The 144,179-nt window shown below is 40.9% G+C and overlaps 1 protein-coding gene across 5 annotated transcripts; it reads left to right on the top strand.

Annotated features, from left to right (window-relative positions):
* Positions 1-31,389: 31,389 nt before the first annotated feature.
* On the top strand, positions 31,390-104,741 carry LOC148041607 (cytoplasmic tRNA 2-thiolation protein 1-like). Of its 5 annotated transcripts, none has more exons than XM_087680885.1 (10): positions 31,393-31,625; positions 31,819-31,933; positions 32,274-32,416; positions 32,496-32,615; positions 32,744-32,856; positions 32,961-33,053; positions 47,139-47,175; positions 91,565-91,644; positions 91,742-91,853; positions 104,436-104,741. In XM_087680885.1, the coding sequence occupies exons 1-10, from the start codon at positions 31,557-31,559 to the stop codon at positions 104,610-104,612; spliced, it is 1,059 nt and encodes a 352-aa protein (XP_087537011.1). In that variant the 5' UTR covers positions 31,393-31,556; the 3' UTR covers positions 104,613-104,741. The 5 variants fall into 5 exon arrangements, with proteins under 5 accessions (XP_087537024.1, XP_087537026.1, XP_087537032.1 ...); XM_087680891.1 differs by having other exon boundaries at positions 31,395-31,625; positions 47,135-47,175; positions 91,578-91,644; XM_087680898.1 differs by lacking the exon at positions 32,496-32,615 and having other exon boundaries at positions 31,390-31,625.
* The last annotated feature ends 39,438 nt before the right edge of the window (positions 104,742-144,179 follow it).

Raw genomic sequence — 144,179 nt, 5'->3', positions numbered from 1 at the left:
TTTTAAAAATAGATATAGAAAGTTTACACAATTGGAGAGTCTGCCCCTTTTAACCCTTTAATGATAAAAGGTTGTAGCTAGAGAGAATTTAGTGAGCATTTTGTACAAAACAAGGGCTATTCTATTTGTATGAAGTGGAGCGAGTCCGGGTGATGAGGCGACGAGGGCGTTGCTGGTGAGGGGCTCCTATCAGGCCGTGCAGGGGAGATATCGGCTGGGACGACCTAGATGGTATAGTACTTGCCTGCTGCCGTTTCAAGAATGCTTTTAAACAATTCATCAAATTCCCTCTTGTTCTTCGCTTCCTTCTCTTCCTTTGAGCACCTAGTTCACGAGCGTCTCGTGAGGGCTTGCACAGGCGGGGTTACCACACCCCGGCATTCCCTTGAGCCTTTGTTCTCTTGGCCTGGGAAATTTTCGGCCTATGTCCGAGGTAGTGTTGCTTAGGTCCTCTTTTCGATGCATACCTCTTAAGGGTAGGCACATAGCGCTCTGGTGGAGGAGCTTGTGCCGTATGCTCCCTCTAACAACGGATAGCTTCCTTGTAGGCCAGCTGCATTGGGTGCTCCATGACGGCTACTGTGGGGGAACCTCCAAAAAGTGAACCAGGGGTTAGGCCTTGATGTAGGATAGAATTATTAGCATGAAAGGGATTAAATAGTAAATCATTAAACACATAGTAGTTGTTGTAGAGGGATGGCCCCCTTGATGATGTTAGTCCTGCCTCGATTGTGGGGCGTATTCTAGCCAGTAGCAAATCTTTGCTCACTCCCACTTGCACGGACTAGTTGAGATGAAATGGCAAGGCTTGTCCTCGGAAGGATGGAGCAAAAACAGGAAAAGCCTGTAGAATGGGATAGTGCCCTGTGTATGCCCTCAAAGGCATTGGTTAGGGGTTTCCGTGGCTGCCATGAGGATTACATACCCTCTACCTGGAGACGGGATCGATCACACTACTCCTACATGCATGGCGAGAAGAGGACCTTAGGAGCTCATCCTGTCAAACCCAGATTTTCTCCCTACACTTGACTATCATTGCTTGTGTATGTTGGCATTATCTATACACAGTTACAAAATTCATTGTTTATTTATGTACATATTTATGGACCCATGTCACTTCGTGAGGATAAAAACCAATTGTAGAACTTAGGATTTTACTGGAGTGTGGTACACGCATCCAGTACTCATGACAACCTACTTATTAACAAGAGGTATTTTGCAACATCGAGAAGCATGGTACCTTGTCCAAGTCTACTCGCAACATGTAGATCCTCCTCATTGAGAACCTTATTAGCCCCAAAGGGTTCTCTTGGCTAGTTTCGACTAAGTCCATACCTTGAATGGCAGTCAATACTCGGAATGAAGTTGGCGCCACATAGGTTGGGTCCCTTCGAGACCACCATTTGGCCAATCGCTCCTCTTAGACCGTCATAATGTGGGCTCCTAGTTCGGCCATTGTAATGAGGTTTTCAAACCAATGTTCTTCAAATTGACTTTGACCCTTTGATTGTTGCTTAAGTTGCTCTATCGTTAAGAGATTTAGTTGGCAAGCTCTTCGTTGAATGTCACAGTTAAGCGCAGTTCGTCGACCTTCTCGTCAGAGATGAGTTGCATGCATTCATCTAGGAGCTTGTCATAGTGCTCATTAAGATATTCTTGCTCCTCCCAAAATAGGGGAAATGGCAAGCATTCCTCAAGCTGCTCCTTAGGAAATGTACCCATGTCTGGGAGGATGTAGACGTGTGCGAATACTTTGAGTTTAGCATCCAACTCAGTTAAGCATTCTGTGACACTTCTATGTTCTATGAAGGCTTGCTCAGTTATGCTATCTCATGCAAGGTTCTAGGAGTTTCCCTAGGCTTTAGTATAGCTGGGGGCTCGGGCCTAGATGAGCGAGATTGGTCAATGCTAGGATTGCTTATGTCCTTGGGGTTTTCATGTTTCTTCTGAGGCTTTGCTGCTATTGTGTTATGGTTCTCCTTGGATGTGATTGGTCTAGTTTTGTCATCATGTTGTGACAGTGTGGTATCCACTCTTAACTGGCCAATGTAAGTTCTGTTGTCGGTGGATTGAGTGTTGCAAGCAACTGCTGATGGTAATGGTTGCTTTGACTCATCATAACACACAGATATGCTTGAGGTTTAGGAAAGATGGCCATGTGTTTCTTTGTGGATAGACTTGATGCTTCATTCTCAAGCCCTTCCGTGCTCTTGGTCTCCATCTTCTTGGTGTCCCCAATCGCTTGCAACTACCACTGTTTTCATTGTTTTTCCCTCTTTTTCTTGGTAATGAAGGTGCATCTCTTAAAGACTCAGGACAGTGAGCTAGGCCAGTCGTTGATATGGTTGGTCCGGCCTCATCTTTCTCTTTGCTTGGTGTGTCCTCATGGGACGTAGCTGCGACCTGCTGGGCAGTCTTGCTAGGTTGATTGGTCACATGCGCCATCTCCTTGGTCGAGAGGTTTCTCCTCAAGTCTCGACAGTGCTAGAGATGTCAAGGATGTTGATTACGACACTTCTTCCATAGGTGAACTTGTCAGAAGTGGAGCAGCGGTGGAAGCATAAACATGTGTTGAAATAAACTGCTGAAACACAAGACAAAAAGAGCAAAGAAAAGAACACGATACAGATGAGAACTCAGATGTATGCACGGGAAATGGAATCCATATATCTGAACACGAGACAACTGCATACAACAGTGAGTCACTGGCTGCGTGGGCACTCGCATTGGCACTGGCTCCTCTCTCCATAGATTCTGCGGATGGTGAAGATGATGATTATACTGACTGAGGAGGAGCACTGAGTATAAATAGGCTGAAAAAGTGGGGAGCAATAATGCTGGTCGGACAGCATTAATGTTGGCCGACTGGTGCATAAAAATGCTCCACTGGCATAAAATGCCACACCAGAAAAAACCTAAAATACCTAATAAAAATGCCCAGCCCAGATCAAGATCAGTCTCACACATGAGCTGACAAATACTCTGCTAACACCCTCTCTCAGATCATGGGTGATCTGATACAATACAATAGTACAATGAAAAAGGATCAGAAACTATACAACATAGAACCTCCAAGTAGAACCATGGATACCCAAGCAGTGGGTGATCAAGCCACCACCAAGGTGCCTCGGAGAGAACCTAATGTCGATGTCGATCGTACCAAACACCTAAAAATAGAGAAGATCATAGCATGTCTCTGTGTCCATCACCAATGTCTCGCAGTAGCATACAAGACCGTCCTCGCAAAAATGCCCCTGAATATAGGTGACCATGGATTCCCCGCCTTTGGCGAGACCGCCAAAGTGTCCCCTCATGTGAGCTCCAGACGAAAGCCTCCCACTCTCTGTCAAATAACCAGCTCATCATGAACCTGGATGTCAATCCCAGCTCCAGGATTTGATTCCGCCAGACTGAAGTCGATGCGTCAGGGACGTCCCTCACTGGAACCTGTGCACCTGTATAAAAGTATAGATGAGGCGCGGCTGCCCCATCTGAACACCCGCTCACACTCCCTCTCTGGCACAAGAGAGTCGTGAGGGATGATCTCATCACCACCACTAGAAAGCAACCGAGGAAGGGGCCACCAAGCCCTTTCCGTGATCCGAAGAAGAGGATCCCTTCTGCGCCTTGGACTTCACCTTGGTCGGAGGATCGGAGTCGGATGAAGGAGAGAACTCATCGGTAGAGTCAACATCCCGCTTCGTCTTCTGCTCCTTCCTGGAAGCCGCTAACGTCTTGCAGTCCTTCCGCAAATGTCCCTTCTTGCCACAGTGGTAACACTGGGCCTTCGACTTCTTCTTCCCGTTACACCTCTCTGAAGCGACATAGGCCTCGCCTCCATAATGTGCCGGAAGCCACCCCTGTAATCTCAAGGATGTCTCATGCTCAAGAAGCATTGAGGTCATATGTGTAAAACTGACAGGAGTCGATGATGTCTGTGCCCGCAAAGCATTGGCCACTCCATCAAACTCCGGGGGGAGCTTGTAGAGGACCGTCTTGACGAGATGCGCCTCGGGAAGAGCAGATTGCATGTGCCGAAGCTGGTCCTATACTTGCGTAACACGAAGAAGAAAAGACTGAATAGTATCTTTCGGCTCAAACTTCATCTGTTGGAGCTGGCCATAAAGTGTGACGACCCGCATGGTGGAAGGTGCCTCGTACATCTGTTGCAACTTCTGTCATACTTCAGGAGATGTCTTACAGGAGGTAACCGCCGGTAAGACCGCCTTAGAAATACACCGAAGCAATGCCGAGTAAGCACGGGCATCGTCCGAGTCCCATGTGAGCACCGCTTCCTCATGGTTTGTCCTCATCAAAATCTTCATGAAGAGGAGAAGGACGGAGAGGTCGAGCAATAGCTCCACAGATGATATACCATAACCGCTTCTGCACAAACCAAGCTTTCATGACAGCACTCCATATGAGATAATCAGGTCCATGTAACTTATCATCAGTGGAAGTGCACGGAGGAGCCATATGGAGAGGATAAGAAGAGAAGTAGAGAAGAGATGGAATGTAGAGAGGAAACACAGCCAAAACACAAGCACAGACGACAGAAAATGAGAGTTCACATGCAATATAACCCAAAATCTGATCAATAGAATACAAAAGCTGCTGTAGAAAGAAAAAAAAAACAGTCAAAAACTGCCAAAAACAGCAAAAACGGGCTGAAGTAACAGTCACCCAGCCACTAGAGACGCTGAATCAGCAAAACGCAGGCTGTAAACTGGAGAAAAACGGGTAGAAAACTATCGCTAGCAGCTGCAGATGAAAAACGCAGGCAGCAAAGGGTGTGTAGGCAGCAGGCGATGGCAAAACAGCCCTAAAATAGGTCGCCTGGCTGCGACAGCAGTCGTCTAATCAGCAGGGGTACAAAACAGTCCTGAAATCAGCAAGAAAACACAACAAAAATACAAATCCTGAAAACTGATACCATGTCAGAAGTGGAGCAGCGGTGGAAGCATAAACATGTGTTAAAATAAACTGCTGAAACACAAGACAAAAAGAGCAAAGAAAAGAACACGATACAGATGAGAACTCAGATGTATGCACGGAAAATGGAATCCATATATCTGAACACGAGACAACTGCATACAATAGTGAGTCACTGGCTGCGTGGGCACTGGCATTGGCATTGGCTCCTCTCTCCATAGAGTCTGCAGATGGTGAAGATGATGATGATACTGACTGAGGAGGAGCACTGAGTATAAATAGGCTGAAAAAGTGGGGAGCAATAATGCTGGTCGGACAGCATTAATGATGGCCGACTGGTGCATAAAAATGCTCCATTGGCATAAAATGCCACACCAGAAAAAACCTAAAATACCTAATAAAAATGCCCAGCCCAGATCAAGATCAGTCTCACACATGAGCTGACAAATACTCTGCTAACTGAACTACCAAGGACACGTTCCACAAGAGGCATCGTCACGGCCAAAGGCTGTGACTGCTGTGATTCCTGATTGAAAGTAGTAGCAGCTAGTTCAGTGGACTGGCCACTATGGGTAGACTGCAGTGTTAAGTCCTTAAGCAAATAGGAAGTGGCCATGTCTTTTGCTGCCCTTTGCGCATTCACTTGTGCAGATCCATCGAGCAAGTCACAATGGATTGCACAGGTATATCCTTAGGCTAAGAGCTAAGGGTGGTGTCAAGTCCCACCTCTTGGACATTTGGAAGCTTAGATGGAGATAGAGATTGGGATTGAGCAACTGGACTTGACGACTACTATTGTGCTTCTTATGTCCGCTTAGGGAAAGAGGGTGTAAGAGATTTGGGACTCATTGGTGGGCTCAGCACTACCCAAGAGATTTGCTCATGGCTGTTAGATGGTTCTGCCAGTTGCTTTGCCGAGCAATCAACCTTACCACGAGCAATGTTGCATGTAAGAAGCTCGTTATCCTTTTGGAAAATCAAAGGCTCCTTGGGCACTAGTGGCCTTTGTGTAAGCTTGACGGGTACATATGACATGCGCTTGTTAAGCACACTAGGTTCAGGGTCTACCCTTTGAATAGTCTCGTTTGGTTTCTTGATTTCAATCGCGAGGGGCTCGATCACTCCCATGGTTTTGACTCAAGACTTGGTCTTTTATTTAGATTTTCTCATGTGCTTCTTCACTCTTGACACGTCCTGTCCTTTGGATGACAAAGGTGGCTTAGTAGGGGGTTTTGGTACCCAAATCCATCGGTTACCTACGTAATACCCTTATGCATGTAGTAATGCTTTGGATATCCATCGTGGCATTGTGCAGACTCTCCATTGATGCCTTCCTCTATAAGGCTTGGGCTTCTTTTGTGATCTTCTATGATATTTGTAAGTCCAAAGCCCATCCTTGGCATTGTCTCCTGACCTTCTTGTTTCAAGCATGGCCTCACTCACACTGGTTCTCCTTGTTCAACATGCACTTGTACCAACTCTTTCAACAAGTCCTTGCTCTCATCACTAGGCTTGCCTGGCATGTCAGGATGTTCCTTGTCTTTCCCTTGAGGTTTGATGCGGTTACCCTTACTAAAGGTTGTGATTATCCTCACACCTGGTAGTATCAAGTGTATCCTCTGTGCTGTGTAGTCAGCCTCACACTTCGTCGCCCTTTTGAAGGGTCGTTCTAGGAGGGTTTCCTTTCCACAACTAGCACTATTTGGAGGAAGATGGAATAGGATATGCAAGCTTTCAATTTCAATAGTTACTAGGATTTTGCACTTTTGCATTAGTTAGTGTGAGCTCTGGATGGCCTAGCACAGTCCATGCTTTGTAGGTCAAGCTATTAAAATATGCTCCTTCATCAATGATAGCATCAACACTATGCTCTCTTTTTGCGATGAGTTTAACCCTAAGATAAGCAGGCGGTACTATGTCTTCATCTTCCATGTCTTGGCTTGTAAATTTAAGCCTTCTAATGCATTCCCTTGAGTCCCCTACTACACAGCTAGATTTGGATTCTCTACTGATGTCCTGGGTGGTTTGTGAAGTGCCATTCAAGGTGCATCTATTGTCAGGATTGTCATGTTTAGCCATCCTCACAGTAGCTTGATGTTGTTGCATTCTATTTTGACTAGATGTAATCCAAACGCAACCTGTACATGTTCTTGTGGTATAGCCTTTTTGCCCTTGTTGGCTAATTTGGCCCATTGAGGTTCTAGGGTCTCTTGCTGCGTTGTCTTACTCATGTTAGCTTCGCTTCGAGGTCTATGACTCCATCGGCTAGCCACTACGGCACTGATTCTCTCATCAACCTACTCAGGCTACTAAGCGGCTGCGTCTTGCAAATTCATCCATTCATTGTGCCAAAATTGGGCTCTGGCAGTCGTGGGGATGGGTCGCAAGGTTTGTGCGGTAGAACTCCAGTTGGATCTCGTGCAATTCTTCAAAAAATTTGCAAAAAATTGACTCAACCCAACTTGTTCGAATGGTAGGGGCCGGGTGGTGGAGTCGGATGGGCCGAGGGCCGAATAGGAACAGTGGACCGAATTTACGGATCGGATGGTCGAATGGATGTGGCCAAGGGCTGAGTCAGGTTAGTGGGCTGAGTCGATCATTTGGACGGGTTGAGTCAAAAAGGGCCGAGTAGAAATGGATGAGTTGGTTTGGGTTGAATTGAGTTGGCCGAGGGCTGAATATTAAGTTGGTCCGAATGGTTGACTCGGACGGGCCAAGCAATGAGTGTCTTAATCAAGTGGGCCAAGTGGGGAGTGTTCGAGTCAGGTGGACCGAGGGCCAATTCTGGGACTGGGCCCATAATCACCGTCACTCGAACAAACCGAGCGCGATGTGTTTTTTCACCAGACTCCACAAAATTCGTTGCATCGAGCAATTGAGACTTTCCTACTAGTCGAGCACCTCCAAATCCTAGATACTAATGTAAGGGAAGGTGTGGAATTACCTGTAGTGGGCAAAGGACTCCTCGATGGCAAGATTGAAGCATGTCCACGTGATGAAGCTCTCTCTTCCTCTCACAGCCCTCCTAAAACCCTGCAATGCAAAATGTGGTCTTTCTTGCCACTCATGGCCTCTTATTACCCTGCCCAGGCCTGCATTCACCTTAGTCTTGCTCTCCTTACTAATATTTAAAAAATTTCATTTTTTGCCCTTCTTTTCACTGTTGCAATCTATTATACAACAACAAAAAACCCTACTGCATGCTCCTATCCTTCCTAATTGCAAGCAAAAATCATAAAGGAAATACCTACACTACTCCAACATGCTTTTCCAACTCTAGAAAACCAAAACCTACTTACTAAGGAGATTGAATACCTCTTCAAAGTCCCTTGCTTTCTACCTATCTACCTCAAGCACTGGTTCGGGGAAAACCCTACTTCAATGCTGAATTCGAAGTGCGCAAGTGCTCAAGGCTTGAATCCGTTAGTCCTGGCAACGAAACCAAAATGTAGTGGCGATCAACTGTCAAGACCTATGGACTGCTTATTGCTTCAAGCGTTCCAAGCCGAGCACTAATGGCTACCTCTCACATAGCCAACACGCCATCCATCTCTACGGGCATAGTGAGCTTACCTCCATGCCCGATCGAGTTACCTCCTCTCCCGAGCACTCCAGTAGCTCCACGATCCAAGTGCAAGCTTCAAGCAAGCTCAAGCAATCTTTATCCTCAAGCTCCACGCTCTAAGCTCCATTGCCGTGAGCAAGACAAGAGAAGAGAAGAGAAGAAAAGAGAAGAGAAGAAGAGAGGAGAAGATGAAGAGCTTCTCCTCCACAGTCCCTCACCCTCACACACTCACTCCCTTACACTCTCACACTTCCTCTCTTAAGCACAAGCTCAAGAAAGCAAGAACAATAAGAAGAAGAAGAGGAGGATGAGAGCCACCTTTGGCCACACACAATATTGAGCTTCTCATTCACTTTTCAACTTTATATACAAAACCCTAAATCCCTTTTTGGGCGGTCATTCCCTTATCCCCGTTTTTACATGGCCGGGTCATAGTCTAGGCCCTTTTTTCCATTGTCCTCCTATCTTCCTAGCTTCCTTCCTATTGCTCGTCTACCTTTACAAATTGGACGGGTGAGAGCCCTAGACTCTTATAATAAAACATGGTGTGCCTTGCGCTATTTTACAAAAGTATTAACTTGCGCTTTTTCTCGTGCGTCTTTCTTCTTGATTTAGGATTTTTCTGTACTTCTTGTGTTTCCATATTTTGCTTGGCGCGCCTTCTTCTTCCGTTTCACTTTTGCCTTGGCCTTTTCTTCTACTTTAGATTTTTCGGTTTTTTCACCTTGTTCGTTTGAGGCTTAACAACTTTCTTGATTTAAAGTGTTATCATTTGTACACAATATAAAGCACATAGGAATACCCCTTCCATGTTGGTTTGGTAGGATAGTTACACATAAAGTGGGAAGCTAAAGACATTGATATAAAATGTACTATCCATCACCTAAAGCATTGTCTTGAAAGAATTTAATGGGCATTTATAGCATCTACTTATCTTGTATAACTAACATGACTAGCTTATCCTTGTTCTTGGTTGCATGAGAATTGCATGTTTAACAATAAAGGGCCTATAATAACAAAAAAAAAATTTACATATATGAGAATACCTTTGTTACATACATGAAACTCACAAAAATCCCAAAAAAAGTGAATAATATAACTATGAACAATAAAGATTTTTGATCTTGTAAACATGGAGCTTCCATATACATTATTGTTCAATGACCCTTAGAGAGTTTGCTTATAAACACAAGAATATCATTAATTCCCAAATCAATTCTAGGTCCTAAATCCAAAAAACAAAATAAGAGAAATGCCTTCATTTGTATTTAATAGAACAATATTTGCATTTATTTCAAAATTAGGAAGAACCTAAATAATCCAATGGAAAGCATATTTCAATCGAAATTTCTATTTTTTAAAGCTCATTTTAGCAACATGGTAGCATGTCTAGGCATCCACTAAAACTCCTTACAACATTCAATCACCTTTGGGTGATTTGGTAAATAATACAAATTAGCAAGAGAGTAAGATGCATGCTCCTCATGTAAAGCATGCACTCAAATCATCACTTCATGCTAATCATTCCTATACTCAACTTGCCCTTGAATGGACAACTACATTTCTTGAAGGCCATCAATCTAGCAATTGAGTATCCTTTCCTATAATATCACCACCATGATCACATGCATACTTTACTAGTGTTTTTGATAAACCAATATTTTTTATTGAACAAAGATACATTTAACTTTATGTTTGACCATTATCTCCCAAAGTTTGCCATTTGTGATAGATCTTTCTAAAAGAAACTCCACAATAGGGGTTTTTCTTCTACCACTTTGCCATGAAAAGAGGAATGAATCATCATACTCATTTGACTTCCCATCTACCTTGCAAGTACAAGAATTGATCAACTCTTTTATATAGGGAAGGGGGATGCCATTCTTCCTCATTTTAGTGTATCACTTGTAATCTTGTTTATATGACTTCCTTGATTTATTTTCTCCTAATCTTTTATGCATACAACTTATAATATTGGCTTTAATCTTACAGCCAAATAAATTTGTTTGGTATCATTTACCATAATGTGAAGGCAATCTTTTGTACTTCTTCACTTCTTTAACATGAGCAACCCACTTGTGTACTATTGTTTAAAAATTTCCAAGGTGATGATGTTCCCACCATTCAAATCATATATCACCGAGTTATATCCCCCCTCGTCAAAGAAGTAGTACTTTGATAGGTTTGCCTCATCACATTTGATTCTTGGTTTGTGTCAAGGTTCTCAATCTTTGCATCATTGTAATAAGAAGAACTCCATATTAATTGGTTGTATCAATACATATTACATAGTTAATACGATAAGATGACAATGTATCTCTTGAATATGAGAGAGAGAGATGAATGTGAATATTGAAGCCATTATTGATACTCCACTGATAATTTTGACCTTAAATTTTATGCAATATTAAATTAAGGACATTAAATATCATTTTCTTGCATTCCATCACCACTGACCATGTGCAAATAGAAGGCTAATATTGAGATCAAACTTGGGAAAAAGGATAATGTGCCTCCTAATGTGGAGGCTAAGTTATTTTTGGTAGAATAGATGGCATGTGTACAGATGAGAGTTTTCAATGAGAAAATGAAAAAATATAAATTTTGATATACTTGTCATCACTAATGTCATTGTTGTGTCCCACTGATATATATGTTGATATGTTCATTGATATATACTAGTGAATAATTCAATGCCTATATGAGAAAAAATTAAAATGGTAATTCTAACCAACATATGAATGTCACTAAATTTTACGTGCATACAAAAAGGTTTTTTCTCTTTGCACAATTAGCAATAAAAAGTGTACAGAGAGCAAGCAAGAATGAAGGAAGACCAAATAATAGATAAGAGAACCCTTTCTCCATATTTTTCATGGTTTTTTGGTTTCTTTGCTTGCTTCTCTTCCAAACTCTCTCTCTCTCCTCCATGTTATTAATGAGAAAAACCCATGGCTAATTTGTTGTTTTTTGTGTACATGCATGTGAAACATAGATTTTAAGCTTTCTTGTGACAAATTTGAGAGAGAGAGAGAGAGAGAGAGAGAGAGAGAGAGAGAGAGAGAGAGAGAGAGAGAGAGAGAGAGAGAGAGAGAGAGAGAGAGAGAGAGAGAGAGAGAGAGAGAGAGAGAGAGAGAGTTTGTGTGTGTGTGTGTGTGAGGTCAAGGGAAATAGAGAAAGTGACAATGCACATTATTATGGTCAATTTTGAGTTTCTTAATCATAAAATTTTTATGCAATATAGAAAGGGAAAGGGAAAGATAGAAAGAGAGGAAAGATCATGCTTTTGTTTCTTTATTTGGATTTTTTTCTTTTTGATTGAGAGAGAGAGAGAGAGAGAGAGAGAGAGAGAGAGAGAGAGAGAGAGAGAGAGAGAGAGAGAGAGAGAGAGAGAGAGAGAGAGAGAGAGAGAGAGAGAGAGAGAGGTGTGAGGCCTTTTAAACATAAATATAAATTCACTTGTAGGGCACGTAAAATTGGAGGCAATCTTCTATGCATAGAAATAGCCAAAATAGAAGATATTCAACACATCTTCATTAAGCATATGCCAACTTTGCTAGCTAATGTTGTTGACTATAGAAAACATAGTTTACTACAATTAGTAGTTTGCTATAGAGAACATGAAAAGTCTGCCTTAATTTCTTTTTATGTTGATTGATATTTAATAATATAAAAAATTATTTGTTAGAGATTATGGTTCATGTTTTAGTGATCCTAATCACCTTGAAGTTTCCTAAAGTTTACTGATTTTTTGACTTTGAATTCCAACTTAGGTCCACCTACTTAAGCATAATCAACCTTTGTTCTTTTCATACTCATTGCAAAATCTATACTTTAAGTGTGCTAGTATTGTCCTTATGCTCAATCAATCTTTTAGCATTTTCCTATCAATTTGTTTCAAGTACTCAAATAATTTGTTTTCATACTTGTAATCATTCAATGATTTATGGGAAATGACGATCCTTGGCAACTTAGGGTATTCAGTCTAGTTGGCTAAACAAGTGCAAGCACACTTGTGGTTATCCCTTTATGGTTAGGCAAGCAATTTAAGACCTTTTAGTTTGCCTTGGTTAAGTTACCATGTGGTTGATACTAATCCTAACCTCTTTGAATTATGTTCAAGTAAAATATGCTTAGGTATCATAGGGAAGTGCTAGTGAGGAGTGTGTAGCCTCTTTGAGCTTTGAGCCTGGTCTTAGTAGGATGGCTCATGTTCTAAGACATCCTAAGATGAACTTAAAGGCTGAGATTGAGGACCTATATGTCGAGAAGAGGCATATTCTCAAAATCTACTTTGTGTGGAAATATGATTGCTAATTATATTGGACCAAGAAGATAGAATGGTTAAAGGATGATGAGCCCGGATTGCTACCATCATGGAGCACCAAGAATGTGTAAAGGATGATCTTTAGAATACAGATGCCCAAAAATGATTCATGGATCCAAAGGATCCTAGAACATAGTGTCTTTGATGCTCTTGATGTGGAGCATGTCCTTGAGCATACTATTGTGAAAGATTATGGTGTTTGGGTACCAGCTGTGGCAAGATGATGCCAAGTGAGAAGTTTAGCTATGGGTAGGCTAGATACTCTTAAGCTAGTCCTAGATAGGTTGAAATGCAAGACTTAGGCAAGGAAGAGGGAGGAAATTTTAGGTGGGTAGGCAAGATACAAACAAGGCAGAATGGATAGCTTATGTAAGCTTAGCTATTAATGCAAGATAGACAACACCTATAGATATATTGATCAACAAATGGAAGTGAGAAAGGGGATCGAAAAGTGAGAGAGGGAGTAGGGGAAAGGGACAGAGGTAGAGAGAAAGAACACTAAATATTCTAATTTGTTTGTTTGCTTAGTTTGCTACTACACTAGTCAATATAAGCCCTCGGATGATAGATGAGGTGAAACAATGTTTCATGGTGGCTAGTATGAACTCAAGGACACATAGTGTTTCATTGACATAGCATAAGAGCCTTGCTCACAATCAAAGTCACACATAGAGTTAGAGAAGTCAACTCATAGTGTATAAAGCTGATACACTCGTCCTTGTTGCTCCTTATTATCTTGCCTGCGATGGCTATAAGCTGACACACTCTTCCTTGTTGCTCCTTAGGTTCTTTCCCACAGTGGCTATCAGTTTGATACACTTGTCCTTCTCACTCCTTAGGTTCTTGCCCACAGTGGCTATAATGCTTACAAAGGCAACAATACTATCTCACAATTGCAGTAGTAGCCCTCAATCCAAAGGAGCCCCCTCCCCTTGTTGTTGCATGTTGCATAATCGCTAGTGTCGTGTTGGATCCCTTTGTCCATTAGGCCATGGAACCCTCCTTCTATAACGATCTCTTAGCCACCTTTGCCCACTCCTACAATAGGGGAAGAGACACCAAACTTGCCTCGAGGTTTTGACACCTAATAGTGTCTCGTTAGATCCCTCAATCCACTAGGCCATGAAGGCTCCCTTCTATAATGATCTCTTAGACACCTGTGGCCACTCCTACACTACGGGGAGATGTTGACCAATCATGAGCCTAAAGTGGAGTTGAAGCTAAAGGCTAAGAAGCAAAAAATAAAAAATAAAAAAGGTGGAAAAAAGAGAAGAGTATGTAAAAGATTAGGAAAATAATTAAAGAAAGCATGGGTGGCAAAAAAGAAAAGACAAAGGATCTTAGGATGCAAGATGTGTCGATATTAAATTCATGCCACCTAAGGGTAATAATTGTAAAATTAATTTTTCTTGAGTGCCAACTTACTCTCATGCAAGTTGTAATATCAAAAACTACAATTAATAATGTGTAGGTGTGTGAGTTAGTCTCTTTTGAAAAATAGGTAGCTTGAAAGGTTGCAAGACCCTAAAGGCAAGTCTCAAGTGAACGTGAGGTGGGGACTTGGATAAAGTGCTTACATAAGAACTTGTTGGATGCCAACTAGCTAGTCAATAATGCTCCCCCAACAGCTTGTTTGCATATGTTTTGATGATGAATGCATCAAAAGAGTCTTTACTATAATTCACTGGGTATTTTTAGCAAAAATTTCTGAACTTGGGTTGAGAATTGAAACATTGGACATAAGAATCAAATGGGACATATAGATTGTACAACTAGTTGTAGTGGTATCACCATTAGCTAGTCTAACTAGTGGAAGATGAATCAAAGCTTTGAAAGTGTCCTAAAATTCTTGTTATGTTTAGCTATATCAAGACAAAAACCTACAATTGACTAATTTCTTGGACATTTTGATGTGTTGCAACCATGTGTTTTGTAGTGCCGAGAAACAAGGTCATCTTGGACACCAAATAGCTCTCTTGAGGGCATAGTCTAATGCATAGTTTAGTAAGCAAAGTGTGATTGTGTGGAGGATTCAGCATATGGGTAAGGTTCAGCCTTTTCTAACATTTTCTAATATTTGTGAGTTTTTTAGTTCATTAGAGACTCCTCATCAATTGCAAGCTAAATTGGACACATAGCCTTCTTGAAGAATTATCAATAAATGTGACAAAATATTTGCTACCACTAAGAGATATGTTATATGTAAGCCCTTAAACATATCTATCCACATAATCAAGTATATTTCTACTCACATCTCTATCATGTGAAAAAGGTTGTGTTGCCTGCTTACCGAACTGGCATGCTTCACACGCTTTATGAAATTCTACAAGTCTAAAAGCAGGAAACCCTATAACCAACCCTTTAGATTGTGTTAATTTCAACCTTTGCACATTTGCATGTCCAATATGTTTATGCAAGATCATGAGAGAGACCAACTCATTAAAATCTAGAAATGGCTTTTGTACATACACAGAGGTAACAAAAGATTACGACCCAAACTAGATGACTACCAAAGCATTCTACAAAGTTCCTCACCTTCAAAACATACTCATTGATAGACATTTTTCCTTTCTATAAAGTATTCAACTCTTGCTTAAAGCTGAATATTATGTGCCTTTGTAATCACAAAAAACATATTTTCAAATGTGGTCCATGCTACATGTGAACTTTTTGTAGTTCTAATATACCACAATGTAGTATCATCAATGATTGTAGATAGCCAATATATCACATTTTTGTTATTTGTATTTCATTATTTCCACGTCTTTAATTCATTTATAGTCGTTGAAGGGTCATTTAGCTTTGGTTCATTTTCTTCACTTGAAATGAACTCTTAAATACGTTTTTTAATTATGAAGTACATCACATGGAACTTCCATGATGTGTAGTTATTATTGTCCAGCTTCTCAATGATGGGGTTTTTGCTATTCTCTGCCATTATTACAAAATTGATACAAAACATCAGTCAAGTCTTCTGTAACCTTTCACAACAACTGCACAGTAATATACCAAGTAGCCTTTTTCATCGAATACTTAATAGTGCATGTAATATATAATCTATTTTCATATAAAACTTGTGTTTTCTTCTTAAAAAATACCTTAGAACTTATAGATTCAAAATCTATAACTAGTGCACTAATTGTGGATCAACACAACCAAGATCACAATATACCTTGCGATAGATGTTTGCAACCTTATGGGTCTAAAATGGTTACTAAAGTAGCCTCCTATGATGGCCAAAACAGGTGAGGAAAAAGCCTTAAAGATATTATTTTCATAACATACAATGTTTTGCTTGCACACCAAATCTCACAACAATCTGATGTATTTGGTCTACCTTGCTTTTGGTGCCTCCATAGGCACTATCCAAGAGGAAAGAGTGAAAAAATGGGAGAGCTTGTTACTCATTGCTCATTGCTCAAATCCTTACTTCTTTTCCTTCACTTTAGCCTTTAAAGCTAACCTGTCTCAATGATGCCACTCTAATACCATTCATAAATCACGTAGTGGGGGGACTTGCTTGAGTTGTTGCATTAAACACACACTAAATACACAAGAGGAAGCTCACTCAAGAGCACAAGAAGAGAGATGGAGGCCAAAAAGTTTTCTTGCTAGATTCTTATTCTTCTTTCACACACAATACAATGTGTACAAAGTATAGATACAATACAACATAAAGAAAAGTGGTCTACTAAGTCAAACAATGCGCATAACTGACTATACTAATCAACTCGTGCTATAACAATGCCAGCTATAGGTAGGTACAATAGACTAAATATAATAAGTCAATGGCATTATGAGGATCATAATGGCCATTGATGTGCTAAGTATAAACATGCAGACCCATCTAGCTAGGCAACCCATCATCGATGTCTGCACATGTTGAGCTTGCCATCTCAACATATTCGAGATATCATAATACTTGAAGATCTATCTGAAGATGTTTATAACATTTCTCTAGTCCTTGAAGAGGAGTCTACCTTGCAAAAGATTCACACCATATACTTGCCCCCCTACTTGTAAAGAGCTTTTATAAAGGCAATCTCATGAGTCACTTGTAATGTAGATACATGGAAGTATAAAATATTGAAACCTTCTAAGAAAATCCTTTGTTGCTAAGAAAATTGTATGCTTTGGATTGTTGTGTGGGTCTAAATTATTTTGGATAATGTAAATGCATAGAGGGGGAAGTAGCTATAGAGGATTAAATGGAAGTGCTCTACTCACTCTCATCAACACTACTCACTCTCATCAACACTAGTTCCTACTTTGACCAAAATTGGTGAACCAATAGGCTTGTAAGCTAGATGTATAATGAGTGGCTATCTTTGAAGTAGCTATAGAGGATTAAATGGAAGTGCTCTACTCACTCTCATCAACACTAGTTCCTACTTTGACCAAAATTGGTGAACCAATAGGCTTGTAAGCTAGATGTATAATGAGTGGCTATCTTTGAAGTAAGCTTATGTCTTCTTTGGGATAGCCTCAACTTTTGTATCATACTACTCAATTGAATGGGTACCTATTTCTTTAGTAATATTAAGCTTACAAAAAATCTTAATTCTTATTGTCCAAACAAGCACTATTCACCCTCTATACTAGGTTTTGCTAAAGTTAATTTTATGAGTAGGGTAGAAAGTTGGGGTTTTTGGAAAAATAGGAAAGAATTAAGTTTCCTTAAAGATAGTTTATCAATTTAAAAAGTGTGTTATTTATTTATAAGTTGGTCAAATTAGGATTAGTAAATTAATAGGTTTTTAGCAAGCTAAGCTAGTCAAATTAGTTTTTCCAATTAAAATATTTAAAATAATACTTGTATTTAACAAACCTACAACACTTTATTAAGTATGGATGTTTCATTCATTATGATAAGAAGCGATGGTGGAATGCAAAGTTGATGGAATATGTATGTGAGATATATACACACATTAACATCTTTTGATGCCAAAATCAGCCAGTGAGACAAAACAATGTCCGATGCTAATATCATCACTAAATATAAAAGTGTGACATGCTAAAGAATGATCAGTGAAATATTGTGGAGAGAAGCTAAGATAATGTACAAGAACAAATAATGTGCATGTAGGGATACATTAGGAGCATGAAGCGGTGCATGTCTAGCTATGAGCATAACTGATACATAAATATCTAGTTCTACATAGTGAAAATTGATGTTTAAAGTATGCCATACATCCATCCTTGATGAAATAGTGTGGGGGTAGCATCTAGACTAGTCCCTTAACTCTATTAGATGTTGCTCATGTCATTGGTTGATCTCCCATCTCTCTTTGGTGTAGCATCTGTGTTTGGCACCCTTGTATGTGTAGTTAGCATGCTGCTTTGATCTCCTTAGCTCTTTGAATTGTCACCCCTCTTTGTGTAGGTGCTATATGTGTGGTCACTTCTTATAAGAAATTGGTATAGACCAGAATCAACACAGCGGCAAAAACAGGGATATCTGTGATTGATGTTCCCATCTAAGTATAGTATCTACTTGTAGTAATGATGTGCAAAGCCTTTAAATCTTAACTAGGAGTTGGACCAAGTGGCACTAGTCAGGAGGCTACATGACTAGTTTGAGGGAGATATCTCCTTCCAATAGTGTGGTGCATTTACTTGACTATGTTATAGGCTCTAAAACTATAGATGTAGTGCTCCTTGTTGTCCACCTTCTCTTAGATCTATAGATGTAGTGCACCTCACTATCCACCACCTTCTAGCATAGTCAACAAATTTGCTTAATTTTGGGAATGCAGGATGCCCTCTTGGTCTCAATCTCAAGCTAATGAGAGGATATCCTAAGTTGGACAATGGCTACTTGCATCTCATGTGGCACGTATACATCTAGGTATGCATTAAATGATCCATGCAGTATAACATCTTTGGGGGAAGGGATTGTTGGGGTGAATTTACCCTATGAGTAATTTATTTGACCTATGCATAGCATGAAGTCTCATTTCCTACCAAAGATAGCTACTTAGAGGTCTCAAAGGCTCTCTTAGATAGTCTATCTGAGTGCATGCCATGTACTATGTGTATGAAGCTAATGGTCTTAAAAAGGGTCTCCATCATCATGGGAGTTGTAACAAACTCGGCTCTAATGATCTCATGTGGTACTAATGGTTTACTATGAATCATCCACCAGAGCCATGATGACCTACGGTATCTCAATTTGTGTCAAATATTCACCTCCATGTAGTACTATAGATCATGTGGTACTAATGGTTTACATGTATTCAAGTGAGGGGTCCAATATTTGTGTCAAATATTCACCTCCATGTAGTACTATAGATCATGTGGTACTAATGGTTTACATGTAGTCAAGTGAGGGGTCCAAACAAGTGCACCATACATTAAGGTGTCAAATATTCACCTCCATGTGTGAGGCTCTTGCAAGTGTACTAATGGCCCTATCCCTCCATCATGGCCAATGCCACATGTTCTCATGTGAGTCTCTAGCTGCATGTGTCACGGTGAATCTTTGAGTAGATTTAGTGAACATGACCCTTAAGTAGACATGTGAGCCCACAACCTCCACTTGTCTTTTGCTACTAGTAGGGTAAAGATTGATCTACTCCTCACCAAGGTTGATGCAACCCCTAAGTAGACATATGAGTCCACAACCTCCACCTATCATGCTCCTAGGGTAGAGACTAATCTCCTGCTCATGAAGGCTAATGCGTGGAAGACCAAGATCTTGGTTTTCCCAAAAATTAACTATCAATCCTGAATGTGTGTAGAAGTCATGAAGGGTAGAGAGGTGTTGCTGTAGACCCTCTCATGACTCAAAGACCAAAACAATATTGTCAACACAAAACATAATAGGGACCAATATACCGACTATCTCCATCCATCACCTCATCCTCATGTGATGTGGTCTTCTATCTCATCAATGTAAAGTCCAAAGAGTGTTTTGGAGAAGGAATATCCCTCTTTCACTCCAATGGTACTAATAGCACCCGTTGGCCTTGGACATATGTCTTTAATCCTTGTTTATGGTATCACAAAAGCATTCATAATTTATTCTTTTCAATCTTAATCTACAAGGAAAAACATATTTATACCTTAACTTGAAGGTATCATTTATAGAAATTACATCACACAATGTACAATTTCAAAGCAAAGAATAGAGAGTATATATAAAATAAACAAGAATTGAGATTTCCTTAATTACGAATAAATTGATACAAAATTGGCTTTTTCCACCCATGTGCTTTCACTGTGAAGCTTTGATGGTGATCTCAAAAGATTCTAGATATGAAAAGCTTGAGGGTAGCTTGAAAACTCTAACCCGGTGAAAGATAGTTAGTGCATGGCTTTAAAGGGGTCTTCATTTTATAGCTTGGATGGTATTCAAGTTGACATGACCAACATATCATATTAATAACCTTCACCGAGGTTAGCTAGGGAATATTCTCCTTATCATTGGGTTAGGGGTGCTACCCACTCTCACAACCTACAGCTGAATGTGATACGCCTCAACTTGCTACTAGCTCAATTACTTTATCTAATCCAAATGTTAGACCCACAAAGTACAATTTTTCCATTTGATCACATAGACCTCATCTAACATACAAGTGAGGCTCCAGCTAAGATTTGGACTCACAAATGGCTTCTCCTCATAATGGGGATCTTACAACATTAAGCACAATGGATTGCACCTTAGGAGGGTGGGTATTGAGCATATCTAGCATCCCCAATGTCCATTCATAGACAAACTACTTCCTCATTGAGTCTTTAAAGATGAACTCAAATAATTTCTTTGTAAGCATTTTGGTGAAGATGTATGCTTCATTCTCCTTTGTTGATAGTAGACCAGCACTGTTATCCCATTTTTGATAAGATTATGCACATAGTAATATTGACTCTTTATATGTTTGTTGTATGCACGAAACATTGGATTTTTGACAATGGTGGTGCAACTTTAGGTGTCACATCTTAATGTAGTTGACTCTTCATCCTACACTCCCACATGCTAAATGATCCTCTTAACCATACTACCTCACATATAATAAAATAAGATACCTTGTTGTTACAGTTACAGACATGTTACGGACCATATAGCCCAAAAGAAGCATAGAAAGACCAAGGAAGCCCAAGTCAAAAACTGAATAGAGAAGCTCATTCTTCCCAGGTGAGAAAAGTGAAAGAAAAGGTAAGCTCGGAAAAAATGTAAGAGAGCACTGAATATTCTAGCAAGGTGCATCAAATATTGTAGCAAGGTGCATAGAATGCTCTAGCAAGGAAAGCGTAGGGCACAATGTAATTGATTTTATAAAAGAGCATTAGGCTCCCTCCCATGCAAATTGTAAAGTCTAAATGGACATATGTGAAGGGATAAGGCAACTAGAAGGGAATAGAAAAAGAGGACCTTGGCAAGATGCTTGATCATGTAAAAAGGGGGATGGGTGCCAAAGGATTTAGGGATTGTATATAAACTCAAAAAGTGAATGATAAGCTCATTCTTTTGGTGTGTGGCAAAAGTGGCTTCTTCTTCTTCTCTTATTCTCTCTTTCTTGCTTGCTTGTGTGTGCTTGAGAGAGGGAGTGTGAGAGTGTGGCTATGGAGGATGGAGCTTGGAGGTGGAGGCTTGACGTTGCTTGAGCTCACATTTCGAATCATGGAGCTACCAGTTTGCTTGAGGGAGGAGGCTACTCATTTGGGCATGAAGGTAAGCTCATTACACCCTCGTAGGATTGAAGAGGCACGTCAACTAGGTGAGAAATAGCCATTTGTTCTCGCTTGAAATGCTTAAAGCAATAAGCGGTCTGTGGGTCTTGGCGGATGAGCGTGAGCTCCCATTACATTTTAGTTATGTTGCCATGACCAACGAATTCAAGCTTGAGCACTTGCATGCCTCAAATCGAGCATCGAAGTAGGGTTTCAGCCACGAACCAGTGCTTGATATAGGTAAGAGATTTGGGGCTTTTAATCTTCAAAACAAGTAAATATTTTGGGTTTTTGATGAGTAGGCAAGTAGCATAAATCATTTCAGTATTTGGGTCTTGATTTTTGTTGCATTTAGAGTAGGATAGATTCGAGAGATTAAAGCAAAACACTCTAGGGTTTTTGTTGTAAAATAGGCCCAAATAAGGGAAAAATGGAAAAAATGAGCACTTAAACGTGTTAATACCACAAGAGGAGCAATTAGAGAGATCAAGGTTGAGCGGAATAAGAGTTTAAGACCCTAGAGAGCAAGGGGGGTTCTCATTTTCACCTTTAGCAGTGAGAGAGAGAGAGAGAGAGAGAGAGAGAGAGAGAGAGAGAGAGAGAGAGAGAGAGAGAGAGAGAGAGAGAGAGAGAGAGAGAGAGAGAGAGAGAGAGAGGTGCTCGTGCATAACATCAAGGTGTGAGATGATTCGTTTGCTTTCTCCTATGATTTTGTTCTCGTGATCTCTTATTCTTTTCTTTTCTTTTCTTTTTTCTTTCTCTTTTTCCTCTGTTTTTTTGAATAGATGAAAATCTATTCTTTGTCATCATCAGAGTCGTGAGAGGAAATTGTTGGGGGATTAATGGATTTGTTAAAGAATCTCCAATTTTGCATATATCCTTTGAGGTTCATTCATGCCTGGAGAGGAGTAGTGGAAAGAAATGGTTGATTATAGCTGAGTGAAGTGGGTATCATTCATATATTCCAAGAGAGCTAAGCAAAAAGAAGGAAGGAGGGTAGCCCACATCATTAACCTAGTCATAGCGCAATTGTTTATGCCATTTAGATAAAAAAAGAGTGGTGGTAGATGGTATTCTTGTGATATAGACTCTTGCTCTTTAATAGTACCCTAAGTAATCTAAGATAATTACATGTACTTAGGAAGGCTAGGTTGGGCATGAAGTGAATTCATTAAGGAAGTGGGCTATGGAGTCATATAGATCTTACAGCGTGAAAGTGAGGGCTTCCTTAGGCTTGGTGCTATTGACATTGTATATTCTGGGGAAGTCATATTGACAATGGATGTCTAGATTATAATCCATTCCTACCCTTCTTGGATATGGCATGAAAGTAGGGTTATTTCTTTCGAAGGGTAGGGTGTTACAAAACGACATCCATGCGTCCATGTTGCCTTCCTAGATGTGCCTCCTTCACTTCGGTTTGCACTCATAGCCCTTCACTGTTTTGGGCACGCCATAGACTTTGTTGTCCCAATAGTTTGGAGCTTCTATTCCCCATTAGGTAGGATTCTTCTCTCTCTCAGAGGTCCACCTATCTCCCAACCTCCTTGCAACATTGATCACCTCTTCCACCACCTTGGTTGATAATACCTTGCTCAATGCAGTGGGAATTGGAATTCAAAGTCAAACGGTTCACAATTATTCTCTTTTTGCTCCCAGAATATGAGTTCAGTGTTATAGTTTACTCGGAAGCATTCTTCTCTCAGCGGGATGGGCATTGTTGGCATTGCTTCGGATTGAAAAATTCAACCTTCTTTGTGCTTGCTCTAGCATTTGCTTCCTCTTCTTTTTGAGCTTGGCTTTCATGGAAGTAGGGGTGTCCACCTACTATTGCTCTTCAAGTCATGGAGAAGGAGGTTGTCGGACTAGCTTCTCCTGTTGTTGTCCCATTTCAAGGTGTTCTACCTCTTCCTCCTCCCTGTGTTCCTATGGTGCTCCTTCAGTGAATCCCAAGGCATCCACTTCTTGCATCGTCAAGCCTGCCCTTAGCAAATAGTTCCTCTGGTCTTGTAGGCTTAGGCTAACTCCTACTGCTTGTGGTGGCATATGCATTCCCTGTCTCAAGGCCCTGTAGAAAATCCCCAGCTTTCTTTTCAATGAATCAAGGACCTCCCCTTCTTCTGTTTAGGTGATGTCCATGATAGTGTTGATAAAGGTGCATTGTTGGGTCTCTAAGCTCACTTGTGCGGCCTCTACTTTTCTCTCTACAAGCACCTTGTCCCCTTTTGTATGAGCTAGATAGCGCGCTAAGTCTTTTACTCTCCTTTCACTTCTAGTTGTCCATTCTTGTGCCTTCTTTTTCATTTCTTTGAAGCTTTCTCCCTGCCTTTGAGCTAGGATCATCAGCCTCTGCTCTTGTTCCTCAATATCCCTTTCTAATCTCTTCTACTTTTCTAGCTCTAAGCCAACCTTCTTCTTCAAAATTTCTTTGTCATTCTGATACCTTTGTGTTTTCTCCTCTCTTGCTGCTTCCAACAACTTTGTGGAATACTAGACATTTTTCATCTCCCCTTGTAGCTCTTTGTAAAGTATAGTTAGCTCTTCATTGAGTCATTGCATGCTCATGAGAGCTTGTGTTTCTTCAGCAAGCTTTGCTTTCAACCTTTCTTCTTCTCCTTCCTTGGCCTTGAGCTCCTCCTTTAGGTCATTTATTTCTCTTTGATACATGGCCACTTGGTGGGTTCTCTCTAGTTGAAAGGCTGCCATATTTTCCTCTAACTCAACAATAGCTATTTTCTTTTATTCTTTTGCTCTCTCAAGGTGTGACAGAAGTTCCTTACCAAAGTCATCATAATTTGTGGACGACGGCAGTGTGGTGGGGGTAGTTGTCGCGGATGTTTCAATTTTCTACCTTTTAGGATCCTACCTCAACTTGGCATCTGTTGTATTGTTGTTGCCGGTCTCTTTGTCCCTATCACTGGAACTCATTCACCTCCCTCTTGGGCCATTTCTTTGTTGACCAAAAATTGCACCCATACATGATGTTGCTGGCATCAACTTTAGGTGTAGAGCACTGGGTGGTTGTGGTTGTTAGGGTGGTTGGCACTAGGGAGGCTGGAAGTGGGTGCAATAGGCATTTACCCTTGCCCTCCATAATTGACAGTGTTGCAGCTTTTAGCACTTGGGTGCTAGAACTTGGGCCTTCCTATCTAGGTGGACTCATGGAAGCCAGTTCTTCTTCCCTTGAGGGCTGCTCCACTAATAGGCGGATGGCTGGGGCTATGTCTTCTTCTTCTCTTCTCCTTAACTCCTCAACTTTTTCCTCAGCTTTCCTCCTTCTCTCCTCTTCAGCCCTCTTGGATTCCTCTTTATCATTTTTGCCTCCTCCTTTTCTTTTCTCTTTCTTCTGTCTTCCGCATTTTTAGACTGTCTTCGGGCTCTTTGCAGATTTGTTATTTCTTTCTTCGTGCTCTCTTGTTTGCGACTCTCCATCCTCTCATTGGATTGTTCTTGTTGTTGGTGGGGAGGGGATCTGTGTGGTGTCTCGCCAACTCCCTTGTCTTATTGCGCTTTCCCCAAAGCCTCTTTGATGATAGTTATCAATACCCCTCCAAACCCAATAGTTGAGGCCTTCGATGACGACTTCTTCCTTGCTTTGGAGGCCGCAGATTCTCCACCCGTGTGGGTCTTCCACCTATGGCCAATGCTTTTACTGAAGTTTCTATTGTCTTCCGCACAAAGCCATTCAGGTTTACTTTGTCCAGGGATTTAGTTGCAATGCTCTCCAACATGGGCATGTTGATCCAGCTCATTAGTGCATTGTACCTATGACTAGAGAATAATGCATGGACCATCTTCACTTGCTGCTAGACTTCTAGATCCAGGATGTTGACAAGATTGATGCTATCATTGGTGTAGACTAGGATTTTGTCCATTCCTAGCATATCACATACGTCTATTTTGGGCCGTCTCTCAACTTGGGCAAGCCCAACTCCCTCTGCACCGCTCAACTCAATCTCCACTTGACAGGTGTCATTTTCTTAACGCAACGTTACGGTGCCGCAGTTCCTATTGAAAGTTCGGAGGAATTCCACACACTTCTCATAGTCCATAGCTTGGCCAACTTTCTCTAGGTACTTCAGCAGATTGCATTCCTCCACAATTTGTTTTATGGCCTGTTCTTCCATGGCCACATCCTCCAAGTTTAGAACATGCCTAAACCTGAATTGGCTGAAGGCCCTCATCTCCACTGAGAGGACATATTTAGCTTGTTCCTCTTCCAAAAGGGAAGTTTGCTATTGTTCTCTTGACCTTTCATTGTGGATCCCTGTCATAACGCCATAGTGCACCATTAATTTTCTTAAGATAACAAGTAGAGAGTGATTGTGCGCTTATAGAAAAATGAAAAGCTTAAGTCCACAAAGGGAAATTTTCTTCATAATTTGCACAATCCAATAAACAATTCTCACAATCCAATGAAGGTCAATGAGAATTTTCTTAACGTATGTTTTCCCTTAAAATATGTTTTTCCACCTTACCCCATCCCCCTTTGAAAATTAGAAAAATCCTTCATAGGATTAGAGATTGAAGTGTTAAGACCATTCAGTGCATGCTCACAGTGTTTCACTTTTGCATGAGCCAAGTGTAGAAGTTTGGGTTGTACTCCATGTTAGCATAGTGGTCCATGTCGCTAGGTCAAATGCTTACATGAGTGATGTAGGTGAGGACATCCATTAGGAAATTAGGGGAGCCTATTCTATTAGCAATGTGCAACTCCTCCTCTGTCAAAATGTGATCTAGGTAGGGGTGAGTCATGATGCGCTCTTCGAGGGGCCGATTGCGAATCGTGGTCAACACCCTATGGAAGGTTGGGGCTACATAAGTTGGGTTGTATTCCGAGGTCTTGATTGCACGTCTCTGCTTAGGGTTGGTCATGATTTGGTAGCCCTTTTCCTCCCATTGAAGTCAGAGAGCATACCATTGTCACAAGAAAGAGGGGTCATTGGCAACCAGCTGTTTCAACTCCTCAATTTTGTGGTTGGTGGCAAGGATCATGCCCTTGTCGTAGGATGTAATGAGGCATTGTTTGCATGCTCACTTGTGAAATATCTTGGTGACAATGAGTTCCTCAACTGTGTGGGGAGCCTTAATGAATACAAATTTTGATTCTTCCTAGAAGCAAGGCAACATGCATACCTCCTTGTTGAAGGTTCGTCTAAAAGACCTAGGTCTAATCGGTCATAGCTTTTAGCAAGTGTGGTAAACACAGCATCCAAACGTTGAAGGAAACCAACCAAGTCATCCATTGTATTTTCAACTAAGTTTGCAGCTAAGGTAAGGATCGATCATCGCTCATAAGAGGGTTTAAGACTTGCTGGAGGTTGGGGTTTGATTGGACTTAATAGCTCAGCAACGGGGCAGCGGCGGCTGATGGTTGCGGTTGCGACGACTGCTCATGAGTATGTGGTTTAGCCTCTTGTGCACTAAGTGTGGTTTGAGATTCTGACGGTGTGCTGCCGTATGTTTGTGAGGCTTGAGTGGCACTAGCAGTGCTAGGTTGGGTCGGTTTGGAGTCAGCAAGCTACAGTTTCGATCGATAGACTCGTTGAGATTGTGTAGGCTTAACAATGTCAGGCTCTATGGGCTTCGCAGTAGCTTGAGCTTTTTGCGACTTTAGTGATTGATCTATCGTGCGGCTTTGTGTGGTTGAGTTTGAGGGTGGCGTTTGAATAGTGTCATTGGCCCTCTTGGTTTTAGGCACCCATATCTAGGCATGACCCTCGTAATAGCCTTGCACTTGCATTAGGGTCTTGGGGACTCATCTAGGCTTAACCGTTCGTCAGTGTCTATAGGTTCTTCATTGCCTCCTAAGTTTCCAGTATGAGTTCCTAGGCTTGTGAGGTCATGGTTGCATGCTCCTAGGCGACAGACCTTTATGTTTAGGCATCCAATTGGATTGTGGTTCAGAGGCCTTAGCTTTTATATTAGCGATGTGTTAGCGGGGTGGCGTGGTGGGTTGAGACAAGTCTCGATCCCCCTCCTTAGCCTCGCGAGCTTTGATGGACCTGCATTGCCCTTGCTAAAGCCATGACTATTTGTACATTGTCGATAGTAAGGTGAATACGTTGTGACTCGTATTCAATATTACAATGTGCTTGCTTTTTAAATGAGCGTCCTAACAATGATTCCTTGCCAACATCTTTTGTGTTCGATAGCACACAAAAGATTATGGGTATGCTTTCAGACTCAATAGAGGCTGTGACTTTGCACTTTTCTAAAAGGGCATACAATCAGCCCCAAAATGGGCTAAGTTTGGCATTGGTGGGTTGTAGTTGTGGTTAGCCAATTTGAGTCCAGTGATCATGAGTTAAGATATTAAAATCAACTTCCTCATTGATCAATGCATGCAAAGCATGTGTTTGTTGGGCAATGATCATTATGCGCATGTAAGAAGGTGCTACTACCTCTTCCTCCTCCTCATCAATTTTCATTATTGTGGCAACTCGAACCTTCACAAGGGACTCTAGCATGGGAGATTCATGTAGTGGATGTGTGGGAGGGTAGTACTTCTTCATGCGGCTATCGTTAAAGAAGCCTACACTCTCTCTGTCTAAGGTCTTGAGATCTACATTACCGGTTCAACTTATAGTGTGAACTCAGAAAGGCCCTAATTCGGTGAACTTCATCTTCTATTTATGGCCTTTTATTGAGTACAACAACACTAAGTCACCCTGCTCAAATTCTTACTGCTTGACGTGCTTGTCAAACCAACTCTTGCGGTGTGCCTTTTCACAAATCAATGCATAGGTGGCTAGAAGTTGAGTCTTTGATAAGTGTTCTAGCTCGATTAGGTGCTCTGTCCGTGCCTCCTTTTCATCCCATCTCTCTTGGATGGCTACTCTCAGGCTCGGGAACAAAGAACTCTATAGATAGAATGGCTTCATACCTGTAGGTTAGCTTGAAGGGAGTCTGTCCTATTGCTGTTTTATAGGCTGTTCGATAGGCCCATAAGGCTACCATCAGTTTATTGTCCCAGTTGCTGTGCGAGGCAGGGACTACTTTATTTAGAACACTCACTAAGATCTTATTAGTAGACTCAGCCTAGCCATTAAGGGTAGTAGGGTGAGGATTTTTGATGGTTGATCAGAAAGGTCGACAAGAGGTGAGCAATCACTTCATTAATGAAGTGTGTGCCTTGATCACTAACTAGTTCAATGGGGCAGCCGAATTGTGAGATCACCTACTCCTAAAGGAACTTAGCAGTAGCTCTAGCATCGTTTTTTCTCATGGCTCGTGCTTTTGTCCACTTTGTGAGATAGTCTGTAGCAATGATGATGTGCTTGGCCTGTGAATACTGTGCTGCATGGCTAATCGGTCTAATGAAGTCAAAAGTTCATTTCTCAAATGGTTGTCTTGCAATAATTAGACTTAGCTCCAGTTTTTCATTGTGAACGGGTACCTTGGTCAGTTGTTGGCACTCGTCACAGTGCTTTACAAATTGTGTTGCATCTCGAAAAATAGGCCACCATAGTTGAGACTACAGTATCTTGCGGGCCGTCATGTCTCTAATGAAGTGTCCTCCTACAATTCCACTATGTGCTTTTGCAAGTATGTCAGGCATCTCATGCTTGCACATGCATCTACGCAGCAAGTCATCTTACCCTAACCTATAGAGTTGTCCTGCTATCAATTGATATGGTTGTATTTTAAGGATGAGTCGCTTAAGTTGGGCCTTCTCGTTGGGTCTTTTAGGTAGTTTGTGCTTAAGCACTTGGACTATGTTATCTACCTAGTATTGCATCAAGTTAGCTCTAAACAAGTCCCTTTTGCTAGACAGGTTAAACAGATGTGCGTTGTCAGGCAAGTCGTGTGTGATGCCCTATCTAGCAACTTCTCCTATAGGTATGCAAGATATATGGTCAGCCATGTGGTGCTACTTCCCTTTGTGTACAACCATAGAGAAGTTGAATTCTAGAAGCAGAAGTAACCATCGAGCAATGCATCCCGTAGCACAGGATTTGTTAACAAGATAAAGCAAGGCTTGATGGTCAACAAAGAAGATGAAAGGTGTAACCAAAAGGTAATACCGAAATTTGCTTATAGCAAACACCATGGCTAACCATTCCCTCTCCATAGTGGAGTAGTTCATTTAAGCATCCGCGAGTTCTCTACTAGCAAAGCTCATTGGATAGTCTAAATTGTGTTCATTAGTGTGTGTGTTTCTCTCTCTCTCTCTCTCTCTCTCTCTCTCTCTCTCTCTCTCTCTCTCTCTCTCTCTCTTGCTGGGATGATTAATTTGTGATTCAAAAGCTACATGTCATTTTCAATCAGAATCAAGGGTAGATAAATGCCTAAATTATGGCAAACCTTTGGAGAGAGCCATTTGGGAAAGGTGCACAGGAAAAAATAAAAATTTGTCAAATAAGAAATTAGGTGAAAAGGACAATGTGGCAAGAGCCCTCACACACACACACACACACACACACACACTCTCTCTCTCTCTCTCTCTCTCTCTCTCTCTCTCTCTCTCTCTCTCTCTCTCTCTCTCTCTATGTGTGTGTGTGTGTGTGTGTGTGTGGCTCATTGGCCTACTCACATCATAGGAAAAGCTTCGCTTAAGTGACTATCCACATCATCTCACACCCATTGGCTGTTTGCCTCCTCTAGGTGCAAAGCATGTCACTTGTTGGTTGCTCTCACTAGGTTCCACTCAACTTTTGGCTGCTCTACTCACTTAACGAGCTCCTCCCATGGCAGTTCCAATGCTTGCTCCTATTGTTTGCTCCCATGCAATTGACTAAAGTGCTTTGCCATGCTTTTCGATCAATCTCCCTTTGCCTAACATAATTGCTTTGCTACTACGCACCACTTCACACACACACACATGCATGTCCTTGCATTTAATTACCAAAAGATTGGGGACACTTTGAAATAGAAGCTTTGGTAGAAGACAACAAGTCCAAGAGAAAGATGGAGGTTCGGAAGTTACCTTAGCCACAACAAAAATAATAATACAGTATAGCTATATCTAACCTAACAATAAAAATTTAATATACATATCATCATTTAGCTTTTAAGACAACAAATATATGCCTTATAATTTGTCATTTACTTTGATTCAATTTATTTTTAAACTATGCCTTAGATGTTAGGGTATTATTTCATGATTAGGATGGTCATTATTCTCAAAATAGGTTAGAAATTTAAAGATTGTATTACATTGTCTTCTTCCTTATAAATATCTAGCCTAACATAATTATAATATATAGCTTTCTCACAATCTTAATCTAGATATACAACACCTTAGCTTTTTAAAAAGAGATGCACATTGATATGTTAACAAGGGGGGACACCTTTCCTCCCAAGAAAGCAAACAAGAACTACACTAGCATTATTCCTATTTGTGTAGATAGCATAGCTGGGAAGCCAAAATACTCTTGAATCTTGATCACATTGGAACCTCCTCCTCAATGACCCTCGACTAGGCAAAAGTCGAGAATCACTATGTGGGGTAAGGGGGACCGATAAAGTGGTCCGAGTAATAGTGAGTTTTATTGTTATAGGCAAATTCCAATGACATAGGACATGCAATTGGTCTAATGGCTTGTAGTGGAGTAAAATGGCATTACAATTGGTAGGTCTATGGCCCACTGTACTACTACTTAAGTTTTGTTCAATCCATAAACACATGGAATGAGAATACGATTATCTATCTTTTTCCAATTATTAGACCACCCCACCCCACCCCATGAGTTCAATTCTCTCTAGCGTATTGTTCGCATTTTTGAAAAGTTTCAATGTGCACAATTTCGGCGAGCTTTTCTTAGAACACAAGAAATGGAATTGGTGGTCACCGTGCAATGAAAGGGCATCAAATTGGACCAAATTTTTATTGCAAATTTGCGATGATAGAGCCACAAGATTTGGAGTGGAGCGCCTCACAATTGCAGAATGTTTATTGTTTTCGAGATTAGAAGAGGAAAAGTTAGGTGCCTAGACGCATCTTTACCGCAAATGAGAATATTTGGAGTCAACAAATGATGTAGGACTAACTACTCTCACGAGTCCCGAGTCTTTCTGGTTCACCAACTCCCAACTGCAGCAACAAAGCCTTCGCTTGCCATGGGACATCCTTGTGACGTATGCTCGGAAAGACGAGCAGTTCTGCGCCGGCCTAAAACTCACCAGCAGGTACACAGAGAGAGAGAGAGAGAGAGAGAGAGAGAGAGAGAGAGAGAGAGAGAGAGAGAGAGAGAGAAGCTATCTTGCTTAAAGTTGTCCGATTCAGAATTAAGTGCAGCTTCGTAGAATCTTCGAGCTGTTTGGTACATCAGTACCAGTGACATGCAATGACTGACTTTTCTCGTTTAATGTCTCGACACAGATATGCAAAGAATGCTTCTTTCTAGCATTTGAGGAAGAGCTCCATAAGACCATCATAGACAATCAATTGTTCAAATCTGGGGAGCGAGTTGCAATTGGAGCATCTGGTGGAAAAGGTAAAGCGTCTTTCACCCAAGAAAAGACAACTCTACTAAGTAGACCTCGGCTAGATAATTAAGGTATAATGCACATTATTATGATACAGGAACACTTTTACAATGATTTGTGTATTTGGCCTTGAAAAGCAGACACAGTCTGCCGCCTGGAGTTTGATGAGAGAAGCACTTAATAAAATGGCCACATTTGGTCAGGGTTTAAATGGTTGGAAAACGTCATATTATTTTGCTCATATAAGGATCAAGAAGCCATCCAAACATTCTCACAGCAATTAATTATTGAAAATTTAATTTGAGTGCCATTGGATGGGTAGCCTTGTGATACAATTTTTCTTGGCAGACTCAACTGTGCTAGCTTATGTGTTGACGGAGCTCAATAGAAGGTACAACTATGGTATTGATATTTTCCTCTTATCAATTGACGAGGGCATCACTGGTTATAGAGATGACTCACTCGAGACTGTAAAGCGAAATGAGAAGCAGGTAAATTGTATACTTCAAGTTTTGGAAAAATGTCAGGTGAAAAATTCTTTCTCATAACTTTTGTACTTTTGGCTTACAGTATGGGGTCCCACTTCTAGTAGTATCATACAAGTCTTTGTATGGCTGGACCATGGATGAGATTGTAAGAGAGATTGGTCTGAAGAACAACTGCACATTTTGTGGAGTATTTAGACGTCAAGTAATGCTTTGTCCTCAGCTAACATAAGGCGGTCCCTGTTTTGCTTCAATCTTTTAGATGTGCTCCATTTGTTTTATTTTTGGTCTCTTTGACATACAGATTTGGTTGGTTACTTCCACTGATGACAGGCTTTAGATAGAGGGGCAGCCATGCTAGGTGCAAACAAGCTTGCAACTGGACATAATGCAGATGACATGGCTGAAACTGTATTACTCAATCTACTTCGGGGAGACATTGCAAGGTCATCTGCAGTTTGCCTGAACTCCTTTCTCTCTCCTCACCTCCCCATGTTGCATGAAGTGTTTTGAGGAGATAGCCAAAGCTAAATTGGGAATTTTTATGCAGATTGAGCCGTTGCACATCTATAGTCACAGGAGAAGAGGGATCACTTCCGCGTTGCAAACCGTTCAAATTTACATATGAGAAAGAGATTGTCATATATCCTTCTCTAGAAATCAACATTGTTTTTGATTTTGGCATTGTTTGGCAATCTTTGACCCTTTGTTCAGTTGTTTATTTTGATAAAAGACTTCTCGATATAGTTAACAAAGCCTTGCTTCAACCAAAAGAAAGGAGTTGCTAGTGTAAAAGCAAGTCCTTGTCATTGATAGGGCTACTACTAACAAAATCCTTCATAGAGACTTGTCGGAGGATGTGTATGACAAAGAATAAGTCCACAGCTCGAATTTATTTACGACAAAGAATAGGGCCTCAGACCCTTATAGCTCTAGGTTTGGAATAGAAGTGTATTTATAGACGCTTCTCTTTGAGGCAGTTCTTCTACAAATGGCGTTTGTCCATCATGAGCGGCATTTATGGTGAGAGAAAACCACTCACCTTGCAAGTGCCACCTCTTCCACTTTGTTTGTGGACTATAAATTCTACCTGCCACCCTACTTTCCTCTTTCTTACCTTGCAATACATGACTGTTTGCTTTTTTGGTGCTTAGAGAAGATGATATAGAATAGTTGAGGTCCAACTTCAACGAAGACCTTTAATACATGCTTTTGAAATAACAAATTACTATGTGCAAAAATGAAATTGGAATACATACCCTTAAATCTGTTGGGTTTCCACTCACGCCTATGCTCAGAGAGGAGTGTTGATGATCAGTAGGACACTGGGGCACTTTTTACTCTCGGTACGAGAGGTTTTTTCCCCCAGACTTATTGTCTTATTTCGTATGTGCTTATGTCACACACTTACGGGCACTTATCATGTTTGGGTGTGAACACCCCCTACAACCCTAAGGTTTAAGGGTTGTACCTTGTACTTTCAGATTACACTCTTTCAGTCTATTGGATTGGGTGTCACGCTCACTCTCACACTGTCTAATGCACTTTGAGCTGAGCTTCGATCCTCTCTCCATCTCACATTTGGTATCAGTGCTCAGCTCAGTTTAACTCTGTTCAGCCTTCAAGAGTGCCCGCGAGCTCGAGAGGTCTGTAGCTCCACCTGCTTTGCTCTTAGTACCTGCAGAGTGCCGCCATGTGGTGCTCTTTTTGGAGCCTCCCAGTCAGCGCCAGCAGTCCTGCCCACTCCGCCCACCTAGACTACTTGTGCCACCAGTTAGCCAAGGAGCCCACCCACTAGCCTGCCCGTACGTGCAATGGTCCTGCACCGCCTGTCCGCCTGATTGTCTTGCGCAGTCTGCTGTGCCGCTCTAGCCCCCTGCACTTGCTCGCTTGTCTTCCAGTGCCCTTGTGGCACTGCGCTATCCCATTGCCAACACCTCAAATGGAAAAATCTATCCTCTTTAGGGTGTATGGACCAATACTTGGTATGAAGAGTTTCTTCATCCTGATCTGTTGGGTATTTCACTCACGCCTCACTTACGCCTACGCTCACATTGGAGTGTCGGTGATCAATAGGACATTGGGGCACTTTTTACTCTCGATAGGAGAGGTTTTTGTCCCCAGACTTATGGTATTATTTCGTATGTGCTTATGACACACACTTACGGGCACTTACCGTGTTCGGGTGTGAACACCCCCCTACAACCCTAAGGTTTAAGGGTTGTACCTTGTACTTTTAGTTTACACTCTTTCTGTTTATTGCATTGGGTGTTATGCTTCACTCTCTACTGTCTGTTGTTTTTTGTACTGAGCTTCGATCCTAACCTCCACTCTCACATTTGGTATCAGAGCATTGGCTCTATTTAGCTGAGGTTCCGTCCAGCTCAGCCCCGCTCAACCTGTGGGAGCTCCAACTCTGCCCGTTGGATTCGACACGCTCTGTCCTGCAGCACTTCGTAGACAGCTCTCACCCCGCCAGTGCATGCCTCGTTAGCTACTCATCCGCTCTTGCCGCCTAGATGTCAGGCGCTTGCCTCTCCCTGCGCCGTTTCGAACCTGTGTCCACAACTCGTCCGTTTGCCCAACGTGACCCCCTGTGCTCGTCACCAACGTTGCCTGCCAACTGCTACTTGCACCCATGTCACCCGCTAGCTCAGCTCGAGCACCGCCGGTTCCAACTCGTCACCCGACGTCCAGCGCTATCTCTACCCTGCGACGTCAGTCGCCAAGTCCGCTAGATCGCTTGCAATGTTAGTCGCCACGTTCGCCAGCTTGCCTGCGACGCCCGACACCCGACGCCAGTCAACCCGTACCTGTCAAAGGCGTGCCTGACGGCTCTGCGTTTTTTTCTGTTATTTTTTAAAATTTTTAATCTCTTGCAATTTCTGCAAGCAGGGCTTCTTACGCAATAAGCACAACATTCAGAAACTTGTCTGGGACACATTAAATGCAATTTCTGGACATAGTCATAAATTTTTTTTGGGGCTTTTATGTTTTCAGGGAACATTGGCATACACACTGCATTTATAGTCACTGATAGATTGTTTTGACAAACCCGAGGCAAGGAAAATTTGGGGATTTTGTTGGTATAGTGTTGCTGAACACTAATTGCACGTTGGACTGCGTGCATAACAAACAATTTTGGCAGAGTGCACCTTTGTATACTAATTGCAGAAAGTTATTTCTTGCAATTTCTGGAAATTTTCAGATTTCCAGTGAAGTTCTGCTTCGACATTGCTCTCTTGCATTTTCGGTAATTGAAAAATCATGGCAAATCTTTCACCTATGTATCCAAGGAGGACAGATTGGATGGAAATAACTATTCACTTTGGTCCTTCATGATGAAGAATGTACTTGTGGCAAAAAATCTTTGGAATTATGTCAGTGGAGAAGAAGCTCGGCCTGGAGTTGTGGCTCCAGCTACTCCTCCTCTAGAAGGATGTGCACCACGGGCACCTCAGCCTGCTCCACTTCAGCCACTTTCCCAAAGAACAGTAGCTCAAAAAGCATAGGATACACGGGATGCACAGGCTTTGTCGCTGATTGCATTAGCAGTTCAGTGGTCAATCATCCCCCACATTCGTTCAGCAGCTGCTTCATGAGAAGCTTGGCTAACTTTGGAGCAGATGTTTGTAGGCAAGAATGAGACTCGCATCTCTTTCCTAAAGAAAGAGCTAGAGACATTGAAAATGGATGAAGGTGATTCTATTCAGGATCACTTGAACAAAATTCAGGACTTGCGAGAGCAACTCATGAATGTTGATGAGTACTATTTGGATGCACAGATGATATCCACCACTTTGAACTCATTATATCCTTTGTACTTGGCTTTTCATACAGCCTTAAACCTCACAATGAGAATTGCCGCGCAGCCAATCACTTTTCTTTAGTTAGTCAGTTTGCTTCTAGAGGAGGATTAAACACGGAGGAATAGTGGTGTAAATGCTATAGTCTTTGAGTAGGCTTTTATGGCTAGACAAAAGGGCAAAGGCAGCCAAGTAAAGAATGCTCTGCAGAGTTCTGGGACTTCTGGCACATCCCAGGCAAACAAAAAACAAGGGGGCACGCAAGCCAAAAAGGAAAAATGCCATTATTGCAAGAAACCATGACACTACATCACTGAGTGCAGAAAGCGCATTGCCAAAGAGAAGAAAAAGGAGTCAGGAATGTCTGTTTTTGATGCTCCTTCCATTGCTACGGAGTCCGCGTCCTTTGTTGTAGACAGGGACTATCGTTTTTACACATGCAGTTATGACACCTCTTGGGCAGATTGAGCATTTAGCTCTATTGAGGATGCGGGCACTTGGTTTTTTGACAGTGGTGCTTCTAGGCATATTACATCTCGCAGAGATTTATTTGCATCTGTTCATGCAGCTCTAGTTGGCAAGTCTGTATAGCGTGCCAACAATGCATCATACCCTGTCAGAGGTATTGGGGAGATAGTGCTCACAGCCATTGATGGCTCTATTCTCCGCCTACAGGATGCTTTATTTGTGCCAGGCATAAATAAGAATTTGCTCTCTATCTCTTCTTTGGCACGTTGCGGATTGTAGGTCACATTTGATGATGACAGATGCATGGTAAGAGACAAAGAACACATGACTTTGGTCTTGACAGGCACTTTATGTCATGGGTTATACGAGTTGGATGCTCTTTCAGTTGATCAGTCAGCGTATTTGATATCCACTCTTACTCCTGCTATGATACAGGCAGAGTTATGGCATGCTAGGATGGGGCATGTGAACTTTGGCAGCTTGATGCTCTTACAGCGTACGTAGATACTAGATGGATTACCTCTATTGGAGAGACCTCCTAAGCACTTGTGCGAAGGATGTATTTTGGAAAAAATGCATCATTTTTTGTTTCCCCGTGATGGTGCTTTTCGAGTAACAGCCAGATTGCTGTTAGTGCATTCAGATGTATGTGGACCTATGCAGACAAAGTCATTGGGAGGATGTTAATATTTTGTGACTTTTATTGATGATTTACTTGATTTTGCTGGGTCTACTCTTTGGTTAAAAAGTCAAAAATGTATGATGCATTCTTGGCTTTTCTTGCACTTGCTGAAAACCAGTCTGGTTGTAAAATTAAGACTCTCTGTTGGATCAAGAGGGGGAATACATGTCCTCTATGCTGAATTCTTTTTTGAAGCAGAAGGGCATTGTCCATCAGTACACTGCTGCTTATACTCCACAGTAGAATGGGGTTGCAGAAAGAAAGAATCGGTCACTCATGGAGATGGCCAGATGTATTCTGAAGGCAAAGAGCTTGCCTCACAGTTTTTGGATGGAAGCCGTTATGTGTGCTTGCCATGTTTTGAACAGATGCCCCACCAAAGCATTGAAGAAAATCACACCTTTTGAGGCTTGGAACAACATAAAACCTTATGTTGGACACTTTTGTACCTTTGGGTGCCTTGCATATGCACATATTCCAAAGGTACTCAAGAAAAAGTTGGATAACAATGCTGTTAAATGCATTTTTATGGGATATAGCAGTGAGAGCAAAGGCTACAAACTCTATGATCTTGTTTCTAAAAAGGTGTTTGTCAGTAGGGATGTACTATTTGATGAAAAATCAGGATTGTCCCTGGTTGGTTTAGATACATATCAGGCTGCCCGTGATGTATTCGAAGGGCTGCTGCCCATTACATTTGGTGATTCAGCTGGAGTTTCAGCAAGTGAACTCAATGTTCAGCCAGCTACTCCTTTGGAAAATGCAGAAAATCAGCCATTGGCTGATCTGAATTCAGCAAAGTGCTGAAACTGAAATTCAGCAAGAGCCTATGCATAGTCATGAGGCAAGAAAAATTCCTAGATGGTATTTACAGACCATGAAAGATAGTCATTTGGATGCACCCATGACTGCTCGTACTAGAAGGTAAGCTCGTATGCATGATACTGCACATTCCATGGAGTTCATTATGGCAAGCACCTTCGATGATGAGGAGCTTGAATGTTTTGAAGATGCACAATAGAGTGTGCATTGGATGGCAGCAATGAAAGCTGAATTGGATTCTATCACTAAGAATCAAACATGGGATTTGGTGTCTTTGCCATTTGGGAAGAAAGCCATTGGAACAAAATGGGTCTACAAGTTGAAACGGAATGCAGACGGATCCATTGACAAATACAACGCAAGGCTTGTAGCTAAAGGCTATGCATAGAAAAAAGGCATTGACTATGAGGAGACATTTTCTCCTACCTCCCGTATGATGACCATCAGGTCTATGGTTGCTTTGGCTGCTCATTATGGATGGATTGTGTATCACTTGGATATTAAAACTACATTTTTACATGGGGAACGTCATGAGGAAGTATATGTACAGCAGCCCATTGGTTTTGCAGTTGAGGGCTTGGAACACTTGGTATGCAAGCTGAAAAAAGCCTTGTATGATTTGAAACAAGCTCCTAGAGCTTGGTATGCAAAGATAGATGCTTTCTTGCTTAGCCAAGGGTTCATAAACAACTCATCTGAGTTTACCCTTTACGTATGTAAAGAGGGGGGATCCATGCTGATCATTTGTCTTTATGTTGATGATCTCTTATTTACAGGGACACATGCTGATCAGATTTCAGCATTTAAACAAAATTTGCAGCAAACTTTTGACATGTCAGACTTGGGGTCTTTGCATTATTACTTGGGCATTCAGCTCATACATGATGCTAGAGGTATTGGTTTATCATAGTCAATATACATTGGTAAACTTCTTGAGAAGTTTGGCTTACATGATCGCAAGCCAGTCTGTATACCAATGGAATGTGGACTAAAGGTGTCATTCTATGATGACAATGATTTGTTTGATATACACACATATGCTCCAACAATTGGATGTCTTATTTACCTATGCAACACTAAGCCAGACATACAGTTTGCAGTCTCAGCCCTGAGCAGATATATGCATTAGCCACGCATGTCACATTGGCAAGCTGTTAAGGGTGTCTTTTGTTACTTGCAGGGTACTAGATCTCTTGGATTGCTTTATGCCAAGGGGGGACCACTGCAGTTACATGCTTACAGTGATTCTGATTGGGCTGGTGATTATGATTTACGTCACTCCACTAGTGGCAATTGTTTCTTCGCTCGTCTTGCATATCTTGGCTTAGTAAGAAACAATCCACTGTTGCCACATCGTCATGTGAAGCTGAATACAAGGCAGCTTTCACTACCACAGTTGAATGCGTATGGATTAGACGGTTGCTTGCTGATCTGGATGTATTTGTTACGGAGCCTATTCCTTTGTTCACTGACAGTCAGAGTGCCATTGCAGTGGCACGGAAGCCAGTGTTTCATGCACGCACGAAACACATTGAGATACATTATCACTTTGTCAGAAAGAGGCTACATGCAGGTGATATCAGCCTTGTCTATTGTCCTACCACCAGTAATGTGGCAGACATCTTCACCAAAGCTCTTCCTCGTGAGAAATTTGAAGCATTTTGCAATGCTTTAAATTTGATCTCCTTTGGTGGTGGATGATTCTTGTACACTTGATCACTCTTCACTCCAGGGGGGTTTGTTGGGTATTTTACTCACACCTCACTTATGCCTACTCTCACATCGGAGTGTCGGTGATCAGTAGGACACTGGGGCACTTTTTACTCTCGGTAGGAGAGGTTTTTTACGCCAGACTTATGGTATTATTTCGTATGTGATTATGACACACTTATGGGCACTTACCGTGTTTGGGTGTGAACACCCCCCTACAACCCTAAGGTTTAAGGGTTGTACCTTGTACTTTCAGTTTACACTCTTTCAATCTATTGCATTGGGTGTCGTGCTTCACTCTCTACTGTCTACTGTCTTCTGTGCTAAGCTTCGATCCTGACCTCCACTCTCACATGATCATCACCAATATCTTGCGGAAAAGAGGAAGTAAATTCTGAGAAGTATAGATATGTGTATCTATACTTCTCAATCTTTTGAAATAACAAATAATTGTGTTAAAAAATGGAATTGGAATACATACCCTTAAATTTTAGGCAATGCTGGCCAAAACCATGGTTTATGAATAGTTTGATGGAAAGTGAATGACTAATTGCAGTCTATTACCTTAACTAGGGACTATAGGCTAACTATTTGAAGTAAAGCGAATGACTTTCTATCACTCCAATTAAGAAAAAGATGATTCACAAAAATCAATTTGACCAGGGGATATAAAAGGTGAGGGAAAAGATGAAAAAGGAGCACTCACCAATGAATCTTGTCAGTTTTGCTTGCCTTTTCTTGAGTTCAAATGGAAAAATCTATCCTCTTCAGGGCTTATGGACCAATACTTGGTATGAAGAGTTTCTTCATGCTGATCATCACCAGTATGTGTATCTAACATATGAGTAAATTAAGGTGGAGAAGTATATGGAAAAGATGAAAGAGATAGAGATGGAGATGATTATGGTAGAGAGGAAAATGGTTTGTACTCCATGCTAGTTTTCATGTCAGGGTGATCAATGCTTTGTGGATCTTTCGTTCTTTTTGCAAAATCGTTATTTGGCTCATAAGATCTTGTATGGTCTATGAAATCCATGGTAGTCCAAAGACTCTTCGACCATGTTGGAAGTATGAGGAGTAAGCTGTGAAGCCCACTTCGTCTTGTGTCTCAATGTGCCAGGCTTAGGAGCATCATGATGATGTTGTGAAGATGTGCTCGAAGCCATCTTGCCCTCTTGTTGTTCCTGCCTCTTGTGAAGGGCTTTCAGATCGAAGACCAAGATTTCATCAAAGAGAACCTTGCTCTGATACCATGTGAAGAAATAACTAATGCAAAAACATAAATGAAAGTGTATGACAAAGCATAAACTCAAGAGAATAGAGCTAGGATTAGGGTAACTTAGAGACAATGAACACAGTGAAAGATCTGAATAAATGAATGAATATTGAATATACAATGCTCATGCAGCAAACCGACCGTGCAAGGAATGAAAATTGCAACCTGAACTCTTGTGGCTTGAGGACTGAGGCAGAGATAATGAGTTGGAGAGTATGTCATACTCTTGACGGATCCTAAAACATAGCAAGGTAGCCTCCAAGATGTTTGACAATGGTAAACGTAGCAAGGGTGATGCTAGATTAGTGTCAGATAGGTAGAGGAGAGAGAAAAATGCAAATGCAGCAACCTGATGATGATGTGCAGGTATGATAATGTGGCAAGCTGACAATAGTAAAACACAAGTATGATGATGTGGCAGTCCGTACAGCAGCTGCAAAGCACAAATGCGGTAGTAGAATAGGTCACCGGTTGTAGATGATGTAACAAATGCAGTAAAGCAGCAAAAGCAGTGTAGATTGCACGATGGAGGCTGGAAATAGGTGCCAGATGGATGTAGACGATGTTAGGCAGCCTTGGCTGAGATGTCTTCCGTGAATGGGGTGTGGGTAGCAAAGCTAGATCATGTGAAACTTGCAAAAACGAGATTGGGCTGAATGGAGGGCAGCCTACCTATTTATAGAAAGTTTTGGACCTTGTGCTGTGCACCATTTTAGGGTTTTCATTCATCAAGCATTTTTGGGGCTGTTTAAGAAGCTAATTCAGCACGTAATACTTATTTTAGCTCAACAAGGTGTACCAATGCTATGAAGTGAAGATGCCTTGTGCCATTTGATAGATCTCAAGATTGATAAAGAAGTGAAGGTTGCCTAAATCAATCACATCAAACTCTTGATGAAGTATCTCTAGTATTCGATCCACCTTTTCAATCTTGTGATTGCTTATCTATAATAATGAGATCATCCATTTAAAGGTTGTATTGGATTTAGGGTTGTAGGAATGCACACATAGAGCTTGGAGAAGAAAAAGCTTGAGAGCATAACATAAAGTTTATTGAGTAGTATCAATAGAGGAGGTTTAGAAGACTTAGTATGCCCCAGAGTGAAATAGGCATATATACAAGGTTGGTGGGAAAAAATCTTCCCAAAGAGGGAAAAGAGTGCCTCAGTGGTCCTAAGTGTGTTCACACACATCACTATTGAAATATGGCTATGTGCCATGAGCTAGACTCATGCAATGACTACATAATACTGGCACTCTAGAATCTCTCTAGCGGGGGATTTATGCCTTGTGTGAGTTAGTGACAAGGAGGGTGTGTGCTCTAGGAGGGCTTTTTGATATGATGGAAAGTATCATTGGGGTGAAGTAGGGATGCCCACTTTCGTCTACTCTCTTTGGTGTTTATGTTGATGAGCTCTCAATTTATGTGGATAGATTAGGAGGACAAGGTGTGAGCTTGCTAGTAACATTTGATTAAGTTATTAATCAAATGTGCAAGGTTGTTTAGCACATGTGATGCACATGGCAGTTATTTCATGGGAATAGATCAAGGACCCTGAGGATGGAGTGGGTGTTAAAGGCAAAAGTTGTGTTAAGTTATACCAACTGGGTTTTGGTGGTCAGTTGCTGCCAGGTTAGACCCTAGGATAATTGTTTGGCCATTAAGTGTCAGTGGTGACACTAGGGACTAGCATTAATTAATTAATTAATTCTAGTCTAAGGGTCAACAGAGGTTGGGAACCACTCCTAGTTGCAAATGGCTTAGCCAATTTCATTACAGATGGACATGTTTAGTTTTGGGCAGGGTTAAAAGGGCTGAAATTAATTTTCAGAATTAATTAAATCTGAAAAATTAATTCATTGACTGAAAATGCATTAGGAAGGTTGCCACTTAGCAAAACTTTCCCATGCAACTAGGGAGAAGGCTGTTGGAGGGTGGTGGAAGCTGAATTTCAATCGTTCGGAGCTTGGTAGAGAGAGAAGAGGTGATTAGATTTGGCTCTGAGAGGCGACGACGACTGATCACGCGCTGCGACAGGACAGGGGCAGCAGGATTTCTCTTCCGCCTCAAGGGAGGCGGTGGTAGAAGAGGAGGGCTTGTCAGCTGAGTTGCTGAGCTAGTGTTTTACCCCCCTTTTGAAGCTGTTGGTGCCATCAGATTTGTCATCAGAGCTATGAATCAAAATATACATTTCAGCTGATTTTCTCTCTTTCTACAACATTCTCTCATCTCTTCCAATCTATGCTCACGCATTCTCAGCAATTCTCAGCCATTGGTAGCAGAGTATAGTCAAATTTGGTGGACAACAGAGAGTTTACCGCTGTAAACCCTAAATTACAGCAGTAATTAGGGTTTAGTAGTCACCTTGGGACCCGTGCCATCAGTCAAAGGCATTGTACACAAAAATCAGCACCGGAAATTCGTGGAATTGTGAGGATTTCAGATGCTAGCCCATCTATTGTGAACTTGGGGTAGCATTTGACCAGTTGGGGTTCCATTAGAGCAAGTCCTGGGTGAAAATCAAGGGTCAATTTGCCCGAATGCTTTGTTGATTATTGGAACAGCAAGGGAGGGACTTTTGAATCAGCCAAGGAGATTGTGAAATTTCGGCTTGTAATTTATCCATTAGCAATTGAAATTAAAGAAATACCGAAAGGAGTGCCTGTTTTGGGGCCAACAGGGTGTTCATTGTCCAAGTTTATGAAGGTAAAGTGAGCATTTCAATTTATGTTCATTTGCTGATAACTGTAATTAAGTGCTTAATCAGGTTAAACCACCCTATCTGAGAAGGAAGGCTGGTTCCACTAGCTCTTTCTTTAAGAAAGAGATGCGAGTGTCATTCTTTCCTGCAAATATCTGCTCCAAAGTTAGCCAAGCTTCTCGTGAAGAAGCTACAGAACGAATGTGGGGATGATGGACTGCTGAACTGCCAATGCAATCAGCGACAAAGCTTGTGCATCCGGTGTATCCCATGCTTTTTGAGCTGTTGATCTTTGGGGAAGTGGCTGAAGTGGAGCAGGCTGAGGTGCCCGTTGTGCATGTCCTCTTGGAGGAGTAGCTGGAGGCACAACTCCTGGTCTAGCTTCTTTTCCATTGACATAATCCCAAAGATTTTTCACCACAAGCACATTCTTCATCATGAAGGACCAAAGTGAATAGTTGTTTCCATCCAATCTGTCCTCCTTGGATACATAGGTAAAGACATCTCCTTCTTGATTTGCCATGATAAGCAATTACCAAAAGAAGCAAAAGAGCAATTTCCAAGTGGAACCAAACTGGAAATCTCAAAATTTCCAGAAATTGCAAGAAATAAACTTTCTGCAATTAGTACATTGAGGTGCACTCTGTCAAAACTGTCTCTAATGCACACAGTCCAAGGTGCATTCAGTGTTCAGAAACACTGTACGAGCAAAATCCCCAAAATTTCTTACCCTAGATTTGCTCAAAATAGTCTATCAGTGACTGAAATTGCAATACATGTGCCACTATCCTCAAAAAACACAAAAGCCCTAAAATGTCTGATAAATTTGCCCAGAAATTTGCATCCACTGTGTTCGGGACACGTATCCACAGTTTTGTGGCTACTTGAGTAGAAACCCCCCCTTCTAGAAATTAATTTTGAAATAAAAAATGGAAAATTTAAAAAAAAATTACCTCTGAAATGTCGAGTTGAAGGCAGCAGGCGGGGGTGTTAGAGGGGAGCACCGGTGGCACAGACCAGGTGGCAGGCTGCACAGACTGGCAGCGCAAACAAGCACAGGGGGGAGCGTTCTGGTTGGGCTCAGGGGAGGTGTTACAGACAACGAGCGGCGGACAGGGCAGAGCTAGGCGTCGCAGCCAGACTGGTGGCGGGTGTCAGAACCCTGGTGGGCGTCGCAGATATGTCAGTTGCAGGCGGGGACAGATGGCGCAAGGCGAACAGGCAGCGCTGGAGGCAGGCACTGGCGGGTCGTGCAGTAGTCTAGTGGGCGTTCAGTCTGGCGGGTGGCGCTGCCATGACGGGGCCACAGGGGAGTGTACAGCAGACTAGCGTGGCGCAGCATAGGGCCTGCTGGCGGGTGCAGGATGAAGTGCTGCAGGACAGGGGGCTGGTCGAGCTGCTGCAGTATAGGACGCAGGTCGAGCTGCTGCAGGACAGGGCGCAGGTGTGGTGGTCTTGGGGCTGTGGCAACAGGGAGCAGAACTAGACCTGAGCAGAAGACTCAGTTGAGCTGAACAGAGCCAATGCTCTGATACCAAATGTGAGATGGAGACAAGATCGAAGCTCAGCACAGAAATCAGTAGACAGTGTGAGAGTGAAGCACGACACCCAATGCAATAGACTGAAAGAGTGTGTTGTGAAAGTACAAGGTACAACCCTTAAACCTTAGGGTTGTAGGGGGTGTTCACACTTGAACATGATAAGTGCCTGTAAGTGTGTGACATAAGCACATATGAAATAAGACCATAAGTTTGGGGGGAAAAACCTCTCCTACCGAGAGTAAAAAGTGCCCCAGTGTCCTGCTGATCACTGACACTCCTATGTGAGCGTAGGCGTAAGTGAAATACCCAACAACTAGGGTTTACACAGCTGTCTTGGAATGCGTGCCAGCAATTCTCAGCCATATATGAAGGCTGTTGCTGCAAATTTGAAGATTAACAGCAGATTTGAAGAGATTTGGTCATCTATGAGAATGATGACCCACATGCAATTGTTGAAGACTCAATTTGGCTCCTGAGCATTCGAAAACAAGGGGCAAACTGAGGATTAGTGATGCTAGACACTATTTTAGGCTGAAAATTGATACTGGTCACTGTTTTAGGGTAGAAAAAGATTTCTCTCTTGCTGTTTGTCTCTCATCTTCGCTTGGTGCATGTGCAATTTGGTGGAAGAGAATCGGATACTTGAGCCTTGAATTTGAACTTGAAGTGTACTTGATTGGGAATTTACTGATCCCAATCCATAGATTTGCATGGTTGCATTGGGACATATTCATGCATGCCTCAGTCATTGAGGAAGGTTGCTGACCTTGTTCTTGAAACTCAGTGGTGCCACATGTGCACCCATGCATCGTGCCATGTGTCACCTGCTGAAAAGAACTAATGTTTTGGTGACGTGCTTAATGGTCTGCTCCCTTTTTCTTTGATGTCCTGGTTGGACAGTTTTTTGATGTACTGATTGCAACTATAAAACCTCTTTCTTTGCTTGAGCATGGTGGAGCTGTCACAATGGAAGACACACATATTTGAACTTTCCTGTATTTTATATTTTGGATGAGACAATAAATCATCCAACAATCCTAGATCTGTGTTTGAATTTCTAAGTACTATAGATATCTCTGCCACATGTTGTGACACACTCTTAGAAACACAAAATCACAATAGATGTTGGAGTGTTGCAAGCAGTGAACTCTCTTGGTCTTTTGCTTTTCTTCTTTGAGTTGTAAGATATCTTGATGTCAAGGATGTGTGCGCAGTATCAACTGTTACAGTAGGTATGATGGGCACCTCTCATAAACCATTCTCCATGCATTTGAACTCTACTTACTCAACAAGAGACCATACAGTTCCTTCTTTCTTTTGAACCTTTTGAGCTGATCAGTGCTCCTCCTTGCTGTGATCTGGCATCTGATTTGTTCTTGTTCTGTATGTGGTCATCATTGTATTGATGTCATTTGTCTTCAAAAGGCCATTCCTATGAGAGATCATGATGTGAGAGACATGGTGTCTTTGAGAGTACTTTTTTTCACACTCATGCAATCGATATGTATCTTGCACTCACTTCAGAACTTTCTTGGTTTGGATTATGGCTTCTCAAAGGTTTGTATGGCTGAAATTGAAGTTGCCATTTGGATGCTAACTTGGCTAAAAATGATACTTGAAGTTCTTAAGTTATGCTTGGAAAGACGGATGAAAGTATTGCTATGCAAAATTTGTAAATGTTGTCTACATGTGATTTGTGACCTTTGACCTGACCTACGTACGCATACTTCAAGAGGTTGGATTACTTCTCTACTGAGTGTAAGTTTGGCTAACCTTTCTCAGTATTAAAACATAGTTTGTTTGCTGTTTGTTATGCCATTTTAAGCTAGTTGACATCACTAAGGTGGCTCTACTGTGATCAAAGTCAAACATGCACTTTTGAATCTGGAAACTGTCTACTGTCTTTGCAAATCCTTTGGTTGTGAATGGCCAATTTAAACAGGTCAATACTAATTGCATTCATTAAATGGCTTTAGTTTAGGTGTTATGAAGCATGTGATCTGGGTCGGGGTACAGTGAGTTGTTTAAGGAACTGATTTGAGAACTTTAAATTGAAAAGTATGTAGGATAAAGAGAGATCTGTAGTGTTGTACCACAGACCCTTGATACGTGAGATAACCCCACTCCACTTGCCCCTCAATTTTCAGTGTCCATCCTAGAAGGGTATTTGGGTGAAAGAATTGGTTTGCAACTGGTAGGCACATCCAGCTTCACACCAATTCAAAGCACAATACCTGGAACTGAGACTGATCTTTGAAGCTGAGCACAACTGCAGAAAGTCTGGAATTGTGAGACATGATCTGGCTGCAAATTGAACTCAATTGCATATAATTCAAACTGTCATATTGTTTTTGAAAAATGTCACTTTTACATAGTGGAAGATCCCAAATGGGGTGAAAACACACCACAAAGTACCAGGGTAAAAAGATTGCAAAACCCTGGTTACTTCAAAGACCAATGGTTACATGTGAAGAGGGAAATATAAAAATCAATTCTTTTCAGGGAATGACTATGCTGTAATGTGCAGGAAACAAAACTGACACTGTTCATATAACAAAGCCCTAAACATACAGCAATGTTGCACCCGTCACTGAGAAATGAGCTCACATTTCTCCAAACACATCCTGATGTTGTCCTTGACACTTATGGTGCTGTTCATGCCCTATATACAGCAATAGCTCCCACGATGTTGGCTGAAACTGACCTTACCAGTGCTGATGGCTGAGCAGGATGACCACACAGTTCCCCAAGCTTAAATGTTTCATGCTCCTTAAAATAAGAGTCTAACTGTAACTGGCCTTCCTCCTTGGATAGGGTGGTAAATCCCTGATTACAACTTAATTACAGCAGCAAACAATAAATGCAAATCTGAAAATACAAATTTACCTAATGATCTTGGACAATGCGCACTCGATTGGCCCCAAAAATGGCGCCCCTTTCGGTATTTCTTTAGCTTTATTGAAGAAAAAGCTGATTTACAATGGGATTCTCCTAATCCCTTTCGGTATTTCAACTCCCTTTACTGTCCAAAGTGACCAGCAAGTCTTCAATGTATTTTGCCCCTTGATTCGGGCACTCAATTGGCCTTCACCCACTTCATAGACGATGGAAATGCCCCAAATTCAATGGCTAGCTAGTCCACCTGAATTCAACTGAAATTCACCTTCAGCCTTGTTGAATTCTAGTCTTGGAGCTTCCAATTTTTGGCATGCTTTGCTAAACCCTAATTTTTGTTATAGATTAGGTTTTACAAGAGAGAAATTTGCAATTTCTTAGCCTCCAAGGGTCTCTTGCAGGCTGAATTTATAGAAATGCCTCTCTCCAGTCTCTAAAGACGTTTTTCAGTCTTGCATGGGCATTTTTCACAAGTGGTAGCCTTCTCAAATGGGTTTTTCAGTATTTTTCATAATTAAATATTAATTTTCAGCCTTAAAATACTGAAAATTAATCTAATAATTATTTCCGTGCCTTGAAAAATAATCTGACTGGCCAATAATTAAATTGGCTAGGCAACTTCCATTCCCGAGTGTCTCTGCGCCATCTTTGACCGTCAGATTGGCGTTAGATACCATTAAACACTACTTCTCTAGTATCACCAACTGACACTTATGGCCAAATGGATGACCTAGGCCAACAACTGGCACCAGATACCGCCAAGTACCTGTGCAACATAACTTATAACAACTTTTGCCTTAGACATCTTGTGATTTTTTCGGGTCCCAGGCTCATAAATTTACTTTAACCCCAGTTGCACCTCACATGTGCATCATTTACTTAATCATGCGATTAAAAATTAATCACATGTTAAGTGAGGTTTCAAAAATACATGTCCTTATGACACCAACTGCTAGAATCTATGTAATTTGTGAGTTACTTATCTAATAAAGGCAAGCTTTTGTTGGGCTAATTTGGCAAACCTTGAAATCCATATGTCTAAGCTATCTATATATGCATGGATAGCTAGGACATATTTGCTGATTGTCTGTTGTGCATATTATGAGAACCTGCTATATAGCACGTTCCTTGCTTGTTGCTTTTCATGTAGTGAAAAGCTAAGATATGATGATATTTGGGATCTAATATGGATTCTAGGGCACATGCTTTGCTATATTGAGTGAAGATGTCAGCGAAACTTGAGATTCCTGATGATTCGAAGAAGATTCAGACAAATTGTGGTGGAGAAAACCTTTGTGTTTTGAAAATATTTGAGCCCATGAAAGTTGTCTAGGGTTGTAGGCCTATGTAAAATAGTTTTTTAATACGGGGGACATGAGTTCTAGGGAAGAGTAAAGCGTTCCAAAAAAAAAAGCATAATGTAGGACATTTAGGGTTTTGAGGTAAGGAAGTGAAAAAACAAATATGTGGGAGTTTTAAAGTAGAAGAGGGAAAAATGAGCCCTAAAGTGGTTACTTTTTGTGGGAAGAGGTGGAATATGTAGATGGAACTTTGCATGAAGCTTGGATGTTTTCATGAATAGATGGTGATCAAGTTTTCTTGAAGAATGTGAGGATATATGAGTAGAGAGAACATAGAGGGTGTATGAATGCGACTAACACAATGAGCTTAGACAAGATGCAAATGAAGAAGAAGATGATGAATGAAGAATGAATGCTGAAATGAATGATTACTAAGGTAGAGATGCAACTGTGTGCTCTAGGAGTGGAGGCTATCCAACAGCCACTGTGACTTGTGGGAGTGGGCTGAGGGAGAGTGTTGCTCCTCGATGAATGGATCCTGAGTGCAGCAAACTACCTATCTCAAAACTGAAAACTGATTTAGATAGCTGTGGAGGGCTGTCAACAGCAGCGCAGCAGGGTTGGATGCAACACAGCTGTGTGTGAGGATTGCGATGACAAAACACAGCAGTCAGCAGCTTCGCAACAGCCTCTGGAGCTAGGGATGTGGCTGGAATCAAAACACAGCAGGTCTTGAGGCTGGGGATGAAAACACAGCACAGATGGAGAGCTGAAATAGTAGGTGACAACACTTTTGCAGTGATGGACAGCAAGGTGGAACCTTGGACTGATTAGACATGAAAGTAATGATGAAGAGAGAGGGAGAGAAAACTGCTGATGATGTTCGAGCTAGCAGGGAAGGTTGGAGAGGTGGCGCAATGGTGGAATGAGGGATAAATGTGGCAATGCACAATGAGTCTCTTTTATAGAACTTTCTGGCTAGTTGTCTTACCCAATGTGCTAGGTTCTTGTATTGATTTAATGCTTTTTAGGACAGTTTAAGAGCCAAAAGAGTATGATTGGAGAGAACAAAAAGAAGGTTCCGAGTCTCAACCCAGGTCAAGGCATTAAGCCGAGGTTGTCATGTGATTGCCCAAGGACTCTACCAAGATCGGAAAGGTGATGGTATTTTCTTTTGAGACATCCAAGAGGTCACCCCAATAAAATCAAGACATCAGACAATGGGTGCCATGATGGACTGCCCAAGGGGCTGCACGGTTTGCAAAAGCAATGCAATGAAACTCTCTTATGGAACTTAGATTTTTGTATTTTTGACTTGTGACCTGGCCCATGAAGTCATACAAAAGTGAAACCAAAGTAGAAGACCCTTAGTACTTGCTTATCAGCCTTTTGCATTGATTTTATCTTTTGAAAAGCAGCATTGGAATCCTGATTTAGCTAGTAGAAAGATGCCTAAGTAACCATAGGTATAAATGGGTTGAGATTTATTTGTCCATGATATTTAAGTAGAGGTATGACAAGGTTAAGGGAAAAATGCGGCAAGGAGTCAAGATGTTGGGCTGAGTAATGGAAACTCATTGCTGTGCTTGATGAGGTAAAAGATGCCATATACATGCATAGTTTCTTACTTCTTGCTTAGAGTGATACCCACAATTGCAAGGTTTCATCCATCCCAGGTGTCCAAATCACCAAACACAATGCTATGCAAAGAGAATGTAATAAGGAATATGCACATGTAGCATGGTTTTGCTTGGATAGTGCTCTCGTAGGGGAGTTGTTCACTTACCCAAATGCCCTAGATGCAACAAGGAAGGGACGCTGATGTCAAAGGCAAAGAAGACACGTCAAAACTTGATTGCATGGAGTGGGGAAAACAACCCCCTCTAAAATCATGGATGTTGATGTTGAAGGAGTCGGTGCTGAAGTCAGCTAAGGTGTCGAGAGTAGCAACTGAGTACGTGATGTAGAAGAAGTTGCTCAGGAGAGGAAACACAATCTCTGTCTCCATGTTGATCAAGAAATGAATATTTTCCTAAAACTCGACCTTGAGAGAGGAGTGTAAAGAAATGCATGAAAAGAATGAGAACTTAAAGTGTAGGAAAGTAGCATAGTGAATATAGCAGAACTCAAGGTGAGAAAACTCAGAGTGAAAATATGAATGAATGAATGAAGGAGCCATACTATGTTGGTATCATACAAGGGGTCTCAAACCTCCGTGTCTTGGGTGGATTGAGGATGAGGTGAGCTAGAAGGGGAGTCGAAGACACCGATTACAGCTCTGAGAAAATGTAGATGTTTGGATAGGTTGCCTAGTTAGTGGATAACTCAAACAAGTACTATGGCAGAATTCCATGATCTGAGGTATCCTTCAATATAGGTGTAGATAGCAATGGGAATGTTAAGGAGAGAACAAAGAGATGAGAGAAAGAAGAGCAGAGGAGAGAGAAAGAAGTGATGAGGAGAGAGAAATACTAGAAAGGGAGAGAGAAAGATAGGAAAGAAAAGAGAGAAGCCATAGAAGCTATAAACAAAAAGGTGAGGCAAGAGACAATAAATGTATTAATGTTCAAAAAGATGTGAAAATTTACACGTCTCTCCCTTTTATACTTGTGTTAGTGTGACAAGGTATTATTAATAATTCCACACTAAACATATCTTTTTATCAGTTTCTTATAATCCATCCTGTCCCAAAGGTTTTTACTTGCAAAAACAAACTCACAAGAGTTGGAAAGGATGGATGAAATAGAGTACTACTTTGTTTTCAACTATATAAAGTATGGAAATGAATGAAAGATTGAAGACATATGGACTGAAATGAAGACATGAAAGTAAGTCTCAGCTATATATATGATCGTGAGTTCTTCAAAAGAGTTTGGAGCCTTTGAGTCTTCAAGAAATAGGCTCAAAATGAAGAAGATAGCTTGCTGTAAAAACAGACCGTGTTGAACCAAATCAGCCATAACATCTGGTAGAAGTATCCAAATGAAGCGTGCCACATGTCAAAACGTAACTCTTGAAGAGTTCTTTGACCCTATGTGGGTGGCATATTTCTGAAAATTTGGCAGAATAAAAACTGTTCTAAAATAGACTGCTGTCAAGACCTTGTATGCACCATAACTGGCTTCATAGTAATTATGCTTCAACCCCACCATTGTATCCTGTAGATAAGGAAACTCATCTAATATAGATTCGGGTCTTCAAGAAGCTACTTCAGGTGGTAAACCTATCCATCTAATCAAATATTCAATGATAGAGCGAGAGCAAAGTTTCTTCTCACGTTGACCTATGATAGCCTCAAGGATGTACTGAATAAGACCTTCATCTATAGGTGGCAGCCCATCAACTATATCATAGGAGCACCATAGAAAGGCTTGAGTTGACTAACATAGAATACATTATGAATCTTAGTGGAAGAGGGGAGTTCCAATCTATATGCCAAGTCTCCAATGCGCTTCAAGATCCTGTAGGGTCCATAAAACCTGTGAGCAAGCTTGTTACTGGATCCATCCTTCAAGGTAGAATAACAAGACTTGGTCACTTTCAACAAAACTAATTCTTCTTCTTGAAAGTCTAAAGGTTACCTCTTCTCATCTGCAAGCATCTTCATCTGATCTTGGGCCTTCTTAAGATTCATCTTATACTACTGAAGAAGGGTCTGCATTCTTTCCAATTCTTCTTTTCCATTAGAATTGATTTTCTCATTAAGATGATTGTGGGTAAGGGCACCTTATAACCATACATAGCCTCAGAGCGAAACTCTAATATTAGCACGTGTGGAGTTATTGTAGGCAAACTCAACCAAATGCAACTAAGAATCCCACGTATACTGCACATCATGATAGAAACAACGAAGGTAAGTCTCCAATCACTTGTTTTGATCTTTTTGTCTGGCCATTAGTCTGTGGTGGATGATAGGTTGTAGAAGGAGCCAATTTAGTGCCTATGAAGCTGAATACTGCCTACCAAAAGTTACTCATGAACTTTGAATCTCGGACATGAACAATCACCTGCGGTAATCCATGTAATAGAAAGATTTGCTCCATAAACCGATTAGCCATCTGTGAAGTAGTGAACTATGTGTTGTTAGGAATAAAATGGGTTGCCTTGGTGAGCTTATCCACCACCACATAGATACTATTCCATTCCCTTTTGGTAGTAGAAAAACCAGGAATGAAGTCCATGGTAATGTGCGTCCACTTGCCCTCAGGAATAGGTAGTGGGTGCAACAAACCACTTGGCTTATGGGTGCTGTCTTTATTATGTTGACAAGGTAGACACTTCATAACGAAATTCTTAATATCTTTCCACAATCATTTTCAATAAAAGCTTTTGTTGATCTTATCATAGGTTTTAAAAACTCCAAAATGTCCAGCTAAAGATAAAGAATGTAACTCCTTCATAAATTTCCATGTAAAAGAAGAAGCAGAGGGAATAACAATCTTGCCATTTGACCAGATTAGGCCATTTTTAAGTTGATAATGTGAAATTTTCTCCATGAGACCTTGTTGTAATTTTTTAAAAATATGGTTGAGCTCATTATCCAAAAGATAGGCTTCCTGTAATTCTTCAATCCAATCACTATGTAGCTCAGTCATAGCTGAAACTTTACATGTCCACATGCGAGAAGAGAATCAGCTACTACATTGTCTTTGCCCCTCATCATATGAGTGATGTCAAAATCATAATTTTGCAGAGTAGCTACCCACCTACGCTGCTTGGAGTAAGATTGGACTAAGTGAGAAAATACTTTAGGTTCTTGTGGTCACTTTGAACTAACCGTTTGCTATACAAATAATGGTGCATCTTCTTTATTGCATGTAAGATAGCCAACATCTCTTGGTCATAGACATTTATAACCATTTCCTTATCTGTAAGCTTGCGACTTTCAAAGGCAATAACTCCATGCTCTTGTAACAAAACAGCCCCTATGCCACGGCCATTGGCATCACACCGGATAGTAAACTCTTTCGAAAAATCTTGTCGTACAAGAATAGGAGCAGAAGTAAGGAGTTCCTTTAACTGGTTAAAGCTAGTATTTGCAAGTGTATCAAAAAAGAAAGCTTTCTTTTTCAACCTGTTAGTTGAAGGAGCTACAATAGCTACATAATGCTTAATGATCAGCGATAAAATGAGGATGGACTAAGAAACCTCTAAGTGAAATAGTGGTAGTAGGTATTGGCCAATCTTTAACACATTACACCTTCTTAGGATTAGCTTGTATCTCTTTTTCATTGATAATATGGCCCAAGTACTCCACCTCAGTTTGTATGAAAGAGCACTTCTTCTCCTTAGCAAAGAGTCTGTGATACCTCAATATATAAAAAACCTTCCTCATATGTGATAAATGGTCGTGTAGAGTATTGCTGTAAATCAATATATCATCAAAGAAAACCAAGACAAACTGAAATAGGAAACGCTGCAAAATCTTGTTCATCAGACTCTAGAAGATAGCTGGAGCACTAGTAAGCCCAAATGGCATCACTAGAAAATGGTATAGCCCTCGATCAGTCCTAAAGGCAGTCTTAACGGCATCACCCTTTGGCATACGGATCTGATGATACCCTAATCTCAAGTTAATCTTGGTAAATAATTTAGCCCCCTTAAACTCATCAAGTAGATCATCAACTTTGGGTATTAGACACCTATTCTTCACTGTGATCTTGTTTAGATTCCTGTAGTTAATACACATCTTGAAGGATCCATACTTTTTTTTCACTAACAAGACCGGAGATGCATAAGGTGAAGAACTAGGTTCAATGAACCCCATCTCTAGAAGCTTCTTGATTTGCTTGGCTACTTCTTCATGCTTTCACTTAGACAATCTATACGGTGGCTTATTGATTGGCTTTGAGTTTGGCTCCAAATTGACTGGTGCGCAGATCGATCGCTGTATGCTCACGTAGTGAATCCCGGAAGGTCCCCAAGAACAATGAACTCTACCTTTTTGCACAAATTACAATGTAAAAAGCATGAACGACAAGAGCAAGAGACCAATTGGGTGCAATCTCCCCCCATGCCTTGTGTGAGCGCTTCACAAAGCATGTATTTTATGTATATTTCCATCTTCATGCTCAATAATAGCCCAATTTACAAAAATATGACAAGCTTTTAGCTTTTGAGTTTACTTTTACAAAAATAGAAATAAAGCTAATGGACGGTGCCCAACGAGTCTGGCACGCCCAACACAATGTCCCAAATAGAAATAACATATTCGTGCGCATAGGCGCATACAAAATAATAATAAATAATCAATGCCTCAATAGACATGACAAAATATAGGCGTGGCGCCTATCAAAATATAATTCATAGGTCGAATACTCGCTAGACTCCAATGCTTTCCTCCGCCACTGCTGCTATCTCTACACATCAACTGAAGCATTCGCAATCGTTAGTAAAATAATACAATTAAACCGACAAAAGTGAATACCTAGCAGTCTTCAGCTACATAAATAAATCAACTAGTTAGAAATAAATCCTAACCTTAATTTATTACGAGTGCGCACTCTAAACTCATAAACGTTTATTAATTTAATATGCATTTTGCGGAATCACCCGCTATGGAATCACCCATGTACACACTAAATTAATGAAACGCCCGAAAAGGACAGGCGTCCTTATCAACTTCTCGCACAAAGAATCTACTTTGTGTATGAGCCCCGGTCATCAAAGTTTACAGAATCCACCGTGAAATATGCCTCCTGGCATTATACCCCTAGGGTGGGATAGCAATTGATCTCAATTGCTATTAGCTCAATGTGGAGCTAACAGAGCGGGGAAAGCATTTAAGTCTCTAGCGTGCATCCATTGTGCTTCCTCTACAGGATGGTTCTTAAATTTAACTAGATATCTAAAATATCTTCGGCCAGTTCTAGTAGTCATAAAGTCAGTGTCTATGATAGCTTCTGGTTCAAGTATTTCAGTCTCTTCCTCTAATAAAGGTGGGTTTTCATAAACAAGGTGGACATGTAATTGGCCTCTAAATGGTCTCAATAGACTAATGTGAAATGTATTATGAATTTTTCAATGAGATGGTAATTCTAACTTGAATGTATTGTCATTAATTTTATGAATGATTCTAAATGGTCCATAGAATCTAGGAGCTAGTTTGACAATTGGTTGTCTATCTACACTTTGCAGTCTACGTTTTTCTATTCTCGGCCAAACATAATCATCAACTTTGAAATTCATGGCTTGTCTTTTCTCGTTGGCTTGTTTGGTATATAATTGCTGGACTTTAGCAATCATATCTTTAACTTCATCAAATATACTGTTATCATACTAGCAATATCATCAGTACTCTGAATTCTATTAGACAAAGATGTAACAGGTGTAGATAATCTATATCCATAAATGACTTCAAACGGTGCTTTCTTTGTAGATGTGTGCGCTGTATTGTTATATGTAAACTGTAATAAATGCAAATGAGTGTCCCATGTCTGAGGTTTAGAGATAGTATATGCACGTAAAAGATCTAGAATAGTGCTGTTTGTGGCTTCTGTTTGCCCATTAGTTTTTGGATGAAATGCAGATGAGAAATCAATCTTTGTGCCTAGATTAGCAAACAGGGTAATCCAAAAATTGTTACAAAATCTAGAATCACGATCTGAAATGATAACTTTTGGCAATCTATGGTTAGTAAAAACAGTTTTCAAAAATAATTGTGCTGCTTGTGATGCTGTTAAAGTTTTCTTACATGGAATGAAATAGGCTTGTTTACTAAATCTATCTACAAGTGTCTAAATCATATCATGGTTAGATTTAGTATTTGGTAAACCAGTAATGAAATCCATAGAAATTTGTTCTCAAGGTTTAGATGGAATAGACAAAGGCATAAGTAATCCATACTGTTTACCACGATGTCTCTTAACTCTTTGACAAATCAAACATTCAGAAACGAAGTTAGATACATCTGCAACAATATGCGGCCAATAAAAATCTTCAGTTAACATACGTAATGTAGATATGATACCTCTATGACCTTGATATGGGGGACAATGAATTTCATTCAAAACAAAAGATTGGAATGGAATAGTAACACACAGTGTCTTTTCATAAAACATAAATCCATCATTATATGACAATGAATCAATAGGAATGAAATTATTTTGAACTAATTTCTTCCAATCAGAATGAAAAGTAATATCCTGGTGATATGTATCTTTCATAGCAATCAAAGAATCAAAAGATATGACAGAAATATTATGAATTGCAGGTCTTCTACTTAATGCATCAGCCACTACATTTTCTTTTTCAGGTTGGTATTGAATGATAGGATGAAAACTTTGAATAAAAGAAAGCCCATTTGATATGGCGGTTAGAAATTTGGGGTTGGCTAAGTAAATGTCTAATACTTTGCTGATCGGTCTTTATCATAAATTCTGAACCCATTAAGTAGTGTTTCCACTGTCTTAATGCTTGTACAACTGCTAATAGTTCTTTGTCATATGTGGAATATTTCAGCTCAGAGGGTTTCAACTTACAACTAGAATAGGCTATAGGATGATTGTATTGCATAAGTACGGCTCCTATTCTTGATAAACTAGCATCGGTCACTACTAGAAAGAATGGTCTATTAAAGTCAGGCAACTGTAAAACAGGGGCATTGGTTAATGCATGTTTTAGTAAATCAAAGGATTTTTGCTGATTTTCGGTCCATTGATAAACAATTCCTTTCTTGAGAAGTTTGGTTAATGGTAAAGCAAGTAATGAAAAATTACGTACAAACTTCCTATAGAAACTAGCAAGACCAAGGAATGAGCGTAACTCATGCACATTTTTAGGAACAGGCCAATTCAATATTGCATCAATTTTCTTAGGATCAACTTTAATTCCATCAGATGATACAATATGACCTAAATACTCAATTTCCGTATTAAAGAATTCACTCTTTTCATGATTTGCATACAGTTGATTTTCTTTCAATAACTGAAAAACCAATGACAAGTGCTTATAATGTTCTTTCTCATTTTGACTAAACACCAAAATATCATCAAAGAAAACAATTACACAATACTGATATTTCAAAAAAATACGGTTCATCATTCTACTAAAGGTAGCAGGTGCATTAGTCAATCCGAATGGCATGACTAAAAATTCGTAATGACCAAACTGTGTTCTCAATGCAGTCTTGAATATGTCAGACTTATCTAGTCTCACCTGATGATAACCAGACTTAAGGTCAATTTTACTAAATATAGAAGATCCTTGCAGTTTGTCCATAAGGTCATCAACTCTAGGAATAGGATACCTATTCTTTACAGTGATCTTATTTAAAGCTCGGTAGTCAATACACATACGATAAGTATTATTCTTTTTCTTGACTAACAATACAGGTGCACCAAATGGAGAACTGCTAGGTCGAATTAAACCTCTATTTAGTAATTCCTCAACTTGACTTTGGATTTCTTTTTGCTTTATTTGGTTATGCCTATATGGTGCTTTGCAAGGTGGTTGTGTGCCAGGGATCAAATCTATTTTATGGTCTTCTGGTCGTGAAGGAGGTAAACCTGGTGGTAGCTCTTCTCCAAAATAGTTCTTAAAATATGCAAGAAATTCCTTATGCCTAGGGTGCATATGATTTTCCTTTACTTGCAATTCATTCACCCAAATGAGATAAGATTTAGTACTCTTGCGTAATGCACGTTTAGCTTGAGTATGCGAAAGCAGTGGAAAAACATTAGATGCATGCATACCATATAATGTAATAGATTTTCCTTGAAAATTAATATTCATTGTGTGTGTGGAATAATCTATATCTGGATTATGCTGGTGTCGCCAAGGCATTTCTAAAATAATGTCACTCGACTGTAATGGAACAACTAAGAACTTTCTTTTTTCAGTGTATTGGCCAATTTGAATCTCTAAGTCTTGCACTTCCTGTGTACCATTATACCTAGTACCTCAAAATGCAGCTTTTATGCGATAATACGTAGGTATAGTCTGTAATTTCAATTTCTTTATCAATTTTGCTGAAATAAAATCAGGAGCACTACCGTCATCATGCAAAATAGTCTTTTCCTTTCCATGCACCAAACATTTCATAGTCAATAATGAATGTGGAGTAGGCATACCTGGTAAAGTATCGGAAGTAGTAGTAATGTCGTCCTCATCTTCAGTGAAATCAGGCATATCCTCATGTTCGTCTTCGTCCATGGCTCCAAGATAGTTGATATGAGCTGGTGGCTTCTTTGAATGACAATTTGCTGCGAGATGTCCAGGCTGGTGGCATTTATAGCATACTATTGGCTTGGCTTTGGTTACATTATTTGCAATGGCGGGAAGTCTAGGTACATTAGGATTTGACTGTGGAATAGGCTTAGGATCTGGGTTGATATTGGATGGTAATGCAGGTGGTTTAGCCCAATTCTTGCGAAAAGATGATGAAAAGAAACGACCTGGATTAAATCTTCTAAAATTGGAATTGAATTGTTTAGATCCATATTTACCATTGGCTTGGAATTGCTGTGGTCGTCTGTCTCTACCGCATAGCTTATCTTCAGTGTCGTGAGCTAGTGAAATGGCGTCTTCAAGGGTAGCAAGCTTGAACATGTTGACTTCAGCGTAGTAATGCCCAAGAAGTCCAGACATATACTTCCGCTTATTTGTCGCCTCTGGTACGTCTTCAAGCATGCGTAGCTGTAGGAGTGCATTCCAAAAACGCTCTGTATACTGAGGTATAGGCTCACGATCCCGTTGTTGAAGTAGATCCCATTGCTTGATAGCTTTCTCATGAAATTGCGGTGCAAGAAAATTCTGCATGAACTTCTTCTTGAAATCTTCCCAAGTAGTAGGACATTCTATGCTCTTGCGTACTACAGTCCACCAAAGTGATGCTCTGTCTACTAAATGATTAGTAACACACTTGGTTTTATCTTTTTCTGGATAAGTTTCCTCATGGAAATAGTCATCAAACTGACTAATGAATGCTAGAACAGTCTTTCCTTCTCGTATGCCATTGAAAGTACGAAATTTGAAACTTCGTTTACTTATCTTTGATTCCTTGCGAATATTTTGAGCTTCAAGAGTGGCGTCGATGGTACGTCGAATCAAATCTTCAGCTTGAGATTCTTCTTTGTCGGTAGACGCTCTTTGTAAATTTGCCAGTTGCGCTTGCAATGCTTGCCTAGCTCTTCGTTCTTTTTCCAATTGCATCATGATTAAGTCCAGCTTTTGCTCCATCGTAGGCTCAGATAGGTCGTCTTCAGCCATAAGATCATCCATATGTGGTTCCGTCATCCTGTAAAACTCAAAAGACCTTTCTCACTCAAAATTAGGTTAGCGGGATGAGCGTAGCTCAAGTTCGGGAATACAAGGCTTATGTGTTTTTGGGTATTTCTTTCTCAATCTTCAGAAAATCTGCGATTTTTCCTTCTTCGTATGCTGAAAATGCTTTAGCAAACCTGCGTATGGATAGAATACCTTCCAACGAACAACTTTGCAGTTCGGAGTTTCTGCGCAGGAACAGCCCTTCTAGGAGTTTTGGACAGAAGCCAGTTTTGACTCCAGTTGACTTGTCTGACTTGCAGAGTTGCCGAACTTAGTCGATTTACAGAACTTGCAGAACTTGACCTGCTTTACGGGACTTGCAGAACTTCAGCTTAATGGATTTGCTAAACTTGATTGGTTGATTAGCTTTAGGTGACTTAGGGGATTAAAAAGCTTTATGCTTCTTGATCCGTCGTCAATTTTGAGGACATGAATATGTCCTCGGCGGAAAAATCGGCGCCCAGAACGTCCTCACGTCCTTCATAATGAATTGTTTTGAAGCTTAAGTAAAGCTTCTAATTGACTAAGCTTTGAAACTTTTATGATTTAAGCTTTGAAGCTTATTAGCTATGGAGATTTTCTCACTGGTTTTTGACGACTTGTATATGAGGATGTAGGAGTGGTCCTCCGCCTCTGTAGCCCGGTTCTTCGCGATCCAATGACACAAACAGGGGTTCTTGATCGCCAGAAGTCTGCCTGTATCGACGGTTCGGGACGAGATTGACCGTAGAGCCCAATCGTTCCAGGAGCTCCGCCTTCGCACGAGATGGGTAGCGATTGGAAGCTCTTGATCTCAGCTCTGCTCTGATACCACTGGTGCGCAGATCGGTCGCTGTATGCTCACGTAGTGAATCCCGGAAGGTCCCCAAGAACAATGAACTCTACCTTTTTGCACAAATTACAATGTAAAAAGCATGAACGACAAGAGCAAGAGACCAATTGGGTGGAATCTCCCCCCATGCCTTGTGTGAGCGCTTCACAAAGTATGTATTTTATGTATATTTCCATCTTCATGCTCAATAATAGCCCAATTTACAAAAATATGACAAGCTTTTAGCTTTTGAGTTTGCTTTTACAAAAATAGAAATAAAGCTAATGGACGGTGCCCAAAGAGTCTGGCACGCCCAACACAATGTCCCAAATAGAAATAACATATCCGTGCGCATAGGCGCATACAAAGTAATAATAAATAATCAATGCCTCAATAGACATGACAAAATATAGGCGTGGCGCCTATCAAAATATAATTCATAGGTCGAATACTCGCTAGACTCCAATGCTTTCCTCCGCCACTGCTGCTATCTCTACACATCAACTGAAGCATTCGCAATCGTTAGTAAAATAATACAATTAAACCGACAAAAGTGAATACCTAGCAGTCTTCAGCTACATAAATAAATCAACTGGTTAGAAATAAATCCTAACCTTAATTTATTACGAGTGCGCACTCTAAACTCATAAACGTTTATTAATTTAATATGCATTTTGCGGAATCACCCGCTATGGAATCACCCATGTACACACTAAATTAATGAAACGCCCGAAAAGGACAGGCGTCCCCATCAACTTCTCGCACAAAGTATCCACTTTGTGTATGAGCCCCGGTCATCAAAGTTTACGGAATCCACCGTGAAATATGCCTCCTGGCATCATTGATAGGGTAATCTACTGCTCTTTTAGGAGGTAATGAAGTAGGTACTTCAAATAAATCCCTATACTCCTTAAGAAGAGCTTTTGAATCAGATGTTCTGTTGAATTTTTGGATTGATCTTTAACCTCTTTATTCAGGTGCAAAACAAAAATGTGTGAGCGCCTCTTGTAATCCTTCTTGAGTTGTTGAATGGTGATAAGCTGAAAATTAGATTTACTAGAGATTCTGTGTAAATAGATAGGTTGTCCATCAAAGATAAACTCTATCTACAGCTGTGAGAAATCCATAGTAATATTTCCTAATGTTATCAGCCAATCATATTTGAGTACAACATCTATGCGCCCCATTTTCAAAGTAATCAAGTTTACTTTCGCTTTATAATTTTCAGCCAGTTGTAAATAAACGTGTGGGCATATTTGAGTACTGATTTCTTCTTCACCATTTGCTATTTGAACTCTTATGTGCTACTATAAATTAGTGGGAAGACAATTCAATCTATCTATAGCAGACTTATTCACAAAACTGTGTATCGTTGTTGTCTATTAGGACAAAGACATCCTTCCCATGAATATTACCTTTCATACGAAGTGTATTAGGGCTCTTAGAACCTATCAAGCATCCATGGAAATTGAACAATTAGTGGCAGCTTGTGGCTCATCATGAATTGCTCTAGGATCAAAAGGAATACCACCATTCGGATCAAAAGGAAAGGTGTTGGCAGAATCATAAAAGTGTTCTTGTCCAACTTCCTTCTTGTTAGGAATAAAGGCCTTGTGTCTTTTAAATGTGCTTGGGTGTGAACACACCCTTAGCACTTGACTTAATCTAAAACCTAAAGGTACACACTCATCATTGTACTTGAAAACGGGCTCATTCTCTACTCTTCTCTCTCTCACTCTCTCTATCTCTCACTGCACGTAACAACTGTCTGCCTCGATCTTCGTGACAAACCCGTCACTACAAACTAGTATCAGAGCCAAGTTGAGGCGTTCGTACCTCTCGAAGTTTGAGCAAGATATGCGAGCAGGTTGTGAGGCGATTGACGGGAGCTGTAGCCTGAATCAGGCGGTATTGTGTCATAGGCAATAGGTCGTAAGTTGTAGAAGACTCCAATAGACGTGACGTGTGGGTAGCGGGAGCAGCAGTCGCCAGGCCACACAACAATTGGTGTGGACTAGGTGCACGACGGACAACAGCTGAAGCGTGAGCAGGCGAGAGACGTAACGGGCGATTGCTGCACGACTGCTGTGTTGATTGGAGCCGTCTAGTCGCAACGGATTGATGTGTGACAAGGCTAGGGGCGAGCATCACGCGACGGGACTAGAGGCAATGGTGCTGTGTGACGGGGCATTGCTGTGCGATCGGCGACTGCATAGCGGCCAGCTAAGGCGCGACGACTTTCTGGTAGGCAATTTGACGATGCGACGCATGACGGGCGATAGGCAGGGGACGGCCGCAGTCACGCAACCCGCCTAATTTATGAAAAAATCAATTTCTTCTTGAAATTCCTTTTGCCCACTGACAGATGTTCACGCGTGGAGGCACAACTTTCAATTTTTGTGCAATCTTGGCCTAGAAATTTGGGGCTTTTCCCAGATTTGGGGAATTTGATGCAGGACAAGCAAATCTGTCTTAGAAATTGCAGGAATTTGTGACATTTTGTCCCCGATATTTGGGGCTTTTCATGTACATGCACAAATTCAAGATTGGCCTGTTCTATGTATGACAGAGGAAATGCAGATGTGTGTTTGATACTTTGAGCACAAAATTTTGGGGCTTTTGACCGTTCATGTCAAATTTTATGCCCGTGGGTACATGTACAACAGAAATTGCAGCTGAAATTTTGGGATTTCTCATGTAATGTGATGCATATGCCCTTGGAACAGCTGTAATCAGTTGGATAATGCTGTAGCACATAATTGGGTGCTTCTGAAAATTTAATTACAGATCTCAAATCTGTGCTTCTGTGTGGTCATTTATTGCTGATTGGTACTTGTTTGTACCTTGGTCACTTGGGTGACAGTTTGGACCTGCATTTGCTGGTTTTTTGGTCAAATTTGGGCTGAAAATCATGGCTGGCAACAATGACAGCAGTAATCTGATGCACATAAAGAAGCTTGAAGGCACACATAATTTTGCAGTTTGGCAAAAGCAGTGCTACAATATCCTGTTACAAAAGAAGCAGGCAAAGCCGATCAAAACCAAAGGGGCAAAGCCTACGAACATGGATTAGGACGATTGGGATGAGTTAAATGAGCTTGCACGCTCAACCATACATCAATCGATTTTTGATGCCTTGCTCTTCAACATCGAAGGTTTGGATTCTGCATATGCTATATGGACTAGACTGGAAGAACTGTATGCACAAAAGAGTGCTGCAAGTAAAGTGTATTGGCTGAAAAAGCTTATGGATTTGCGTGTGAAAGAGGGTATAACAATGTCTACTCATTTGAGTGAGTTTAACTCCATTTTCAGCCAGCTGGTTGCCTTGAAGTTCATGATTGATGAGGAATTTAAGGCTACTTTCTTGCCTTTTACTCTACCAGAGAGTTGGGATACATTCAAGGTTGCTATGAGCAATTCTAATGTAATCCTTTTGTATGCTGATGTAGAGAGTGCTCTACTTATGGAAGAGATGAATCGGCACAACAATGCATCTAGTAAGTCTTCGAGTGCTTTGCATACTAGGGGCAGATCACATCAAAAGGGCAAATATGATGGCAAGGGACGCAGTAAATTGCGTGGCAAAGATGTTGAATGCCATCATTGTGGCAAGAAGGGTCACTTTAAACGTGACTGCTACAAATGGAAGAAAGAGAAAGGAAAATGCAAGAAGACAGATGATAACAAGGAAGAGAAGGACAGTTAGCCTAAGAAAAGCAGTGTAAAAATTGAAGAGGTGAATGTATTTGCAGGAACAGCTAGCAAACAATGACCATTGGGTTAGGAGATTGTCTAGGGCTACTAGACAACCTGATAGGTTTGTTCTTGGTGCAATTAATGTGGCTGAATATGTCATGTTGACAGACTGTGGTGAATTGCTTGTTGCAAGGAAGCAATGGACAGACAGGACAGCAAGAAATGATATAAAGCCATGCTGTCAGAGATGGAATCTCTTGAAAAAAATGGCACTTGGGACTTGGTGCAGTTGCCTAGAGGGTAGAAAACCCTTCCATGCAAATGGGTTTACAAGATGAAGGTCACTTTTGGTTCCTCACCAAAGTACAAAGGAAGATTGGTTACAAAGGGGTACAAGCAGGAGCATGGAATTGACTTTGATGAGATTTTCTCTCCTGTAGTCAAGATGACTACATTGAGAACCATTTTGGGTTAGGTTGCAGTTGAGGATGTGAAGCTCCTACAGATGGATGTAAAGACTGCGTTTTTACATGGTGATCTGCATGAAGACATATATATGCAGTAACTTGAAAGGTTTGTTGAACAAGGGAAGGAAAAATTGGTATGTAAACTCAAAAGGAGTTTGTATGGGCTGAAACAAGCACCAAGAGAATGGTATCATAAGTTTGATACATTCATGCAGTCCCAAGGTTTTCATAGAAGTCAAGTAGATCACTGCTTGTACACCAAGAAGGCAGCAGATGGCAGCCTGATTATCTTTGTTTTGTATGTTGATGACATGCTGATTGTTGGCAGGGATACTCATGCCTCAAATTCATTGAAGCAAAGTCTTCATGGCAGCTTTGACATGAATGATCTTGGTGTACAAATCACATTCTTGGCATGCGATTACTCAGAGATAGATCAAAAGGCTTACTCTATCTATCTCAATAGGAGTATATCTCCAAAGTTTTGCAGTGTTTCAATATGGAGGGGAGGAAAACAATTGGGGTTTCATTATCTCCATATGTGAAACTTAGTGCAGAGGACAGCCCTACATCTGATGATGAGAAGGTTGAAATGGCTAAGATACCATATGCTTCAGTTGTTGACAGTTTGATGTATGCTATGGTTGCTACACGTCCTGACATTGCCTTTGGTGTGGGAGTGGTTAGCAGATACATGGCAACCCCTGGCAAGAAGCATTGGGATGCAGTGAAAGGCATTACGAGATATCTCAAAGGCACAAAGGAGTTGTGCATCTGCCTTGGAAAGCAGAAGGCATATGTTGTTGGCTTTACGGATGCAGACTATGATGGTCGTGCGGACTATAGGAAGTCCACTTCTGGGTATGTGTTTACTTTCACAAGAGAAGTAGTCTCTTGGATCTCTAGGCTACAAAAGTGTGTTGCATTGTCTACTACAGAGGCAGAGTATGTGGCTGCCACTGAGGCATGCAAGGAGGCTTTATGGCTTTCACGTTTGGTGGGAGAGATTGACATTATGGAGTAACCTGTTCTCCATTGTGATAGTTAGAGTGCTATCATGCTAGCACGGAATCCTGTCTTTCATGCAAAGACAAAGCACATACAGATGAAGTACCACTTCATTAGAGATGCACTTGATAGCAAAAGCATTGAGCTTGTCAAAGTGCATATAGATGATAACCCTACAGACCTTCTCATGAAGGGTAATCCAGCAGAGCGGTTTGCTCATTGCTGACAGATAATGGGAGTTGGATAGATATATGTATTTCAGCTTTGTACATACCTCGACTTAGCTGATTCTTTTCTCCTCTTAAGGCACATTGCCTTTAGGTGGGAGGTTGTTGGGAATAAAGGCCTCGTGCCTTTTAAATGTGCTCGGGTTTGAACACACCCTTAGCACTTGTACTTACACATATATATCTATCTAAAAACCTAAAGGTACACACTCGTCATTGTACCTGAAAACGGGCTCACTTTCTACTCTGTTCTCTCTCACTCTCTCTGTCTCTCACTACGCGTAACAACTGTCTGTCTCGATCTCCGCGACAAACCCGTCACTACACTTCTCAACATTCTCATTTTCAGTGGTAGTCACAAATGCATTGATCTGATCATTGTCATCCTCTAAATCCTCAAAGACTAACATACTATGGACCTTGGCTTTTGGATTTTTGTAACACACTTTGTTGCACAGTCAACTATATACTTCTCCCCATATTTGAAACATAAGCATTTTTTTTTTCTTTATAGAGGTCAATAGGAATAGACTTTGGATTAACATTGGCTGAAATAGATCTAAACTTATTGTCCCCTTGTTTAAAATCTACTCTCAGACTGTTTGCTGTCCTGAAATTGTCTTAGGGACTTGAAGCATTGAATGATGGATAAGTTGGCACTCTTAAGCTTCCACTTGGTGCATGATTGCTGCTATAAACATTGCGAACTTGTCCCTGTTTTAAAACAGCCCTTGGCTGTCCATAACTAGGCTGAAATGAAGACTCTTTTTTATACTTCCTTCCATAAAGTTCCGTAAACTCAATAGCTTTGAAAAGATTGGTGGGGTTTTGCACCATAACATCAGCTGATAAAGAAGGTTCTAGACCATACATATACTTGTGGAGTTTAGCTTCATCAGTAATGCTCTCTATATAGATGGTAAGGTTGAGGAATTGGTTTGTATAATCCCATACACTTAGGCCTCTTTGCTCTAATCCATACCATCTTCGTGCCAACTTCTCTTTTTCAAGAGGAGAGACAAAGACTTCAGCTATAAGTGTCCTGAATGCATCCCAACTCTCTACTAGTACATTCTCTTTCTTGATGTATCTCCACCAAGTATGCGTAAACCCTTCCAAATGTAATGATGCAAAATGGATCTTCATATCACTAATTTTAGGGAATATATTAAAATAGGATTTTAATTTTGAAATCCATTCCTCTAGATCGGATAGTGAAGATGACTGCCAATTGTACTTTGCCAAAATGATTTTATCCTTCAACTCCCTTTCATGGAAAGATTGTTGTCCCAAAATAGGCTACTCATGATTAGTAGGCATTGAATCTCCAAAATGAGATGGTACTCTTCCAAAAGGTGGCTGAGAACTAGTGTGAAACCTTTCCGATGGTAGAGGATCTTTAGAGAGTTGAGGATTCAGCCTATAAGCTTGGGGATAAGTACCATTCATATTATCCAAATAGCCATCATGCCTTTGTGAACTCTCTCCTACTTTATACTGACTATTGGGAATGCCTCTTCGTTCAATTATTCCTTGATTTTGGCCATTTTGATTAGATGGCTGAAGTGGAACTGTCGGATCACTGCTTGATTGAGCTTTTTTCCTAGCTTCCTTGGTTCCCATTTATATTTGTATCCATTGGGAGAATTGAGCCATTATTTGAGTATTGCATTCTACTAATTTGTCAATCGAAGCCTTTGTTTGGGTAGTGGAATCCACCAACTTCTCAATGGAAGACTTCATTTGATTAGTAGACAATACCATTTGTTCAACTCTAGATAGTAGCTCCAGATGCCTTTGAGTATGCCTACTCTCATGCTCACACATGGTATTATTAAGTGCATTAATTTCTCCTTGCATTTGAGCCTCTTCAGGGTTCTCTTGAGGTGTATTTTCCAGCATGGAATCTCTGATTTGTTGAGTATATTCATCCTGGGCCTTACTCTTTTCCTTATGACTTGCCATTACAGTGCAGTCCTGCAGTACCCCTTGTCAAAAAATTGGCTATAACTTGAGCTAGAAAGCTCCGATTCCCAAAAGTTTTGATTCAAAACGGAGCCAACGATGCCCTCTTTAAGATGACCTATACCATGTCATAACAGGTTAAGGACAGAAAATTCTGCAACTCAATCTCTGAGGCTGAACTCTCCAGGCCTGCATCCTGTTTTAATATGTAAGTCCCCAGTTTCCACTTGTGGGAGCAAAATGGTAGTAACTAAGAACTTCCAAACCCTATGGGAGCTGCATAGGACATGTGGGCAACCTGTTGTACCTGCATCTGTACTTCAATGATGATGAAGATGGTACTTGTAATGACTTGTATATACCCTGTAGTGTTCTGTAAAATCCATGTTTCACCTTGTTTTGATCTTCAAGGTACTTGAGTCTTTGAGAATGCTTTAATATTCAATTCTCCACTCGTTGTACCTGTGTGAGGGATAAAACGGCAGGACATGCTCCCTACACGAGCTTCGAATTATTGGCAGGTGGGAAAGTCCCCCTGGGTTGGCAGTTGGCTGCATCCCTTCGAGATCTTTAATAGAGGAGGAGAGTCAACACTCTATTGTTCCACTATCTCCCTTAGCATCCACCTTTTTCCTTGGTGGGAATATCAACATTGCAGTAATATGCTACTCTAATCAATCAGCATGATATGCATTACTGAAATTTTCATTCAGCCTTCCATGATATGCATGATTGATCAATGAAAAATCAGAATGAAGAAATGAGTGATGGCTAGGGATCTTATCAATACAATTCAGTGACTCATTGATTGCTAGTACTTACCCTTTACAATATCTCAATCTTGGGTAAAGAAAATTAGTCAATCAAATTAGGAATATTCATCAAGACATTGTAAATGATATCCATGAGGGAATAAGATTGAAATGAATGCTAAAATTCAACGTAATAGGCGTGATTAATGATAAAAGCACTAATCTCTGATCTATTGATCAATTCAAAGAATTAATGGACTAATAATCTCCCATCAACAGGTGAAAAAGCTTAAAGCAAGTGGATATCGAGAGATTTCAGAGATTAAGCAAGTGGAATACCTTGATCACGCTTGAAGACGATGATTGATGCAAACTTTAGTCCAATCATTAGAAGAGTCCTCTATAATCCAACATGAATCCATCATGAAGCTTGAAGAATCCATAAGATCAGCCCATATAAGCTCAAATAAGATTGAATCCGTGAAGAATCAATTCCTCGGGCTTGCTTGAACACTTGAATGTTGAAGATTCAAGCTTCTTGAAGAAAAGCCCCAAAATAATCCTTCAATATAAGCTTCAAGAACCTCAATATGCTGAAATCATTGCAATGCCTTCAATCTTGAAGTCTATCTTGATCCAAAATGATGGTAGAGAAGCTTTGAAGGTCGGGAAGAGCCAAAGATTGAAGAAATTGAAGCTTCCTGTTTTGAAGCTATGGCTGCCTTGTTGTATGTTAGGGTTTGATAGAAGAAAAATGAAGATTAGTGGCTTACAAAGGCCCATCCCTGTTGAAGTAATGGTCCAAATGATAAGCAATCTAAAGGCAAGTGATTGTTGACTACTGTGGACTATGGACAGAGAGCAGGAATTCAGTGCAAATTTCAATGCATTTTTCGGGCTGTCTTTTGATGTCTTTGCTCACACTATGGTGCTCTAGGTGATGCTCAAAGGCTGAAGAATCATTGCCCCATGGTCAGATAAGAAGAAAAGGTCACTGGAGAGTAGGATATTGCATTTCTCAGCAGCCACTATGCTCCATCACTGCTGACACTATGGTGCTCTATGTGATGCTCAAAGGCTGACGAACAATTGCCCCATGGTCAGATAAGAAGAAAAGGTCATTGGAGAGTAGGATATTGTATTTCTCAGCAGCCACTATGGAAGCTTCAGCCAAAAGCTTGAAAGAGAAGAAGAAGAAAGCTCTACTCCGAAAAGTAACTGAGGTTTAAGTGTTCTCGAAGTCCAATCAGTCCCTATTTTACCAAGTTACCTTCATAATAGCTTGTAATGGATGCATGTCCTACCATTTTAGCAGAGTTTGGCCAAATCTCTCCAAGATCTATGTCAGATTCCCAAGTTGTGTCTTTGCTTCAAGTAGAACTCCTGCAAGTACCTGCCATGTGGCTCTTGTACTTGATGTCCAAGATTTAATGGAGAAAAGTTGGAGAAAATAAGAATGAAATGAGAAAATCAAATGGACCAAAAGCTTATGCTTTGATACTAGTTATCAAGGAGAGAACTGAGAGGTGAGAGAAAGAAGAGCAGAGGAGAGAGAAATACTAGAAATGGAGAGAGAAAGACAGGAAAGAAGAGAGAGAAGCCACAGAAGCTGTGAACAAGAAGGTGAGTCAAGAGAAAGTAAATGTAGTAATGTTCAAAACGATTTGAAAATTTACATGTCTCTCTCTTTTATACCATTGTCAGTGTGACAAGGTATTATTATTAATTCCACACTAAACATATCTTCTTCCTAGCTTCTTACAGGGAAAATGGGCACACTAACAGACTGATGAAGAATGATTAGGGATGCCAAGTGACTATGTACATCACTTTTTTGTAGATGAGGAATAACCAAAGTTTGGGGATTTGCTTATGGGACTTACAAACTTTTAGCATTTTCAGTTTTGGGGTTGGTTAAATGAGCTTATTAGGCTTAATGTGTAATGCACCTTTTCTTAATCTTAATATCCCCTCTCATACCCAAAATTGAAACCAAGGGGGAGTGCATGCGTAATTCACCCCTGTTTATTCCGAGAGGTCTCACCTCAAAGCATCTAGGGTATCGGTCAATGGGTGCACATCGACTGTCTAAGAACCTACCAAGACTATATATAGAGGCAATGGTTATCTTCCCTTGGGAGTCGAAAGGGCCACCCTAGAGAGGCTAAGGTATTGAACAAAGTGTGCTTAGTGGCCTAGCGAGATCTACAAAAGTGATGTAGAATTGCTTTGAACTTTTGTTTTGTTTTGTATTTTTGATGAATTTCTACTCATTGAAAAAGGGATGATTAGATCATGAAGAAAAGGGAGAAAATGTGAAGTGTGCTGCCATAAAAATCTACCATATTAGGTTGCCATATGAGATGCCACTAATGTGGTGAATCCAAGGTTAACCACTCTATGAGAAGTAAAAGGGCAGTATGTGTAGATGCAAGGAGTTCTCATTGTTGGATGTGCATATGAAAATACAAGTTTTCCATTGAGCCAAAGCACTCTGTTCACAAAAACACAATGCCAATGCATGATTTTATGTAAGGGGTAGTGGAAGGTGTTATGCTCAAACAAAATGCTACACAAATTGCAATGGTGTCATTGGGATAGTGCCCTTATAAGGAAAATTTTTACTTGCCCGAGCGCCCTTTTATGAGAACGATCATGAAGGCACATACTGACAATGGTACAAAGTACATATGAAATTGAAGTAATGGAGACAAAATCCAGTAAGCACCAAGAGAAGCAACACCCAAAAAAAGGAAACAAAGCAATAACCAGATAGTCAAAGGGAAAGCTATAGGGATCCCCACTCCTCATTGTGCCAATGTCAAAGGGGGGGGGGGGGGGGGGGAGAACCCTCTCCCCATTGTGCCAATGCCAAAGGGGAGGGAGCACCTTCTCTAATCCATGGAAGAAGATAGTGGAGGATTAGGCGGTTGATTGGTTTGGTCAGGATGTCGATGAAGTTATCTAATGAGGGCATAAACTCTAGGCTGATGGTGCTCAGCTTCACTTGCTCTCTAGAAAAATAATAGTGCATTTGGGCTTATGATGGGGTTGCCAGTAAGTGCTATTGCCCTTTGGCTATCACAAAAGATCATCATTGGAATGGTACATGGAAATTGAAAGTTGTGCCAAGAAGCTCAAATAGCTGGCCTTGATAGTGGCATCATAGAGAGCTTGATATTGGCAGAAGGTGCAACAACTATGTCCTATTTAAGGCTTGACTAAATGATTGGAGTCAAGCTCAAGGAGAATATGTAGCTGCCATGAGCGCTGAGTGTTCGGGTCCCTAGTCAAGTCAGTGTAACTTTGCAATATTAGTCCTTCGTCAAAATATAAGCCATAAGCATAAATACATTTAATATATGATAACATACGCAAGCAACAAATTTGGTGAGATACATGCATTAAAGTGCTGACTGAATAAAGAAATTTAAATCTGATCTAGTGTGAATGGACCATTAGAGCTTTCCCACTACCAATCAATAGGTATGCTTATCAAAAGGCTGCGCATGGGGATCCTTTGAAAGCTTAACAGTGGGATCTAAGGGTGTAGCTTTGGACCTTGTCTCATGTATGCAATATTGATCCTCTAATTAAAGGGCATACTTTTGTTGGGATACAAAGATTCCATCCCCATGTTGGACAACCTTAGTGCCCAGAAAGTAAGATAGCTGACCAAGATTGGTCTTGTCAAAGGCAGAATAGAGTTGTGCCTTAAAATTTGCTATGGTGGTAATACTAGAGCCTATAATTAATCGATGATTAACACATAGTAGTACATAGCCGACCCTCTCTAAAGTGGTTTTATGTAAAGGTTTGGATCATATGGGGTAGAATGAAAGGTGTGAGATCTAAGAAAATCATCCATTCTATGAAACGTGAAACACGGTGCTTGCTTCATATTTTTTGATGTGGTACCAGAGCCAAAGGTACTCAGTAAGTCCCGAAGATTCTCTGCATTAGAGAAGGCAAAGACAAGTTGCGGACTCGGCATCATTTATTGATTTCCCCCCTTCCATTGCATCACCAGGAGATAGAAATACCCTTCTCTTCCTCTCCCTCCCTCCCTCTCTTTTACAGGTTGACACTCTGGTGCTATGACTTCTCCACACAGGCAGATGGATAGACCATTAGGTGCTCCTCTTCTGGAATCATCAGACCTCCACTAATGCTTGCTAACAAGGACCTTTGCTCACTACACCGTTAGAGTATATGCGTCTATCCCTAGGCACTCATGCCGCCTCTCTCTTTTGGGTCATAGAGTTTATTCTGCACTTGCTTTTAGATTTTTATGCTCAAGGAAATAAGATACATCTAATGCGTACTAAGTCCCATTGAGTAAAAGGAGGATTGTGAGGTGCCATGGTCTCCTCGTGACCATCGCAATGCACTATGGAGATTGCTTCTACTTCTTCTCTAGTTTTAGGAATGCCACCTCGACAACCCATGGTTTGGCGGTCTGCTCCCTTGAGAGCAAGGCAATAAGATGCATTTGATGCGTACTAGATGCATTTGATGCGTACTAAGTCCTATTGAGCAAAAGGAGGATTATTAGGTGGCACGCTCTCCTCGCGACCACCACAATGCGCTATGGAGATTGCTTCTACTTCTTCTCTGGTTTTAGGAATGCCACCTCGACTTGGTAGTCCGCTCCCTTGAGAGACAACGATTGTTGGATATCCTCCCCTCGGCAGTCCGCTCCTTCAAGAGAGATTGGTTGTTTGACTACTTCCATTACTTTGTAGTCCACTCCATTGAGAGAAAGCAACTGTTGCCTAGCATGAGCCTACCCTTACCCCACCCTTGACTACTCAGGTTCGAGAGGCCACCTCTAGGAGTTCTTTGATATCTTCGCCGCCCTAGATACCTTCTTTAGCATGACTGGCAGCACTTCCTTCATCATCAGATGATTTAGAGTTGATCCGTGAGTTTTTGGATTTCCTTTCTCTGTTGAGGGGGATTGAGAGGGGGATGAACTCTTTTTTCCCTCAGAGGCGGTTAATAATTCTTCTTCGGCTTTAGAAGGGGCCCCTATGACTTTAGCCTTAGAGGGGGCCCCTATTCATCATGAAGTATTTCATCCACCATTTACTCTTTGGGGATGGTTGTCTTTGAGCAATCATTTCTCCTATTGATACCTAGGATCTTCAAGTTGACTTTAGCCTTAGAGGGGGCCCCTATTCATCATGAAGTATTTCATCCACCATTTACTCTTTGGGGATGGTTGTCTTTGAGCAATCATTTCTCTTATTGATACTTAGGATCCGTAAGTTTTTAGATTTCCTTTCTCTGCTGAGGGGGATTCAGAGGGGGATGTACTCTTTTTCCCCTCAGAGGCGGTTAATAATTTTTCTTCGGCTTTAGAAGGGGCCCCTATGACTTTAGCCTTAGAGGGGGTCCCTATTCATCATGAAGTATTTCATCCACCATTTACTCTTTGGGGATGGTTGTCTTTGAGCAATCATTTCTCCTATTGATACCTAGGATCTTCAAGTACCACCTAGATCGGAGCCTTGTAGGTTTAGCCACGACTTGGTGATGAGGTCTTCGAATTTCTTTTAGCATGGAATTGCAAAGCTAATGGCTTCTCTCTCGAGGTGGAGTCAGGTTCCACATTTCATCTCATCTACTGTTCCTTACTACAGGTTCCCTTTCAAGTGGAAATCTTGGATCTCTGGGATCCTCTACATCTTCTTTGTATCTCTCTTCACTTCTCTTTCTTCATCCCTTTTTGGGCTTGAGAGGGGGTGTTGAGAAACCATTTGTTCAATTCACACACTTTATTTACTACAGGTTCCCTTTGAGGTGGGAATCTTGGATCTCCGGGATCCTCTACATCTTCTTTGTATCTCTTCGCTCCTCTTTCTTCATCCCTTTTTGGGCTTGAGAGGGGTGTTGAGAAACCATTTGTTCAATTCACACACTTTATTTAGAGTTTCGCATTGACAGCCCAAAAAGGGTGTCCATAGCCATTTTGTTAGTGGGCACCCACTTAGTGGTGTACCATCCTAGACAGCTTATGCCTATAAATAGGCCGTCATTCCATTCATTCTTAACCCTAGTTTAGTCATTCTTCACCCTCTTCTTTTGTCACTTTGACACTCTTTCCTCTTCACTTCCGTGCTGCCCATACTTCTATTGGAGAATATCGCAGTTCGTGGTCACCCTTCCTCTTGTCCTTCAAGTGCTCTGTTTTCCATCATCAGGTCTTGCATTTGGAGCTCTTTCAGCTTGGCGTCAATATCTACAACATGGGAGTTAGCTTTTCATCACCTGGCGTTAGTCTCCACCAGCTGGTGTTAACTTGCAGTTTGTGTTTGCTGCATCTAGGGTTTCTCCACCAATAGGCACCAGCTCTCATCAGCCTTGCATCTTCCTGTGATCTGCATATTGCATCTGGAGGCATTCCCTCAGCCTGATGTTGATGCCAGGAGGCATATTTCACGGTGGATTCTGTGCCACGGTGGATTCCATGAGGTTTTACGGTGGATTCCGTAAACTTTGATGACCGGGGCTCATACACAAAGTGGATTCTTTGTGTGAGAAGTTGATGGGGACGCCTGCCCTTTTCGGGCATTTCATTAATTTAGTGTGTAGATGGGTGATTCCATAGCGGGTGATTCCGCAAAATGCATATTAAATTAATAAACGTTTATGAGTTTAGAGTGCGCACTTGTAATAAATTAAGGTTAGGATTTATTTCTAACCAGTTGATTTATTTATGTAGGTGAAGACTGCTAGGTATTTACTTTTGTCGGTTTAATTGTATTATTTTACTAACGATTGTGAATGCTTCAGTTGATGCGTAGAGATAGCAGCAGTGGCGGAGGAAAGCATTGGAGTCTAGCGAGTATTCGACCTATGGATTATATTTTGATAGGCGCCACGCCTATATTTTGTCATGTCTATTGAGGCATTGATTATTTATTATTATTTTGTATGCGCCTATGCGTACGGATATATTATTTTTATTTGGGACATTGTGTTGGGCGTGCCAGACTCTTTGAGCACCGTCCATTAGCTTTATTTCTATTTTTGTAAAAGCAAACTCAAAAGCTAAAAGCTTGTTATATTTTTGTAAATTGGGCTATTATTGAGCATGAAGATGGAAATATACATAAAATACATGCTTTGTGAAGCGCTCACACAAGGCATGGGGGGAGATTGAACCCAATTGGTCTCTGGCTCTTGTTGTTCATGCTTTTTACATTGTAATTTGTGCAAAAAGGTAGAGTTCATTGTTCTTGGGGACCTTCCGGGATTCACTACGTGAGCATACAGCGACCAATCTGCGCACCAGTGGTATCAGAGCGGAGCTGAGATCAAGAGCTTCCAATCGCTACCCATCTCGTGCGAAGGCGGAGCTCGTGGAACGATTGGGCTCTACGGTCAATCTCGTCGCGAACCGTCGATACAGACAGATTCCTGGCGATCAAGAATCCCTGTTTCCATTATCAAACTGCGAGAGACCGGTCTGTAGAGGCGGAGGACCACTCCCAACTCTCTTACATCAAGTCGTCAAGAACAGAGAGATAAGCTTTCATAACTCCTAAAGGTTAAGCTTAATTCAAAAGCTTAAGTAAGCTTAAAGCTTACTTAATAGCTTAGAGTAGAAAATTTGATCGTTTGTGGCGGCATGCTGCGTCAGCAAACAGCGGCGGAAAAAAACGCCCCCCCTCCCCCCCCCCCCCCCCACAAAATCCATTGATTAAGCTTTCTAAGCTTAATCCATTAAGCTAAATCAAGTCAGACAAGTTATCTCTCAACTCTGCAAGTCAACAACTCCAGGTCCGGTACCTCAGAGATCAAGTCCTGCAAGTCTTCTGCGATCAAGTTCTATAAGTTCACTAAGTCGGCTAAGTTCTGCAAGTCAGCAACTTTGCAAGTCACATAAGTCTGCAACTCTGCAAGTCAGACTAGTCAACTGGAGTTAGAACTGACTTGTGCTCAAAACTCCTAGAAGGGCTGTTCCTGTGCAGAAACTCCGAACTGCAAAGTTGTTCGTTGGAAGGTATTCTACCTATTCGCAGGTTTGCTGAAGCATTTTCAGCATACGAAGAATGAAAAATCACAGATTTTTTGAAGATTGAGAAATAAATACCAAAAAACACATAAGCCTTGTAACCCCGAATTTGAGCTACGCTCATCCCGCTAACCTGATTTTGAGTGAGAAAGGTCTTTTGAGTTTTACAGGATGACGGAATCACATATGGATGATCTTATGGGGCTGAAGACGACCTACGTGAGCCTACGATGGAGCAAAAGCTGGACTTAATCATGATGGAATTGGAAGAAGAACGAAGGGCTATGCAAGCATTGCAAGCGCAACTGGCTAAATTACAAAGAGCGTCTACCAACAAAGAAGAACCTCAAGCTGAAGATTTGATTCGACGCCACTCTTGAAGCTCAAAACATTCGCAAGGAATCAAAGATAAGTAAACGAAGTTTCAAATTTCGTACTTTCAATGGCATACGAGAATGAAAGACTGTTCTAGCATTCATTAGTCAGTTTGATGACTATTTCCATGAGGAAACTTATCCAGAAAAAGATAAAATCAAGTGTATTACTAATCATTTGGTAGATAGAGCATCACTTTGGTGGACTGTAGTACGCAAGAGCATAGAATGTCTTGCTACTTGGGAAGATTTCAAGAAGAAGTTCATGCAGAATTTTCTTCCACCGCAATTTCATGAGAAAGCTATCAAGCAATGGGATCTACTTCAACAACGGGATCGTGAGCCTATACCTCAGTATACAGAGCATTTTTGGAATGTACTCCTACAGCTACGCATGCTTGAAGACGTACCAGAGGCGACACATAAGCAGAAATATATGTCTGGACTTCTTGGGCATTACTACGCTGAAGTCAACATGTTCAAGCCTGCTACCCTTAAAGACGCCATTTCACTAGCTCATGACATTGAAGATAAGCTACGCGGTAGAGACAGACGACCACAGCAATTTTAAGCCAATGGTAATTATGGATCTAAACAATTCAATTCCAATTTTAGAAGATTTAATCCAGGTCGTTTCTCTTCATCATCTTTTTGTAAGAATTGGGCTAAACTACCTGTATTACCATCCAATGTTAACCCAAATCCTAAGCCTATTCCACAGCCAAATCCAAATATACCTAGACTTTCCGCCATTGCAAATAATGTAACCAAAGCCAAGCCAATAGTATGCTATAAATGCCACCAGCCTGGACATCTCGCAGCAAATTGTTATTCAAAGAAGCCACCAGCTCATATCAACTATCTTGGAGCCATGGACGAAGACGAACATGAGGATATGCTTGATTTCACTGAAGATGAGGACGACATTACTACTAGTTCCGATACTTTACCAGGTATGCCTACTCCACATTCATTATTGACTATGAAATGTTTGGTGCATGGAAAGGAAAAGACTATTTTGCATGATGACGGTAGTACTCCTGATTTTATTTCAGCAAAATTGGTAAAGGAATTGAAATTACAGACTGTACCTACGTATTATCGCATAAAAGCTACATTTTTAGGTACTAGGTATAATGGTACACATGAAGTGCAAGACTTAGAGATTTAAATTGGCCAATACACTGAAAAAAGAAATTTCTTAGTTGTTCCATTACAGTCGAGTGACATTATTTTAGGAATGCCTTGGCGACACCAGCATAATCCAGATATAGATCATTCCACACACACAATGAATATTAATTTTCAAGGAAAATCTATTACATTATATGGTATGCATGCATCTAATGTTTTTCCACTGCTTTCGCATACTCAAGCTAAACGTGCATTACGCAAGAGTAGTAAATTTTATCTCATTTGGGTGAATGAATTGCAAGTAAAGGAAAATCATATGCATCCTAGGCATAAGGAATTTCTTGCATATTTTAAGGACTGTTTTGCAGAAGACCTACCACCAGGTTTACCTTCTTCACGACCAGAAGACCATAAGATAGATTTGATCCCTGGCACACAACCACCTTGCAAATCACCATATAGGCATAACCAGATAGAGCAAAAAGAAATCCAGAGTCAAGTTGAGGAATTACCAAATAGAGGTTTAATTCGACCTAGCAGTTCTCCATTTGGTGCACCTGTATTGTTAGTCAAGAAAAAGAATAATACTTATCGTATGTGTATTGACTACCGAGCTTTAAATAAGATCACTGTAAAGAATAGGTATCCTATTCGTAGAGTTAATGACCTTATGGACAAACTGCAAGGATCTTCTATATTTAGTAAAATTGATCTTAAGTCTGGTTATCATCAGGTGAGGCTAGATAAGTCTGACATATTCAAGACTGCATTGAGAACACAGTTTGGTCATTACGAATTTTTAGTCATGCCATTCGGATTGACTAATGCACCTATTACCTTTAGTAGAATGATGAACCGTATCTTTTTGAAATATCAGTATTGTGTAATTGTTTTCTTTGATGATATTTTGGTGTTTAGTCAAAATGAGAAAGAACATTATGAGCATTTGTCATTGGTTTTTCAGTTATTGAAAGAAAATCAACTGTATGCAAATCATGAAAAGAGTGAATTCTTTAAGACGGAAATTGAGTATTTAGGTCATATTGTATCATTTGATGGAATTAAAGTTGATCCTAAGAAAATTGATGCAATATTGAATTGGCCTGTTCCTAAAAATGTGCATGAGTTACGCTCATTCCTTGGTCTTGCTAGTTTCTATAGGAAGTTTGTACGTAATTTTTCATTACTTGCTTTACCATTAACCAAACTTCTCAAGAAAGGAATTGTTTATCAATGGACCGAAAATCAACAAAAATCCTTTGATTTACTGAAACATGCATTAACCAATGTCCCTGTTCTACAGTTGCCTGACTTTAATAGACCATTCTTTCTAGTAGTGACCGATGCTAGTGGATCAGGAATAGGAGCCGTACTTATGCAAGACAATCATCCTATAGCATATTCTAGTTGTAAGCTGAAACCCTCTGAGCTGAAATATTCCATATATGACAAAGAACTATTAGCAGTTGTACAAGCATTAAGACAGTGGAAACACTACTTAATGGGTTCAGAATTTATGATAAAGACCGATTAGCAAAGTATTAGACATTTATTTAGCCAACCCCAAATTTCTGACCGTCATATCAAATGGGCTTTCTTTTATTCAAAGTTTTTATCCTATCATTCAATACCAACCTAGAAAAGAAAATGTAGTGGCTGATGCATTAAGTAGAAGACCTGCCATTCATAATATTTCTGTCATATCTTTTGATTCTTTGTTTGCTATGAAAGATACATATCACCAGGATATTACTTTTCATTCTGATTGGAAGAAATTAGTTCAAAATAATTTCATTCCTGTTGATTCATTGTCATATAATGATGGATTTATGTTTTATGAAAAGAGACTGTGTGTTACTATTCCATTCCGATCTTTTGTTTTGAATGAAATTCATTGTCTCCCATATCAAGGTCATAGAGGTATCATATCTACATTACGTATGTTAACTGAAGATTTTTATTGGCCGCATATGGATGCAGATGTATCTAACTTCGTTTCTGAATGTTTGATTTGTCAAAGAGTTAAGAGACATCATGGTAAACAGTATGGATTACTTATGCCTTTGACTATTCCATCTAAACCTTTGGAACAAATTTCTATGGATTTCATTACTGGTTTACCAAATACTAAATCTAACCATGATATGATTTGGACAGTTGTAGATAGATTTAGTAAACAAGCCTATTTCATTCCATGTAAGAAAACTTTAACAGCATCACAAGCAGCACAATTATTTTTGAAAACTGCTTTTACTAACCATGGATTGCCAAAAGTTATCATTTCAGATCGTGATTCTAGATTTTGTAACAATTTTTGGATTACCTTGTTTGCTAATCTAGACACAAAGATTGATTTCTCCTTTACAACACTATTTTAGATCTTTTACGTGCATATACTATCTGTAAACCTCAGACATGGGACACTCATTTGCATTTATTACAGTTTGCATATAACAATACAGCGCACACATCTACAAAGAAAGCACCGTTTGAAGTCATTTATGGATATAGATTATATACACCTGTTACATCTGTGTCTAATAGAATTCAGAGTGCTGATGATATTGCTAGTATGCATAACAGTATATTTGATGAAGTTAAAGATATGATTGCTAAAGCCCAGCAATCATATACTAAATAAGCCAACAAGAAAAGACAAGCCATGAATTTCAAAGTTGATGATTATGTTTGGCTGAGAATAGAAAAACGTAGACTGCAAAGTGTAGATAGACATCCAGTTGTCAAACTAGCTCCTAGATTCTATGGACCATTTAGAATCATTCATAAAATTAATGACAATGCATTCAAGTTAGAATTACCATCTCATTGGAAAATTCACAATACATTTCACATTAGTCTATTGAGACCATTTAGAGGCCAATTACCTGTCCACCCTGTTTATGAAAACCCACCTTTATTAGAGGAGAGACTGAAATACTTGAACCAAAAGCTATCATAGACACTGACTTTATGACTACTAGAATTGGCCGAAGATATTTTAGATATCTAGTTAAATTTAATAACCATCCTGTAGAGAAAGCACAATGGATGCACGCTAGAGACTTAAATGCTTTCCCCACTCTGTTAGCTCCACATTGAGCTAATAGCAATTGAGGTCAATTGCTATCCCACCCCGGGGGTATGATGCCAGGAGGTATATTTCACGGTGGATTCCGTGCCACGGTGGATTCCGTGAGGTTTTACGGTGGATTCCGTAAACTTTGATGACCGGGGGCATATTTCACGGTGGATTTCGTGCCACGGTGGATTCCGTGAGGTTTTACGGTGAATTCCGTAAACTTTGATGACCGGGGCTCATACACAAAGTGGATTCTTTGTGCGAGAAGTTGATGGGGACGCCTGTCCTTTTCGGGCGTTTCATTAATTTAGTGTGTACATGGGTGATTCCATAGCGGGTGATTCCGCAAAATGCATATTAAATTAATAAATGTTTATGAGTTTAGAGTGCGCACTCGTAATAAATTAAGGTTAGGATTTATTTCTAACCAGTTGATTTATTTATGTAGCTGAAGACTGCTAGGTATTCACTTTTGTCGGTTTAATTGTATTATTTTACTAACGATTGCGAATGCTTCAGTTGATGTGTAGAGATAGCAGCAGTGGCGGAGGAAAGCATTGGAGTCTAGCGAGTATTCGAGCTATGGATTATATTTTGATAGGCGCCACGCCTATATTTTGTCATGTCTATTGAGGCATTGATTATTTATTATTATTTTGCATGTGCCTATGCGCACGGATATGTTATTTCTATTTGGGACATTGTGTTGGGCGTGCCAGACTCTTTGAGCATCGTCCATTAGCTTTATTTCTATTTTTGTAAAAGCAAACTCAAAAGCTAAAAGCTTGTCATATTTTTGTAAATTGGGCTATTATTGAGCATGAAGATTGAAATATACATAAAATACATGCTTTGTGAAGCGCTCACACAAGGTATGGGGGGAGATTGGACCCAATTGGTCTCTGGCTCTTGTCGTTCATGCTTTTTACATTGTAATTTGTGCAAAAAGGTAGAGTTCATTGTTCTTGGGGACCTTCCGGGATTCACTACGTGAGCATACAGCGAACCGATCTGCGCACTAGATGTCAACTCTCACCACCTGGGGTCAGCTTCGTGTTAGAGATATGGTCATCTAATCATCCCCTGGACAGGCAGCAGTTTGATCACCCTGCATAGTCCTCGCCACATCAGCAGATTGCCATGTCAATACAATCACCACATCAGCAGTCGGTGGCAACAGGTGGCACGTTTAAGCAGTTGGACAGTTCTATCCTGCAATCGGCCAGATCTGGTACATTCAGCTAGATCTAGCAGGCCGAGTGCTATTTTTTGCTATGTAGCAGATTTCCAGCACACTTTGACAACATTCTGATCACAGATTCAGGCTTAGTTTGGGGTAGAGATCATGGTGGCTGTTGCAGACTTGGAGGTGTCTTGATAACTTGGAGTCCTATGATTTGGCAGAGCTTGTTACGGAGGCCATTGACCATCCTACATCGAGAGATGAGTCCAAACTTCTATAGGTGATTGTGCGGAGTTGGCAAAGATTCAGGCACATTGGGATAAACTTAATGCCCGCATCCACTCTTTTCTCTTTCTTTCATGTACTCCAATCGTGATTGTCCATATTGAACACTTGACAGTGGCTAGGAACATATGGTTGGAGCTCGATCAGATGTACAACCGATGACCGTTATGAAATGGGTCTCTTTGGAGGTGTAGATGCGGACATTGGATTCTAACAAATTATCTTCTATGAGGGAGCATGTGAACAAGCTACGGAAACTTCAAATGGAGGTTCAGAATGTAGGGAATGTAATCACATCCGAAGATATGGCAATAGCTCTACTGTCACAGTTATTGTCTAGGTTTGGTGCTTTTTACTCTGCCTTGATTGTTAGGGTGGGAGTCAACTCTTCGGTGGGAGGAGTTGGTTTCTATTGTCTTGGACCAAGAGGAACAATTTAAAGGGCAGAATGCTTTCAAGTCGGAGGCATTGACACGTTAGTCCTCTCAAAAGAAGGGGAAGGACAACAAGAAGAAGAAGGATAACAAACATAAGAAGGACACAGAGAAAGATTTTGCTCATCACATTTGTGTTAAGAAATGTCACTGGAAGAAGGATTGCCCCGACAAGGATAAGAAGGATACCAAGAAGGAGAACGCTTCAAAGGATTCCGGAGCCGTTGCTACTCCCTTATCACCTGCTTTTCTCCATTTGGATATGGTTTAGGTATCAACCCCGAAGGCTTCTGATGTTGCGTTGATGGCCCACACCCCTGTGAATGGATTGTTGACAGTGGTGTCTCTCAGCACATGATCCCCTCTTCTGGAGAGGTGTTGCCCATTTGTGGCCTTCGCATAGGCTGATTCTCATAGGAGATAGCTATTCAGTTTCCATACAGGGTAGGGGTGATATGCAATTGATTCCAGATGGATGAGGTGGTACTCATACTTTCAAGGTGCTTTATGTGTCAAGTTTGGGTTACTATTTGCATTTTGTGGACAAGATTTGTGCTCTTGGCCTGTTGGTTGAGTTTGATACAAATTTTTTTAGGATTCTTGAGGGTGACTTGAGACAGGTGCTTTCTACAAGTTATGAGGAGAATGGAGTCTATAAGTTGAGGTCTCCTTTTGCCTTGACTGCTCTTCTTCTTACTTCATAGATACAGTCCAAGCTTTGGCATGCTCAGTTTGGCCACTTGAATTATGACTACCTTTGGAAGGCTTCTAGGGGATAGCTTGTTTGAGGTTTGCCGGACATAGTGGTGAGCCAACAGCCTTTTGTATCGTGCATTTGTGGAAAACAACATTGTGATGCCATTTCTAGCAAGGCTTCGAGGCGGTCTTTAATACTCTTGTAGCTTGTTTCTATAGATCTTTGTGGACCTATGCGGATGGAGTCCCTCAAGGGGAGTTTGTATTTCATGCTTATTGTTGACAGTTTTAGTAGGATGATATGGGCGTACTTCTTGATGCCGAAGTCAAAGGCCTTCTCCAACTTCAAGGATTTGTTGCTCTTCAAGGAGAACCGATCCAGTCGGAAGCTGAAGACCTTGCAGTCATACAAGGGAGGAGAATTTGTCTCTAACGAGCTTGCTAGATTTTGTGCAGATCATGGTATGCACTAGGAGTTTGCCAACACAAACATACCTTAGGAGAATGACAAATTGGAGTGGAAGAACAGGAGTGTGATCGAGATGGCTTACACCATGATGGAGCATTGTTAGACACCTCAATGTCAAGGCTGAGGTTGTGGCTACTGTTGTTCACATCCTCAATTGATCACCTACTTCGGCCGTTGTTGGTATGACCCCTCATGAGGCTTATTTTGGAACCAAGTTAGATGTTTCTTATTTCAGGATCTTTGGATGTGATGCTTATGTTGATATCCATAAGATATAGAGAGACAAAGTTGAAGTGGCTTCGAAGAAACGGGTGTTTGTGGGCTATAGCTCGCAATCTTAGGGCTAGCACTTGTATGATCTTGTTAAGTGGGATGTCTACACCAGTTGTGATGTGCGATTTGTGGAGGTTCTAGCTTCAAACGGGGGTGAGGAGCACCCTGTACTTGGAGATCCCGGATATAGTTGGGCACCAGAGACTATTCCTTTGGAGCTAATGCCTCTTGGGGATGTTTCTTCTTCAGATGAGGATTCTTTTTCACCACCGGCCACCCCACATGAGACACTCTGTCGGTGGATGTTTCAGAGACTTTAGCAAATGGAGAGTGACGAGGAGTGATACAACCTTCTCCTCGTTGGGCATGTGATACACTTTGTGAGGCAGGGATTGAGGGGGTTCCTAAGGAGTGGCAGCCATAGGTTGGCCCGCGGCATTCTCGGAGGAACCAAGCACATTTCATCGAGCTTGTTTGTTCTAACTATTGTTTGATGACTTGTCTTATGTAGGATAGGGAGCCCACCTCCATAAAGGAGGCTTTGTAGTCACCACATTGGAAGAATGTATGGAGCATGAGTTGGATGCTATTGAGCGGAATGGCACTTGGGACCTTGTGCATGTTGTTTCATGGAGCAGTAAGAAGCAACCCATGGTTGCCTTATCTTCGACTAAGGCGGAGCATTGAGTGGTGTCTTCTACCACCTAGGAGACAGTGTGGCTTCAGAGGTTATTGGAGGAGCTTGGCTGCCAGCCAATAGGTCCTACTACACTTCATTGTGACAATGAAAGTTGCATTGTCTTGGCCTGGAACCCCGTCTTTCATGCTAGAATGAAGCACATTGAGCTACGATGCCATTTTGTTTGAGAAAGGCTTCTGGATGAGACTATCGATGTGGTTTACTGCAAGACAGAGGACAATCTTGAGATTTGTCTACGAAGGTGCTTCCCTAGGCTTTACTCCGTCAGCATTTCAGAGCCCTCAACCTCCTGCCGTATCCAGGATGTGAGAGGGGGTTGTTAGAGATATGGTCATCTGGTCATCCCTTGGACAGGTAATAGTTTGATCACCCTGCACAGTCATCACCACATAGCAGATTGCCGCATCAGTACAATTGCCATGTTAGCAGTTGGCCAGATTTGGTGCAGCTGGCTGGATTTAGCAAGCCGACTGCTATTTTTTACTGGTTTCTATTTTCTACCATATATAGCAGATTTTCAGCACACTTTGACATCATTCTGATTGGAGATTCAAGCTTAGTTTGGGAGAGAGATTGTGCTAACTGCCATGGACTTCGAGGTGTACAATAGGGTGACATCATCGAGGTGGAGAAACATGAGCCACTTTTAACTGGGTTGCTTAGCCAACTCCTAAGTGTTGTTGCACTAGATAGGTGATATTTTTTACTAATTTCAATCTAACTTTCTAAGTATTTATGATACTATTCTGCCGTAGTAGTCCAACTAATATCATTCAATGCCTAAGAACTAAGCAAATCTACTCAATTCTTTTGTTTCTCTTTTCAATAATCACTTCATGGGTAGGTCTCTAGATTGGGCACTAGAATGCTAAGTCTAGGATAGCTATGGTTTCCCCCATCTTTCAGGGGCAGCTCCTCATAATTTTCTCCTGCCATACTTATGGCGGTTTATCTAGGTTTTGTTTCTAAATATAAATCTTTCTGATCTATAGTTATTCTCTGTTTAAATTCCTTTTATGTCTTTCTCCATTTTTAAATAAATTAATTCCTTTTATTTGTGATTAAAATGAAAACATTCAGAAGAAATTAATCTAACGTTCCTTAAATCCATAAATCTTAATTCCACTTTCAAAACGCACCCCCTCTCCGTATTATGAAATCCGTCATTGCTGTTTAATGTTTAGATAATCAATTCATTTTTTCGATAATAGCGTCCTTTTCTCCTCTCTTTAAACTAAACATCAAGTAAGATAAATATAAGTTCCTTCAATATTCTTACGTGTACATACAATTCATTTTAAACCCAATGTTTCCCCTTAATTAATAAATTACTCTAGTGGCCCTCCACCCTTTACTTTCTTGATTATCTAAGCAATATTTATATAAATAAAATCTAGAGTTTCGACATAGATGCTGAGGCTTTCCCTCATGCCATCGTGTTAACCAACTGTAAATTTTGGTATTGTTTAAGAATTTTTATAATTGTAGTTATTTCCTATTAATTATTGTTTAATAAATCATAACAAATTTACCGACCTTAGCAACAATTGAGAATACCCTTATGCTCCCCGTATACCCATACCATATAAATCAACGTAATGAGTACACTCTTAGTTTGCATAAAATCAGAAATACCATGTTTTATATGAATATTTCCTTAAAAAGTAACATTAAGTTGTTTTTCCTTCTCTAAACTTTAAGAATGTTCACTAAAACATCAAAAATTGTACTCTCATATTTCCCATGAGATATCATAATTTTTGTTGATATAAAACATAATTTTCTATTAATAAAGACTATAATTTTCATTGAAAATAATCATTTTTGAATTTTAAAGCATATTAAATCTTCTCTAAAAACTCTTAAAAAAATTCACCAGAGTTTTAGTAGTATAAAATTCATAAGAAAAATATTATATCAGATAAATAGTCACCCACAAATTTTATAAAAATTAATATATGCAGTTTTAGAGCAAATTTTAAGCATTTTTAGCTATTTTTGAATTTTTTAAAATAAAATCAATCATAAATAAATACTAACAACCATTCAGAGTGGAAAAATAGGCTTAAAGGCATTAGATAAAAACTCTAAACTAAGAACATCGTAACATCACACTACTTATTTTTGTTAAACAGAAATGGGGCGCTTACGTGGTAACATGTAAGTCGAAATTTCATCTTTGGAGGTGCGCATCCTGCAGTCGAGCTAGGAAATGTAGTCCACCTAGTCGTCTTAGATACAAGCTCTTCACTTTTCACTTCTCCGAAACTCCTCACTTGCTAATTGACTTATGGCAATATGAATGTTCCTTATGAGCTTAAGACATTAGGCTTTAAGTAAAAGCTTAATATAAATGGCTATGGATTTTTGAACAGGCGATGACTTCATGAAGAAGAATAAAGCTAATTGAAGATTTGGCTCATCTCTCCATGGATTTGTGTGCAAAATAGAGCGATTGGAAGCTGAAAAATTCTTCTACAAGCCTGCAATCTCAATTTACCCAAGTATATTGAATCTCCATATTGATGATTAGAGGAAGGATATGGCGATGGAGGATAAGAACAGTGATTGGCATTATTTTGGAGATTAATTAGTTGAATTATCTTCTTCCTGCTTTCGTGGACTTCCTTTTACTCCTATTGCACCAATCAAATGGGCCAAAGATGGTGCTCTCCATCTCTCTCTTGCTTTCTTTGTGCTTTGTTGACCAGCATATCAAATGATAATTTGTCTCGCTACTATTAATCGATTCATCTCAAGAGATGTGAAGTGGCAGATCCATTGCTTTGAGCTTCTGATAATGCTTGCATTGACAGAGAAATCCAACTTTTCAACCTCCTCTCATTGCGTGATGCATTATCTCATCACCATCGCCATCAATTGGGCTTTTCTTTTATCAGTCCTCTTCTCGGATACGTACAAACCAAGAAAGGCAAATTAAGAGGAAGGAAACACAAGAGGCAAATGAATGGAATGGATTTGCCACCTTCCATTGCACCCGGCAAGACCATAATGACCTATGATGGTGCCCTCTAAAATCATGGTTCTAATTGTTTTTTCATCCTATTTTTCTTTTTTTCTTTCTTTTCAAAATCCCCTCCATTTTATTCTTTTCCCTCCTAATCATTTAAGGTCAGACTCTTCCTTGAGTTAGCTTGCTAGTCTCTTTGTTCTTTATAAATCACCATGGAATGTCAAATATCAAAAGACCTTTTACTTACAACTAGTAGGCTGTAGGTCTTTCATACAAGTATAGATGACATTTTCGAGTTTCCAAAATAGAGGCATGTCACCTATCCATGTACGGAATATATCTCCTTAACATCATGTTTACAACAAATATACCTTTATTCATGATAACTATTGTAATTTCCTTAATTTTTCTTGATGGATAGAACTTACACTAAGAGTTCTTTTGGCCAGACTTCTTATGTCCTCTCGAGATCATTCTTTAGACACCTGTATCAACTCCCTAAATGCACTAGTGACCGTCCCTAGAAGAGCTCTAATCTCTCTCCCCATCTTTAACTTACCTTGCAACTTATAATCTCTATGAAGATTAGCAATAAACCCTTTTTCTCCACTACAAATCCTAGAATACTATGCTCAATGTAACATCCTTCTTTTCCCTCTTGCTAGACTATTGGACCGTCTTCCAAAGACAATAACTTCGATTGCATCGGCACTGTGACATTTCTCCATTTGTTGGCGTTAGCATCCACACTCCTGGCGTCAGCATCTGAGCTATCATCATTTGCGTTGGGCAGCTCACACACCTCTAGCATTTACGTGTGCTGCCTAGGCCATCTCCCCAGCATTTGAGGACTGCGGTTCGCTCCCTCGACAGCTGGTGATCATCTTTCTCATCTTCGATGGCAGGCATCAAAGGATTGCAATTTGCTCCCTCCATGGTTACCCTTTACCTTCTAGTGATTACTTTGATAGCCCAGTGCTTGGAGGACTATGTTTCACTCCCTTCACTGTGCAGGTTCCCCACAGGTGCTGCCACCTAATTTAGACAAGATAGTGCAATCATCTTCGGAGCTTTGGCTTCGCTGTTTTAACTTTTCTTCTCATAGCATGATTCAGTGCATCATCACTGTGTTCTTCGTGTTTTTGAGTTTCTCTTCTTTTAATGTTTGCTGTACACACTACGTTTCTCCCGGCAAACCCTACTATCTCTGTGGTCTCTTAGTCATCTTTTGACCCCGGGGGGGGGGGGGGGGTGGGGGGTTCTGATAAGCGAGGGTTCTTAGAAGAGACTTAGAAAATAGCTATGGGATGAAGAAAATCCATCAACTAGCCGAGAATCTTCAGATAATCATACTGAAGCTTTTAGCTCAATAACATTTGATTTATAGTAGTAAAATACTTACCCATTGCACAAAATGCAAACTTGGTATATGAATGCATCAATCACACTCAAGTTGATCCTTAAGAGGACCAAACTCCACCAGGATTGTGTTTTGCCATTCTTCTGGCTGGCTTTTGTGACTTTGTCACATGCTATCCACATGTGTCATTTCATCATTGGTTGGTTATTGGGGATGTATTGATGCTTTGGTTAGTGAAGAATAAAATTTGCGAAACTGCATATTAGCTTGATCTTTTTTATTTGCTGATAAAATAGTAAAAACCTAAGTCCACATTTTACGACCTGCATGATGGTATACACATTCCATTTAAGATGTGTCGCATGCAGTTTTTTCTGGGTGGGGGGTTTATATACATGTGAGCTCTAAATGGCATAGTTTGTAATCTCTCATTGTAGCTGAATCTTAAGCCACATCTTGAACAGTTGTATCTTGCTGAAGTAGACATGTTAGTACACCTGTGTTTTTCTGGCTGCCAATTTTTGATGTCCCACCTCTCCTTTCTGTTTACTTTTAAGAGCTACATGGACTATGAACAACCATGGTAATATTTATTTATGACAGAGTAATCGACAATGCCAAAATACAGTGTGGAATGCTGTACCTGGAAACTTATCATAAGCTTAGTCAGTGTTGCAGAGTGCTTCACTCGTGAATTTTAGTAGCAGAAGTTAAGTGGCCCTTACATTGATAAATGGTTAATATACCAATTGAGGTTTCTTACTCTTTGCCAGATGTTCTGCTCAGGTATATATTCACCAAATGCTTACAGAGGGTTTGCTCGTGAATTTATCAAGGATCTTGAGGCACTGAGGTGAAATTTTTGGAGTTCAATATTTGTAACTTATTTGAGTTGACTTTGCTCATATTATGAAGACCAAAACAGAGCTAGATTTTGGTATTGTTGACAGACCCAGGGCAATTCTTGATATCATAAAGTCAGGAGAGAGTTTCAGGATCTCTTTAGATGTGAGAATGCCAGAGCAAGGGGTTTGTGAACGTTGTGGGTACATTTCTAGCCAGGTATGTGTACAATCTACTCATGAATCGTGTAGTCACATGTCCATAAGGCAATGTAAGTGTATGTATTGAGTTATTAATAATAAACCTACCAATTAGAGCTCCTCAGATTGCTGCTAGATTACTGTAATCTGAAAGCTATTATATAAAGGCTTAGCATAATTCTCTTGAACCCCTATCTCATTTGAGGTCTATGTTGTTTCTGTTTCGATGTCTGTTACTTCTGTTTTTCTGTTATTCTTAGCTAGTTGAACGTCAGGTGACATGATGAGGTTTGTTTTCAACACCATGTTAGGTTTCCTGTAATTTTACTTCATCAGGGCAATCATAATGCTTAAAAGATTGGTGACATTATGAGGTCAATTTACTGTAAGAGTTTATATCTAGTTATTGGCAGTGAACTTGGGTCCTAGGCTGTTGGCATGGTGACATGTGGCAACTGTTGGTGAGGTTTTTCTAGTCGTTGAAGCCAGGAAATTATAAATAGTAAGTGAAATTTACATTAGAAATGCCCTGCTCTGGTTGTCTTCTGTCTGTTCAAAGATTCTTCTTGCATGATGGCTCGCAGCAGAGAGGCACTCTTGCAGTTTCTATATGCTGGTTTCCCATAACATCTCTAATTGGCTTTGGTATGGGTCTCTTCTCTCTCTCTCTCTCTCTCTCTCTCTCTATCTCTCAATATTTAATTGTATTAATCATGAAAAGGTACAACATTACCAGATGCAGGATGGCTGTAGGCCATTGTGCATAGACCCCAGCTCTCTCTCTCTCTCTCTCTCTCTCTCTCTCTCTCTCTCTTTGACAAAAGGACTTCATGACGGTATGAGGCCTATGAGACACTTCGGATGTCAATATGGAATTGTAATGGAGCCCTACGCTTGGATGCTGGTTACTTTGAAGATAGCTTCCGAAACATAGATATAGCAATGTACACAGAAACACACCAATGTAAAGGCAGCCAACTACCAGACGTGCAGGGATACAGGTGGGAAAGTGCATTTCGTCCAACAGCTAGAAAACCAGGAAGCACTAGGGGTTTTGGAGGTGTGGCCATACTATACTGGGAAGACCTCAAAGGGATAGTGCAAGTAATGAAAAGAGATGATGATGCACGATATTTATGGATTAGGATACATGCAGGAAGACCACGGGATATATTCATCGCAATATGCTACTTTCCTCCTGCAAATTCTACCTATGCCACACGAGATGGATCACCCTTTAATGTACTTTATGAGGATATCATGAGATATGCTAGCATCGGGGACATATTATTAGTAGGAGATTTCAATGCACGCACGGGAGATAGACAGAGTGACTTTTATATGCATGATAATGCCATGTTCAAAGAGATCGACATAGATGAAATAGGCCTACGCAAGAGAGCCCATGATAAAGAAGTGAGTACCTATGGAACTCACCTATTGACTTTGGGAAGTGCACATAGACTAGCCATCTTTAATGGTTTGCCACAGTAGCCAGGATCTGACAATTTGACATGTTGGAATCACAAAGGAGGGGCAAGTACAGTGGACTACTTGATAGGCTCACCAGCATTGATACCAGACATGCAAAACTTTAAGATATCTAAGAGACCAATTGGCATAGCAGCAGATCATTCTATTTTGACACATGCTCTCTTGTGTACATATGAAACATGAAATACCATGCCTCCCTAAACAACCCAAGTACTACTTTACAGAAGACACCTCACACGTCTATAGTGGTTCTCTGCAGACCAGTTTACATACATTGGACTTGAGTAGATCGTTGGAAGAATGTACAAGGGATTTAGCAGAGGCCATACATGGATCAGCCATGTATGCATTCCCACACACCTTGCCCTGATGTAGACCCACACGATCTACTGCTCCCCAAAATAGTTGGTATGATGATGAGTGTAGAGTCACACGAGCTCGCCTACAGAGGGAAGTGGAGCTAGGCATTGAGACACATCGCCAAGCAAAGGCGTTCTTCAAACGCCTTGTGCGAAAGAAGAAACGAGACTACTTAGCGAAAGCAGAAGCAGAGATATATCAGCTATTTTTGGGGTAGGATAGCAAAAGCGCATGGAAGATGTTCCATGAAAGACAGCCTCCTATACAGATTACATCACCAGATGCGTGGCTTGACTATGGGAGACAATTGTATGACCTGCCAGGACAGCCACCTATGCAGCCCCCACAAGCTTGTAGGCCAACACAATGGTGATTCTTCACATGGAAAATGGTTAGGGATGCAATTTATAGATTACAAAATAGGAGGGCACAAGATGAAGATGGACTAGTAGCAGAACATTTCTCACATGCTTGTGACATATTAGCACCCATATTAGCACATATGTTCAATAGAGCAGAATGTGATTTCCCTATGAGTTGGTCAGACAATACTATAATCCCGCTATTTAAAAATGGTGATCCCCTGATTCCTAGCAACTATAGGACTATTATGATCGGCCAAGATATATGGATCTATATTGGAGCATGAACTCAGTGAATGGGCTGAAATGCAAGGCAAGAGAGCACAAGGACAGGCAGGTTTCAGACGAGGATATACCATGTTGGACCATATTCTCACACTTAGAGCCATTATTGAGGAGGATCGAACCCGAGACAAGAGGATTTATTGTTGCTTTGTAGACTTTCGCAAAGCTTTTGATACAGTGCCTCGTACACGCATCATGCAGAGATTGCAGGACATTGGAGTACCAGAGGGTATACGATAGGGTGTCTATGCATTATATGAGGCAGTGACAGGTCATGTACGAGCACTTGGGGGGCTATCAGAGAGGATTGATAGTACCATAGGAGTGAAACAAGGATGCCCACTTGCACCCACATTGTTTGGTCTATACATAGATGAAGTGTATGATTACATAGTCCGAGGAGGAGGAGTTGGAGCCAGCGTGGCAGGGGGGCTGATACCGATATTACTTTATGCAGATGATATTGTTCTCATTTCAGATTCATCGGAGAGATTGCAGTGCCATCTAGATGCTTTGCACATCTTCTGTAGAGATAAAGACATCACAGTGAACCTTGGGAAGACCAAAACCATGGTTTTCAATACCTCAGCAGCATGGTGACTAGATCTATGTACTAGTTCACATTTGGGGGAGACATACTGGAGCATTTGAGGGAATATGTCTATCTGGGAGTCACCTTCTTTGGCCCACGTTTTTCATTGAGAGGGGCATCAGAGACACGTCTAGCACGTGGATATGCAGCACTAGGGGCACTCGAGAGTCAATGTGCTCACATACAGTTCCAGGAGCCCTGCACCAAACCCTGGTTGTTTGACACCCTAGTACACCTATATTACTATGTGGAGCAGAGGTATGGGGTTGCAGCTTTTACCACAGGCGTCTTAGCCCATTCACTGATCATATTGGAATAGAGAGGGATTATTATGATGGTTGGGATAGCGTGGAAAGGCCATTGATCATGATGATAGCACGCATGATTAGGAGTAAGCTCTCTACTCCATATCCCATTGTCAGAGCAGAGCTAGGGGCAACACCTATAGTTACGGAGACACTCTTCAGGGCAATGACCTTTTGGCACAGACTATGGGAACTTTCACGCCATAGATACTCTAGATTGGCACTAACCTCATCTAGACAACTAGCAGCTGGAGGCGAGAAGAACTGTTGGTTTTCATAGATGACTATTTGGATGAGCCTACATGGTTAGGATATTGACTGTCTTCCACCTTTGGATTATAGCCTTGACTGCCCTACACTTTCTCTCAGCCGATCAGAGTTGAACCAGGTGATCAGAGCTGATATCCTGAAGATTGAAACAGCAAGGACATGGATCCATCCACCACTCCCTCTAGGATCAAGGATGGAGTTCTACAAGAGTCATTTCTTATGTCTCTCTGATGATGGCTTCACTATTCGGCTAGCATATATGGACACTCATCTCTCCCATAGTGTACGGGTTGCTATTGGACATATTCGCACCTCCTCACATAGACTTAGATGGAGACAGGCAGATGGACAAATACCCTAGCAGAGGATAGGACTTGCCAGCTCTGTGGTCGAGAGCTTGAGACGGAGGAGCACTACATATGCAGATGCATAGTATACTATGACATACGAGGACGGTACCACTGCCTCTTCCGTGATGGATTTGGACCTCTTCGTCGCGTCATGGAGTATGAGGACCAGAGATGCATAGGTCTTTTCCTCCTGGAGCTTGAGAGGCGCCGAACTGCACTACTACAAGACAGGAGGCCAGCTCACCCAGAGGGACACACACAAAGAGCAGTGACAGAGTTCTTCTACAGAGCCGACCCTACTGACACTACCAACCTAGCAGAGACAGAGCCACCCCGCCAGACACCTTATAGGCCATACCGTGGTGTCACATTGGATAGAGCCACTTCCCTTTGTCGAGCACGATGACCCCGTCTACTAGGACCACGTCTGAGGAGGCCACACCACAGTCGGATTAGAGCCATTATCACGAGACACCGTAGACTCACCACCAGGCATATCAGTGAAGCAGCTAGGGACTGCATCATAGCTGAGATCATGTGTAGATCTTGAGATCACCTACAGTCCATTCCCACCACAATTTTGTACATGGTTCTATCAGATCTGCTTCTCGTTTTCTTTCCTTTTGTTTTCTATTGATGAAATAACACTACACATGGTTCAACCCTAGTATAGTCCCATCATATAGTTATTTTCGGTATTGTTTCATAGGCCACCCACTTATTTGTAATGTTATCTTTACCTTACTGATGAGATGACATTAGACATGGATTTACTCTGGATTTTGTCTCATAGGCCACATTGGCCTTATGTAGATGTTAAAATATCTTTCTTTCTTTCTTTCTTTCTTTCTCTCTCTTTCTCTCTCTCAAAGTCACAGCAAAGAAGCGGCAAAAATTGCCATATGCCAAGGAGCCAAGTCTTCCCTGGAGAAAAGATCAATGTGCTGGATGAGATCCAACTGCCAGTGCAGGAGACCTTTCAGCTTAGCAAGGTGTCTCTGCACTCCAAACGTGGAATCAAAAACAACAGCATTCCGGGTTATGCAATAATGCCAACAGCCCCAGAAACATAGAAAATGAAACATGATCTTCGTATTTGGTTGTACTGGATTGGGGTATCTAGGTTGAGCAAAGACCCAATCAAAGGGATGTAGGGACATGCCAACCACAGCCCTCCAAATGTTAGACAAGAGGGTCCAGATTTTTCGCGCCAAGTGGCATGAAAGAAAACAATGACAAGAAGACTCCACATTGGTGAGACAAACAAAGTAGTTGCCATTGGAAATCCGGCTTTTTGCAAGTGTTGTGGCAAGGGGAAGTCCCCCAACCATGACACGTCAAAGGAAGACCTTGTATTTGTATGGAGTCTTGTTGACCCAACCCTCCATGATAGTCATTTTCCACCAATCCCAAGACGTATGCAAGCCTATAACAAGAGTGGCTTTGGCAGCCAGCCAAAGCCACTCTTGTTAGGGCCTTTAATCATAAGGTGATATATTGATTCGCCAAAGCCTTTTCTAGGGAGTTGACATGCAAGGTCCCAATCTTGCCATGGACAATTAGAATCTAGGGTAGAGAAGGGCTCTTTGGGCCGCAGTGTGCTCCCTATATCCTCGAGAGTGTAGAAAGACATCAACCCCCTTTCAACTATCTAGATTGGCGTCAATGACAGAAGATAGACCTAGTTGTGCCGTGCGATTAAATTTGGATGATCTTCTTGCTTCCCATCCCACACAATCAACTTGTACACTGCCAATAATTCCATTTGAAGGGTGTTAGCGGACCACGTGATCCTCCGTGAGATGCCATTGGACCTTTTGAAGAACGAATTTCCATGAGCAAACCAACTGAGTTGCCAAGAGGAGGAGGAAAAGGGGGACAATAGCATTGAGAACATGCCACCAGGAACCTTGAATGGTTGTATTGCCTTGAACTACATCCCACCCTTCCAAAAAGAAATGGGCAACAAAGACCCAAGGGTATTGATCCTTGCACATTGTATGAAAGAGGGACCATCGAAGAGCAACCATGTGAGTGTGCACATCCAAAATAGCCCCACCACCCATGCTTTTAGGAGTGCAAGCATGGCTCCACAAAATCCATGAGATGCCAACATGCAAATTGTCATTTTTTCATAGCATAGAGCGAATGTGTCTAGTAAGCACCCTCAAGGTAGTGGCAATCCAAGGCAAGAGTGGTAGAAAATAAGTGAAATTGGGGAGCATGATGGACTGTGCCACTTGAAGGCAGACATGGCGAGGATTGTGATTTCTAGTAAAGAAATTTGGCCTCCAATCTTTGGGAAATCCACTGCAGCAATTTCCTTGGCTGAACATCAATGCCCAATCACTATTCCTTGCTATTGTAATGGCTCCAAATCCGATTTAGTACAACTAATGAGTGAGGATTTGGTTGCATTGATATGAAGACTAGTGGCTAGCCCAAAAAGATTCCATACGCTCATTTTGTTGTAGAGGTTATCTTGGTCTACTTTGAGAACCATGAAGGTGTTATCTGCCAATGATTGGTCCACAAAGTGTTCACCAAAGGGTAGAGAAAAACCAATGAGCTGTCCCATGTCCACCAAATGAGATAGCATGGAGAGAACCAGATGGGTCACCAAGGCAAAGAATAAGGGGCTCAAACAATAGCCTTGTCTGATTGAATGAGCGAGGTTGAAGGGCTCTATGACCCCACCATTTAGCATGATCCATGAAGAAGCATGTGTACTTACCACATGTATCAGATGAGACATGAGCGGACCAAAACCCATCACATGCATAAGCTTTCCAATCCAAATAATTAAAGGCCTTTTTGAGATCCAGTTGGACCAACACCACTTCCTACAGTTGGGTACGCATCCCGAGGTGGTTGTCAAACCCTAATTTTTGTTGTAAATTAGGGTTCACAGCAGAGATTTTCCAATATGTCCACTTGTGATGACTCAAATGGCTGCATTTTGCTGAGATAACTTGAGAGATGGTTGTAAGATGAGAGAGAATGCTCTAGAGAGAGAAATTTCAGAGTTTCATTGCAAGAAATCTAGCAAAAGCAATCGAACTACACTCAGTTGGGATAAAGATAAGGTTGAGGGAAAGAAGAGAAAGAATCCATTGCATTTGACATGTGAGATTCCACATCCTTGCTTATACATCATTGTTTTAATAATGCCAATTTGCTGATTGTTCTGGCTTCTAGAGCCTTGCACCTCAGCCACCTACAAGTGTGTTTCTTCCTCTTTGATTAGATGCATCAAGGCTCTTTTAGATCATTTTGAATGTGTAGCATTATAGCAGATGTGAGGATGCTATGGAAGATTTGTGGGTGCTTTTTGGCAAACACCAAGCTGAAAGGCGGTTTTTCATTCCTTTGCATTTATTAGAAGCAAATATAGTGGGGACAAATTCCTCTTTTAACTTCACATACAAAGTATGATTCTTGCCCTTATGCTGAAGAGTAACTTCTTTGGCATGTTTATTAATTAGTGCAGGCACATGATGGTACCATGTCATTCCAAGCAATACATCACATCCATCCAATTTGGCTAAAGAACTCTTTGCTATCCACATAACTCTGAAAGTTTATGCGAAGCTTCCCAACGATGGGCGTGACTGACTCTGCATGACCACGAAATGCCATGCCTACTTCTCCCATTAGTCCCATCTGATCCTCTATGATGATAAGTCTAGCAGCCATGTATATAGAGAATTCCATGAGCACCCGGATCAAAGAATATTAATGCAAGTTGATCCCTCACTTTGCCCCATGCTTTGCATAACTCTATAGCATCATCATTTGGCTGCTCAATTAGCACATCTGGGACCAAACCAATATTGGTTTTGGGCCTTTCACCCTTTTTATCACTTTTATTTTCAACATTTTTAGTTGGCTGCCTACTAGGATAGTTGTTAGCGATATACCACTTGTATTCACACAAAAAACATTTATTGATTCCTTGCATTTCACACCATTGTTCCAAGTACTTGCTTGCTGTCTTTGCCTTTTTCTTGCATTAAGTAGACTTGCTGCGTTTTTTAGTCTTGGAAATCTTCTTTTTCAACTTCTCCTCATCACCCTTGAAGCCAAAAGACTTCCCACACATCAAAGCATCTATGATACATGTTTCTATGGGCTAAGACATGTTGATCACTTTGTCTCAATGCAAAAATCCCACATTTCTTTGGGCAGTCTCCACAGTACTTTTGTATCTGCTCTGAAAGGGGCACTCACAATATGAAGTAATGGGCAGCACTGCTTCCCAAACCTTCTTATTTTGTTGCTCTAGTTTTTAATAATGGCAAACATCAAGGTTGTGCATTTAGTTATAACATCAACCTCGAAGGTACTAGTCAGCCATGTTGATGTAAACACTTGTTTAAATTGTACCCATGAAGATGGTGCTCTACCCTGTATAAGGAGTGATGCCAGCAGTGCAAAGCATTTCCCTTCAGGCAAGCACCAACCTTATGCACTTTGGATGACTCCGTGAAATTCCCTTCTGAGTAAGTAGCATCAAATTGCTGAATGAAGCTCAATGCTCTTGCACACCGCTTAAAGTTTCAAACTTTATTGCTTTGCCACCTTCATTAAATTTTATTGCCTTGCCTTTTGGTGCCACATTATATTTGCTGCCTTTCCATCCTGACCAGCATTAAATGAAGCATTCAGTGGACCAACACAAGTTCGATCAGCCCCAAGCACATTGGGCCATACCCAGTCGTGCACCGAACAGTGGGTACTATGTCAATATGGCTGTATGCCGGATTATACATTCCGCCAGCCATCCCTGCTCACATAGGTGGCCATGCATCTGAGGCATTCATTGTTGCATGCAAAAGGCTTGGACCATGCATACCAAAAGATACCATGCCATGACTAGCTATTGCATGAAATACAGAACCACCTCCAAAGTATACGGGATGCCCAACATTTGGGTACATACTTTGCGGTCCAAAAGTCATTGGGTTGGAATTTCCAAGATTTCCATGCATCTGCTGTCCTTGCCCCAATGCCGACATTTGGATTTGCTCCTTGGTGGCATTTTGTGCATTTTGAGGCTAAGCTACCTCAACTTTTGGTGAGAGATTTTTGCGAAGCCTTAGACAAAGATTTCTTCTTTTTGCCCTTGCTGTCCTTGCTTGGATGCATAAATTCAGCAAAGCAAGGGGCTTTTGAAACCTGAGACAACATTTCAAATGTGATCATCAATTGTACTTTAAATTGAGCATCAAAATCCTTTTTCTTCTTGCTGATTTTCAGCATTGAGAGGCCATGAAGGGCCCGCCTCATGATCAAAGCGTTAGGGGGCATTCCACCTCTTAACATTGTCACCTACCCTTTTCCACAAGCCATTCCACACTATAGGACTTTGTTACAGGGAATGTCACCCTCTAACACAATTTCCTCCATCTTTCCTTATGTAGGCATCTCTTTCCTATTGGGACGGTTGTGATGGGCATCCCGCTCACTACCCCCAGCTACACACATCTCATGACCTCTCAGGTGCAGGGATTTCCATCCTCTGCTCCACATGTCCCTATCCCTCCACCATGGGGTTCTCATGCGGCGACAATGCCCATGCCTAGTCATCCCATGCGATCCACTGCGCATACTTCTCGAATGCATGGTGGGTACTCTGGGACCCATAAGTGTATTCCTTTCCACCACAGTATCCCTATCCACCTTATTCGAGTGCTACTATTCTTGTTGCATCAGCCAAGAATGCCTTCATGGATAAGACTCATTTCAATGGGTCGAATTTTATCACTTGGTCAAAATATATGCAACAAGTGCTTGAGTCTTAGGGTCATTGGGACCTCATTGTTGGTCTTGAGTCTATTCTTGACCGTCACTTAGCCCACCTTGATCACATCCATCAATGGAGAGCTTGCAATGCTACAACCAATGTCGCGTTGATGCATGGTTTGCTTCTTGAGTTTCACTCTTAGTTACATCACTTCTCTCTTGCATCGGAATGTTGGAGTCATCTCATCGATCACTATGCGACCAAAGATCGTACTTTGCATATAAACATCGACTTTGAGCTTCAAGAATTTTCCATTAAGGAAGGGGATGATGTAAAAGTCAAGTTGGCCGAATATCCGCGGTTACTAGCTGAGTTTGCCTACCCTTCTATGAGTTTGAGTGTCAGTTCTTGCATTACAAGAGGATGTATGATCAAGTCCACAAGAAAACCTCTACTCACATTTATTTAGAGGGGTGTAGCTTGGTTGCCTCTTCTTCGGGGGGAAAAACCAACAGTGACAAGAACTCGCAAGATATGAAGGTAAGCTAAAACAAGGATGACACCACTTCCTTTGAGGGAAACAAAGAAACATGATGCGTTTGGCAACAAATTCCTAAGAAAAATAGGTTTTGTGCTCATTGCCAGAGGTGGGGTCATGTGGACGAGGAGTGTCGTACCAAGACTCAAGGTCTTCCTTGTAGAAAACCACAATAGATTATTACGCCTACACAATCTAGTAGAGCTACACCTCCCATTGTTGCGCGATTTGCTCCTTTAGTCCCCATGGTTGCTGGATATGTGGCACATGGACAACCTCAGCAGCCATCCTACTCTACTTGTGAGGGGTCGACTGATTGGTCTGGTAGCACCAAGAACTCCACTGCACCTTCTAGGCCTTCTTTTCCACCTTGTTGTATGCAATGGTGGCCATATACTTGGCCTTTCATTTTCAAGTCTTCCGTTGCATTTACACACACATATACATTTGCATTATTGTACTTGTTCATTCAATTCATTTTTCATTTCAGTTTTGTTTTTCTTTTTAGGGCATCTCACTACTGACCTCTGTGATTGCAGATCTTACTCTCTTTTGTAGACTTTGTTTTCAGTGCAAGGCTAACATATAGGTTTGTCTCGTCCTACCTGGGTTGGAGACATTGGATGTGCACCGTTCCCTTCATGGCTTCATCTACTTGGAGTTTTGCTCTTCTATCAGCATGGTAGTGACTTCTGCCTTGCTCTTCCAGTCGGGATGCTTATTCTCATCATGGTTCTTGGCACCACATAAAGACCATCATTTGGCTCCTCTTTCTCCTTCGGCATCGCCATTCCAGGTTGAGAGGGGGTTCCTATGCTTCTTGGTATTCTACAGGTTTTGGCACTTGTCTTCGACATCAGCCTTCCCTCTCCCCTGGGTTGTACCTTCACCCTTTGCATTGCACAATTTCATCATCTTTGTACTAGGGTGCTTTTCACCCTTTGTATTGTACGATTTCATCATCTTTGTAATAGGGTGCTTGGGCAAGTGAACAATTTTCCCACGGGGAATAGTGTCCAAGTGGCACCTACTGCATAAGCATTTCATAGCATGTAGCATACTCATTGTGCAAAGCACCACTAGATGGATCCTAGGTTGTTTTCACTAGCGGTTTGTACAGCACACCATCATTACTTCATTTAAAAAAAAAGTTCATTGTAGTTCCATCCGCCTTTGTAGGGTTTGGTCGACAATCACCCTTTGTTCGATGCTGTGTTCTCTCTGGGGTGACTACTTAGACTCCCTTAGTAGGATAACCATCGCCTCTGTAGTCTTGGTAGGCCACTGGGCAACCACCATGTACCCTTTGTCTAATGTCCTGGCTATGTTGGGATGGGACGCCTTGGGCAAAATGGGTTGGCCTTCTCTTCTCACCCTGTTTTGGGCCTGAGAGGGGTTGTTGAGCTAAGAAATGCATTCTATGCTAATTAGTCACTTAAACAGCCCCAAAACCCGGGGAGGGTCCATCCTCATCTATAAATAGATAGGCTGCTCCCATTCAGCCTCAATCCTGTCTGTGCAGGTTTCTTAACCTTGAGTGCAGATTTCAGCCATTAGTCCACACACACATGGCTGTCGAGCCTTTGCAACTGTTGCCATCACCTCGTTTTACTGTTGTGTTTTACGGCTGCGTTCTACTGCAGCATTTTGCTCTGGCATTCTAGTGCTACGTTTTGTTGCTTCACCCACATCATCAAGGATCATCCTTTGCAGTCACCTGAGTCTCCTCACACTTTGGTGATCAACGTTTAGTGTTTCTCTCACTCCGTCACTTTGACTGTTGATCACACCACTTGGGATCCGTCTCTGGTGGACGTCACTCTCCGACACACTGCATTGCTTTGGGTCTCGAGCTTGCCAATATGGAGACTTTTGCTGATGTCCTCCATTTCTGCCTGCACCTCACTTAGTTATGTGGCCGTTTGGGCATGCATCTCTTTCTTGACCTTGTCCAACTCCTCTTTCATGGAAGAGTGAGTGTATGCAATAGTTCTTCTTGCATTACCCTGGTTCTATCGCCTATAATCTCAATGTTGTTATCATGGTTCTTGTGTATTTGTTTCACCTCATTCGTATAGGTTTTGGCACGTGGGCTGACAATCTTCTCCACATGGTTCTTATTGAAGAGTTGACCATTTGGAGAAAGCAGGTTTAGCTCTGGTAGTGTTGGAACTTGGATTGTGTGTACGTGCAGGCTACCAGAGAGAGAGAGAGAGAGAGAGAGAGAGCATAATACTGCTTCTATTGCATATCTTGTACATGTTGCTAACGTTATCTTATCTGTCGTCATGTGGTACAGAAATGGTGCAAGGCATGCGTTTTACTCGATGGATTAAATAAAGGGCTTCCGCGATTAGGACTTGCTCGTACAAGACTGACAAAACAAACGAGCCCAAGTGTTGACAAACTTGAAGCATCAGGCGAAGTTTGCACAAATTCCAAACGCGAAGTCTCCAGGAACTCTTTGGATTTTTGATTAGAATTTCTCACAATGTGATGTGTTTGTTCCCTGCGTATTAGCTTGTATCATTCTTTTATATTCTCTTGACAGAATTCCTGTTTCTACTAGTTAAGTTAAGAAAAGCTCTATATTCGTATATCAAAATGCTCCAAGCGATATATATGTCCATGTACAAGGTGTTTGAAGTGTGGTGGGCTCAAGGGTGGGAGAGAGATATATATTTGCAACATCACAAGATCACATACTCTCTTAGCAATAACAAAATGTAAAGCATAAACAAGAGCAACGACAATTGGAAAGTAACTCAATAATGATCAAGATCATACAAAAAGTACCACACAATGAGCCACCAATTAAGAGGTTGGAACAAAGAGTGAAGTACGAATAGAGAGGGAACAATGCATGTAGCATCATAATGTGTGGAGTGCCAAATAGGGTGTCCTTTATATAGGCTACAAGTGGAATGAGACTCTTGAGTCTTAGATGGACAAAAGCCAAGAGGACTCACTATGGGTGCTTCACTAGAGAAACTCCAAAAGCATTTATAGAGTTGCATATGCGTGAAAAATACCCCTTTTGATACTTGATAAACAATGGTACCAAGAGAATATAAGTATACAAAGAAGTCAAAAAGATACTTGAAACATGGATACCCCACTCTTGTGTGTAAGTTGGATTTGCCTCGCAATAGCACAAAGAAGACTCCTCAAGTATGAGTATGGAATGCAAAACAAGACCCACAAGTAGTAGCTCACCAATGTTCAAGATAACCCAAGAGAGAGTTGCTCAAAGGTCCAAGGCCATTTACCATCCTTCAACCATATGCAACATACAAAAAGGCCACACAAAATAGAAGATGCAAAATCTTGCCCCAAGCTAGACTCATGGTAAGGGCTAGACTCACTTTCCTAGCAGTCGTAGAAGGATGCGAAACTTAAAAGTTTACCTAGGAGGCATCAATCACAAAGCACTCATCGTGAATGTTAGATACTTTTGAAGAAGGCATTGCTTTCCTTGTGTTAAACACCAATTCCCATAATGTCCCTTTGCTTGGCTTGACTAGGAAATTATTACCATGTGTTAGGAGTTATTTATATTGGTAGAAGGAACTCTGAGGGTCCACTCCATCAGAAGAGTACTTGTAAGTAGATGAATCCTTCAATGAATGCCATTGAAGTTGTTGCCCGATGAGAAGTATACATGAGTTTTGTGATTTTGTAAACACACACTCCATTGTGTCTCCCAGCCTCTCTTAACCAGACCACGGTTCCAACATGGTATTAGAGCATTAGGCTCTCTTTGTCTCCTTGGGCCATGTTAAAGATGAGGTAATTGTATTTTATCATTTATTTATGTACCTTGTTTGGCTTTGTATTTTCTTGTTATGATCAACTGTTGATTGCCAAGATCTTGCATTTTCATCTTGTGAATACTTTCTTTAAGACTTGCAAACTTGGGGTTTTACTTACATGCCTGAATTAGGCTTCAACACCTTACCTCTAGAACGATTTTGAACCCTCGCGGAGCACTAATTTTGCACATCAAAACTCATTTGGTCAGAAAAAAATGATACATCTCTAGAAGAGTCTTGTCTTGTTGGCATTAAACATGCCCTTGCTCTTGTGAATTGGGTCAATTGCCATGTTATTTTTGCATCCATCCCACATGGTTGTAGATGAACATGTTACACAACTAGTTGTCATGTGATCCCTATTTGTCCCACACCCTTGACGAGATAGATTACTCACCGCTTTGTTTTGATGTATGCCACCGCTTAGACACATGTTTTAAGCACAAGCCAATGTTTATAAACATTAAACCTTGGCTTGTGCTTGAAACTAGCAGTGTGTACGTTCATTGATAACAAGGGGGGGGGGGGGGGGGGGAGTTCTGTGAGGTCTTGGATTCAAGCCTTAGGGGTAGCTCAAGGTTGGCCTACATGTATGGGTCGCTACATGATGGTGAAAAAGATTATAAGCCTTTTTCAAGACAAAAGTAAAGATCTAAAGTTTTGTTAACATTAGATTGGCACTTACACATTAAGGTTCATGATTTATTATTTGTTTGCATTAACATTGAGTTTCACGGACTATCATTTCTCATTGAGTGATGGCTTTGCATCCACCAAGGGCATTGCTTTTACTGATACTTAATGATCTAAATTGGGAGTCACCAATGTTTATCATATTTTTATGCTTATCTCTTGACTTGTACATGAGAATTTAGTTAAATTGATTCTAGGCATGCTACTTGAGATGTTTGAGGTATGGACAATTTATGACTTTGGGGAGGAGTTCCACACTATTCTTGACATCATGGAGACTCTAGTTACAGTGGTTGTGAGTCTCTTTTATGACATTCTTATTGTGTTACATGCATTAGAGTATCTCATGGATAGAGAGACCATCTTGGCACATCTCTCATAGTTTTGAGAAAAATCAACTTCAATTTGTTTCATTGGTTATTGTTTGTGCACTTATTGTGGAGGATCTACTTTGGCAAAGGGATGTCTTGTTGGTACACTTGTCTTTGTTCATGAGTTGACAATCATGACTGAATCAATGCCATATACATCATAATTGTTGTTCGCATATGTAATAAGCTTCCTTGTAGGGGTTGAATGCAAATATGTGAAGAGTCACTTCCTATAAGTGATATGCTTGGATGCCCCACTCTCAAAGTACCATGTGTGTTGCATTTTAGCAGTACTAGATGCTGAATGAGTCATCGAAGAATCAAAATTGCATGTAAACAATGCATACTCCTTCACAAAGTTGGTTGAAGTATCACCATAAGAAGATTTGTTGGCTACTGTCTCACGAATAGCCAAGCCGGAGTTCTTTTCTTTGGCAAATCGTTTCTTGCATTCATCAATATAATGACCATGCTTTTTGCAATAGTGACACTTTTCCTTTTTCTTGGACTTTTTGTGCCTTGGGTATCCTTATTTCATGGCTTTCTAGCATCAAGCTTTGGCTAATTTCTCATGTTTTGATTGACTTTCCCTTTGCATTTATACTCTTAGAGCATCATCACACCACCCGAACGCAGTACAACATTCTTCTGAGTCTATTCCTCTTGCAAAAGAGACTTTCCAGTTCCACAAATGTAAACCCCCCCTCAAATTTGTTCCACCCCCCCCCCCCCCCCCCACCCAAAAAAAAAAAGACAACATCAAAGAAGTGCAAAAATCAAGATACGACTCAGGAAGTGAATTTGATATAATATTAACCAATTCTGCATCCTGAACGACCTCATTAACATAAAGGAGTTGCTCATGCAAATCCTATATGTGTGTGAGTTTATAAGTCATACTGCCACCCTCATCCATGTTTACTTTAGCCAGTTTTCTCTAGAGATAAGATATCTTGGCCTCATTACGTGTTGCAAACATGTGCTCTAGTACATCCCAAGCAGCTTTTGAGGTCCCACAAGATCGAATGTTTGGAATAATATCCCTTTTCTCTGACAAGGTAATCAAAGATAGGCCATGTGCATCCAAGCAGCTTTTGAGGTCCCACAAGATCGAATGTTTGGAATAATATCCCTTTTCACTGACAAGGTAATCAAAGATAGGCCATGTGCATCTTTCAAGTCCCACCTCTGTTGATCCTTGGTAGGAGGAGGAGGGGGCAAGCAACAATAATAGCACTAGCAACATGTTCTCTAGCACTACGCTGAGGTGTTTGAGGTGTAAGACCTCCTAGTTGTTGTAGATCACTAGTCACATAGTCCCACAAATCCTTTGCCACAAGAGGATTGTGCACCATAAAAATCCATAGAGGCTAGTTGGTGTCGCCAAGGTTATCCTCCTGAGTGAGAACAGTAAGGAGACTACTCTAATCATTATGTCTTTGACGTACCATGCTACCAATGATGCACAAAAATCAACAACCAAATACTTTAATGTTGAAGTATAGAATATAGCTTGTTGAGTATTAACAATTCCCACACGGTATTAGAATGCAAGTACCAAACTATCACAAATCTTAACAAATGTGCCTAGTGTTGCACAAATCAATATTTCAAATTATTATAATGCACTGCTATAGTGCACTTGCCATGAAATGCATGCCCAAGTAGATAGTTTGCAAAAAATTTAATGATGAGTCTCACCAAGTTTTATAAAAAATTCCTAAAATTTACTACCAAATTTGACTGCCGTAGCAAGTTAATGCTATTGTATCACGTGTTATTTGCTGTGGAATGCATGTTGAGTAAAAGCGTCAAATTGCGTCACAAAATTGATATCTTCACATGTTTTCGAAGCCATGTTGGCAACTAATTGCAAGATTGATTGTCCTCCACTAGGAGCTGGATTTGAAAACAAGATACGACTCAAGAAGCAAGTTCAATCTGATGTTAATCAATTCTGCATCATGAATGACCTCATCAACATTAAGCAACTACTCATGCAAATCCTACATGTGTGCGAGTTGATATGTCGTACTGTCATCCTCATCCATGTTTACATTAGTGAAATCTCTGCGGAGATAAGATATCCTGGCCTCTTTACATGATGTAAACATGCGCTCTAGTACATCCCAAGCAACTTTTGAGGTCCTAGAAGACCCATGTGTAGAATAATAGCCCTTTTCATTGGCAAGGCAATCAAAGATAGGGCATGTGCATCTTTTGAGTCTCACCTTTGTTGATCCTTGTAGGAGGAGGAGGGGGCAAGCAACAACAATAGCACAAGCAACATGTTCTCTAGCACTACACTGAGAGGTGTCTGAAATGCAAGACCTCTTGGTTCTTGTAGATCACCAGTCACATAGTCCCACAAATCCTTTGCCACAAGAGGATTGTGCACCATAAAACTCCATAGAGGCTAGTTGGTGTAGTCAAGCTTATCCTCCTAAGTGAGAACACTAAGGATACTACTCTAATCATTATGTCTTTGACATACCATGCTACCGATGATGCATTAAAATCACTAGCCAAATACTTCAATGCTAAAGTATAGAATATAGTTTGTTGAGTACTAAATTCCCACACCTTATTAGAATGTAGATACCAAACTATCACAAATCTTGACAAATATGCCTAGTGCTGCACAAATTAGCATAGCATGCAAATTATAGTAATGCATTGCTATAATGCACTTGCCATGAAATGCATGCCCAAATAGATAGTTTACATCAATTTAATGATGAGTATCACCAAGTTCTATTGAAAATATCCAAAATTTAATGCTAAATATGATTGATGTAGCAGGTTAATGCTATTGTATCACTTGTTATTTGCCGTGGAATGCGTGTCGAGCAAAAGCGTCAAATTTCTTTGCAAAATTAATATCTTCACATGTTTTCGAGGCCATGTTAGTAGCTAATTGTAAGGTTGATGGTCATCCATAAGGGGATCTTAAGCTAGGAGGTGGATTTGAAAACTAAGATATGACTTAGGAAGTGAGTTCAATGTGATGTTAACCAATTTTGCATCTTGAATGATCTCATCAATATTAAGCAGCTGCTCATGCAAATCCTACATGTGTGTGAGTTGCTATGTTATACTATCAACCTCATCCATGTTTGCTCTAGTACATCCCAAGCAGCTTTTGGGTCCCACAAGTCCGAATGTGCGGAGTAATATCCTTTTTTACTGACAAGGCAATCAAAGATAGGGCATGTGCAAATTTTGAGGTGCACCTTTGTTGATCCTTTTTGTAGGAGAAGGAGGGGGCAAGTGACAACAATAGCACTAACAACCTATTTTCTAGTACTACGTTGAGGTGTCTGAGGTGCAAGATCTCCTAGATGCTATAGATCACTAGTCACATAGTCCCACAAATCCTTCACCACAAGAGGGTTGTGCACCATAAAACTCCAGAGAGGCTAGTTCGTGCCATCAAGCTTGTCCTCCTGAGTGAGAACACCAATGATACTACTCTAATAATTATGTGTTTAATGTACCATGCTACTAGTGATGCACAAAAATCAATAGCCAAATATTGCAATGTTGAAGTATGGAATATACTTTGTTGAGTCCCAAAATTTAATGCCAAATATGACTGATGTAGCAAGTTAATGCTATTGTATCACGTGTTATTTGCCTTGGAATGTGTGTCAAGCAAAAGTGCCAAATTGATTCACAAAATTGATATCTTAACATGTTTCTGAGGTCATGTTAGCAGCTAATTGCAAGACTGAGTAGGGAACTAATATGTTTATTATTATAATGTATAGATTATTAGGTAGACTTATAAAAATTAATGTTTTTGAAAAATTATTGAATATAAATGATCTTTAGGTGAATCAATATAATAAGTATAATGTATAGTAATATGTATTTACAAAATATTATGATTAGTTTATTTGTGAATTAGAAGTTTAAGCTTATTTATAATAATTTTAATATTTTACTATTATTAATTTATTTAATGTAATGTTCTTAAATATAGATAATATAAAAATGTTATATTTAAGATGTATATTTTTTAAATAAGCTTCTTTTATGGAATGCTTTCTTATTTTGTTTACATGGTTTAAGCTTCCCTAGTTTTCTTTATAAAAGCAATAGGATCACTCACAAAATGGGAGAACATGGCAAAAACTTAGTTTTATGTTTCACCCTCATCTAGAGTTAGAATTCATGGTTTTTAGAGTTATTTTGGACATTTTGACACGTTCCAAATGTGATGGCGATGTCAAAAAGCCATTATTTGGTATATGGAATTTTATGCATCAATTGTTTAAGCTACAAGAAACCTCTTAATTCATAACACTTGGTAGTTTTATTGATCCTTGGATTTTCTTTGAAGTTAAACATAAAATGTGATTGTAAATAGCTATGTAATCAACACTCCATAATATAGGATAGCAAAACCATGGTTTTTTCCATGGGGAAGGCTAGGCCCTATAGTGTGTTTTCTCTTAGTCCTTCTAACTTTGTTAACTTATTCAATTCTTTTATATTCCATAACACTCACCATATGGTTTGCTTTGCAATAGTAGTATGAGAGCTTGGTTATTATATACAAAAGCTATGGTCACAAAAGCTACATTTATGTTTCTCATACTTCAAAACCCTCAATTTCATTACTTAACTACATTGATTAGTTCATATTCTTATTTCTAGTTTTGGAAAGAGTTATTGAATTTGAATTCTTATATAGATTTTTCAAACTCCAAAAATCTCAAAGTCGTCATTATGACTATATTTCACTCACAAATCGTCGTATGAAGCTATTTTCTAGGTACTATAACTTTCTTTTTGTTCAAAATTTGAGGATGACGTAAGAATAACAGTTTTAGAGATTGAAAAGATTTATAATTGTTATTAGTGTCATGTTTTCTAATTTTTAAATTAACCCTAAATGCATATTTTACAACAAAAAGTAGAAAATTATGTTCAGGTAAACTTTGGGCTCTATTTTCTCTTATCTTATACATTAGTAAGTTATCAATATGAGATCATTTATAGAAATGTTTGTTATCTATAACTCTATAGTTTTAATCTTGAATTGAATCTAAATATTTAGAAAGTTATTTGACTCTAAAGTAGACCTAACACAAATTTAGTCAAATTTTCAGCTTGAAACTATATAATGATCTAGTTTCTCCTTAAAATAGATTTTGATTTATTTAAATTTAGATGTACTACAAAAAGTGAAGTTGTAGCTTATAAAAAGAATTATAACTTGTATTATAGATAATTTTGACTAAATATGCATATTTTTTAAGTTCATCTTAGCCAAAGTGAATCTCTTAGCCTAACTTTGTAATTTTGTCCAAAAGTGTGTCGCAACCTTTTTTTTTTTGAGTAACCCTATTTTAAATTTTAAATTCAATTAGAATATGGACATGATGATTTATGATCTCTTTAAGTACTTTTCCTATCCATTTTGGTAAACCTAGTACAAATTGGTTGCATGAGGAAGTACTAGTGTGATGTAGATTTGTCATATGAGGCAACATGAATGATTTATAGTGTAGATTCGCCGCATGAGGCATCACTAGTGTGTGGTTAATCACCCATGCCTAATATGGAGTTTGAAAGTGCAAATTCAACACATGCATTAGGAGAGATTTGAGGTCAATTTTTGGCCCTATAAGAAATCAATGAGAGAGAAAGTGCTCTGCAATTTATAAAATACACCACTGGAAAAAAAATTGCAATCCAAGGGAAAATTAGCCCTTGGTGGGTGAAAGCAGGGTTTGATGGTACAATAAAAGGATTAGTTTTGTTTGTGCTCGATTGGTGCTTCCATTAATTCTTAATTTGGATTTTGGAGGAAAATCCCTAGATAAGAAAAGTTAAAATTGTATAGAATTTCGAGCATGTTGTTGGCCCAAATGATGTCAAGTCATGACATACATCTATGGTGTCATTATCCCACAAACAAATCTTGCCACCATCCAATCGATGGAGCACAAGAGACGTGCTAAAGCTCAGTGCCCTAGATATAGCACGAGTCCCCTCTAGCCATTAAACTCTCAATGCAGTCCCCATGGCTCTATGTTGTGTTGCTCAAACTCTCCTCTTAGTACGTTGCACCCAGTTTGCTAGTTTGCCTGTACCATGAGGTCCATCAACAAGAAGGGGGCTATCATGGTCGGTGTTGGAGGAGATGCAAAACACAACTAGTGGTGAAAGCAAGGATAGCTACTCCATTGAGTTGTCTGAGGAAACATCAGTCTAGTTTAATAATGAAGACAAATCCTCAACAAAACCTAGAGGTGAGCTTCCATGGTATTACTTTATTTGGGATTCACTTTGTTTGTTCTGTATTTTTCCACATTTAGCTAGGACTTCATGTAGTGTGCCATACTGGTCCATATGGTAGATCTCACTGTTTTGATTCCTAAGAGCTTGTTTCTCGATCGTGACCCTTGCATGGTTTAAACCCGCAATGGGTCACTACGAAGTGAGAAAGACCTATCCCAAGGACGGAGAGTACTATATCGCTTGGTGGTGACCCTTTTGTGTGGTGAATCTCGTATGGGTCAACACCAATCGAGAGATCCCCATCTCAATTGGCAAAGGGTCCTCATATCGTATGGTTGTGACCCTTGTATATGTGGTGAGGGTGAGAATTGTGTTTAGGAGGTAATAAAAGCATGTAGATTAGAGAGTCAACTAGTGCTGAAAATTACAACCTTGCTTGCTCTTCCTTTGTTTGTAGCCCTACATATGCATGGCAATCAAATTATAGCTCTTCCCAATGCAGGCCAAGTTGTCCATGAGGCTTAGGAGACTAGATTTTGATTGTATCATTGAGGTAGATAAAATTATTGCATAAAACGTATCTAAAGACATGAAGAAGGATGTGCTCTTTGGGCACAATGAGAAGTTAGTAGACTTTTCAAAGCCACTTGCAAGTCTTTAGTTAGCAATTGCCTATGCCTTGATCAACACAATGGAAGGGTCAACTATAATTGTTGCTATGAATATCCTGTTTTGTAATGATTGACGTAGAGCTACAACACTGGTATCTAAGATAGAGAAGAAAAAAATTAAGGTCAGAGGTGCTAAATGTATTCACATATTTGAACATGAAAAATATTCCTGTAAGAATCGAGCAATGCAAGGTTCACTTTCAAAAGAGTTGGGAATTGTAGCAAGGCTAGTACAATGCACATCAAAATTTGTTAACCTTTGGTGCATTAGGCCTTGTTTGATACATTTGGTTCTCTTTGATGCATTGGGTTTAGGGAATGCATTTGGTACACATGAAAATGTAGGGTGCATTTGGTGGTTTTTGGTACTCTGTGATTATTAAGCCTTTGGTGGAATTGGTGCTTTATTGCTTCTTAATTGTTTTGGAGCACTTAGTTGTTTTGGATACATTTGGTACTCTTGAAACCATTTTCATACCATTTGGTATTTCTTGGTACTCTCTTTGGTTGTTCTTGTCATCAGCAAGCTTATTTGTATTGCGTCATGCTCTTTTTGGGATATTTTGGTGGTTCTTACACTCTTTGGTATATTTTAAGCTCTTTGGTACTTGAATCATTTGGTAAAACTTGGTATATTCTTCTTAAACCTTTTGTGCAATTGGTGGTTTTTGGAACCTTTAGTGGTATTTGAACTCTTTTTGGGATATTTTGGTGGTTCTTGCACTCTATGGTATATTTTAAGCTCTTTGGTACTTGAAGCTTTTTGTAGAACTTGGTACATTATTTTTGAACCTTCGATGCAATTGATGTTTTTGGGTGTTTTTTGGAACCTTTGGTGGTGTTTGGACCTTTGGTGTAGTTGGTGCTTTTTTGGTACTTCCTCTTAATATTTTTGTAGCATTTTGTGTTTTTGGACCTTTGGTGCAGTTGGTGCTCTTTGGTACTTGAAGCTTTTTGTAGAACTTTATATCATTTTTGAACCTTTGTGGCAATTTGTATTTTTGGGGTTTTTTGGAACCGTTGGTGGTATTTGGACCTTTGGTGCAATTGGTGCTTTTTGGTACTTCCTCTTAATATTTTTTTAGCATTTTGTGTTTTTGATACATTTGTTACTTTTGAAACCGTTTCAATGCCATGTGGAGCTTCTAAGTACTCTCTAGCTGCTTTCATTACTAAAAAGCTAATTGATACTGCCTTAGTCTCTTTTAGGTATATTTTGGTGATTTTTGTACCTGGTGTATTTAAAGCTTTATGGTCATGAAGCGGACTGTTGAATTTGGTACAATTGGTTCCTTTGGTACTAACTATTTTCTTGTACTTTTTGGTACCTTTGGTGTTTATTAGTACTTCCTTGTGCTATTTTTTGTACAAAGGTTGCTTTTGGTATTATTTGTAGCTATTATTGGTATCGTTTGGGGAACATTTGGTGCTCTTCGGTACATTTGATAAATTGGCAATCATTGCAACAATGGTTGGTAATGGTATAATGGTTGAAAGTTTTGGTGGCATAATTATCCATCATAATTATTTTACATGCGGATTCCAATGCTAATTTGATGTGCTCACATGTTCTGGATTACCTGCGTTTGTTGTGTAGATGAGGAACGTATGGTTGAGGTCATTGAAGATGGGAAGACTATAGATGATGTCTAATATGATGGGCTAGGGCGGCCGACAAAATTTGCAGCCAGTCCCATATTTGAAGAGTTGTAAACTACGGAGAAGGTGAGAGATGTCCCACAAGACTTGGATGCAAGAGTGGGTGTTGTTGAACCTAAGAACATTGAGGATGACGTGCCAAATGTGGAGCACACTACGGCCAATAAAGAATCTTTGATTGATGAGGCGGTGCCACATGTCATTGGGATTGAGGGAGATCTAGATGCTATTGATACCAAAAGTGGGGAGGGTGGTGCTAATGGGCCAAAGGGGGGCAGCATGGGGGACTAAGAATAAGGCAAAAGGCACCATGGAGGGTATGGGTCTTGACAGTCGTCGTAGAAAGATGGTGGATGAGGCTACGAGGTCAGATGTTCATGAAGAGACTGCTAAGGGAGCAAGTATGGACATAGGAATAGCCAAGGGTGTAGTTGATAGCCTAGATGGTGATACTAGAGGAGTTGCCAAGGTACATGCTGATCCTAAGATGGCTGGGTGTAGCAACAAAATCTCCAAGCAATCGCACCTTGTTGGAGCTATTTTCTAAGGTGGGGAGGAAGCGTCCTTGTGGTCGCTATAATAAGCATCGCCGCTTGCAAACTATAACTAGTGTAGCAATGCTGTCATTGATATAATGCATGTGGGGTTTTTTTTGTCTCCTTCCATCACCTTCAGTTTTACAACTTGGACACTATCCTAGAATAGACTTTTGATTTTAGAATATAGTACCAAAGTTATGCTAGGTTCTATACCGAGGGCTACTATCTAATACCATGATGGAATGTTGTTATAACCGTACTTGGCATTGTGTGGTTCTCACACTAGTCACCCACGAGGGTCATAGCCAAGTGATAGGAAGGAACTTCACCATTGGGATGGGGCTCTCTTGCTTGGTGGTGAACCATGCGAGGTTCACATCACACATAGGACACCACCATGGGCCCTTGGGAGGTGCCTCCTTTGCATGGTGGTGACCCATTTGAAGCCCTCCACACATGATGGACCTCCTCAACATGATTCCCCAAGATACCATAGTCAATGTTAGCATTTTTAAAAGGCCAGAGATCACCACCTATCGCCACACCCGCAACATCGTATCACACTTGGAATTGTGGTGCTCAGGGCCTCGCCACCCACAAGGGTCACCACCAAGTGGTGGGAGGAAACTCCCCTATCGTGATGGAGCTCCATCACTTGGTGGTGACCCATGGCGGTTCACAACACATGAAGGTCACCGCCAAGCAATAATAGTCCATATCAACACGATGGTCACCTCCTCAACATGACTCCCCAAGATATTGTAGTCAACATTGACATGATTAAAAGCTTGGAGATCACCACCTATTGCCACCCACAACATCGAGGGTCCACATAATCACAATGTAATCATAAAATCTAGTGCCTATGTGGAGAATGAGGCTTTTTCGTTCTTTGATTATCTTATGTTGTGTGATAGTTCTTGTAGTGCATATTACAATAGCATAATCAACATTGACATTTATAAAAGCCTTGAGATCACCACGTATTGCCACACACAACATCACATCACCACATAATCATCACCACAAGTTGCAAGACGTTGAGGTTATGAGAAAAAGGAACGAAATTAACCATGGCCAGATCATAGATTGTATGGTTTAGTTGGATAAGGAAAAGGTAAGGATGTTATCATACTCAAGCATAGATGAAGATAGCCTTTATGGGATCACAATACAATTGGGACGAGTCTGAATACTATAGTCCATCGAATGGAGGAAGGAGTCAATAGAACCTATGAGGAAGTATTATAATAACGATTGACTATATGCTTGGTACACTCTTCATAGGGAAAGTCAGCGTAAACTCCATGCATGAGTATACAACCAAGCACTTTTGCTACAACAAGAGTTCTATCAACATGCTATCTATAATGTATGTTCCAAAAACATAGAGGATGTACAAAAAGTAAAGACTTGGCTGGGATTGGCAACTAGCACCTTGTCCAATCTGGACCAAGGAAGATATCTCACACAAATGGACTTAGAACCAATTGAAACAACTCATACATTGGGCCTTTCAAGATGATATGTATAACCCTCCTTTTGAATGAAGTAATTTGTCACCCCCGCCAGAGATAAGCCATCTTCAATGTCATACATGGGATGTTTCCTATTGTAGGCCAGTGTGGGGGTAGGGATCTTTCATCCACCCTTGAAGCAAGGGCTCAACAGTACCTATCAGATACGATGGACTACTATGGGGCTCAATCTCTGGCATGTAGGAATGTACAGCTAAACGATTTTCATATTCATTCTTTAGAGACTTGTAGCAATAGTCCTCTAAGAGTATGGTGTTACTGGCATTGAATCGAGGGTTTTTTCCAACACTTTCCACAAGCTCTTTAATAACACATGCTCTTTAATAACACATGCTTCTTCTAATTTTGCTCATCAACATGAGGGATTTGGCAAAAACTCTTTTGCCACACTTCACAATCTTCTTGGGAGAATACACCTGCTCATACAAAAACAGGAACATAAGACTTAATCAATAGGAAGACTACAAAACAACACAAAAATACTATGGCCTACACGTAGTTTTACATGTAAGAATTTTATCATTTGTCAGTGTGTAGGGAAAGCATGCAGATAAAATCTGCATCAATTTTGGTTTGCTACAACAGCTCCAAACCATGATACTTGCCTTGGCTCCCAATGATAGTAAGAATTGTTTGGCTCTAGACCTCGCCACATATAGTAACAACCCTCACTAACTCGGACTGCTTTGGAACCGTTGAATAGCCAGTCCTATTTAAAAGGTTCTTTTGATTTCTTCAAGAGAATTGCATTGAAATCAATGATGATCAAATTTCCCTTGATTGTAGGAACATTTCCTGGAAGCTTACTTTCCACGACAGACTCCTCCTCGAGGTACCATGCTGTTAGGGCTATAAAATAAGTTAACAAATTAGGTATGTGTAGGAGACTAAACAAATAGCTAAACTCAAAAGTGGACGAGTTACATATTCTTTTCACTTGGTCTCTGCTGATTTTTAGGAACCATAGTGGGCTCCCCTTCTCCTCCAGTTCCCCCTTCTACTCTCCAAAGATAGGAACAATATCAGACTTTTCCTCTCCTTCCATCTCTCCCTTTAGCTCTCTAGTGATAGGAACCATAGTGGGCTCCTCCTTTCCTTCCAGATCCCTCTTCTACTCTTCACAGACAATAGGCTCAATGGGTATTTTTTCATGCATTTCCACATCACCTCGATCATTGATTTCTTTACGGTCCCTAAGCACATCTTCCTTGACATCACTAGAGTTGTGCCCAAGACCCTTCGGGTCCTTGTCTATAGCATAGTTGTCTACATACACCATATTAGCCCTGAAATCTACAAAGTTTAACAAGATGACCCATAAGAAAAGAGGAAATGAAAAAGGTAGATAATATGAAAAAGAAGCAAATAGTTATTTACGCACTGAATATATCCCTTATGCACCCAAATCTTGGCCACTTCTGGGATTTGATGATTGCATCCACCTTTCACACATGTCATTTGTCATGAAGGTGGTAGTGGAATATAAAGGGCGGCAGTGAAACATTGGGGGTGGTACTGGTGCTTGCACGCTATTATGAAAGAAACCACCACATAGGCAGAATGACAAGTAGCACAAGTCCCCAAAACATGGATTGCATTGCCTTCATCCATAACTTGGGGTCTGGGAAACAATGCGAGCCTTCTACTTCCAGCTCTGCAACAATAAGAGTTTTAAGAAAACCACTCTAGGTGTGAGCCTCTTAACTCTCTGGACTTGAGAGCAAGAATCACATTCCATGTGTAGAACAAACATGAAAATGTCATTAAGAGAGTACCAAATAGTATCAATATTATCAAAAAGCACCGAAAGGTAAATCACAATGCACCAAAGTACACAAAAAATTATACCAAAATGTTTCAAAGGTATCAAAATACACCACTATAATGTGTGCAATAAAAATGTGCAAAAAGTACCACAAAGCACCAAACAATATTTGATATTAAAAAATAAAAAGGACCAAATAGTGCCAAAAATACCAGAAACTACCAAGCGATGGGGCCCTCCGATAAAGCTTACATGAGGGTTACCATCAAGCCATGGGGACCCCCTGACAAGGGATGGGGACCTACCAAGCTGTGGAGAGTATCAAACAATATTTTATATTAAAAAATAAAAAGTACCAAAAAACACAAAGAATACCGTAAAAGTACCAAAAGCAATGGGTGGTCCTCCCCCAATAGATGGGGGATCCTCTGAAAATGTTCTCATGAATGAGGGTCACCACCAAGAGATGGGGTCCCTTCGCCAAAAGTGGTGGGAGTCTCAAAAAATATTTTATATTAAAAAATAAAAGGTACTAAACAACACCAAAAATACCTTAAAGGTACCAAGCTATGGGGAATCGTGCAAGTGATGGGGAATCCTTTGAAAAAGTTCACATGAGGGTAACCACCAAGCGAGGGGGGCCTCTGCCATAGTGAGGAGTCCCCTTCTCTTGGTGGTGACCCATACGATGATTGGTGCACATGGGGTTCACCACCAACAAGCAATGTAGGGGGCCCTCCACCCCAGTGAGGGGCCTCCCTCACTTAATTGTGACCTTAGGGAGTTTGGTGCACATGAGGGTCACCACCAAGCGATGTGGGTGTCCTCATTGCAGTGAGGCCCCCCCTTGCTTAGTGGTGACCCATAAGGTGTTTAGTGCACATTAGGGTCAACACCAAGCCTAATATACCAAGATCTACCGTTGGGTTTAAAAATATGTAAAACTATTTTGGCAAAGATGTGCGCAAAGGTTCTAAATGTTCTAAAATGATCCAAAATTTTAAAAATACAAAAAAAAACAACACTAGACCAACGGAGTACAACAACTACCAAAAGAAAAGGATGATATCAAAAGGTAAGGCAAAAGTACTTGTTGAGCTTCCACCTCTTGGGAAAGAAGCTACGAATCCTTAGTCATTTCAAGTGGATGGAGCATGCGCTTCGGTGTATTCAAATTGGCCTCCACTTCATTTAGCTCTTTGGCATTAGGCCCCTCAATAAGCTTTTCTTCTTTCATTGAAGAGATGCCCTTAGCTCATGTAACTTGCTCAACTTCTGCATGCAGCTTCTCTAAACCCTCTCAACAATGCCTCACAAAGCAACAATGTAATTCAAAAGGTCATGACATGAAAATGTTATCCTCCTCAATGCACATGTTGCTTGCATCCTGCGTGTAGTCAGTCTTTCTATTCATGACCCATGTTGACCACCCTAAAATATGCCATTTTCCCTCCTCCAATTGTCTAACTTATTTTCTAGCCCTCCAGGCTTGCTTTCACACATTTCTAGCATGGAGACCCCAAACTTTTCCCATACAATCTTATGTGTGGGAAGGGTCTTCTTTTTGTTGAGAATCAGCAATCACACTCAAACAGCCTCTTTGTATGGAGTCTCAGGGTCAAGGACATGCAGGCTAACTTATCCCATATGCACAATGGTGCCTACTGCAGTTTCCTACTTTCCTATAAAGCATTGTACTTGCTTCCTTTCTTAATGCAATGATAGTACTCTTTTCATTTCAGTAAAGTGTCAATGTCATTGTCCACATACACAAGATTGTGTTTATGAGTCCAAGTCTCAATCTTGGAACCTAATTCACTTGTGTAACAAACAGTGTCCTTTCCATCATGAGTCTACACTTCTTTTTCCATCCTCCATAGCTTCCGGTTTTGCCATGCTCTAGATCCCGCATTTCTCACATGGTATCAGAGCCCAGTTGGGCATGGCATTGCTTGTCTAGCCTCTCTTGATTCCTTTCAACCTCAGTCTAGCTCAATGTCAGCTCATGACTTCATCTCCCAACTCTACTCTCACTGAAGCTTCCATGGCAGCCATAGCCAGCAGCACCCTGTCAGATTGAGCTGCTTATATCTCACTCCACAGGTCAAATCTCTTGGAGCTTCCTTCTGGAAAAGTATTCCACAACTCACAAAGCTTCCCTGTATCACATCAATCCAGGACATTGGACCATCTGGAGCTCAGCATTGTGAAAATCCCCAATCTCTGCTCTGTGTCTGCCATAGCCAGACAGGACCTACCTTACTTGGAGCTTCCATAACTCTTCAACCAAGCCATTTCAGCCCACGATTTCTTCTAGGGAGTTGTTCCTCTGCTCAAGGCGCTTCATCCTGGCACAAGAATCGATGACATTACTGCGCCCTGGCTTCAGCATTGCGAAAATCGCGGAATCCTGTCAGAAACGCGCCTGCTGCTGTTCGACGTGCCTGCTGCTGCATACTGTCTACGATTTTGATGATTATGATAGGGCTTTGGTAGCCCATGAAATCAGCTTCCTAGGCATATACAATTTTTTGAAAATGATCCACTGTAGCTCCTGCAATCTGAGAAAAACCATGTCCCTGTCACAGAAACCCTAATTCCACCATAGCCAAAGCTTCAAAATCTTGACATTTTTCACTGTTTCTCTCACTGAAGTTATCAACAATGATTTTAATCACTGAGCAATACTCTCTGAAGTTCATTAAAGTACTGTCACTCAGATCTGAAGGCATCAGCATCAAATCAAGAAGGGGAAGATCACTTGGATTTTAAAAGAGTAAAAGACTTTTGCAGATTTGGTATTCATTGACACTCAGTTAGTGTTTTTTAACACTTGTGTCTCTCAATCAATTCTTCTGTTGCTCAAATCTAATAAGTCTGAAGTTGATTTGCTACTGTTCCCGTAAATCTAACATGGGAAAAGACTCTCCAAATGCTCGATTCAAAGGAGTCGGGTTCCACACTTGGCAAACCCGCATCAAGCTCATCCTGATGAAGAAGGGTCTCTGGGCCATCACAAATGGCAAAGAGAAGAAACCTCGAGACGCGGACCTTGCAACTACTTGGCAAAAGAATGATGACAGAGCTCAGGCCATTATCAAATTGGAGCTAGACGACAGTTATATCCATCATGTGGATAACTGTGAGACCTCACAGGATACATGGAAAAGACTTGACACCCTGTTCGGTGCACAATCTAAATCATCAAAGTATGGTCTCCTGATTGAGTTCTTCAGGCTTGAAATGAAGTTCAGCACATCACTTGCCACACATCTTAATTACATGGAAGGACTCCTAACCCAACTTGTAGGAATCAACATTAAAATGGATGAAGATGTTTGCATCGGTGTTCTACTTAAGAGCTTGCCTCCTGAATATAATAATGTATCAACAACTTTAATCAACATGCCAAATCCTGAACTTGTTGATATCCAGGCATCACTGTTAGAAGAAGAAAAGAAGCTAAAAACTAAAGAAGAACCAAGTACCTCTAGAGATGAGCATGCATTATATGTTGGCAACAGGTACAAAGGCAAGAAGGATCAGCTCTTTTGTGACTTCTGCAAAAGGACCGGACACACCGAGAAGTTCTGCCACACAAGAAAGAGATCCCAAAAGGCCTATCTAGTCGCAGTCAAAGAAGAAGAAGAAAATGGAGCAAAGGAAGAAGAAGATGAAGATGAAGACCACCAAGATCGGAAGGACAAGACTCATCAGTCCTTGTACTCTTATAATTCTGATAGACTATTTTAAAAGCCTTGTACTTCCTTGCCCTAATGCTTCCTGCCCATAAGCTTTGTAAACTCCTTATGTAACTTGGCATTACAGTCCCTGTACACTTTGTGAGGCCCCTGTTACAGCCTCTGGATGTCCACCATGTTTATGGTACCCACACTTAGCTTTTTCTACGACAGCCTCTGGTGTTTTGCCATGTCTGTGGTATGCCTACACTTTGCAGGTGGTTCTCATTACGGCCTCTACACACTCTGTGCCTTTCCTAGTTGTGATTGAGGAGGGGTGTTGAGAATCAGCAATCACACTCAAACAGCCTCTTTTTATGGAGTCTCAGGGTCAAGGACATGCAGGCTAACTTATCCCATATGCACAATGGTGCCTACTGCAGTTTCCTACTTTCCTATAAAGCATTGTACTTGCTTCCTTTCTTAATGCAATGATAGTACTCTTTTCATTTTAGTAAAGTGTCAATGTCATTGTCCACATACACAAGATTGTGTTTATGAGTCCAAGTCTCAATCTTGGAACCTAATTCACTTGTGTAACAAACAGTGTCCTTTCCATCATGAGTCTACACTTCTTTTTCCATCCTCCATAGCTTCCGGTTTTGCCATGCTCTAGATCCCGCATTTCTCACACTTTTGTAGCATTACACGTCTCAAATGCATAGTCCTTGGCCTACTTTTTTGTGAAGTCTCCACATGATAGGGAGGCTTGATATACCTTGTGGAAGAGCAATTTGTAGTCCTTGAAAAATTTAGGCTGTGGATGGTTGAAGTATATATTGGCATTCTTTCAATGCTGCAGCTTGAACACTAAGAGCCATTATTCGTTGGAGAGATTAGCATCGATCAACAAGTCCTAAGACCCTCCCCTCAAGGCTTAGGCCATACTCCTCATGTAGTGTTATAAAGCAGAATTTCCTGAGTATTGGGTACTCATCCCTTTTATTTTTCCCTGCAATGCACAACTATCTAATTAGTTGTTGTTAGGTACTTGAAATTCATCCTATGATCAACTATATGTGATCATGCAAGTGAGGATGCGACTGTTCACCCCTCATCCTCTTTGTTGACCTTTTTTGTTTCTAATATGAGGTGTTTTTCATGGTCTCACCAAAGAGATCATCAGTCTTGTTCGGTGGTGGGGTAGTGGCAGCTATGGGGCTCACCCTTGGTGCGTGATTGCTTATTGGCAGCCTCATAGCAGTTGAGGAAAATGGAAGCCTGAAAGTGCGATGCTTCACACCTTCATCTGTCACAAAGATGCAAGGAAGTAGAACCCACCATGCAATAGTCCTCATTGAGTAGGAAGAATAGATCATCGAGCAAGAATAATAGACATGAAAGAATAAGAACTGCAAGAAGTCCAATCATCACATGGACATTCGATAGTCTAATCATGTGTGTAGTATCTGTGTCTCATCTGTGCGAGGCTTGAATCCCTATCATTGCATCGATATTCAACAATCTAATCACATGGGTAGTTATGTCTCCATGCAAGCTTTGCTTCTTTCGATTTTTTATATTCCATTTTAATTCCAACTCTATGTTATATGGGTTTCTTTGAAGGCATAAAAAGAGATACAAAACCCAACCAAAGGGCAAAACTAAAAATGGGTACAATCCTTGCAAGTAAAATAAAATATTAGATGTCACAGAGGTTTGCAATATCCTGAAAAGATCAAAGCATTTCTGTCCAACCAAATATGCTAGAGGTGTACTGCCCTAACGCACATTCTTTGTAGAGTTGAGAGGTTATTTGCATAGAAGTAGCTAGAGTAGATCCTTTTGCTCACCCACTGGGAGACCTTGATTTTTCTTACACCATCACTATGCCATAGTTGAGAAAATGTCCTCCCTTGACTTTGTTTTTGGTGACTACCCGACGGTGTCATGATCCCTTTCATGATCCCTTTCTCTACTTCTTTTGCCCACAACTCTTTGTAGCATCATGCTGTGCTTGGACCAACATCTATGGGGTGAAATAGCTCAGAGTCATCGCAACTTGGGACACACCATAACTAGGATTCTCAAGAACCAGATAGAGAGAAAGAAAGCAGGCTACGAAGCTACCTTTTGCAACATGTCTAAACTGTGAGCCTAGTTTTTTTGGGTAGAGAGAGAGAGAGAGAGAGAGAGAGAGAGAGAGAGAGAGAGAGAGAGAGAGAGAGAGAGAGTTTCCTGACCTTGACTCCTCCCTCTCAGCCCACCATGTCCACAATCAATTTGCAAGGGCCATTAGTAGGGGACCGTGGTACTTCCATCCTCAAGTTTAAATATTTCAATCCTACTATTTATTTTGCAAAGAAAGAAAGAAAACTCTTCTAGCCAATGGGTCGTAGCATAGTGGTTGGTGCATGGGTTGAGTTTCACCAAAGGAACAATCGTTTGAGTGACTAACATTTGGTTTAATTTACACAAAATTCACCAAAGGCATGTGGTTTTGTGCTAGCAAATTGTCCTTTCAACCTGGCACTTTCATTATCTATTATTCATTGATGAAAAACTTTGAAGACTTCACATGCAACACCTTCAAATCCTCGTCGTTGCATAGAAACTGCGCTTTGATGTTTCTCTCAAAATCTTCCCTCTTTGTTTTCAAGACTTTGTTTCCAGGGACTCTAAACCACATCAACATTGCAAGCGTGGATCATTGTTTGTAACTTGATTGCAAACATGGCTGACAATAATCATCTATACCATCTCCATATTGATCTAGAAGATAAGTATGAACCCATTCATAAGAGAAACCAGGTGTGTGTCCTCAACACACCAAGTGTGCAGAGGCAATGAGATTAGACGATGGAAATAATATCTATTTCTGGACTCATGGCAGGTTGTATACTATGGATCTCATAACAAGAAGCACCCCTTCATTCTTGTCATGTTCCTCATGCTGAGGTTTGCTAGGGATGACATGCATGGGCTTTTAGCTTATACTACACAAAATCTAGTAGGACATTCAAACATATTGAAGTTGTAGAACCAGTGGTTACTCTCAGAAAGAGCTACAATGATGAAAATTTTTTAGGAGAGCCATGAAAAAATAGGAAATATAAAAAACTAGCTATGTGTAGCAAGGCAAAAGGAAATGACAGTCAGGAGGCATGAAAATTGGACAAATCTAAAGAATATCGAGACTTCCAAGCTTGGATATGGTAATAGTTGGTCACTTGCCTTAAACTACTTGTATTATTTCTTAGGTTGACGTTGTTGTTGTAGTTGGCAAAGCATGGATGGATCAGTTTTATGATAATAGAAGGATACTTTGTCTAATGTTTCCCAAACATTGACTTTTCTATTCTGAGCTTGTCCTTAACTGCATTATGTAGGGACTTCCAGTGATTGTATCCAATAGTTGAGTCACCATCCCTAGAGTTTGTTTTACCAAGTCTCCTATGAAGGCCTAGAAACCTTCTAGCCTTCACTCTGGCAATAGATGGCTTTTCGGAGACACAATTGCCATCCTTAAACTTTTGAAGATTTGGTTCAATAACAAGATTACCACCATGTAGGCCAATTGCAGATAAGACTTTTTCAATCTTTATTATAGTATATGTTCTAAGCTGATAATATGTAAAGGAAATCTTTTGATACTAATAGAACATGACTATTTTTCATCTAAAGTAAGTGTAGCTTAGAATATAACTCATGCTTAAATTATATAGTTCAATCATGGGGGGTTCCCTCATAGTAAAGAAGACATGTTACTTGTGTGCAAGGACTTCTAAAAAAACTCCTATTTATGAAGCTTATAAGACTAATTTAAGCTTATAAGATATATACATGCAGGACTTTTTATGTATCCCCTTTCTTAAATGTAAGTCTTCATAGAACATATACTAACTTTCTTTTTAAAAGTTGGAATTATCCTAAGCAATTAAAAGTATCAAAATGGTCATATCACAAAGTGATTTATGTAGTGGCACTTGGATACCATCAAAGTATGTGCCACAATGTTTTTGAGTGCCCGTGTCCCCTTACCACATGAGGAGAGAGAGTAGAGGAATTAAACCCCTTTATACTTAAAGTGACTACACCAAGCGGATACCAAGCTCTCTTTGGAAGAAGGGGAGTTGAATCTCTCTACCAAAACCATGGGAAAGTGCCAACTCTCCCCTTCCCACACTATGATTAATTGAATAACCCTATTATGTGAGGGGTAATCTTACTTGTCAAGGTCTCTTATATGCCATGGAGAAACCAATCTATGGAGAGAGGTGATCAAATGCATCCCCCCCTTGTTTTTTCCCTCTATCCCCTCATTAAAGTTAAGTTCAATAATATAGGAAATTAAGAGGGGTCTTCCTCTAATGTATATGCTAAAGTGTCCCCTTCTAAAAACCCTCCCTCCTTACACTCACATGATACTATACAACATCTATAGTGAAACCCCCAGGAGTTTAGTGTAGAGGGGAGCATAAGCTCAACCACCAAGACCCATGGACCGCTTATTGTTCAAGCATTTCAAGCAACCACTAATGGCCACCTCTCACATGCCCGATGCGCTATCCCTCTCTATGAGTGTAGTGAGCTTACCTTGATACCCGATTGAGTTGCTTCCTCTCTCAAGCACTTCGATAGCTCTAGGATTCATGATGCAAGCTCAAGCATCCTCAAACCTCTTCCTCCATACTCCATCCTTCATAGCCACATGTGAGACAAGATAAGAGAAGAAAAGAGAAGAAGAAAAGAGGAGAAGGTGGAGAGCTTCACCTCCAAGATCCCTCACTCTCACAATCTCACTCCCTCACTCCCTTACACTCCCTCCCTCAAGCACTTACAAGTAAGCAAGAGAAAAGAAGGAGAGAAGAAGAAGAATCCACTTTGCCACACACCAAAGAATGAGCTCTCATTCACTTTTTGAACTTTATATACAAAGCCCTAAATCCCTTTTGGGCAGTCATTCCCTTATCCCCTTTTTTGCATGGCTGGCAGGCCCTTTTTCCCATTGTCTTCCTATCTTCTTAACTTCCTTCCTACCATCCATCCGCCTTTACAATTTGCATGGGTGAGAGCTCGGTGCTCTTAAAATAAATCACGGTGTGCCTTGTGCTCTTTTACAAAAGTATTGACTTGCGCATTTTCTTGTGCGCCTTTCTCCTTGATTTAGGATTTTTCCATATTTCTTGTGTTTCCATATTTTTCTTGGTGTGCCTTCATCTTCCATTCCACTTTTGCCTTGGCCTTGTCTTTTGCTTTAGATTTTCTAGATTTTCCACCTTGTTCATCTGAGGGTTAACATTACCTCCCTCCTAGTTGAGTGCTAGTCACATGGCACTTGTTGAGTTGGACAATGTTTCTTGGGAGGCCAAGTGGCTTTTTGAGTTTGTATACAAGCCGTGTTGGAGAGTGTGTATTGGATGGATTTATGGAATTGGAAGGCCCTTAAGTTGTGAATGAGCCCTGGTGTTGGAGGGATTTATAGACCTTTGGAGGGATTTATGGAAGTTGAAAGGCCCTTGATTGGATAGGATCCCTGGTGTTGGAAGGATTTTTGGACCTTTAGAGGGATTTATGGAAGTTGAAAAGCCCTTGTACTAGCCCTTGTGGAAGGTGTGTTGGAGAGACTTTTACCTTTGAAATTGAAGATAAAGCTAGATGGATTCGTTGGTTGCCCCTTTGTGGCTTCCTTTTCCAGTGCTGTTTGAAATGAGCTTCTTCATTGACTTTTTGAGTGGCTTGTTGCATTTGGACTTTTCTTTATTGTGCCTGCATGGTGATAAGTCCCATAATATGGGGAATACATTGCATGGATGATGGGGTCTTTGGAGTTGGTGGTAGGAGCTCTTGTTTGTATCTAGAAGAAAAGAAGGTGCACTACTTGGGGGTGTGTTTGCCTTGCCGTGGAGTGCAGTGCTGGTGCTTGTGGGACTAGGAGATGGGTACACCCTTGGGCAAGCCCTCGGTGTGTCCCACGCTTGAGGACCCAGTTTGTGCATATGGGAGGGTAGTGCGTGTAGCTTAGGGTGATAGGTCTTAACCACCATAGGCGAGTGTTACGTCCCTAGGTGTGTCATGCCCTTGATGTGCCCTAAGCATGAAGCGGGGGATCAAAATGAGGCTAGGGGGTTAGGGACGGAGCCGGCCGACTGGGGCCATTGGGCACACCTAACTTGAGAACCCCTAGGTGTAGTGATGGTGATTGATGTGCAGCTTGCATTTTTTATTTTTGTTTTTGTTTTTTTTGTTTTTTTGTTTTTTTTTTGGTTTTTTTTGAATAACCAATTTTTTGAATTTGGAGAAGTAGCACAAGATGACATATTCATTTTCTAGGTTCCTGGGCGTGGGATGGGGAAGTTGGGGGCTTTAATGATTTGTTAAGGAAGTGCCTGCTTAGCATATACCCTTTTTGGCCTATTCTAACGTGGAGAGGTGTGGTGGACAAGAATGGATGCTACATTTGGTAAATTGGATGTCGTTCATGTCCTTGAGAAGGGCCATGCAAAAGGATGGGAGTAAAGTAGCGTGCAACATTAGCCGAGTCATGGAGCACCCATCTATTCCCGCATTAATGTCAAAAAAGAGCGGTGGAAGATGGTACTCTGCCAGTGCGGGGGGTTTCTTGAGGAGAGTCCTAAGTAATCTAATATAGTCACATGTTGTTACAAAGGTGGGGTCTGGGCAAGAGGAGAATTCCATTAGGAAATGGGCCATGGAGTCCCATAGATCTTGTTCTAAGAAGACAAGTGCCTCCTCTGTTTTTTTAGCATTGACATTGTAGATCCTTGGGAAGTCATATCGGCCATGGATGTCGGGGTCAAAATCTACTCCCATCCTTGGTAGATAGGTCGAGTTGTTTCGTTTGAAGGGTAGGGAACCACAAAACAACATCCAAGCATCCACGTTTCCGTTCTAGACTCTTCTCCTCCACTTCGGTTGGGATTCGTAGCCTTTCACTGTGTGGGGTACCTCCTCAACCTTGTTTTCCTAGTAATCTGGGAACTCTGTCCCCCAAGCTATTGGATTTTTCTCTCTTTTAGTGAGCCATATTTCACCAAGCCTTTTTCCCATGGTGATTACCTCAGTTGTTGCTTTAGTGGATAGTACTTTGCTCAAAGCCGTTGGATATCGGAAGGTGAAGTCGAAGGGTTGGCGACGATTTTCCTACTGCTCCCACACTGACAGCTTTGTATTCCAGTTCATGGGTAAGCAGTCCCTTTCTAGTGGGATGGGCAGATGTGGAACTACAAGTGGTTGTGCTTGAGCTCTTTTGCATGCTTGATCTAACATTTTGGCCCTCTTCTTTTTTGCTTCTACCTTCCTTTTTGCTGTGGCATCTTGTTCTTGAGGGGGACTCTGGTTGTGGTGAGGGGGGTGGTGGGATCCACTCCTCATCTTGTTGCTTTTCTTCACGGCTTGACCCTACCCTTGCCTCTTGCGGTTGTCATTCTTGAAGTTCCAAGGCATTAATCTCTTCTGGTGTCAAGCCTGCTTTTAACCGTTTCTCTTGCTAATCTTGATTGATCAGGTCGAGGCTTGCATCTTGGACCTGGGAGCACAGCCTTTTTTTGATCGCCTTCCGGGCTATTTCTAGTTTCCTTTTAAGCACATCAATTGCCTCCTCCTCCTCACAAAGTGTGACGTCTAAGATTGTGTTGAGGAAGGCATGTTGTTGGATTTCGAGGCTAGCTTGAGTGGCGCCTTCCCTCCCTTTTACTAATATTCAGCTTCCCTCTGCAAGGGCCAAGCATCTCGCTAGATCCTTCACTTGCTTCTCGCTCTTGGCTTCCCATTCCCTTGCCTTCTTTTTCATTTCTTCCAGGCCCTTGCTTTGCCTTTGTGATAGTGCCACTATCATCAGCTCTTGCCTTTTCCATTTTTGTACATTGTCCTCTTTTTCTTTTGTTAGGCACCTGATCTTCTCCTCTAGTGTTGCTCATTCTTCCCTTTGTCGTTGTGTTCCATATTCTACTTCTTCTCTCTCTTTTTTCTATTCTTTCTCCTCTTATTCTCTCTCTGCTTCCAGTGCATCGAGCCCTTCCACGCCCTCTTGAAGTTTTCTCACCTGTGCTTCGAGCTCCACCTGCTGTAGAACCATGAGCTTGTATTCCCTTTGCATTGCGACCGGCTCTTGGTTCTCTTCCTCCAGTCTTTTTTGCCACTATTCTTCGTCATCTTCCTTGGCCCTTAGGTTTGCTTTGAGCGCATGGATTTCTTTGTGTTGCAAGGTCACTTGGTGGGTCTTTTCTAGCTGGGAGGCATTTTCCATTTCCCTTTCCATTTCCAGCGTTGCTTCTGCCACTCTCTTCTCCTCCTTTGCCCTTTTCAATTGAGCGTAGAGCTCCCTGACATGCTCGCCCTAGTCTGCGGCCTACGGCTCCATGGTGATAGCATCTACCTTTGGTTGCTTGGGTCCCTGTTGAGATTTGGCGTCTACAACAATTGATCTTTTCACTCATGTAGTTGGGTTTCCTGCACTAGAGGTGGGCATTGGGGTATGTGCCTTATTGACTAAGAAGTGCACCCATGCCATGAGGTTGTTGGCATTGACTGTGGCTGGCATGCCTGGCGTTGCTATGATGGTTGGGGTAGTGGGCAAGAGGGTAGGTGGGGTTGAGTGGAGCGTGGCTTTGCCCTTTCCTTCATGGACGAGTGGAGCAAGTTTTTTGCCACTTGGGCACTGGTTATCCTGCCTAAGCGGGCTCATTGCTGCTAATTCCTCTTACCTACACTGTTGTTCAATGGACATGTGCACAGCTTGTGCTAGGTCCTCCTCTTCTTTCCTTCTCAGCTCCTCTTCTTGTTTTGCAGCTCTTTTTGACTCAGCCTTGGCTTTAAGTAGGTTTGCTTCTTCTTTTTTCTTCCTCTCTTCCTCTTGCTTCTTCTTCGTTGCCTTCTTTTTAGGCATCTTTGCCTCCCATTTGCTGGATTGAGTTTCTTACTCTCCCTCTTCTTCACTAATCATCCTCTCACTTGATGGTTCTTTGTCATGACAAGGAGGTGACTTCTCAGGCATTTCATATTATCCCTCTTCTCTGTCTTGTGTCTCTTTTACAGCCTCTCAGATAAGGGGAGTCAAGACTCCTCCATACCTTATGAATGTGGCCTTGGTCGAGGGCTTCTTCCTATCAGTTCCCTTTGATGTTGGGGATTCTCCACTTGCCAGTTCTACTTCCAAGGTCAAGTGTCTTGGCTGATTGGTCTATAGTTTTTCTAACGTAGCCGTTCCAATCCACTTCATGCAACGAATGAGCTGCCACGCTCTCTAGCACGGGCACACTGATCCTATGTATGAGAAAATTGTACCTTAGGCTGGAGAAAAGGGTGTGGATCATCTTTGCTTGCAATTTGTTTTCTGTGTCAGGAATGTCCTGGATACTTATGCCATCGTTTGCTAAGACACTTTCCTTCTTTATCCCCAGCGTGGCATAGACGTCTCTTTTATGCCTTTTCTCCACCTTTGGTTCTAATCCCAGTGCCTTTTCCACCAAGGTCTTGTTGAGTGGAACTTGCACCTACTTGGTTCCTTCCCTGCTTGCCAAGGACACTGTCCCACTCTCCTTATCAAGGTCATATGCCCTCAAGGATTCCACACACTTAGTGTGGCCAGTCAAACTTTTGGATATATGTGGTGAGGTTGCATTGATCCACAATCTTTTTGACGGCTTCCTTGCTGGTCACCACCCCTTTGACGTTGTGGATGCTCCTAAACCTAAGCTGGTTATATGCCCGATTTTCAAGGGTTAGGCCGTACTTCGCTCTTTCCTCTTTTGAAAGGGTAGGCGATGGGCTCGGTCTTGCTGCGACATCTTCAACTCCTATCATAAGCCATGATTTGCCATTAGTGCTTTTCCACCTAGCTTGTCACTGAAAGAAAATACTTAATGCTTGGCAGATAAACTCATTTTTAGTACATAATTAAAATTTTTTCTCCAAACAATCTAAGTACATTGATTTCAAGTTTTATTGTCAATTCCTCAATCACAAGTTTCTTTGTTCTACTATTGAGGTTCCTCATATTCCGCATGTGTTATTTTCCTTTATGGTTCTTATTATGTGTTTGGTTTGTTTCACCATGCTTCCCCCTCTCTAAATTGAGAAGAATCCTTCCTAGGATTAAAGGGTTAGAGGATGACATCAGTTCAACCACTAACTTATCACTTATTATATTTAGTTTGTTACACCTACCTATAACTGGCAAAGATATAACGCCAATCAATTAGTGTAGTCGACTATGCACTGTTTGACTTAGAAGACCACTTTCCTTTATGTTGTATCTTATCTATACTTTGTGTACATTGTATAGTGTGTGGAAGAAGAAGAAAAAATCAGCAAGAAAACGTTTTGGCCTCCATCTCTCTTCTTGTGTTCTTGACTGAGCTTCCTCTTATGTATATAGTGTGTGTTTGGCTCAGCAGCTCAAGCAAATCCCCCCACCACATGATTCTTGACATGGTATCAAAGTTGCACCACTGAGAGAGGTTGATTTTGAAGACTGAAGTGAAGGACAAGAAGCAAGGTTTGAGAAAGCAAGCAACGGGTAAGAAGCTCTCCCATTCTTCCACTCTCTCTCTTGGATAGTGCCTGTGGAGGCACCAGAAGTAGGGTAGAGTGAAAATCTCATATTGCTGTGAGATTTGGTGTGCAAGCAGAGCACTATATATTCTGTAGATAAGCTCCCTAGGGTTGTCCCATAGTTCTTTTTGGCATCTGAGGCCGTTTTAGGCCCCGTTTTAGAGCCGCAAGGTTGCAAACAACAATCTAAGGGTACACTATGATTTTGATAGTATTGACCGAACGTGAGTGCACAGGTTGCAGATTTTGAATTTGTAATTTTTGAGGTGTTTGCAGGAAGAAAAAATAAGATTTATCTGCAAAAAATTTGTAGATTACATGTATTATTGAGCAATTAGTGAAAAGGTTGCTTGGTGTATTGCTGGTGCAGTTGTTGTGAAAGGCTGCAGAAGACTAGCTTGCTGTGTTGTATCCTTTTTTGTGATAATGGCAGAGAATAGTGGAAATCCCATTATTGAGAAGCTCGACAAGGACAACTACCCTTCATGGAAGTTCCGTGTGACAAACTTCCTCATTGGAAAGGGCCTTTATGAGTTTGTTTTAGGTGAAGAAAAGGAGCCAGAGTTGGGCATCCCTCCGCCGACTGCAGATGAATTAAAGGCATGGAAAGAGTGGAATGCAAAAGACAAAAAGGTGATGTACTAGCTATCTGCAGTCATTGATAATACAATGTTGGGACATATCAGGAATGCAAAAACTTCACATGCAGCTTGGAAATTTTTTGAGAACATGTTTTCAGTAAATACAAAGGCACGAAAGATTTAACTCAAGCAAGAGCTGAATACATTGAAAAAAGGGAAAATGTTTGTCAATGAGTATGTGTTGAAGGTGAGGAGCATTGCCGATGCTTTAGCAGCTATTGATGCAATGCCTAATGAAAATGATTTGATTTCATGCACTCAATAATGAGAAGGCATGAAAATCATTTGTTACTTTAGTATACGTACGGAAGCCATTTCCAGATTTTAATGAGTTGGTCTCTCTCATGATTACCGAAGAGATCAATATGTAGGGTGACTCGTCTGAAAGAAATGGTGAACAGGTCCAATAATTTTACTCAAGTTCAGGAAGGGGACGTGGTAAATCCTCTTTGAGAGGACGTGGTATGGGACGTGTTGGCGATAACCAACAAAACAGGTTAATTCAACAATTTGGTAAAATGTGGTTTAGGAGGCCGAGGAAACTTTAGAGGCAGGGGGAGCTCTAGAGGAAGAGATGGATGGCAGAGTAGAGGTTATGGAAAATTTTCTCTTATTTTCCATTATTGTGGCAAGATAGGTCATATTGCAGGCCATTGTTATGCTAAGAAGGATGATATTCGCAGTGGTAAATTGCAGCAAGGAAACTATGTATCGTCTTCACGATAGAATGAAGACAAAAATGAGCGTCTGTTTGTTATGCAGCATATGATAAATGCAGTTATAGGAAAGGGGACACATGATAATGTATGGTATGTCAATTCAGGTGCATCTAATCATATGATCAGTCATGTTGAATGGTTTGGAGAGATGCAGGACTTACAGAATCCAGGTTATGTGCAGACGTGTGATGATTCATGCCACCCAATTTTACACATTGGAAATGTTCCCTTGTCCTTGTATGATGGCCACACAGATTCTGACAGATGTATTACATGTGCCATCAATCACAAAGAATCTAGTGTCTGTTGGCCAAATGGTAGAGTAGGGGTTGTAGGTTCAATTCAATCCAAAAGGTTGTTTTGTAGAAGACTTTAACGATAAGTATAGGTTGGTCACAAAAGGACGTAGAGTTGGCCACATGTTTACTTTAGCTGCCGGAATTCGTGTAATGGATGCTGCTATGTATGCTAAAGGAAAAGGAGTAGTTACATATATTGAAATATGGCATAAATGTATTGGACATGCAAATGTGCAAAGGCTAAAATTAATGCAGTCCAGAGGATTGGTTACAGGGTTGCCTTCTTTTAGAGTTGTAGAATTGCATAAAGTCTATGAGACATGCCAGTTTGATAAGCAGGCAAGACAACCCTTCTCGCATGACAGAGAAGTGAGCAGAAATATACTTGATGTAGTGCATATAGATGTTTGGGGACCTAAACAAAATGTATCTCTTGGTGGCAGAAATACTTTGTCATATTTATTGATGATTGTTCAAGAAAGCTATGGGTATATTTCATAAAGAAAAAGAGTGATGTATTTGAGCAATTCAAATCTTTCAAGGCAGTTGTTGAAATAGAAACATGCTTGAAAGTGAAGGGCTTGAAATCAGATGGAGGGGAAGAGTACCTCTCTAATGAGTTTAGTGGCTTCTTGAGGACTCATGGGATAAAAAAGAAATTTACTTGTAGGTATATTCCATAGCAAAATGGGGTTGCAAAGAGAAAAAATAGGCATATTGTAGAAGTTGCAGAGGCATTAATGGCTGAAAAGAATATGCTAAATTTTTTTGGTTTAAAGTTATCCATATTGCTGTCTATATTATGAACAGATTCCCCAGAGCTGCAGTTCATGGGATGACTCTTGAAGAATGCTTTACTGGCAAGAAACCTGATGTATCACACTTGAAGGTATTTGGATGTGTTGCATATGTCCATGTGCCAGATGAGCTATAGAAGAAGCTTGATCCAAAGATTGAAAAATGTATTTTTATTGGATACTCTTTAGAGAAAAAAGGGTATCATTGTTATAACCCTATCACTGGTGAGTTTAGAGTAAGCAGGGATGTTATTTTTGACGAGATGAATAGTTGGTATGCACCTGCTAGTGATGTATTAGATGATGATAATGATCATGATAGTTATGTGCAGAAAGAAAAGCAAGAATCACGGAGTCTTACTGGACCAAAAACATCATATGGTACTACACCTATAGTGAGCCCTTGGTCTGGGAGACTAAGGAGTAGCTCCACATCTTCAGGTGTATCTATAAGTGTTGCAGAAAAAGACAAAGGAAAGAAGAAAGTGCTGGATGGTAATGATGCATCTACTAGTCTTTTGTGATTTGATGGAGATTCTAGTGGTTCAAAGACTTTGAATGATGAGCTTGGTATTCCTTCAGTCATGACACTAGGTGCACAGAGAGCTCATAGTAATGTAAAGGCTCCATTGAGTGATCCAGTAGTACACAGGTCTAGTAGGGTCAGATACGCTATTAAAAGATTTAGCTTTGAAGTTTATGCAGCTCACTATTATGCTTATATGGTGAAACTAGTTGAGGATGTTGAGCCCACTTGTTTTGAGGATGTTGTTGGTCATGCTCATTCGGATGCAGCAATGGATGAGGAGATGGCTGCATTAGAAACCAATAAGACTTGGGATTTGGTACCCTTGCCTAAGGGTAAGAAAGCTATTGGCTATAAGTGGGCTTACAAAGTCAAGCAAAATGCAGATGGTTTAGCTAGTAGCTATAAGGCTAGGTTGGTTGCAAAAGGCTATGCTCAAACATATGCCTTAGATTATGAAGAGACATTCAATCCAGTTGCTAGGATGGCAACTGTTAGGTGTGTGATTGCCTTGATAGTAATGAAAGGCTAGAGTTTGCAACAAATGGATGTTAAGAATACCTTCTTGCATGGTGAATTGTAAGAAGAAGTGTATATGGAGCAGCCAGTAGGTTATTAGGATTTAGAGCATCCCACATATGTGTGCAGGTTAAAAAAGGCGCTCTGTGGGATGAAGCAAGCACCTAGAGCATGGTTTGACAAGATTGGAGAGTATATTTTCAATATTGGATTTTGTATTTCTGATGCTGATTTCTCACTTTATGTGAGAAGGGGAGATGCATGTTTGGTCATCATAGTCATTTATGTGGATGACTTGATTATTACAGGTGATAGTGACAATGGGATTGCTGAAGTTAAGGACTTCTTGAAGAAGAAGTTTGAGATGAAGAATTTGGGTGAGCTGAGATACTTTCTTGGTATTGAGGTGATTAGATGCGATGATGGTATATGGCTATCCCAAAGGCAGTATGGCTTGGATATGTTATCCAAGTATGGTATGACAGCATGTAAGCCTCTTTCAGTACCATTGGAGCAAAATGTGAAGTTTAGTGCCGACATTGGGGATGAGATAGAAGACCCTACTATGTTCAAGAGGATAGTAGGGAGTTTGATTTACATGACTATCACAAGGCTAGACTTGAGCTATGATGTTGGTCTTGTTAGTCAGTTTATGCAGATGCCTAGAAAGCCTCATATTGAGATATGTGAAGTCCACTTTACATTATGGACTTTTTTATGAGGTAGGTAAGGATGTACAGGTCTTTGGATACACAGATGCAGATTGGGCTAGTAGCATGTCAGACAGAAGATCTACTAGTGGATTCATGTTTTTCCTTGGTAGTGTAGCAATTACATGGAGTAGCAAAAAGTAACCTACAGTTTCTTTATCGAGTACGGAGATTGAGTATAGAGGTGCTCCTATGGCAGCATGTGAGGTAGTATGGCTGCAAAAGTTATTAGATGATTTGGATGTGTAGGGAGATGTCCTAGTTGTCATTCATTGTGACAACATGAGTAACATACAGTTAGCTAGGAATCCAATGTTCCATGTTAGGATAAAACACATTGAGGTCCACTACCACTTTGTGAGAGAGAGGGTACTTGCAAGAGAAATTGACTTGGTATATGTCAGCACACACGATCAAATAGCTGACGTTTTCACAAAGGCATTGGGTGTAAAGAAGCTTCAAAAGTTTCAAAGCTTACTTGGAGTTGCAGAGATAGAGTTGAGCTTGAGGGGGAGTGTTGAGATGGAAAGCTCAACACATGCGGACATTGATGATGGACCACCTAACTAGATGGATCCACACGACTACACTTAGCACGTTGGTGGTCATTATGATACTCACATGGCCACTAACTTATCACTTATTATATTTAGTTTGTTACACCTACCTACAGCTGGCAAAGATATAGTGCTAATCAATTAGTGTAGTCGACTATGCACTGTTTAACTTAGAACTCCACTTTCCTTTATGTTATATCTTATCTATACTTTGTATACATTGTATAGTGTATGGAAGAAGAAGAAGAAATCAGCAAGAAAACGTTTTGGCCTCCATCTCTCTTCTTGTGTTCTTGAATGAGCTTCCTCTTGTGTATATAGTGTGTATTTGTCTCAACAGCTCAAGCAAGTCCCCCCACCACACGATTCTTGACAAATAGAAGTCAACACTCTATAGGAAGTTGGAGCGACATAGGTTGGGTCATATTCAGATGCCTTGATTGTGCATCATTGTTTAGCATTAGTCATTATTTGGTATCCCACTTGCTTCCATTGCAATCTTAGAGCATACAATTTCCATAAGAAGGAGGAGTCGTGGTCGATAAGATGTTCCAACTCCACGATTTCTTGATTTGTGGCTAGGGTTGTAGTCTTGTTATATGACGTAATGAGACATTGCTTGATGGCTTATTTGTGGGATGTCTCAGCTGCAATTAATTCTTGAGTGCTTCGGAAGCCTTGAAAAATACAAATTTTGACTCTTTCCAAGAGCAAGGGAGTATTCATACTTCCGTTGCTATAGGTTTGTCCAAGAGGCCTAAGGACCTAAGTTTATTCATTTGTAGCTTTTAGCCAAGGTCATGAAAGTAGCATCCAAGAGTCGGAGGCAAGCAACCAAGTCGCCCCCCCATCTTTTCAACTAAGTGTGCAGCCAAGGTTAAGATTGATCATCGCTCATAAGAGGGTCGAAGGCCAGTGGAGGGTTGAGGCTTAATAGGACTAGAGAGTTCAACAATAGTCGCATTTTGGGTATTCTTTAGGTTGGATCTTGGCCTCACATTCAATGGATTTAGTAGGAGTTGCGGTTGTCGCACCACTAGATGCATTTGAGATGTGAGAGGTATCATTAGCACTAGAGCTGGGCATTTTGCTAGTAGCGGGCTACGATTTTGGGTGATAGATTGGTTCAAGCCATGTTGAGCTAGACTTTGGAGGTTCTATGGATGTAGCGGCTTGATTATCTTATGCTGTGAGTGTCTTTGGCATAATGTTTCATGTGGTCAAGTTTGAGGGTGGCATTTGAGTAGGGCCTTTGGTTGTTTTGGCTTTAGGTAGCCAAATCCAAGTGTTACTCGCATATTAGCCTTGTGCTTGCAATAAGGTCTTGGGGACCCATCGTAGCTTGACCGTGCGTCGATGTTTATGGCAAAGCCTTGGCTTCCTAGGTTTGGGTGTGGATGATGAGCCTTGCGAGGTCATGGGTTTCTATTCCTAGGTGGCCCTCCTTGTTTAGGTACCCATTTGAACTGGGGTTCATGGGCTTCAGTGTGGGTTCTAGTGGGTTGCTTGCCTCGAGGCTGGGTGGGTTGTGACGAGTAAAGACCCCCCTCCTTAGCCTGGGTAGTGGATTTCTCCATTGGTGGCTTTGTGGACTTGGAAAGAGTCACAACACCCTTGCTGAAAAGCTGTAACTATGCGGACGTTACCCATGGCGAGGTGGATGCTCTATGACTCGTAGTCGACATTGCAACAAGCTTGCTTCTTGAAAGTTTGTCCTAATAGCAATTCTGTGCTTGTATTCTTGGTGTTGGTCAACACATATAAAATTATCGGCATGCTTTCAAACGTGATAGAAACTACAACCTTGCACTTTCCCTGAAGTTTGTAGGGTTGGCCTCCATAAGGGGTGAAACTAGCATTAGTGGACTACAACTATGGTTTACCAATTTGGGTCCAATGGTCATGAGTCAATATATTAAAATCAGCTCCCTCATTGATCAATGCGCTGATGGTGCATGTGTGTTTGGCAATGACCCTCATATATAGGTAAGCTGGTGGTACTGCTTCCTCATCCTCGCTGTCCATCTCAGTGATACTGGCTACTCGTACGTTGACACGTAGCATTCGCATTGGGGCCTCATGCAATGGGTGCATGGGGAAAAAGTACTTCTTTATGCGGTTGCCATTGAAGAAGCCTATGCCCTCGCCCTCTAGGGTTTCAGGTTCTATGTTACCAGTTCGGCTAATGGTTCGAACCTTGAAAAGTCCTAGCCCTCAGAATTTTAGTTTTTGCTTATGTCCTTTGACTGAGTACAACAGTACTAAGTCACCCTGTTCAAAGTTGCGCTGCTTGACATGCTTGTTGAACCAGCTTTTGTGTCTTTTCTTCTTGCATATGAGCACATGGGTGGTTAGAAGCTGGGTTTCTATTAAGCATTCGAGTTCAATCAAGTGTTTTGTCCATGCCCCCTTCCCATCCCATCTTTCTTGAAGGGAAATCTTGAGACTTGGTATGAAGAATTCCAAGGGGAGGATTATGTCTGTACCATATGTCAATCTAAAGGGAGTCTGTCCTACTGCTGTCTTGTAAGCCGTGTGGTAGGCCCATAAGGCTGCCATCAAATTTTTATCCCAATCACTGCGTGACACGGAGACAACCTTGGTCAGGATGTGTTGAGATATCGAGCTCCACTCGTGATACGCCAGGGTGACCGTTGTGTATTTATGTCACCGACTTGTCAGTTGCAGACGCGGTTGGTACACCGCCCATGAATAATAGCTACATGATAGCTATCCTTATCTACTCTAGTTCGTGGCTCAGTTAGTATGCCACCTTAGTTAGTTGAGTTTGGTTTGAGACCCATATATAGGGTTCTTCTATTTCTTTGTACTTGAGTTCTTTTGGCTTACACAACTAAGAAGAGGAAAACTATTTTCAGCCTCCACCCTTGTGTGTCTTCCCCCATTGTGCAAGCAAGAAAGCTTCAAGCGAGACTCCTTCCTTCTCTCCCACAATCTTGACAGGATGTTCACTAGGATTTTATTTGTTGATTTAACTTGATCGTTTTCCTGTGCGTAATATGATGAAGATTTTCGATGGATGATTAGGAAGGAGGACAGGAGGTGAGCTATCACTTTGTTTATGAAGTGGGTGCCTTGGTTGCTAACTAGTTCGATGGGGCAACCGAATCGTGAGATCACTTGCTCCCATAGGAACTTAGCCGTGGGCCGAGCGTCATTCTCTCTTATAGCTTGCACTTCTGCCCATTTTGTTAGATAGTCGGTGGCCACAATGATGTATTTAGCTTGTGAATATTGTGCCGCGGGACTAATGGGATTGATGAATTCAATCCCCCATTTCTCGAAAGGTTATCGTGCAATAATTGGGGTTAGCTCCATGTAATCTTTATGGATAGGTATTTTAGTTTGTTGGCAGTCATCACAATGCTTCACGAATCGTGTCACATCTCAGAAGAGGGTAGGCCACCACATCTGGGATTACAACACTTTGCAAGCTATTGTGTCTCCATTGAAATGTCCTCCTATGACTCTGCCATGTGCCTCTGTCAATACATCATGCATCTCATGCTCACACACACATCTACGCAGTAACCCATCTTGTCCCAGCCTGTAAAGTTGGCCAGTTATCAACTAATAGGGTTGGATTTTTAGGATAATCTACCTAAGTCGGGGCCTTTTCTATTGGTCATTCCGGTAGTCCATGTTCAAGCACTTGAACTGTGTCATCTACCCAATAAGGTGTCATGTCAGCTCTAAATAAATCTTTTTTGCTAGACAAGCAGAATAGATGTGCATCTGGTAGTTTGTCCACAATGCCTTGTCCAATCGGTTCTCCCGTGGGGATGTGAGATAGATGGTCAGCCATGTAATGTTGTTTCCCCTTACGCACCGTCACGGAGAAATCAAACTCCAAAAGCCAAAGAAGCCATCTAGCAATGCGTCCTCTAGCGCATGGTTTGTTAACCAGGTACAACAAGGCATGATGGTCAACAAAGAAAGTAAAAGGTGTAGGTAGAAGGTAATGCTGAAATTTCTTTAGGGCAAACACCATGGCCAAGCCCTCTCGCTCCATTGTTGAGTAATTCATTTTGGTCTCAGTGAGTTGCCTGCTAGCAAAGGTCACTGGGTAATCTAGGTTGTGTTCACCAAGTTGGCACAACACCACTCCTATGACGAATTTCAAAGCATTGATGTGCACATGAAACGTGAGTGCCCAATCTGGGGCTTGTAGAATTGGTGTTGTGGTCAGAGCCTTTTTCAATTCCTCATTCGAGCATTGGCATTCCTCGATCCATTTGAATATGATCAACAACTTGTATAGAGGTCTAGCAATTAATGCATAGTTCAATACAAACCGTCGATAATACCCTATATGTCTTAAGTAGCATTGAACACCGTTGAAATCAATTGGGGGTGGAAGATTGACAATGGCCCTTATCTTTGAAAAATCTATGGCAATGCCATTCTTCGACACCATGTGTCGAATACATCCATGTTTCACCCAAAACTAGTACTTCAAGGGGTTCAATGAGAGATGGTATAGTCGATGCCTTTCAAAAACCATTCGGAGTCTATCCAGGTGTTCCTACCAAGTGGAGAGAACATACAAGTCATCCACAAAGAATTCTAACTCCTTCCTCAGCATGTCTTTGAATATTGTACACATAAATCATTGGAAAGTGGCTGGCGCATTACTCAATCCAAAAGGCATGACTATGTAGGCAAAGACTCCCCATTCAGTAGCGAATGCAGTCTTATGCCTATCGTTAGGATGCACTTGCACCTAATTGTATCCAGAGAAACCAGCCTGAAAACTACAGGCCTTCTTGCTAGCTACTCTCTCGAGCATGTGCTCTGTGTACGATAGTGGGTAGTTATCTCTCTTGGTAGCTCCGTTTACCTTCTTGTAATTGACACACACTCTAATATTCCCATTCTTCTTTAGTAAAATGACTATGGGTGAGACCTAGTACATGTGTTCAATTTCGTAGATGAATCCTGCTCTCATCAGTTTGTCAATTTTCTCCTTAACAACGTGAGCCTTCTTTGGATTCATGGGATACGATCGCTACTTGGTAGGCATTGCGTCAGGCATCATGGGTATGTTGTGAGTCACCATGCTCGGGTCTACTCCTTTGAGCTCTTCTAGGGACCAAACAAATATATCTATATACTCTCGTAGGAGAGTAATGAGACTTGCTTCATCTTGCTCAACCAAGTCATCTGCCATAAAGACAGGTCGTGGGGTCTTCCCTTTCCTGGCTAAATTGACCTCCTTATCCTTGGTGGGTCCCTCAATTGGTTTGCTTGTCTGCCCCTATCGTTTGGCCCCCAGCAAGATCACCACCCTATCTCCCTTTTTGAACATTGTGAATCGTTTTGGCAGGTCTTGCAGTTTTTGTTGTTCGTCTGCCTGCAAGTGGCCCCAACTTGTGGTGCCATTGCCTCCCTTGATCTTGATCGTGGGGGAGAGATTGGTGTGCTTATGCTTGAGAGATCATTAATCTTGTCCTCTAGTATAGGTTCAACGTCCTTTAGGTGTTCTTGGGCCTCCTTTACCCACTCCTTCATCTTCTTGATGGCTTGGAGTTGGCGCTTCGGGTTGGGTACTCCCCGACCTTAGCACTTCCCTTTTCAGCTATCCGTGGAGCCAACGTTTCTTTCTCTACGTCAATGGCTTTCATTCCAATTGGTAGTGTTGTGGCACCTTCATTTTTGAGGGTGACCTTGGCATCTGGTCTTTTCTTCCTTCGTCTTTG

Source organism: Lygodium microphyllum, chromosome 1 (genome assembly GCF_053477565.2).
Source record: "Lygodium microphyllum isolate KBCC chromosome 1, Lygodium_microphyllum_v1.1.10, whole genome shotgun sequence".
Lineage (NCBI taxonomy): Eukaryota > Viridiplantae > Streptophyta > Polypodiopsida > Schizaeales > Lygodiaceae > Lygodium > Lygodium microphyllum.
Note: the sequence above shows the minus strand (reverse complement) of the source record. Positions and strands in the feature narration are given on the sequence as shown.

Coding starts and splice junctions, on each gene's coding strand:
- LOC148041607 (XM_087680885.1), top strand. CDS start 31,557: ATGGGACATCCTTGTGACGTATGCTCGGAAAGACGAGCAGTTCTGCGC. Junction 91,645..91,741: donor AAGGATCTTGAGGCACTGAG/GTGAAATTTTTG, acceptor TATTGTTGACAG/ACCCAGGGCAATTCTTGATA. Junction 91,854..104,435: donor GTGGGTACATTTCTAGCCAG/GTATGTGTACAA, acceptor CATGTGGTACAG/AAATGGTGCAAGGCATGCGT.